The sequence below is a fragment of the Lucilia cuprina genome, chromosome 4 (genome assembly GCF_022045245.1).
Source record: "Lucilia cuprina isolate Lc7/37 chromosome 4, ASM2204524v1, whole genome shotgun sequence".
NCBI classification, from domain to species: Eukaryota; Metazoa; Arthropoda; class Insecta; order Diptera; family Calliphoridae; genus Lucilia; species Lucilia cuprina.
Genome location: NC_060952.1, coordinates 67,733,722 through 67,869,203, shown reverse-complemented (window position 1 = coordinate 67,869,203; position 135,482 = coordinate 67,733,722). Strand labels below are relative to the sequence as shown.

Here is a 135,482-nt window from a genome sequence, read left to right as displayed (position 1 = left end):
GAGATCCAATATTGAAAAACATTTCATATAAGAATATATTATTGCCAATTTGATTATAAATGCGCTATAATTTTGAATCAATAATTAAGGATTTGTTTCGTAAAATATATTCTAGCGCAGTTATTTTGATAAATTAAAATAAATTTCAATATTGTTTTAATAAACTGGTCTATATGTTTTAATTTACTGCAAACAAATTTTTTATCTTAAGTTTTTTTAATGGTATAAAAAGAGAAAATAATAAATAGAAAGTGCGCTATATTTTTGAGCAGTACTTTAATATGGTTTCAATTTTACATGCTTACTTAAAAGGGCATATACAGTGTCTCTCATAAGTATTCGAATTTAGGTATAGTATGAAAAGAAACCAAATTTAATAACATATTTTGTATGCAAAATTAATAAATTAATTTGTTAAATTGTTTAGACTGTCCTTACCTTTGATATCACCCTTTTGAAAACTTTAAAAATTCACATTTACTTAAATTAATTTGGCCTTATTTAAAAAAAGTCCATAAAATTACCTCACAAAGGGGGGAATTTGTACCATCTTTTCTGTAATATCATTAAAATGGCGATTTTTGGCAATATTTGTATTTTTTCTCTTTTTTTTCCAGAGATAAAACAAAAATTTGTTATTGGGATTTAATAGATTCCTTCAGGTATCTAAAAATGATATTTTTGTTACAAGAATCTGTATTTAAACGTTCCAAGATATATTATTGGAATCAAAATTTTTCGGGGAAACTTTTCTTCTATATATTGTTTTAAATATCAGCTGTTATACGTTTTAAGTTTTTAATATATTGTGGAAGTGTACAACTCCAAAGCATGCCTCGAAGAAACGCCATTCAATAAAGTGAAACCATTCTTTTATAATAAATGGCCTCTAGGCTGAATGCCACCATATAATTATGGTCTAACTCAAAAATATTGATATTTGTTTAAATATTATCTACTATGATCAAAATAAACCCAAAATTTTGAACACACAGTGTTGTTGTAACCAAAAATATATCTTGGAAAGTTTAAAAACAGATCCTTATAACAAAAATGGTTATTTTTAGACACCTCAAGGAATCTATTAAATCCCAATATTAAATTTTGGTTTTATCTCTGGAAAAAGAGAAAAAATGGCAAATATGGTCCAAAATCGTAATTTTAATGATATTATATGAAAAGATAGTACAAATGCCCCAAAATTGTAGGCCAAATGGGCCAAAAATATATCTTTTCGGTTGATAGTAACCTCTTAAAACAATTTTAAGCAAAAAGACCATTCCATTCTAATTTTTATGTTTCGTAAAATATGTTCAAACATGAAATACAGGAAAAATTAGAATACTTTTGTGAAGTAATTTTATAGGCTTTTTTAAAAAAAGTTAAATTATGTTGAGGTTGATGGGCTCCATGAACAGAAAATTTTCTGTTTACATTGTTTGTTGATTGTGTGTTGTCATCTTGGGCTGTCGCGTTTTAATTTTTTTAGAAGCACTTGAGAGACACTGTATGTATATTGATGGACATGCAAGTAATCTTTAAAAATTTTTTTTATTTATTATTTATTCTCTAAATGCGAAAGAACATTTTCTTTCTTACAAATATATTGAAAACAATAAATAAATTTAAAATTTTGTTTTTGTTTTTAATATATTTATATGAAAGAAAATGTTGTTTCGATATTGTGAAACAGGCAGTTGTATGTATGTATGTATGTATGTATGTATGTATGTATGAATGTGTGAATGTATGTATGTATGTATGTATGTATGTATGTATGTATGTATGTATGTATGTATGTATGTATGTATGTATGTATGTATGTATGTATGTATGTATGTATGTATGTTTGTATGTATGTATGTATGTATGTATGTATGTATGTATGTATGTATGTATGTAGGTATGTATGTAATTATAAAACTCGCGATTAACTCGTTTTAACTCGAATTGCGAGCGAGTTCTATTTTACGCTCTTTAAATTTTCAACTCTTATCGGGAGTTAAAAAATTAAACTCGCGAGTCGCATAGATTTATTCGCCGGAAAATGAATTATTTAAATCGCTCGAATTAAACTCGCTCGCGAGCGAATTGAATTCGATCGATATCTGTACCCTGCTTCTTATGCAACTAACTTAAAACCTACTTCCTAAACTATGTTTAATGCCCGTCTTTGGTAAGTCTCTTAACCTACTTCACTATACTGTTTCTCTCTTCTCTGTCTAGTTGACTTCCTTAACCCACTAGGACACGTTTCTACATACAGTGAATCAACTAAGTTTTTTGCCTAAATAAAATTGAAAAAAAAAACATGTAAAAAGTAAATTTATGTTTTCAAATTAAAAATAGAGATTGTGTAAAATGGGAAAACCAAAAAAAATATTAAAATACAAATTTTGGTGCATTTGTTGTTGCATATTATTCTTCTTCATTAGAATTTGCATGTCAATAAAGTATTTTGCATATTGAGAATTTCATTTAATTTCGTTGGGTTTTTTCAAATTTTGTTTTAATTAATTCCTCTTTGGAATTTATTGTTTTATTGTTAAAATTGTATTCAATTGTAATTTGCAAAAATTATATCCTCATTGTGTAAAAATGTGATGTTATTTGCCTTAAAAATGTTTAAAGGATAACAATGAGGAAATTTCGATATTAAAAATTAGTTTAGATTTCTAGAACAAGTGTAAATCAATGAAATATAATTATGAGATGCTTAATCAATAACATTAAAAAATATTAAATAGAGTAATTGATAAAATGATCCAAAGAATTTTTAGAAAAAACGCACTGAGTGGTGCTTCAAAATCTTTAACTGCCAAAGGGAGGCGACTTGCATCCATGGAAAACCATTGGACTCCTGATTTATCTTCTCCAAAATCCATATACGAACTAGGAGGAACACTATGTTTTAATTTAGACCTCTAAACTGACCTTAGGATGCTTGGAACCAATGTAAAGTAAACTATCGTGTAGTACAGGAAAAATACCTAATTTATATATTTTAAAATAAAGGTGGTTGTCATACCCTAAGGTCAACAGAAGCAAAAATGTTCAGCTAATACATACACTTATAAATATTTAGATCCTAATACGCCTACTGTATCTTATTCATAAAATAAGGAATTTAAAATATGAGGTTGAAAATGAGGATTTTATCATGTAATAGTTCTATAGTGGTATATGGTGATGTCCCCATACTCAGAGTGGCTAGGATGGTACTTAGTGTTAGATTTATTGAATGAGAATCAATATTCTACAATTCTAAATAAAATTTACACAGTACTCCCCAGTATAATGGGGTTTCCGTAATGTAGTTTTTGTTTATCAATACAAAATGACCAAAAACCCAGATTATTTTTGTTATAATATATAGATTTTTACCTGACTAAACATTTTTCTAGGTCCAAATTTATTGATTATCTACTACATCATGTATACAATTCAAAATTACTTATTATTTTCGAAATTTAATCAAAGAAACGATAGATTTCATATTAAGTCAAATATTGATAAATTCTAATAGGTATATAGGATAATAAATCAGTTAAGAAATGTCGTTCCATTACTAAAATATTTAAAAATCTATTCTAATATATAGGAGTAATAAAAATATTTAATTTTATAAAATAATGCAGCAATATTGAGCAAATAACAAAAGAACCTGAAAAAGCAAAATACTTTATTGACCTAAAAAATTAACAAAATAACGTTCTCATTTTATCAAAAATTTCGTAAAATAATATCACGATTTCAAATTTTATGTTAGAAAATTAAAATATAAGATATTCTTTAAAAAATACAACAAACAAATAGTTTTATTTTGCTGTAAATAATTGTTCAGATAAAGTTTTTTCTTAAAATTTATAAAATTTTACATAGGCAAATTACTTAATTGATTCACTGTATATAAGGTCCACAAAATTAAATTTATTATTGAAAGTGAAATTGCAAGTTCTAGACGGATTTAAAATTTTGTATAAGCGATGCTGTGCTAATAAGTCGGAATTCTGAGATAAATTATCAAATAAGAATTTTCTGCTAATTTATGCAATAATAGCAATCAAAATATATTTATTATTATAAATCTTACTTAAGAATATACTTAAGTAACATAGCTAAGGAAAATGAAAACAAAATAATTCGAAAACAAATAATGATCCGCGAAAATAATCTTTACCAAAATATTGGAAATTGTATTCCCTAAAAATGTTGTAATTACATCTAAAGTCATACGACGAACAATAATCGCCATGTATGCAAAGATTTGATACTCATGTCCTTTGACTTCCACTATATTATTAGAGCCGCGACTTTTAGTTCTTTATTAAGAATTCCTAGACACAAATTCTTAATTTTAGCCAATTTGTCTGAGACTGTGTATAGAAAACGTTTATTAAGGTAAATATCGCTGAAGTTATGGATCTAATGCTAACATCTGCTATATGAATTAACCCCCTTAAAGTCATTTAACCATATTTCGAAACTAATATTGAAATCTGTACATAAATTGAGCAAAATATTTCAATATTCAAAATGTTTTCCAAAAAGTCCTATGTGAATTTTTTTGAATTGTTTTAAAGCGCGATCAAAATTTTGTTATTTTCAAAATAAGTATTAATTATATTTGTTAACACATCCGCGAAAGGTTAGGTTATGTTGATAGGAGGATGTATACTACATCAAATCTAAAGAAATACACCTAGGCCACAATCGGGTCTGATGTGCGCTCCTTATCATGAAAAAAGGTTACTGAATAAATTTTTTTCAGTGTTCAGAAACTCAGTTGCTGAACATAATTCCTAAGAATCTTCTTATTTGTGATAGTCAGGAATGTTATTTTCGGAATAACATCACTTCCAAGATACTTGGATCTAACTTCGACGAATACCTGGCAGTGGCAAAGAAAGTGCTCCAGAGTTTCACTGTCTTCCGTTTTTGCCGGGTTAACATTGATGTCTTTCGATTGAGCCCAGCTTAAGGCCATATTCTGAGCCTCCTAAGCTCTCTATCGACTTATCGGTCGATAAGTCTTAGGTGTCGCCTAGCTAGATTTTCCTGGCTTAGGTATTAATATTACCGTTTCATCCTGCCATTTAATGGGGGTATATGTGAATTTCAAGTATGCAGTAAATATCTGAGACAAATGTCAGAAACTAGTCCCGCCTCCATCTGTAAGAGTGCCGGTAAAATACCACCTGACCCTTTAATCATTCCAGGTGTAATTACAATTTCCGTGTTATCCTCCCCTTCCTTCAATATCGGTTCATCTCTGTTATTCTATATACCGGGTGGGAAATAAGAGTACATAAGGAGTTTCATTGCCTCCTCCATATCCTTCAGCCTCCTGTCCGTGTCATCGACCATAGATTCCGGTTAGACATGAGTTTTGGATAGGAATTTTTTATCTTCAATACGTCATTTACGCTGTCTACCTGTTCACACAGTCTAGTTTGGCTTTGCAAACAACTTTCTTGTATTCACCAAGTTTACTACGACCATGCCCGGGTAAATAGTTTGAGAAGAGTCTTGCCAAGGTTCCGGATCTCCACGGTTATCCAGTATCATATCCTTAAAAAAAGATAATTGGCAAAGAGAAAGGATGCTAAGACATGCACCTGTGCTAACTGAAACACCACCAAGAAAAATGTTTTTAAAATTCTTTTAAATGATAATTGTATTTTCAGTAAATGGAAATTTTATTTGCAGAAAATGGAAAATAGAGGTCAATTCGAACGAAAAAATATTATTTTTATTTAATTAGTATAAAAATTTATTATCAAATCGATGTAATACGATATTAGATATTAGATTTTATCATCACAATCTTAAATCTGCCAAAAAGTGACCCATGTTAGAGGGTTAGAAAAAAATTTAAAATGTCATTTGAAGGTTATCTCCAATGTCACTAGATATAATCCTCGTTAAAAAATTTTACTATTGACCAATTAGTACTACAAGACACATATCAGCAAAAATATCAAAAAAAACTGCTTAAAATTTGTCACTTCAAATTAAATAGCATTTCGAAACATAGACAACTGTCGTTTCATAACTTAATACAAGGTGAGCTATATTTTTGAGCAGTACTTTATAGAATAATGCCTTTTGTAAGGCCCCTATACTGAACAAAAATAAAGGTACAACCGTTCTCTCTTTTCGTAGTGATTTATTATTTTATATGCTACCGTATTTATATTATAAATCCGAGTTTTTTGTTTACTTTTTTATTTTTTGTTAAAATATTAATCAACATAAAATTCGAATAGCAAAGAAAATAAAAATTTTTAAAGGTCCTTGCGGACGGACCAAGATTGCTTGTAAGTAGTGCGGGCCATTCTTTCTTAAAAACATAATTTCATTACTTCATCTTGTGTCCAATTGCAGAAGTTTCTTATGAGTAATGTTTTCACACTATTAGATTTGAAATAAAATTAAAATTCAATTTTAAAAAAATTCAAAGAAAAAACATAAATTTTCACTTTATTTCTGTTTTTATTTTAAATTTGTTACTGTTTTTATATTTTTCTTTGTTTAAATAAAACTCAAATAAAACGAAAAAATTCAATCGTTTTAAAAATTTTCAAAAATCATACGATTTTAAATTTTCAGTAAGTTTTATTACATTTTATATTTACACCGTAACCAGAAAGTGATTAAAAAGCTAAGAAAAGAGAAACATTTAATTTGAATAATCTAGATTCGATTATAAATCATTGATCTCATTTGTAACATCGAAATTTTCTAGATCCTTATTCACAAACGATCTAGACATGTCTGTCAGTCTCTTGAAAGAACGATAGGACCTAAACTATTGTTGCAGTTTGATTGGTATTCAAAATGGACAAAATCGGTTTACATTTGGACATGCCTTTAGAAAATTACTAACGTTCATAACAGGCTTAAAAATACTAGTATTATACTTAAATTTTTTATGAACCAAAATTTCATATAAATCGGAATTGTATTAAGTATTGTAAATATATTATCTTTATATATTTATATAATTCTAACTACAACCATGTTTTTTCTCTGCGTACTCTTACAGAGAATTATATCATTGTCAATAAATCGTTTAAAAACCAAAAATAAAAGTATTAAGATATATGCATTTCACAAAAATGGTTTGTTATTAGAAATTTATCACTCTGGAATTCGGAATTAAAGACCCTATTCATATTTTGGTTTTAAATGTTATAAATTTATTACTTTTCAATCATAAATGCGTTTTTCATTTAAGAAAAAAGTTCGTGTTCACCGAACTTTGAAAACCGAACAAAGTTCGGGTTCGGCCGAACTTTCAAATTTACCGAAGATCGGGTTCGGTGTTCGTACCGAACGAACTTTTGAGGTCGGTCCGACTCTATTTGTTAGTAGGGTTCTATAAATCGACTTTCGTATAATCGAACAATCGACTTTTTGTCGAAAAAAGTCGAAAAGCCGATAACTCGACTATCGTCTATGAAAAAAGTCGAAAAGTCGACTTTGTAAATAAAAGTCGAAAAGTCGACTTTGTAAATAAAAGTCGAAAAGTCGAAAGAAGTCGAAAAAGTCGAAAATAGTCGAAAAAAATCGAAAATAGTCGAAAAAAGTCGAAAAGTCGGAAAAAGTCGAAAATAGAAAGAGTCGAAAAAAACTCAAAAAATTGCAACAAATAGAAAAATATAAATAAAATTTTTTATTAAAGAAAGAGTCGAAAAAAGTCGAAAGAAGTCGAAAAATTCGGAAAAAGTCGAAAAAAGTCGATAAGTCGGAAAAAGTCGAAAATAGAAAGAAGTAGAAAAAAACTCAAAAAATTGCAACAAATAGAAAAAATATAAATAAAATTTTTTATTAATAATAATAATAAATAAATAATAATAATATAATGTTAAATGGCAACATTATAAATTTACGCTTCTGTCAACTTTATAAATTTTTAACTCTGGTCGGAAAAAGTCGAAAAAAGTTGGAAAGTCGAAAATAGTCGAAAAAAAATGTCGAAAAGTCGGAAAAGTTGAAAAGTCGGAAAAAGTCGAAAAGTCGATTATTTATAAAATATTAAAAGTCGAAAAATCGACTTTAATCGAAAGTCGAAAAATCGACTTTTGTTAGTTTATTTTTTGTTTTCGAAGACTTTTATTTCATTCTATTGCTACCTCAATTATTTGGTAGCAATAGAACTATATAGTAGTATATAGGCGAAACTGATTGTTAAAGACCTAACTGGTGAGAATGTATTAGTAGAAGCACAAAAATAAACAGTTCTTCAAAAGGCACTAAATAAAAAATGTATTTTTGGTACGTTATTTATATGGGATTTAATATACTAGTAAATTATCTTAAAACATAATATAAACACGCCTTTTTGTTATTTTTTTGCACTAATGAAAAATTAAAAAAATATGTAAAATACTTTTTTATACCCTCCACCTCCATCAGTAATGATAGAGGGTATATATAACTTTGTCATTCCGTGTGTAACACCAAGAAATATTCATCTGAGACCCAACAAAGTGTATATATTCTGAGTCCTTATCAAATTCTGAGTCGATCTAGCTATGTCCGTCTGTCTGTGTGAAACACGCTCACGATATAACGAAGCAATAGCATTTAACCAAATTCACCCAAAATGTTCTTCGTTTCCTAAGTTGTTTGGTATTGAAAATGGGCAAAATTGGTTCACATCGGGAAAAGTTATGAATCAAAATTTTAAACAACCTCGAAAAAAATAAGCATTTTTACACATTCTGATATAATTTTCTCGAAAACTATGCAAGATAATTCCATAAAAATCGGCATACATTAGTTTCCATACAAGAGCTTAATCTCTGCGCCAGAATCGGTCCACAATTTCATATACCTCCCATACAAAAGTACATATTCCCGGAAATGTGGTTTTTTGTTAATAACTTCTGTCGTAATATCGATATCTTCACAAAATTTTAGAAATTAAAATTTTATGACAATAGAATTTATTCAGAGAAAATTTTTTTGGATGGTCCATAATTGATCATAGCTTCCATACAAAATCACTTAAACGCGCATAACTCATTACTTAATTAAGATATCGATATAAAATTTGGTACAAGTTTGCTCTTATATACAGAAATATTACAATGATGGATGTTTTGAATCGGTCCATAATTGGTCATAGCTTCCATACAAGGTCCCCTCCCGAAAATCACTTAAACGCGCATAACTCATTACTAAATTAAGATATCGATATAAAATTTGGTATTGCTCTTATATACAGAAATATTACAATGAAAGTTTTTTTGGATCGGTCCATAATTGGTCATAGCTCCCATACAAGGTCCCCTCCCGAAAATCACTTAATCGCGCATAACTCATTAGTAAATTAAGATATCGATATAAAATTTGGTACAAATATTGCTTTTATATACTGAAATATAACCATGAAAGTTTCTTTGGATCCGTCCATATTTGGTCATAGCTCCCATACAAGGTCCCCTCCCGAAAATCACTTAAACGCACATAACTCATTACTAAATTTAGATATCGATATAAAATTTGGTACAAGTATTGCTCTTATATACAGAAATATTACAATGAAAGATTTTTTGGATCGGTCCATAATAAGATATCGATAGAAAGTTTGGTACAAGTATTGCTCTTATATACAGAAATATTACAATGAAAGATTTTTTGGATCGGTCCATAATTGATCATAGCTCCCATACAAGGTCTCCTCCCGAAAATCAGTTATACGCGCATAACTCATTACTAAATTAAGATATCGATATAAAATTTGGTACAAGTATTGCTCTTATATACAGAAATATTACAATGAAAGTTTCTTTGGATCGGTCCATATATTTGGTCATAGCTCCTATACAAGGTCCCCTCCCGAAAATCACTTAAACGCGCATAACTCATTACTTAATAAAGATATCGATATAAAATTTGGTATAAGTATTGCTCTTATATATAGAAATATTACAATGAAAGATGTTTTGGATCGGTCCATAATTGGTCATAGCTCCCATACAAGGTCCCCTCCTGAAAATCACTTAAACGGGCAAAACTCATTAATTAATTAAGATATCGATATAAAATTTGGTACAAGCATTGTTCTCACATAAAGAAATATTACCATGTAATCTTTTTCCGATCGGTCCATAATTGGTCATAGCTCCCATACAAGTTCCCCTTCCGAAAAACACTTAAACACGTATAACTCATTACTTAATTAAGATATCCATATAAAATTTGGTCCAAGTATTGATCATATACACAAGAATATTACTAAGAAATTTTTTTCCATCGGTCTATAACTGGTCATAGGTCCCATACAAGGTCCCCTCCCGAAAATAACTAAAACGCACATAACTCATTACTAAATTAAGATATCCATATAAAGTTTGTCACAAGTGTTGTTCATATACAGAGAAATATTATTGTGAAATATTTTTCGATTGATCCATAATATAATATTTATAATATTACCAAGTAATGATATAAACACAGAATTCTGAAATTTTGCCTTTATATACGTAATTGGACATAGCTCCCATACAAAGTCCTTTTACGAAAATCTCTTAAACGCACATTACTTATTACCAAACTAAGCAATTGATACATAATTAATTTGTTTTTTATACTTCTATTTCTCCTATATTAGGTCCAGCCCCTAAAAGCGCTTTAACCGTATTTAAAGAGCATTATGAATTTGTGTTGAACAACGGACGATTCCGACCATATAATAAAATACACTTTTGACAAAAATATAATGTGATTTAGTTGCCATGATAAAGCATTTAAGTTGAATTGTACCTTGCCTCAGATATACATACTTAATATATTTATTGTTGAATAAATTGTGGACATTTTTGTGAAATTTTGATGGGGGCTTTTCATAGGGGCTAGGGTCATATGAGGACCTATTATTATGGAATTCGTGAAGATCATCAAGTCTGGTATAGAACTTGGTTTTTGCAGTTTTTGCCGAGATATGAGTATATTAAACATAATAATGAACTTAAAAGCCCTATTCGGCGGGTTCAGTTGTATGGGGCTAGGTGAAATAATGGACCGATGAAAACTATTTTAAACAGGCTTTATCTACGGTACCATAAAAGATCATGTGCCAAATTTCATTGAATTATCTCCAAAATTGCGACCTGTAGTTTGATTACAAGGTTTACAAGACCTATTGGGAGGGTTCAGTTGTATAGGGCCTAGGTGAAATAATGAACCGATCTTGATCATTTTCAATAGACTTCGTCCATAGGACAATAGAAAATCATGTACCAAATTTCATTGAAGTATCTATAAAATTGTGACCTGTAGTTTGATTACAAGGTTTACATGGACGGACGGACGGACAGCTAAACTGACTCAGGAAATGATTCTGAGCCGATTGGTATACTTTGAAGTGGGTATAGAACCAAGCACAAACCCAATATACCCTCCCTAATAATGTGGTGTGGGATATAATTTTTTTTCGGGGTTTTAAACAATTTAACCCCCATTTTCACCAAAATTTATTTTATGTATTTAACCAAAAATTTAGCTAACTTTCAGTTTGCCTAACTGAGACTTTTTAACTGGCAGATAAATTTTTCGTTTTCACCATTCTTTAGTTAATTAACTAAAAAAATATTCATAAAAAGGGTAACAGTGATTAAATAAACTTCAAATTAAACTGAAAAATATGTACATATTTATGTACATGTATATATTTTTTTGAATAAAATTTAAAACTAAAAATTTTAAAGATTTTACAATGGAAGAAAAACATATTCTGAAGCCGAAAAGAAACCGGTAAGTAATATATTAATTATTATATCGATTAAACTCATATATTTCATTTATAGATCATTAAATTTTACTCCACAAGAAAAAGATTTGTTAGTTTCTTTGGTTGAAAAGTATTCTTCAATTGTGGAATCCAAAGAAACTAACGCCATCACATGGGTCAAAAAAAAAAATCAAATGTGGGATGTAATAGCAGAAGAGTTTGGAAAACAGTGCCAAACACAGGACCGCAAAAAATTTAAAAGATAAGTACGAAAATATAAAAAAAGAAACCAAAATTGCCTTAGCAGCCGAAAAGAGAGAAACCTATATGACTGGAGGAGGCTCAAAAAATGTTATTTCGATAAATGAAAGAATGGCCACCTTACTTGGCACATCTGCAACGGGATTAAGTAATAATGTCGATTCAGATAAAGGTAAGTATTAGGAATGTGTTTGCCCTTATCCTCAAGCTCTTCCAGTCCGGACTCCATCGTCTGTCAAATCGAATCAAAATGCGGAATAGGGGTGGTTGTAATTTATAAGAAATAAAATGCTAACATGTTTAGCACAACCACTATTGCAAACGGAAAAGACAGACAGAACATGAACAAGAAGCAATATACCCCTATAATTTTTTATAAAATTTTTTTTATCTTTTTATAAAGACATATTTTAATGATCCTTGGCTTAAACATTGTTTCTTATTTTTTCCAGAAAATATTGTTTTGCCAACATCAAATCAAATTATAGATCCAGTAGAAATTGATTTCGTTTCATTAGTAGATGTTGGCGAAGAAGGGCTTAAGGAGAGCACTACTGAAGCAAAACAAGCTGAAGAAACTATTCCGAAGAAGGTTAAGTTTTTATACATTACTAGATAATCCAGTCTACTTAGGCACACTAAATAAAAGACAAGTAAAAAGTATATAATAGTATACAAATGTATATCTAAAGTATGAAAGAACATTTTAAATATACATATAACTGGTGTAGGGTATTATATGTTCGTCATAACAGTCTATATTTTCGTATTTCTAAGAGGATCTAGCTATGCCCGTCCGTCTGTCTGTTGAAAACACGATAGAGTCCAAACGGAAGTAGCTATCGACCTGAAATTTTTCATAGATATTTTGTATCGGTCCACGATTTCGTCTAGCCCCCATATAAGGTCCCCTTCAGAAAATGACTTTAACGCTCATAACTCGATTAAAGATACGAGATACGATTAAAGAGACTACATAATTGACTCTATCTACCATATAACTCCTCTTTTTAAAAATCAGTTGGACAAAAAAATTGGACAAAAACGATTTGTTTAAATTCGGAAGAGCCTCATTATTTCCAAATATTTCCCTAATGTTCATATTAAAATGTTACATAGTAGATCTAATAAATGAGAAAACTGTTCTGATAATAACAAAAATATCGATTCTTAAATATCAAAGTTTATTTATAAAGAAGAATTCCTTTTCGGCAATGATTTGATGGTGGGTATAAAAGATTCGGCACAGCCGAATATGACATTCTTACTTGTTTTTATATATAAAAATATACATATACAAATAAAATGTATAATAACAATCTAATTTTAGGTAAATTCTTGGTCTACTTGGAACCCTAAAAGCCTGAAACAAAAACGCTCCGAAAAGCTGAACATGCAGAAAAGAGGTAACATCGACAATAGTGAGGAGTTACTAAAGAAACAAATAAAATTTTTCGAAAATGAAGAAAAAAGGGCAGAGGAGCGTCATCTATTACAAAAACAGGAATTGGGACTTAAGATTGAAATTCTAAAAATTGAAAATGAAATAAAGCAAGTCCAATTACAAAATTTAATGAATGAAAAATAAACATTTAATTCAAAATTTTTGCAATATATTTACATATACATGTGTTTTTTTATTACTTTTTAAAGTTTAGAGAAATAATTGTTTATGAAAGAATTTCTTGTGCTATTATTTGCATTCGCTGGGGAAATTCCTATATCTAACGATTCAATTTCTTCAGGTGATGTATCTTCTTCTTCGTCTTCTAGTTTATCGTTGCGAAAACGGCATATATTATGCAAAACAGCACATGCAACTATTACATTCATAGCAGTTTCCACATGTAACCGCATTCCCAAAGACAACACTGGAAATCTCCTCTTCCAAACCCCAAATGTTCGTTCAACAGTATTTCTGGTTCTTATTTGTGATTCATTGTACAATATTTCTCCCTCTGTTTTTGGGTCAGTGAGTGGTGTTAATAAGTAAAATTTACATCCATAGCCACTATCTCCAAGAAGAATATACTCATTAAACTCATTACTTTCATACCTGAACATTCAATGAAAAATATCCTTTTCTATTTCTAAAAATTTCTGCATCATTTCCTCCCGGTGAATGAATCTTAATATGAGTCCCATCAATAGCGCCTATAACTTTGGGAAATTTTGCAATAGTGTAAAATTTTGAAGCTGTTTGCATTGTATCTTCATTATTTGATGGCATATAGATAAACTTATCAGATAATTTTGCAATCGCAGTTGAAACCTTTTTAACAACTCGACAAGCAGTCGCCACACTTACACCACAATAGTCAGCCACTGTTATTAGAAAATTTCCACAGGCATAGAATCTTAACGTTAAAAGAACCATATCTTTTGGAGGCAATGCATGATTCCTTTTTAATGAAAAAATTATTACAATACAGTACAAACATAAATATATCATTTACTCATTTACTACATCTATCAATTGAAGGAACATGTCAAAACGCGGTTAAATGAAAAAAAGTTAAATTTAGTTTATAAATTCTGTTTTGCGTACCTCGAAGAATTCGCTTGAATGCTTGTGCCTACTAAAGAAGTTATATATTTGGCAGTTTCTTTGGATACTCTATATCTTTTATAAAATTCTTCTTCTAATAAGACATAATGATCAATATTCTTATTTACGGGAATATTGTATATATTAAAAAATGCAAATATTGATTAAAATTTGCTGCCATTTTTACAAATAAATATTTTAAATTTTCTGTCAGTTAAGTCTATAACTGAAACTTTTTCTTCAGTTAAATTTAACTCAAACTTTTCAGTTAAATTTGTAAGTTAAATTATAACTGAATTTGGTGAAAAAGAAATAATGCTAACTGACAGTTAAAGTAATAGTTAAATTATAACTGAACTTGGTGAAAAGGGCCGTAAGTGTCGCAAAAAATAATAATTGAGTTTAGGTGATAAGAAAAATTATTAAGTGATAATATCCTCGGAATTTCGCGAAAAAAATAGGAAGTTTTGTTAGTGCGTTCAGTTTTCATTACGCAAAATGTAATGAAACCATCACACATTGAGAGAGAATAGAATAGAATTTCACAGTCGTAAAACAAGAAGGTCGCATTAGATCAGGGATGTATTTTTATGTAAACACATATAAAAAGTGAAATAGTTGTTTCCATTTGACTTTTTTATTGTTTAATCCCAATCGTGTGAACACGAAAAATAAAAATCAAACAACTTAAATTCTCTTTTTTGTCATACGGATGGAATTTTATTTTACTTTTTCATTAGACTTATCGTACGTAAAGTGTGATCGAGTGAAGTGCTCTTAAGCTACTACCCCATTTGTAGCTTATATTTTATTTAATATTCTACTACTACTGATTTATTACTACTGCTATATTTGAGATTTACTTTTTTATAAGTAGCAATAGTTTTAAAAACGTATGATTATGAAACAAAACAAATGCTACCGCTACAACTTCAGCCAATTGTTTGGAGCTGTAGTAAAAGCAATAATATAATTCTTGGTAGCAAACGTAGTTTTTCTCGGTCCAATATTATTCTTATTATACATAATCGATCTTTCTACCTTATTAAAGTTTTCCAATATCCTTATGTATGCAGACGATGTTAAATTGTACCAATTGGATATTTATTAACTTGAAAAAATTTAAAGATATGAGATTTCGCAGAAAAAATACTCCGATTGACTGCTATTTCCTTGGGGACTCTTGATACAAAATATTATCCTTTATCAAATATAGTAATATGTGTACCAATTTGGTGGTAAGATGAACAATTACAGCCTCAATAAGAAATAGTGGTTGTGGTACAAGAATTTGTTCAATAAAATTAATTTAGTGATAGTGAAAACTCTTTTTTACAGCAAATTTTTTTACAAGAGATTTTTTATACAAAAAAAGTGACATGGTCGCGGTAGGAGCATACTTCGTATATTTTGATATTATGTGATAAATGTTACTATTAGAGAAATATTTTTCATATTATTGTTAAAGAATCATAATGAAGATAGATTTAGTATTTCAAAAAGATGTAAAACAAAAAAATTGGTTGAAAAATGTGAATGTTATTGAAAATTCCCCAGGCCATTTACGTAACACAGATCACTAAATTAGGAAATGTGAAAAAAAATTTAACTTATTTTGAAAAATATTCTAATAAAACTATGTATTTTATTACATAAATTATATCTATATTTACTCGAGTATATGTTTTTATCCTTAAACGACTTCGTAATAATTTTTTTACACGACAGTTTCAGAACTCTATTTTCAGTTTTTATAATCTTTGTTAAACAAATTTTTTGTGGGTTTAAGACGAACAAGATTCCAACAGCAACTTTTGCGGTCACTCTAATCTTATTACATTGAATTAGGTTAGGAGGATGTATACTACATCAAATTCAAAGAAATACACCTAGGCCATAATCGGGGCTGTTTTGCGCTCCTTATCAAGAGAAACAAATGAGGGAACTGAAAAAAATTATTTTTCACTATTCAGAAACTCAGTTTTCTGAATGTAATTCTTAAGAATCTTGCAATCTGTGTTAGTCAGGAATGTTATTTCTGGAATAACATCACTTCCAAGATACTTGGATCTAATTTCAATGAATGCATGGCAGTGGCAAAAAGTTCACTGTCGTCTCCACATGCTCTACATACGTCTGAATAAATGTGCTCGTAACCCTGTGTGTCCACTTAGAATACGTACTATCATACTAATTTCAGACTTGCTCATTTTGAGGACATTTTTCGTCTTGCTCTCATCAGGGTCACCCCATAGGATTTTTGTGGTTCCAGCCACTGTTTCATTATTCCAAGAGGTCTTCTGGAATTCTCTCACCCATATTTTTAGTTCAGCTTTTGTTGCGTCGAATGGTTTTGTATTTGTCAGGTTAACTGTCTCGAGCTCCCTTCCCTTTAAAGCTATTACATACGCTCTTTCGTTACCGACTACTCCCGAGTGGGCTGGTACCCATATGATGTGAACTTTACCTCTGAGAGAGTATTCAGATACAGCTTTCTTACAATCCAATGGCCTTCTGGCTGTCGGTAAATATATTAAGCGCTAATTTATTCTAATCTAATTTACGCATTCCGTTATTGCTCGTACTTTTTGGTAAGCGGTGGTATATTTCTGCTTCTGTATCTTCAATATAGAACCCCAGCCCCATTTTATCCCCCAATTTAGAGCCATCCGTGTAACAATGGATTCCTACTGGTATTTGCTCTAATGTTCCGTTTGATCAAGATATTCTATCTGCGATCAGCGTTTCAAAGTTTCCGACATATTGTGTGTCTGGTATACGATCAGACACATCCGATGACACATCGTCCTATATGTATTTTGCCTGTGTTAATTTTAGCCATCAGAGCGTTGGTAGCCGATGGAGGTTTATTTGGATAACCTCAGTCATTGCCATCCATTTAAATTTTCTTCTAGCGAGTTAGTGATTACCTCCCCGCTCGTTAACTCCTCTGTGTAACCTGAAGGGGCTATTAATGCAGTGGGTACCATTGATGGCACTGCGGGGTCCTTATCAGGCATATGAAGACCAGTCGTTTAAATCGACACTTTCCTTATTTTGGACAGCACTGCTGTTCTGTGTTTTGACGAGTGAGTGATTTCCTCCTCACTTTTAGTATTTGACTCCTCAAAATTACCAATAAATTAATTAATAAACTATTATTATTTTGGACAGCACTGCTGTTCTGTGTTTTGGCAAGTGAGTGATTTTCTCCTCACTTTTAGGATTTGACTCCTCAAAACTACCAATAAATTAATAAATTTTTTTTGTGATAGTTAAAATATATTTCACTACTACTAATTTTTTAGCGGTAATTAAAATATGTTTTACTACCATAATAGTGTTAACAAATAGGAAAATCAGAATTTTGTCACTATAGTTGGATTTAGTGGAATATGCACTATATAATTAATGCACCACCCGCAACCCTGGATTCTAGCTAAAATTACTTTATTATTATTAATTACACTAGACAACTCTGAAAATGCCTTTAAAAAATAGCTGATTCCTATGTATAGGTATAAACGTTATTTAAGTTATTTTTTCATTTACAACATGAAATCTGGCAGTTATTGCATGTCCTGCAGCGAAGTTAAAAATTTTACTATATTTGTTTTATCCTTATAACGTTAATTTAAGGTAAACGAGTTAAATATTTTTGGATAAATTACATAAATTATCCATAATTTGCAGCGACAAAACTAAAGAACAACCTTGGATATACTTATTAAATTTTAGGAAATTTTAGGAAACTGTCAACAAAATTTACTGTTATATAAGGAAATACTAAAAGCTACTTTATTATTATTTGAAAATGTATTGTAGTCTGAAAAACTAAAACATTTTGTAGTTTGAAAAGTATTAAGCTTTACAAAATACACAATTTATTTGTAGTTTTCTTTTGGATTTTAATTTGTAAATTGAGTTTCTTTTATTTTTCACTATAATTTTCTTCATAATCAATTTGAAATTGAAAATAAACCAAAAAAACAGGTTTCATAATACATGAATGAAAATTCTTCAATACATTTTGACAATAACTTTTATTTTGTATTAAAGACAATGAAACTCTGATATTAATACAATGTATTGTAATGTAAAACCCCTTAAAGCCGGCTTTACACGATCACACAAGTAATATGATCTGTCAAAATTTTGTGTAGAAGAGTACGGATGGGATCGTCTAAACGCAATATGTAATGAAACCATCACACATTGAGAGAGAATACAGATGGAAAATTTGACAGTCGTATGGCTCTCTTCATTTTATGAAATGATTCAAAAAAAGCAGGTCGCATTAGATCAGGAATGTATTTTTATGTAAACACATATAAAAAAAGTGAAACAGCTGTTTCCATCTGACTTTTTAATTGTTTTATACCAATCGTGTAAACACAAAAAATATAAATCATACGACTTTTATTTTCTTTTTTGTTGTACGGATGGAATTTCATTTTACATTTTCATTAGACTTGTCGTACGTAAAGTGTGATCGTCAGAAGGGCCCTTAACTGTTGTAGACATAGAGTATATAGAGCGGAAACTCTGCTGTCAAGTACCTAAGTCTGTTGTCAAAAACCTAAGTCGATTGAATGTAGTAGTAAAAAAACTTATGATAGTATTAGTATATTCCTCATATTTTAAATAACCCAACAAACACATAATCAAACGTTTTAAAAATGTTATTAATTTTATTTAATATTAAACATTAACTGTTCTTTAAAAGAGAAACTGATTTAACGTTTACATTCGATTTAGAGTTTTAAAATTTAAAAATAGTTTGATTTACAACCTTTCTAGACTTTACATGAACACTCTGTGTTTGCTGGGTAACGACATTTTAATTTATTATTCTGACATTTTCACCACAACAATTTTTTATTTATTTTTTAAATTTTACATAACTTCGGCAAAATAAACAGATGTAGGTGACCCAAATTCAAGAGAGAACACTCGTCATTCTTACGAGTATTTGGGTGTGGCGAGGTCCATATACCCTTGATTCATTCAGTAACCTATTCCTTTGACACCAACTCTTCCTTGTTTGCCAGGATAATTTGATGCCACGAGGCTAAGTTTCCACATTTGTCTTGTCCCGGTTTTTGGAGTGTTCCATTCGATATGTACGTGGTGGCTGCGGTTTAAACCCGGGAAGAGAATATTGGTTAAAAGACTGGTGCACGGTAAAGTCTATAATTCGGGATAAGTTCGGTGCTATAGCTGAGATAACAGCATTGGAAATGAGTTGGTGTCAAATGTATATCATGCGGGATGGATGTAGGGTTATACGGTCCTTACTTACTCAGATGTTGGTCTCAATGATTGTGTCGGTGTGCAGAGTTGAATGGTGATCTATCTTATCTTATAAATGTGATACCAATGAATTTGCCTTCCATGTCAGGGTATATTTAGGGTTTACTCTGTACATACCAGACCACAGTGTATCCCCTGATTATGTCTGTAGGTGCTATTGCCGAATCACACATTCGTTGTTGAAAACTGAAGTGATGTTTTTGCATCTCGGTAGTTAAGCAATGATCAGAGATTAGGTAGCTCGAGTACATTAGTAAAGTTTAAGAAGCACAAAAGCTTACCCAGTGGTCTTATAAGGCCAATACGACGGGTGTTCACGTAAAGCATATTCACTTATGTATCGGTTTTTTTCGGCAACAGTACCGAACTTATCCAGAATAGATATAACCCGTAATTTTGTGTTTAAACCACAGCCATCCTGAAGGGACCACTGCAATAACCGGGACAAGACAAAAAATGAAAATCCAGGCGAATACGGAAACATACATACATAATTTTTGATATTTTATACAAAACTAAAAATCATGATGTTTCGGCAACAAACACAATAATTTTTTGTTGTCTAGATTTGGGTTTTGTCAAAAATATAATTTCTAAAATTTAAAAATAATAAACATTGAAAAGAAATAGTTCTTGTGTATTTCACAATATGACCTGCAAAACCGTTGTTACATCTAGCTTGTATCTGCAGCAGGACAAGCTTCTTAAAGCTTCTTCATCTGAAATCTGAAAACTTTTTATGAACATTTTAATTCATAATTTTAAATTTATTTTTTTTTTTGGCTTTGAAAAAACAAATATAATTTTTTTAGATTAAAAATAAATTAATTTATTTTGACACAACCCAAGCACTTTTTAAATAAACAAATAAAAATCAGCTGCCTTAACGATTTCACCTTACTTAGTGCATCCTTCTAAAAATATTTAATTTATTTACATATAATTTGACAAATGACTGTGGGGAAATCTAACAGGTGGTATGTTGAATACACAGTACCCATATGTGTGAACAGCCTACTTTATGTTTTTAAAAAAATTTTGACAGGTTTCCTCTCTATGTTTCTCTATGGTTGTAGACATTTAAAGAGCAAACTTTCGTAAAATGAAGTGAATTCATAAAATTTTTTCCTTAAATTCAAAATTTCTCCTCAAAAGTATTTTTTGTTATTAAAAGAAAAAAATATAGATGATTTTAATAAATAACACGTATTTATTAAAAAAATAATATTTATCACACTATAATTTTGCAAATTATAGGCCACTTTCAATCATCAGGCTTATTGGCTGTAGTGTGGGATATTGGATATTAAAGATTATATTATATTACAATAACAAGGGCGTGGCAATTCAATTACTAGAACTTTCCAGAGAAGAACAGCATAAGGTTGCTTATTTTGAGTCATTATAAATATTAAATTACATAAAAGGCGAATGATCAAATAATACTTATAAAATCGTATTACTTTATATTACGTTAATTTATTTTTAAAATGTATTTAAGTGAAATGATTTACTAATTCAATAGCAATTTTTTAACAGTTTCTAAAAATTCATTAAATTTTTAGAAACTGAATTTTTGAATTCATAAGGATGTAAAAATAACAAGCAAATGTTGAAAATAATTTAAAATATTTCACAATGTTTGTGAATGAAAGGTCCTTTATTTTTTGAACAAATTAAAATTAAAAATTTTTTAGAATGTTGTTAAAAAATTAAACTACGCAAAAATGTTTTTCCGTGCAGTTATTATTATCTCCTCAATTTTTGTTTCAAATATACATATGTATATAAGATTGTCAAGAAAAAAATATAAAAAATGATATTACCCAGCTAAAAATGATCATATATGTTCATATATGGAACCATACATGTTCATATATGAAGCTCCATATATGTTCGGATCCGAAAATTGGCGATATATGAACATATATGATCATATATGAATATATATGATCATATATATTCATACATGTTCATATTTTTCCATATATATTTATACATTCCGCCTAAATTATTTTTTGTTTATATATAAAAAATGCATTGAATGTATGTTTGTAAACATGTTTATTCAGTTTAATATTAAAAAAGGTACATAGAATCTTATTCTTATATATTTAATTCAGGTATTCCAGCTTCCTTTTAATTTATGAATGATAATGAGTGATTTAATAATGATAATCATACATAGAATTTACATACATAAGTATATAAATATATGTACATATGTTTTGTATACATGTCTAATAATTCTTATTATAGTAAAATAAAAGTGATAAATATACATATAATAACATAAATAAAATTAACAATGAAAATGAAAAAAAAAAAAATAAAACATAGGCGAAAACATTTTATGAAAAATAAAATATGTATATAAATTCAGTCTTATTTAATTAACTTAATTTTAAATTTGATTTTCTCACTTGCTCTTAAACTTACATTGTTGTTCTTAAAATGGCTTCCAATTTAAAAACACCCTCAATAAGACGTCTGGCCAAATGTTGTCTTTTATGTGAACCAACTGAAAATATAAATTCAATAAAAATGCGTTAATATAAAAGTAATACTTAAAAAACTTTTGTTATAACTAAAAACAAAAAAATTGTTTTTCTAGGTAACATGGCAAATATAAATTGTGAATATTTTAATTTTTATTTGCCATGTTTTTATAGACTTTTTAAATTATTTACTGATATACTTACATCTTCTTCATAATTTTTTCCATACAGCTGGGTGGAACCCATTTCAATTGGAGGATTAGCTCCAATTGGAGAAATAATCACTTCACTTTCATTTGGATTTGTTATTTTGTTTAGCCTCGCCACAACAGGTTGTTCATCATTTTCAGCATCGTTAGATCCCACAGAGTTTTCTTCACTTATTCGTGTTTTGGTTTCTTTCTGCGCTGTTATTTTTTCCAATTTTTGTTGTAGTTCTTTTAATTTATTGCGCAATTCTTGTTCACTATTCAAGCAATCGACATTTTTAATGAACCGCTTAATGAAATCAGACTTATGTATACATATAACTTACCAGATCATTTTTTATGCCCTTCACCTTCGTGAGAAGGGTATATATTAGGGCATTCAATTATTCGGGTTTTTGTCTTATTCGGTTTATTCGACAAATAATTATTTGAGGTTTTACGTTAGCCGGTTAATAATTGGATAATTAAAAGTTATTCGGTTATTCGAATAAAAGGAAACTAGATGTTATTATTGCTTTTAACAATAATCTTCTTCATATACACCCTGTAACAATTTTGAAAAAAGCATTCACACATGGAAAAGTTGATAAGTATGTGAAAATAGATTCCGGACTACAAACAAATATTTAAAATATTTATGTGCATTTTATGATTCTAACATTGGTGTCAAATGGAAGCTCGTAATCTGTACATTTTATCTACATATATTATTTACCTATCTTACTTAGAAAAAAAAAACGAAAAAGAAATTAAATTTAAAAAGGTTTAATTTTCGACACAAAAACTTTTAACTACTTTTTTGTGACAAATTTTCTTTAAGATTTCCAATTCTTTCTTGATGATCTTGATGATTTGAAATAAATTATATTATTTCGAAGCAGGAATTAACCTTCATTTGAAATTAATATTAATGCCAACTTTTTAATATAAATTTGGAATTAATACTTTTTAATATAAATTTTAAATCGGTTGTCTTTTAAACTTTAAAGTCCATTAAAGAGCTGATTATGAAAACTGAGTACACAGAGTTAATACTAATGGTCACAGTTTCCTGTACGCATAGATTTTTTCATGTTTAAAAATAACTTGCACGGTTTATAAACAAAATAAAAATTTTCACTTCTTTCACTTTAACTCTATGATTAGTTCTTCTCAAATATTATAAACCATTCCTGTTTATGTGAAATGCTTTTCTATACAAAGAAATTACTGTTTTTAGGATTTTCAACGAGTTCTAGAATTCATACGTTCCCTTAAACACCAGTTCAACTATAACTGTTGCTGAAGAACTTATTGGAAATACTTAAGAACACAACAATGTTCCCAAAAAACTGGTTCTAGAAATAAAGGCTATATAATTATTTCCATGATTTCTTTTCAAAAATCATCAAATAAATTTTCTTTATTATAGAAAAATGATTTAGAAATTAAGAAAAGAAGAAAAATTATTATAAAAATATTACATTTTGTAGAAAATATATAGTAATTTTACTTCTAAATAGTGAGTTTTTCCTAATCGGTTAATTGATCGAAATTATTCGGTTTATTCGTTATTTGAAATTTGACAATTTTCATTTATTCGAACGATTAATCGTCAAAAATTAATCGATTAACCGATCGACGATTAATCGTTTGAATACTCTAATATATCTGTATATTTAACATAATTATGAGCTCAGAAGCCCTTTTTAGGGGTTCTGTTCTATGGGGGCTAGGTGAAATAATGGACTGATTTTAACCATTTTCGGCTTCGTCCTTGCGTGCGTGCGTGCGTGCCAAAAAGTCGATTAAGGTACAGGTTGCAATTTTCAAGATAATTGGATGAAATTTGGCACGCACGCATGTAAGTATGTATGATGTATGTATGTATGTATGTATGTATGTATGTATGTATGTATGTATGTATGTATGTATATATGTAGGTATATATGTATGTATGTATGGATTGATGTATATATGCATTGATGTCAGTATGTATTGATGTATGTATTGGTGTGTTGATGTAAATATGTACCGATATATGTGATGAAGTAAGTGTGTATTGAAGTATGTTGATGTAAATATGTACTGATGTACGTGTTGATGTAAATATGTACTGATGTATGTTGGTGTAATATGTATTGAATATGTGTTGATTTTAAAATTGTGTGATGTATGTGTTGATGTAAATATGTGCAAAAAAAATATTTGGGCAAAAAAAAAAAAATATATATATTTCATAATAAAGAAGTCGATTTTTAATATCACATGGGTTCAATTAATTGTACTTAAAAATAAAAAAAAAATATTGCAGCAATTCATTAAATTAGTTAACATAAAAAATTATTTTTATAATATAAAATTAAATTTTTATCGCAATTATTTAACTTTAATTTTTAAAAACTAAAAATTCTATTATATATTTGAATTATGATATTCAATCAATTTTCAATATCAATTTCTTTATCGTAACATTTTATTTTAGCAATGCCTCTAAGTGACTATCATGAGTTGGTTCCGATATTTATTTTTGATTTGAGACAGCTGAGAAAGTAGACTCGCATATAAGTCGTTGAAAACATTGAAAATAATCTTAGCATTAAATCTCTACAGGCTATATATTTATTGGGACAAATGTTACTCCAGAAAGATATTCCAGTATCCATTGGAATGGATAAATCTTCTCTCATATTAATTAGTTCTTGTTGAATATTTTCTGTATGTTTTCAAGTGGGCATGAAAGGGGGTTATTAAAAATATTAATAGCCAATTTATGGTGAAAATATCTTTAAACCTATTATTAAAATTCTCTATGAGTTTATTAATTTCTTCATTGAATTCGTAAGTTTATCTACGTTCCGATTTTGAAAAAATGTTTGCTACTCTTGGAAAATTCGTCAAATTTTCCTGAGCAATTTGATTTTCAATATAAGGAGTTTTTGGAAAATTCACATATAGAATAATATAAATCAGCAGTGTTTTTATTTCTCCCTGTAAAATAAGGTTTAAATTATTTATATGTATAGTAATATCAGCAAGAAAGCTAATTAAATAAAAAATCAGAGAGTTAATTGCAAGAAGAAGATCTGCGTCTTTTGGAGAAGATTCGATCTGTAAAAATTGTGCTATTTTTTCTCTTATTCAAAAGACGTCGAGACTTTTCCCTCTGCTTAGCCATCTTAACTTCCGTATATAATAAAATATCACCATATTCCGCATTAATATCCTCTAAAAACGCAACTAACTTTCTGTGAGTAAAGCATTATGACCGCCTTTTAATCGATTGATTATCTTTATGCAGTTTTCATAGCATCAGTAAAGCCTTCTCCCACTCAATATTCCACATATTTAGTTTTTTATAATTTGTAAAACTGAAATAAACTTTTATTTGTAACGGCTACTGAAAAATATTCGCCGTGTATCATAATCAAGCGACATAGACCTTCTTTGTTGAATGCAGACAAGCAACTGATAAACTTGTTTTTGTTTTTGTTTACTTTGTGTTTTTACTCACAGTAATTCGTATTGCGTTTATTAGTGAGAATAACATAACTACCCCGGAGTGTTTGCTACCAACGTTATATACCCTTCACCATAGTGTATTTTAAACATCTTTTATAAATTTTAAATTTTTTCCCGACTACATTATTATTACATCAAAAAGCTAAACAAAAAGAACAACAACAACGCTAAACGAAATAAAACACAAAAACACACAAGGCATCTGTACCAACAGACATCTAAACCAGCGTTGCGCGTTCATATTGTTCTGATTACGAAGATTTTCGGCAATTCACACGTACATAACCCGATCGTAAATAAAACTCATTGCAAGAGCGTAAAAATTACAAAAATGATCTTTAGTTGCTTGACAGCATTCAACAAAGTAGGTGATGCATAATAATAAAAATACATAAAAACGATATTTTTAATACTTTTTTTAAACATTTTATATTCAAAAATCTAATCATTGTGAGGAAATAACAATTTTTCTTTTCTTTGGATATGTTTTATCTGTAAAATTTTCCATTTTACTTGTTATAAAATTTGATCATAACAATCGTAATTAGGAAATATTTTTTTCATAAGTGTTTTTTTAGTATTTTCTTACCACTACAATAACAGTTTCTCTTTCTGCGCTTGGCTGATCTAAACATACGTAACGAAAAACACAGAAAAACAAAAATAACAACAACAGCATCCAAACCAAGGGTGCCCAAGCCCTATGCGCTTGGTACTCTTTTGTTTTTGTAAAACAAAAAAAAAATTGTTTTAAAAAGCACTTGGAAAAAATATTTGAGGTTTTACGTTAGCCGGTTAATAATCGGATAATTAAAAATTATTCGGTTATTCGAACAAAAAGAAACTAGATGTTACTATTGTTTTTTACAATAATTTTCTTCATATTATACACAGTAACAATTTTGAAAACAAGCTGTCAAAATAGATTACACTTATAGCAATTCTGCGTACTCCGATTTGTATGTCCTTATAAAAGGATTTCAAAGTTTAAAGGACTACAAACAAATATTTGAAATATTTATATGCATTTTATGATGCTAATATTGGTGTCAAATGGATGCTGGTAATCTGTACATTCTATATACATATATTATTTACCTGTCTCACTTAGAAAAAAAAACAAAAAAAAATTAAATTTAAAAACGTTTCATTTTCGAAACAAAAACTTTTAACTACTTTTTTTTTGACAAATTTTCTGTTAGATTTTCAATTCTTTCTTGATGATTTGAAATAAATTATATTATTTCGAAGCAAAGGAAGCCATCTTCATTTGAAATTAATATTAATGCCAACTTTTTAATATAAATTTGGAATTCATCTTTTGAAATCGGTTGACTTTTAAACTTTAAAGTCCTGTAACCATAGATTTTTTCATGTTTGAAAATAACTTTTGAACGGTTTATAAACAAAATTATTATTTTCACTTCTTTCACTATAATTGTATGTTTAATTCTTCTCAAATATTATAAACCATTCCCGTTTATGTGAAATGCTTTTCTATATAAAGAAATTACTGTTTTTAAGATTTTCAACGAGTTCTAGAATTCATAAGTTCCCTTAAACACTAGTTCAACTATAACTGTTGTTGAAGAACTTATTGGAAAAACTTAAGAACACAACAATGTTCCCAAAAAACTGGTTGTAGAAATAAATGCTATATAATTATTTCCATGATTTCTTTTCAAAAATCATCAAGTAAATTTTCTTTATTATAGAAAAATTATTAAGAAATTAAGAAAAGAAGAAAATTTATAATAAAAATATTCAATTATGTAGAAAATATATAGTAATTTTACTGCTAAATAGGGAGTTTTTCTTAATCGGTTAATTGATAGAAATTATTCGGTTTATTCGTTATTTGAAATTTGACAATTTTCATTTATTCGAACGATTAATTGTCAGAAATTAATCGATTAACCGATCGACGATTAATCGTTTGAATACTCTATTATATACCAGTGGTGGCCAGCGAGAGAGTGCTTAAAACGCATATGTTGTAGTGAAAAAATAAAAGAGTACACAAATGAAAATACGTGTGATTTGCACTGAAACAAATTATTTGTTTGTATTTATTTTGTGTTATTCATATAACATATTTGTATTTTAATGAATAACGGAAGGTATGTATTTTGAGGTATGTGTTCATGTAAGTATGTATTGATGTATGTATGTATGTATGTATGTATGTATGTATGTATGTATGTATGTATGTATATATGTAGGTATATATGTATGTATGTATGGATTGATGTATATATGCATTGATGTCAGTATGTATTGATGTATGTATTGGTGTGTTGATGTAAATATGTACCGATATATGTGATGAAGTAAGTGTGTATTGAAGTATGTGTTGATGTAAATATGTACTGATGTACGTGTTGATGTAAATATGTACTGATGTATGTGTTGGTGTAAGTATGTATTGATATATGTGTTGATTTTAAAATTGTGTGATGTATGTGTTGATGTAAATATGTGCAAAAAAAATATTTGGGCAAAAAAAAAAAATATATATATTTCATAATAAAGAAGTCGGATTTTTAATATCACATGGGTTCAATTAATTGTACTTAAAAATAAAAAAAAAATATTGCAGCAATTCATTAAATTAGTTAACATAAAAAATTATTTTTATAATATAAAATTAAATTTTTATCGCAATTATTTAACTTTAATTTTTAAAAACTAAAAATTCTATTATATATTTGAATTATGATATTCAATCAATTTTTCAATATCAATTTCTTTATCGTAACATTTTATTTTTAGCAATGCCTCTAAGTGACTATCAGTGAGTTGGTTCCGATATTTATTTTTGATTTGAGACATTGCTGAGAAAGTAGACTCGCATATATAAGTCGTTGAAAACATTGAAAATAATCTTAGCATTAAATCTCTACAGGCTATATATTTATTGGGACAAATGTTACTCCAGAAAGATATTCCAGTATCCATTGGAATGGATAAATCTTCTCTCATATTAATTAGTTCTTGTTGAATATTTTCTGGTATGTTTTCAAGTGGGCATGAAAGGGGGTTATTAAAAATATTAATAGCCCAATTTATGGTGAAAATATCTTTAAACCTATTATTAAAATTCTCTATGAGTTTATTAATTTCTTCATTGAATTCGTTAAGTTTATCTACGTTCCGATATTTTGAAAAAATGTTTGCTACTCTTGGAAAATTCGTCAAATTTTCCTGAGCAATTTGATTTTTCAATATAAGGAGTTTTTTGGAAAATTCACATATAGAATAATATAAATCAGCAGTGTTTTTATTTCTCCCCTGTAAAATAAGGTTTAAATTATTTATATGTATAGTAATATCAGCAAGGAAAGCTAAATTAAATAAAAAATCAGGAGAGTTAATTGCAAGAAGAAGATCTGCGTCTTTTGGAGAAGATTCGATCTGTAAAAATTGTGCTATTTCTTCTCTTAATTCAAAGAGACGTTCGAGACTTTTCCCTCTGCTTAGCCATCTTACTTCCGTATATAATAAAATATCACCATATTCCGCATTAATATCCTCTAAAAACGCAACTAACTTTCTGTGAGTAAGAGCATTATGACCGCCTTTTAATCGATTGATTATCTTTACTGCAGTTTTCATAGCATCAGTAAAGCCTTCTCCCACTCAATATTCCACATATTTAGTTTTTTATAATATTGTAAAACCTGAAATAAACATTTATTTGTAACGGCTACTGAAAAATATTCGCCGTGTATCATAACATCAAGCGACATAGACCTTCTTTGTTGAATGCAGACAAGCAACTGAATAAACTTGTTTTTGTTTTGTGTTTACTTTGTGTTTTTACTCACAGTATTCGTATTGCGTATGTATTAGTGAGAATAACATAACTACCCCGGGGTAGTGTTTGGCTACCAACGTTATATACCCTTCACCATAGTGTATTTTAAACATCTTTTATAAATTTTAAATTTTTTCCCGACTACATTATTATTACATCAAAAGCTAAACAAAAAGAACAACAACAACGCTAAACGAAATAAAACACAAAACACACAAGGCATCTGTACCAACAGACATCTAAACCAGCGTTGCGCGTTCATATTGTTCTGATTACGAAGATTTTCGGCAATTCACACGTACATAACCCGATCGTAAATAAAACTCATTGCAAGAGCGTAAAAATTACAAAAATGATCTTTAGTTGCTTGACAGCATTCAACAAAGTAGGTTGATGCATAATAATAAAAATACATAAAAACGATATTTTTAATACTTTTTTTAAACATTTTATATTCAAAAATCTAATCATTGTGAGGAAATAACAATTTTTCTTTTCTTTGGATATGTTTTATCTGTAAAATTTTCCATTTTACTTGTTATAAAATTTGATCATAACAATCGTAATTAGGAAATATTTTTTTCATAAGTGTTTTTTTAGTATTTTCTTACCACTACAATAACAGTTTCTCTTTCTGCGCTTGGCTGATCTAAACATACGTAACGAAAAACACAGAAAAACAAAAATAACAACAACAGCATCCAAACCAAGGGTGCCCAAGCCCTATGCGCTTGGTACTCTTTTGTTTTTGTAAAACAAAAAAAAAATTGTTTTAAAAAGCACTTGGAAAAAATTTGTGTTAGTTTTAAATTTCAAACTTATATTATTCGCATATAAAATTATTGTACAATAACTCACAATCTACTCTCATATAATTGAAAACGTTTTAAATACTTTTTTCTATTCATTAAAAAATATATTTGCAAAAACAAAAGGGAAAACTTTTCACCAAGTATATATATATATATATATTATATATATATATAATATATATATATATATATATTATATATATATATATATATTATATATATTATATAATATTATATATATATATATATATAATATAATATAATATATATATATAATATATATATTATATATATATATATATATATTATATATATTATATATATATATATATATATATATATATATATATATATTATATATATATATATATATATATATATATATATATATAAAACTTGATCATAACAATCGTAATTAGGAAATATTTTTTATAAGTGTCTTTTTAGTATTTTCTTACCACTACAATAACAGTTTTATTTTGGTTTAGATGTCTGTTGGTTTAGAATCTAAACTTTAGATGACTTGTGGATTTTGTGTCTTATTTCGTTTAGCGTTGTTGTTGTTTAGCTTTTGATGTAATAATAATGTAGTCGCAAAAAAATTTTAAATTTATAAAAGATGTTAAAATAAAATTTTATAAAATATTTTTGATTTTTTTTTAAATCAAAAACATTTTTGACTTTTTTTTTAAATGGCCCCTATTTATTTATTTTTATTTTTTTAAGAAAGCTTAAGTCTTTTCCTAAGCGACCTATATGGTTGCTTAGTGGGATGCGAGTGGGATATTTATCAAAAAAATATTTTGTAACTCAAGATTTAAAATTTTTGATTTTTTTTTTGCAAAATCAAAATCTTTGTTGACTTTTTTTTAAAAAAAGAAGAAAGCTTATGTGTTTTCCTTTAACACCCTTTTTGTCGCTTAGTGGGATGCGAGTGAGATATCTATAAAAAAAAATGTTTTGTAACTCAAGACATACAATTTTTTTACTTTTTTTTTTGAAAAATCGAAAACCTTTTTGACTTTTTTCCAAAATGGACTCTTATTTTATTATTTTTTTCTCAAAAGAAAGCTTAGGTCTTTTCCTTTAAAACCTTTTTGGTCGCTTAGTGGGATATCTATCAAAATAAATGTTTTATAACTCAAGACAAATGTTTTTAAATTAATTTTTTTCATATTTGTGTGTAAGTGTTTCTAAAACCTTAAAAATAGAAACCACAACAACTGGCCGATAATAGCCACTGGAATGGTGCAATATGAGGCCGACCGCTAATTATTTTCCACCCCCAAAATTTGTCTGAGTTTTGTATCTTGCGGCAATCCTAGAGATAGTTTTCAGCGCACGTGATTTTCATTGTTAAAATTTCAGGTGCTGAATCTAATAACGCCAAGGATTGACAAAGTAAAAGCAGCTAATAAAGGTGACAAATAAGGAGGATAAATGTATGGATATTTGAAAATTTAAAAACTTCATAAATTAAGTGTAAAATAGTTATTATATAAATTGATCTATTGTGATTAAGATTAAATTTTACTAAATTATGTTTATTATTATTATTATTATTATATATTAAATTAATTATTATTACAAATAAATAACAAAATTAAATTATTCAACATTTCCATAAAAAAGTGATTTTTATTCCTGAGGTTAACATATTATGGGTATTACAGTATCGAGGCTATGAAATTTTAGTTGGGTATGTTACATACCATCGGAAAGGCTAGTGTGTCTAGTTTCTCTGCGTAAGTTTAATTTTTAAGGTTTACACACAAATATGAAAAAAATTCAAATAGTGCAAATTTAAAAACCTTTTTCTTGAGTTACAAAACATTTATTTTGATAGATATCCCATTCGCATCCCACTAAGCGACCAAAAAGGTTTTAAAGGAAAAGACCTAAGCTTTCTTTAAAAAAAAAATAATAATAAAATAAGAGTCCATTTTGGAAAAAAAGTCAAAAAGGTTTTTGATTTTTCAAAAAATAGTAAAAAATTGTATGTCTTGAGTTACAAAACATTTTTTTATAGATATCCCATTCGCATCCCACTAAGCGACAAAAAGGGTGTTAAAGGAAAACACATAAGCTTTCTTCTGAGCATAAAAAATGGGCCCATTTTTTTTAAAAATGTCGACAAAGTTTTTGATTTTGCAAAAAAATTCAAAAATTTTAAATCTTAAGTTACAAAATATTTTTTTTTTTTGATAGATATCCCGCTAAGCGACCAAAAAGGTTTTAAAGGAAAAGACCTAAGCTTTCTTTTGAGAAAATAAAAATTAATTAAAAAAGAATCCATTTTAAAAAACGGTAAAAAGTTTTTGATTTTTCGAAAAAAGTAAAAAATTGTATGTCTTGAGTTACAAAATATTTTTTTATAGATATCCCACTCGTATCCCACTAAGCGACAAAAAGGGTGTTAAAGAAAAACACATAAGCTTTCTTCTGAGCAAAAAAAATGGGTCCATTTTTTAAAAAAAAGTAAACAAAGTTTTTGATTATGCAAAAAAATTCAAAAATTTTAAATCTTGAGTTACAAAATATTTTTTGATAGATATCCCACTCGCATCCCTCTAAGCGATTATATAGGTCGCTTAGGAAAAGACTTAAGCTTTCTTAAAAAAAAAATAAAATAAAAAGGGCCCATTTTGAAAAAAAAGACAAAAATGTTTTTGATTTAAAAAAAAAATCAAAAATATTTTATAAAATTAAACTATTTGGGACACATTTTGCTAAGAACAATAGGTAATAAGTTACATGGATGAGAAAAAACACCTGCATGGCCAAAATGTCAAATTTTGACCGCCTCTAACTTAGAAAGTTCACGAGCGGTCTTGTTGAAAAATTGTGTCTGAATTACTATCCAATAGAACTAACTATGGTGCAAATCGAAAGACATCGCGATCGAAAGACATCGATTTCAAAAGTTGGTTCACTTGACGTGAAATGCCCCATATATATTCTGTGCGAGCTTAATGCTCTTTATCAAATTTTATAAGGATCGGCCCTTAATTAACCCTATCCCCTTGTAAAGTCTCCTTCAGAAAATGACCTAAAAGCTCAGTACTACCTTAAAACTGCTAGTACAGCGATCAAATTCTACATAAACAAGTTTTGTGCTAGCCAAAAACTATTTTTCAAATATACAGGAAATCTGTCTATAACCGACTCATAACTTACTGGCTGTAACGCTCAAAACCCCATAGAAAATTACTTTAAAGCTTATTACTGGCTCAAAAATGCGACATAAACAACACTTGTATGAAGTATCCTTATATAAGATTCACTTCAGAAAATCATGTTAACGCTCATGTGTGGCCTAAAAGTTTTTCCAAATTACAGTAGTTTTATAGAACTGAAATTTTTCAACTGAATTTGATGAGGATCGGTCGATAACTATCAAACCCCCATATTCGGTTTTATCCAGAAAATTACTTTAAACCTCATGACTGAATTAAAAATACGAGTATATCGACAAACAATTATTGTATAAACCGACGAGGATAGGTCAATAATTGAAATATTGGATCAAACAAAATTAATATTTTTAATTCGAAAAAGCACGGTCCATGCTTAAGCCCTTATTTAAGTCCCTCTTCCAAATATTTCGCTGATGTTCATATTAATATTGACATATGATTCAACATAGATCGATATTTATATTTTTATACACTAAGAGAAAATTCGTGAATTTAACTAATGAATCGCGTTCATCAGATGTTCTTCATCGAATAAATGAAGTATTTTATTTGTATATTGAGCACTTTCTAGTGCTTATACATTATAAATTTTTTTCGAAATCTTCATAATTCACTGTTCATATGAAATTGATATAATTAAATTTTGAGAAAAATAAGTATCACAATTAAATTTGTTTATACATAATAGCAATCACCTTTCATTACGCATATAATTAAATATATTTTTATTAATATAATTATTATTTAGTGATCTTTTTAAATTTCCAAAAAATTAATGAAACCACATTCTAGAATACAATGAATTTTCTTCATTTATATTTTTATAATTTTTTCTTTTTGCCCTTTATTCTTATGCCCCTTCATTTTTTCATTTTTTATATTTTTTTACAAGTTTTAAATGTGCATGAACATTATTCACACATGCAATGAAAATTTTTCATAGATGCAGTGAAACAATCTTCGTTATAGAAATTTAATATATAATACGCCTTTGGAAAACAATATTATAATAATAAAGGCAAATTGAAAGTATTCCAAACTGATCAACCATCTTCTAGTAAAGTTCTGTATGCCAACCAAAAATTCGGTAATACTTCTTAAGTTACAAACTGATAACTTATAATATATGTATGTCTATTTTTCCCTACAGCTCATGAAGACAACGCTGGAATTTGTTTACACAGTTTAAAATACGATAACCTTTGTGTCGAAAGTTTTAAGGCATTTCAAATACATTCTGAATGCAAAAATATAAAGGAAGCTGCTACACAATGGCCAAAGTACAGAGGATCGATTATTACTTCATGACGTTTATGATGTTCAAAAAAATTGGTATTGTTTAAATTTGTTGCAATCCTTTGTTATTTCTAAACCAGTACACTGTAAACAAGTGTAGTCACTACACCAAAACACACTATAATTTGACAAACTTTTCTTTCAGTGCATGGAATGCACATGCCATGACTTATTATGGAAAGGTCATGCAGATGCCATAAAATTAGAAGAACGATTTGTGTATTTACAAACATATTCCTGCCGACTTTTTTTCCAACATCAGTATTTATAGTGAACTAAATTTGATTGACTGATTTTTGAAATGATTTCATGACTGCAAATCAGAAGTATGATCAATATTAGGCCAGTTTAAAAACATATTGTTTAATGATCTATCTATACACAGAACACATAATTCAATATTATGAGGTATTCAATGATTTCCGGAAATATGCATTTATGTCAAACTTTATGCCGAAAACTTTGATTGCCAAATTGCGTTTAAGTATTTTTCGGAAATGAACATTATATGGAGTTGTAGCTAATTAAAATTATAAAGTCAAATTTTACTCTAATTGCTTTATGAATTAATTAAATATGTGGCAGCTATGACCAATAATGAACCGATCCGGAAAAAATTGTTGAATTATTTTATTGCAAACAAAACATCTGAAAGTGAATTTTATCCTGATAACTTGATAATTCAATAAAATATATGACCATGACCAATAATGGACTGGCCTGAAAAAAATTTCGCAAGGTGATTCATATAGGAACAAAACGTTTTGGGTCGAATTTTATCAAAATAGATTAAGTAATCAATGAAAGTGATTTTCAGAAGTGTACCTTATATGGGAGCTTTGACCAATAATGGACCGATCCGGAAAAAATCCAACAAAACATATTTGTGTTGAATTTTATCTCGATAATTTATAATTTAATGAAATTTAATAATTTAATGTTTTTGTGTCGAATTTAATCCAAATGGTTTAATTAATCAATGATATATGTGCGGTTAAGTAATTTTCGGAAGTTGACTGGTTCGTGAGTAATTTTCGGAAGTGGACCTTATATGGGACCTATGCCTAATAATGGACCGATACAAATCTTCTTTTTGTATTATATCGATATGTACAAAATTTTGTATTGTATTGATATATTTGAGAGAGTTATTAACGATAAATTAATTTCCGGAAATATGTACCTTTGTATGGGGGCTATAGGAAATTTTGAATCAATTGTCATGATTTTCAACATACTTGATTCCTGGAAGAAAAAAATAATATGCGACAAAATTCATCGAGTTGTCTTTTGTAGTTTCTGAGAAAACAGCTGAAGAAATCCGAAAAAAACGTAATGTAAACCGGTAAACCGGAGGTTGTGGGTTCGATTCCCACCTGATTTAGGTTCACTGTTTAAGGAGCGCACAACAGGTCCGATAGAGGCCTAGGTGTATTTCTTCGGATTTGATGTATATATGTATTCACATCCTCCTTTCAAACTTACTTATGAAACAGAAATGGCAAATGAAATTTTCAAATTGTACAAAACCGTTTTTAAAAGTATTCATTTTTGGGTCAGATTGTACCAAATCTAAATTTTTGCAAACAGTCTATTATCCCTCTATAGACTTGAGGATAGATAGTCTATAAACTAGACAAAGGACTATTCTACAGATTATTGTCTAGTCTGTAAAATAGTCCATATACTATAACAAAGAATTGAAAAGGGATCGGAAAAAGGTAAAACTTAAAAGCACTCTCTTTGTTAAAAGTTTTCTGAATATAATCTCTTCCAGTACTGTAATTCCGTAATGTTTTAATTTAAACTACCGATATCGTAATGTAATGACAAATGTCAGTTGCATTAATGAATTCATAATTCTCCAACTTTTTAACAATCTTAGAATATTTAAACGACAAAGATCGGAAAATGTGGGAATGTCAAATGTTTTGTATTGAAATATTTTAAAAATATAAAATTATTAATGTGAACTTTTTATTTGTGGTTACGTTTCCGATACTTTTCGTTAATTACTAATTATATTTAAGAAAAAATCGATGAAATTAAATTCAGAATGCCACATAACGACAATTATTGTTAACTTACAAATTTTGACTATTTAACACTATCAGACCTGTTGTGCGCTCTTTAGTATGAAAACAAATAAACTAAAGGATTTTTTACTGGACTTAATTCCTAAGAATGTTCCTATCAGTATTAATCTGGCATGTTATTCCCGAAATAACATCACTTCCAAGATACTTGGATCTCACTTCGACGAAAGCCTGACAGTGGCAAAGATTGTGCTCCAGAGTTTTACTGTCCTCTCCACATGTACTACATTCATCTGAATGCTCGCGTTCAAATTTTGCATAGATGTGTTCGTAATCCTGTGTGTCCAATTAAAATACTTACCTTCAGACTTGAGGAGGTTTTTCGTCTTGCTCTCATCAGGGTCACCCCATAGGATCTTCGTGGTTTTACCTACTGTTTTATTATTCCAAGAGGCCTTATGGGATTCTCTCACCCATATTTCTAGCTCAGCTTTTGTTGCGTCGAATGGTTTTGACAAATTGCTGAACTACGGTACGGGATTCTTTACAATATCCTCTTAAGAAGTTTAGTAAAACATTTGCACGAAGTCGGTATTTCTTTAAACTTTGTGTTAAAAATATAATATTTTAATAATAATTTCATATTTTAAATTTGTACAAAATGGGTTATTGGTGTACCATTGTACTTGTGAAGATCAAATTGTACCAAAGAAATTACAATTGTACCAATTTTGCCAACCTTGTAGCAAACTAACTAATTTAATTTGGCATAGAGATTTTGTACTGTAAGACCTGGTGGTTGAGTAAGGTCGATTAAATTTCAAATTTAAAAATGAAAGTAATTCGAAAACAACTAATGATGATCCGCGAAAATAATCTTTACCAGAATTTTGAAAGTTTAATTCTCTACAAAAGTTGAAATAACATAAGAAGTGGTACAACGAACAATAAAATAAATATATACAAATATGTATCAAATTTTTGCATATATTTATTTATATTTAGTATAATCTGTATAAATATATGCAAAAATTTGATACATATGACCTCTGACTTCCATTATCTCATTCGGACAGCAACTTTCAGTTTTTTATTTATATTGTTTATATGATGCTGTATATCTGTTTTTATATTACCGTCTTAAATTCTTAATTTTGTGTTATGGATGTAATACTTACATCAGCTCCATGGTAATATAATTGGTCAAATATACTCCTTATACCCCGTTCAGACTGTGCAATTATTCGTAATTCACGTCATTATTCATCATTCAACCCCCAATTACGTACTGAATTGCATGATTCGCCATACAAAATTTCTGCTACTCGCTTATCTAAGCGATATTTCATGGTGGTCAGTGGTGATGCTTTCACATTTTCTTCCACTTAGATTTAACATAAGAGTGTCTTAGGCTGCCTCATCGATGTTCTCTGGCTTAGAATGTATGCCGCAATATCATTAGAGCAAATTAAAACTTCACTTACATCATGTGTGAAGTTATAAGTGAAGTTAATGAGACGCCTATTAACGCTTGCAAATAAGAATATAATGTATATAGATTACAATTCTATTGCATTTGTAAGTTAAAGTACCAGCCTTCCGATTTTTTTTATAGAAAAAATATATTTTTGTTTTATATTTATTTTTTTTTAAATTATCATCAAATAATAAATATGTATTATAGTTAATTCAATAAAAATAAACAATTTTAAGGAAGATAAATAAAATTAATCTTTATTTTCTTTTGAAATTTTCGGTCATCTTCCTTTGCAGCTTCTGTAAATATTTAAGAGGAAGTTATCAGTATTAAAACTAGAATGCATGAAGTAAAAATTGTTATTTTTCAAATCTGCATTTCCGCCATTTAGATCATCAAAAATTATTTTAAATTTTCATAATAACCTTTTTAACAAAACACAACTTTACTTAGAAAAGATCAAATTTAAACTGACATAGAAATCAAAAAATTTTCAGGCATACAAAAGAACTTATATGCACAAGAATTGTGTAACAGGTATATGATAAGACTTAATGGACGCAGAATAAAAGTAGTAAACACCCTTATAGTTTACTTAAGTTCAAGAAAGCACTAAACATTTTGAAATACTTCACCAAAGCAGAATCCAAAGAGTTTGCTGTGGAATTATATAATTGTTTATTTCCACGCAATGAGCTGGATGAAGAATTAGTTGATTCTGATGTTGATTTATGTTTTGAAATAGATAATTCTACAGGTCTAATTTCCGATTTAAACAGCACAGTAAGTAGTAAAATCCAAGAAAGACCAGAAAACAGCATTCATCATTATATGATAATTTTATATACCTGGATAAACGTAACAAAAGAACGGAAAAGCTAGAAATCTTTTCATTATAACTGCCTTTTAAAAATCTGTCCAACTTCAACATTCAAAACAAACAAAAAAATCTATCTTTTTTTGATAATATTTTTTGAGAATGAATTTTAAAAATGTTTGTTATGAAAATGATTTTAAAACGAAATGTGTTTCATTTTATTCCTTATAATATAAAACCATATATATTACATAAATGCATTATAAATATTGAATTCCTTGTTAATATATAAATAAAAAAGAAAAACAGGTTAACCGGTTTTTTATACAAAACCTTATTCGAAACGGGTTTTTTAAAAACTGGAATTTTTCGAATTATTCGAAAACCAGTTTTTGGAATAGATTGGTTTTTTGAATACTGTATGTGGAAGACAACGCAAAAGAAAAAACATAAACAACGGATTTAATGGTTGATGAAAATAGAAATGCTAATATGAACAATATCACAAATAGTAGCAATAATAATATTGACTCTATAAAATCTATTAATGAAGGGAAGGTCGCTGAAGCTCACTGTCAAAGGATACTGATGCCATAACAAAAAACACTAAAAATACACTGAGCTCGCATAAAGCGGACAAGATTCAAATAGGAATGGACCGTTATGTTACCTATGCAAAACGTAAGTCCAGCCCAATCCAAAACAGGCGAAAATAAATTCGATAAGTCAAAATCATTTTGCACTCCTTGACAACCAGGAAAGTGAAAAAGTACCACCCATGCCTTTAAAAGACCACAAGCTACCTCCCACAAATCTATAATGGTTAATAAGATGTCCCAACTTGGCAAAGAAAATTTCCTCTACGCAAAGGAAACATTCAGGAAACAAAAATACAGACTTATTCAGAAAAGTCTTTTAGAACAATAGTTGATAGTTTTGATTGTGAGAAAAGAAATTATTACACCTATCAACTAAAAAGTATAAAGGGTTTGGCAGTAGTTTTTAAAGGTCTAGACAGCTCTGTACCAAATGATTACATTAAAAAGGCACTAGAGTCTGAAGGTTCTGAAGTGAAATCCATTCACAATATATTTAACAAGGACAACCAATTTTTAGAGTTGAAATTACTTTTAATTCTTCACAATTGAATAAAAAGAGTGATACTCATCCAATATACAGTTTAAGATATCTTTGAGGGTGCTGTTGCTTAAGTGGTTAGCACGTTGATAACTAAGCATTATTTGGTTAGCGATCCCCAGCCAATCAACAACATCACTTTACGATAAATTATTAGTATCTATCAAAACTAATATTTATCACAGCGCCCTTCTTCGGCGGTTTACTCTATAGCATTAAATCGTCGCCGAAGTAAAATAAATATAAATTGACTATAAAAATAAAGATTAAAGATAATGCGCCTACTCAACACTAGGGGCGCTGCAACAATGTTCTAAAAATAAACATAACGTGCAATTACAGTTCACTTTCATTTCTCTTCTACTCTATCCCTTTCCAAAGAAATTAACACGATCTATGTATTTATAGGCATTAATGCCAGAGTGTTACTTCTCTTTTTCAAAAAATATGTAACAATAAAAGAAAATTACACTGCTAACTATCGCGGATGACCGGTATATCTGCACATGCAACAATTAAATAAGGCCAGAAGACCTTCATATGCTCAATATAAAGCTTCTTACTTCCAAGCCTTTCTAATACTTATAGTGCTCAATATAGAACTATCACAAATAAGAGCAATCTAAATAATTCGTATGCCTATACGTTACCCAAATAGAAATTTTTCAAATAAGAATAAAGAAAATCTGTCAACAAATAACCGAAACAAATTCTCAAAGCTCTATTGAGAATTTAATTCAAACCATGAACAGTTTCATGGCAAATATGCAAAATATGTTTCAACAATTAATGCAAAGCATACTCATGCAGACCCTGCTAAATAAAGAAATAATTTTCTATGAATTTGCTTTTGGAATCCTAACGGCCTTAGCCAACATAAGAACGAAGTAGAACAATTCCTGCTACGTACTACACTTTTCTGAAGCACACTTTACCCTATAGAATTGTTTCAGAATTAACGAATACAACACTTACGATACAAAACATCCAATAGCAGAGCCTGTGGTGGAACAGCCATTTTAGAAAAAAATATTAAAAATTTCCCAATGTCAATATACAAAAAGAACCATATCCAGGCCACCTTTATAAATATACCTGATAGCAGTGTTACAATATCTTCAATATATTGTCCTCATAGGCATAATGTAAATCGAGAGCAGTTTCTCGATTACTTTAAAACTCTTGGCCCAAGATTCATAGCAGCTGGTGATTATAATGCAAAACATACATTTTGAGGTTTCGCCTAGTTATTCCCAAAGGCAGACAATTGCTTGAAGCAATATAGCATAACGGACTAAATGCCATATCTAGTGGCCAACGTACCTATTGGCCTACAGACTTCAATAAGATTCCCGATCTAATTGAGTTTGCTATAATGAAAAATATAAAACGAGAATTTATTTCAGTGATCCCTGTTTTAAAGTGGACCAGCACTCAGTGGATTACCCCTACTTATGCGAAGCATTGTGTTGGAACTAGAAAAATAGGTTGTGGGAAGGAGGATAGAGGGAGTAGTGTTTATGAACATTTGATTTAAATCTCCTTGTATCGAAAGTGGCATGTAATACATCTACAGGCTGGAGAATGAGTTTTACCTGTAGTGTTTTTTCAGCCCACTAGCCATTCTGCTCCAAATGGGTGTGTTCTTGAAGAAAAACGTGTGTTTCGCAAGAATACACGGGTATCGGTAACAAGTTCCCTAATTTGAAAGGAACACATTCCATTCTCAAAGTGATTCGCCAATCACTTTGTTTACTGAAAATGATACATACTCTTCTATTAGTGCTAGTATTATAAATAATGTGTTCCACGCCCAATAAAATGTCGGTTCCCTATCGTGAAGAAGACAATTAAAGGCCTAAAAGCAGGAAAATCAATTGGTATGTATAAAATTACTACCACTATGATAAGTAACCTGCCCAATTCAGCATTGAGAATTATTTTGTTCATCTTTATATTATTATAAAGAATTATACAAGCTGTACGTAATTCAGTTTGAATAACGTGCGAATTACGAATGAATGAGTGTCTCCATCTCTCTAATTTTTATCGGGTATTTATAATAATCAGCTGTTTGTTTTCATTGGTTGGAGACAAATTAAAAACAAGTAAGAATCATTTTAGTCAAATTTGGAATAGAGCTTTTTATAGGAGCTAGGGTCAAATGAGGTCTTATAATTATAGAGTTCGCTAGTTAATACCCGGTGTGCTTGGCTACCCCAACCGAAATTAAATACATAATAACCAAAAAATAATTTATTTAGTTACTAAATTATAAATTTTTCTTAAAGTTTTATTTTAATTTCTCTTGATGACAACATATTTCATTTAAATTCTAAAATAATATATTAATGATCTATTTATTTTTTAATTGCTAAAATTTAATATATAATTTTATTCTTAAAAAATAATTCATATTCTTATGCCTTAGGATATACAATATATTTTGTTTTTCCCTCTAGTATAAATAAAAAACCCACTTAAAGATTTTGAAATTCTTACCGCAATAGTTTTCCAGATTAACAATATGTTACATATGAGAGATGCCAAGCAAATTATTGCAAGTTCTCCAATTTCAATATATCTATGAAAATTTTGAATTTTCGCATTATAACAGTTTTCAAGATAAACGAAATTTTTTATTTAATTCATATATTTGGTGCCAAGCCCCCCATTAAAAGTCCGCCCATTATTTTCTAAATGTTCACATGAATGTCAAAGTTATTCATATAAAATTTGATTCCAGCTCTAATAGTTTCTTAGATATACGTTTTTTCTATTTAATTCATGTGGGGGCTTCAAGCTCCCCAGATGAAAGTCCGCACTTTTTCCTCTGAAATGTTCATGTGAATATTAATGTAATTTATGCAAAATTTGATGAATCTACACGCAGAGAAAAAACATGGTTGTGGTAACCATGTTCTAAGAGCAACATATTATGGCAGTCTAAATATATTATGGTTATTGTTACAATAAAATAGCATATTATGATTATATACAGTTGAATTATTTTATCATAATATTTTTTTCTTTAGTATTATGTGTCGAAATCAAATTTATTTACTGATTACTGAATGAGTAAAATTATAGTTTCTAAAGTAAAAACTTACAATAAATGACACGATTCAAAAATTTCAGTTTGATTCACAAAACATAACTACATTATTCTATACTAAGTGAAATAATTATACATATAATGTTATAAACCAAACGAGAATTATTTCAACTAATTTTATTGTCGCAATAAACAACACACATACAAAATAAAATGTGTGAGGTATGTGGCTAAAGTTGTTTTGTCATTGTACCAACAGACATAGAACAACAAAACATATAATGTTTATATAAAATATAGAAACATAACATATAAAAGTTTAAATGGTTGTATGTAACATAATAAGTTTTTATGGCTACCATTATTTACATGAACATGAAAATGGTTACAGTAACAGCAATATTGTTTAAATAGAATTAAACTACAATTATATGTTTTTGATAACAATATTTTTCTTAAGTTACTGTAACCATGGCGTCTGGACTAGTCAGGTGGTAGCACCAGGCTTGACTACTCTGCGAGCATCTGGAGCAACAACAACCGCAAGTAGCCGGCCCAAGGTGGCTACTTGTAAACCTAAACCGCCCACTAAGCCTTTGGGTGTGGGTAAAAGTCCCAGTCCCTTCGGGTGACAACAAGGTCTTCCAAGTGCGCTGTGCGAAAGTGATGGGCTTATGTTCATCGGCGGTCCGCCGAGCGCATCGTTGAGCGTCATGGCGCCAAACCCAACGATGTTTTAACGAGAGACGAGAAATCGTCCCTCGAATAGGCGAAAAGCCTCCTGGCTAGGCTAAAGGGCTGCAATCCTCCAGCTGAGGCAGAAGTGGTTAGACCTGCTGCCGATGCGCCTGAACGCAACGATCTGAGAAGGAGACCCCTTATATGATCGTGCCGAATGACCAGCCGACTAAACGTCAAAAACAGGCGCAAACCATCGTCATCAATAGGCTTTTCAGTGAGGTAGCTAGAAACCCACTGGTAAGGGCTATTGTTGACCGAGGCAATAGCGACGGAGCCATCTCCCAGGAAAAAACGGGCGACTATCCGTCAGAAGATGCTAGGCGTGTACTGGAAGATCCTAAAGGAGAGTCCAGGACCCGCCTACCAAAACGATGACGCTGGTTGGTTTCTGGGTCACATTAAGCTGTTAGCTTGTTCAAATGAGCGCTTTTGCTCAAGCTAGCTATCCAGTCCCTTAGGGAGGTGCAAGGTTGAACGTGATCCCGGTAAGCGAAATTCCTCGCAGACCGAGATCAATTGCCATTATCCCAACTGAGCCACATGACCCAGCGAAAATTCTGGCGTTCCTCCAAAGCGGAAATCCTTATTTACCTACCAATGATTGGATGGTGTTGAAGGTTTCCTCCCCGATGGGAACCGCCAGAAAGGCAACTGCTGTCCTTAACAAGGAAACTTTGGCGCCATTGTGTGAATGCGGAGGTAAAGTTTACTATAGTTCTGATAGTATCTCCCTACGCATTTATCGCAGTGACGCCAAACGCAGCGCCGCCGCCTCTGGTGCCAAGCTGGAGGCATCGCCCAAGGAGGTAAATGACAAGGACGACGATCCCGCTGGTTCTGAGAACCAAGAAGACTCCCAGTCTACCACAGGTATAATGGGTGATCTTCTTGGCAATCTGAAGTTAGCGGAGAATGGAGACAGTTCGCAGGATTTCGATCCTGAGGACGTCGACGTCACTGTCGTGTACGATCCTGATCTTGGAGATGGTAAAGGTAACTCAGATTAGCCTTCACCACTCCAAGGCAGCATCAGCTGCTTTGCTCCTCCGCATGGCTGAGAGAGTGGAGGAGCTCATCTTGGTCCCAGAACCGTGGACCCTCCACGGCAAAATCCTTGGACTATCTCTCAGAGGTTACAAACTTCTATATTCAAATCCTGCAGGTAATATTAAAAATATTAGAGTCTGTAATCTCACCAGAAACCACTTAGATATCTTCATCCTATTTGATTACAGTGATGAGGATACGGTAGCGGCAGCGGCAGTATTAGAGACCGGAAACTGCACCATCTGGCTCCTTAGCTGCTATATGGCACATGACCATGGTGACCAACCGCCAAATGACCTAGTCAGAGACCTAATGTGCGAAGCAAACAGACGTCACGGTCCTGCGATAATTGGCGCTGATGCAAATGCTCACCACAGTGTCTGGGGCAGTTCAGAATTAGAATTTAATATGTCAGTCGTTAACAGAGGTTCAGAATATTTTGTACAAACTACATAGAAGGATATTACAGCTATTAATAAATAAAAAAAAACTTAAATTGTGTTTATTATGGTTACCACAACTATATTTTTTCTCTCTCGAAGCCATTTTTCAAAGACTAGAACAAGCACTAAATATCATCAGCTCGTGGAGTGTCGAATGTGGTCTTAGTGTAAATCCTAGCAAAACGGAACTTGTGCTATTCTCTAGCAAATACAAGATTCCTTCATTTCATCTTCCTTGCCTAAACGACGAAGTATTAAAACTCTCGGACAGTGCAAAATATCTGGGCGTTATCCTTGATAGGAAGCTATCTTGGAGTACAAACGTACTCTCCAGGGCATCTAAAGCCATTACGGAACTATATGTTTGTAGGAAGGCCATTGGAACATGCTGGGGCATAAATCCAATGAATGTTCACTGGCTCTTTGAGGCAGTTATTAAACCTATTATGCTATATGGTGTTGTTGGCTGGTGGCAGGCGCTTCAAAAGGCTTCACTCAGACAGCAACTGGAAAAAGTCATGAGATCTACTGCGTTCCTTATCACAGGCGCTCTAAGAACAACTCCTTCGAAGGCGTTGTTCACTATGCTCAACTGGCTCCCGGTCGATATCCTTGCCAGGAAATTGGCTATGTCAACCGCGGCCAGATTAAGAGTAACTGGTAAGTGGAAACAATGCTCCATAGGCCATCCTAGGATCATAAATCTCATACCGAATAATCAGTACATTGTTGATTATTGTATTCTGGTACCATCTCTGGTGAGAAAGTTCCGTTATTATATCTCTTTGGAGTCTGAAGAACCTCTCTTTCCGCCAAATAATTGCTGTGTATACAGACGGATCCAAGACGACGAAAGGATTTGGTTTTGGCATTTTCATTGAGGAATTTGGAACGAAAATCTCCTTTCGACTCAATGATGAATGTAGTATCCTTCAAGCTGAAATATCGGTGATAAGAAGGACGGTAAATTGGCTAAAGTATTATAGGATATCTAACAGAGATATCAGAATTTATACCGATAGTCAAGCAACTATAAAATCCCTAACTGGTGTGTTCTCCACATCCAAAATTGTCCATGGATGCCGGACGACTCTCAATGAGATGGCGAGACATTCGAATATCACTCTAATTTAGGTAAAGGGACATGGGATTTCGTATAGCAATGGTATTACTGATACCTTGGCAAGAGCTGGTACCATACTTAGCAGACTGGATATAGATCAATTCTGCGGTATACCCCTACTTGCAATAAAGAGGCAGATCACTGAAAACTGCCTCGGCATTACTCGCGACAATGGTCGCGTAAACACACGTGCTGAATATGTAGAGTACTGTGGCCTCAAATGGATCCACTCAGGTCTAAATTTCTTCTTGGTCTCCAAAGACCGCAGTTGGTCGCGTAAACACACGTGCTGAATATGTAGAGTACTGTGGCCTCAAATGGATCCACTCAGGTCTAAATTTCTTCTTGGTCTCCAAAGACCGCAGTTGGCAACCTTAACATCCAAAAGTCATTATATCTTGTGTTCGTGGTATTTAAAAAAAATTAAAAGCCTTTTGTTTTTGACCTGTGCCTGTGTTCTGTAACTTGATCGAAAAGTTTTCGCATCGAGTAGACATGAAACAAAAAATTCCATCGTTTCTCGAAAATAGAATAAAAAATGTTTCTGTAAGTTGATGCGAAAAACTACAAATGTGCTTACTCCTTTATTGGAAAGTACCTGTCAAAAAAATTAAAAAATCAAAAATAGTCAAAAATTTTAAATTTAATAAAAATTTGTTCAGATACAAAGATAAAATGTTTTGTGGACTTTTATTGGCAGCAGAGGATATAGATAGCAGAAATATGTTAAGAATTCACAGAAGACACTTGAAAGATGAAAGTGATCCTTTTTCTATTCCGGAAAACCGATTTATGGAATTATATAGACTAAGCCGAGAAGTCGCTCATATGTTGTTGGATGAAATAAGTCCCCACATGAATACGGGCATTAGAAAGACTTTTATTCCTCAGCCAGTTCGCATGTGCATTGCTTTACATTTTTTTGCAACAGGTTCTTTCCAGAGAGATATTGGCCAAGATTTTGTAGTCCCTGTCAGCCGGTCAGTTGTAAGTCGATGTGTGCACGAAGTTTCAAATATTCTACAAAGAAAGTTTTTAGAAAAATGGGTGAAATTTCCTACAATTGAAGAATACAATTCCGTCAAACAGAGGTAGTAAACTATGTTTTGAAATGTTTCTAATTGTTAAAAAACATACATTATATGTACACCAATTTTAAGGTTCTATGAAGAAACGCAATTTCCTGGAGTTATAGGAGCAATAGATTGCACACACGTTCGGCTTAAAAGGCCGAGAGCTGAAGTAGAAGTGCGCTATTTAAATCGAAAAGGATTTAATTCCAAAAATGTGCAATTGGTAAATATTCTTTCATGTGCAAATAATTATATATATATATCAATAATTATTGAATAATTTATATTTAATTTACAATATTTTATAGATTTGTGATTATGATTTAAAAATTTTAGGATGTTAGGCAAGGTTTGGTGGTGCTACACATGACGCATATATATGGGAAGCGTCCCGAATTAATGCATTACTGGAGCAAAGATATGAATTGACTCATGACGATTGCTGGCTACTTGGTAAGTATTATTAAAATTAAGATTTATTATAATTTAATGTTTATTTCATAAAATACTAGCTATGCCCAATGTGCTTTGCTACCCTATAATATATCAGACTTGATTTTTTTAAATAAAAAGTAGCCTGTAGTTCCTTCCACACACAAGAAGACACTGCGAAAATTTCAGGAAAATCGGTTCAGCCGTTTAGCAGTCATAAAGTCCATACAAACATTCATACAAAAAACATACAAACACACATTCATTATTACATATACATATATAAAAATAATAGAAATATGTATTTAAGAATTTTCTTAATATTTGTAGGTGATTCTGGTTATCCTTTAAGACCATGGGTAATGACACCATATCGTTCAAGCGTTAACGAAGACGAAATAAGATACAATAAAATTCATGCTAAAGCCAGAAACTGCATAGAACGACTTAATGGAGTATTGAAGTCTGTTTTTCGTTGTTTGCAAGTAGGATTACACACATCCCCACAGGCCGCTGGTAAAATTGTTAATGCGTGTTGTGTTTTACACAACTTTAGATTAGCACATGGCCTACACTGTGATGCTTTATTTGTCAATGAAGAAGGAGCTTTTAATGATACTTCATTTGGTAATGATGAATTAAACTATGAACCACTACCTGTAGCATCTAGAGTACGAGACAGATTAAAAGAAAGGTTTTCTCGCAATCGTCAACTTTAACATATTTCAATAAAAGTAGCATATAGTACATACTATAGTACATTCATACATACATACATAAATAAAACAAAAACTATCCAAAAATTCATTGTTTACATTATTGTTTATTCTGATGTATTACATCAAAACAAAAGTAGTTTTTTGCTTCTCAAGTAAAATTTTAAATATGTTAGATAGGGCCTTTTACGTCTTAGGTGACGATACATACATCTAAATATGCAAATGTTAAAATAATTTTTGAGAAAAATAAATATTTTCATTTAAATATATAGTAATAATATTGTGCTCATTTTCTCAATCTCAAATTTACTGGTTAATTTAACGTTTTTCTTGAATTTTTAAAACTTTAACTTCCAGATGTTAAAGTAAATCTGGAGATTACTTTAGTGTTTACAAATATAGATACTGTAAAACCAACAGATCAAGTTAAATAATAATAAAATATTATAAAAAATAAAAGTTTTTATTTCATTTATAAAAATTATTATATAAAAATTATTTAATTTTAAGGATTGTTAAAAATTGAATTTTGTGTATGTTAAGTTAATTTAGTTTATCTTCAATTTTAATTATTTTCTCTAAAATTAATTTATTTTGATAAGATAAATCTTCAATTTTAGATAGTAATGCTGAGTGCATTTTTGAAGCTCGCTTCTTTGTATTTTGAAGTGTTTGTTGGTGCATTATGTTGTGGATTTTTCTTAATTTTTTTATTGGAACACAATCCTCTTCCCCCTCTAATATTTCAATTGAAAAAGATTCCTAAAATTATGCATTTAAAAAAAGTATAGTTAACAAATATTTGTAAAAGGAAAGTAATAATATTACATTAAGAGGTGCTCCACTTTCTGGAGTATAACCGTCACCATCTACTGCATCCGTTGTAATAATTTTTAATATTTCCTCTTCCAAAGGATTAAGGTCACGGGGAATTTCCTGCCAACTCCCTCCACCTGTTTTGTTCATTATACTTCTTCTATTGTTAATATGTTTTTTAACAGCAGCTTTAAGGTCAATCCAACACTAAATAGTAATTTTTTAACAATTTAACAGAATGTGTGAAAAATTTTACCTTTATCCATTGTTCGACAGACTTGTCACTTCCTCCTAAGGAATTTAAGCTAATAGCAAGCGATTCCCATTTTTCTTTAAAATGTACATTAGAATTTAATCTATTAAATTGTCCTCTTGCAAATTCTAAATTAGCTGACATATATTCTACCAATCTTTCTTTTTGCAGTTTAGAAATTCGTTGGTTATTCTGTAAATACATATTAAACTAATCTTATCAACTTAATCAACACTTACAACACATTTTATGTTTACCTTACTCATTTTGTTAAGAAAAACTCTTTAATTGCAAAAATTATATTTGTATATTAAACGACTTTCAAATGTTTGTAACAGTTTTTAATTGTGAGTATTTGTGACATTTAAAAGTATACTTTTTTCGATCGGCTACTTTATAGAAACGCTCTTTTGTATATTATTCCAGTTGGGAGGTGAAATGACGATATATTCTCCCAAAATAATACTACAGAGACAGTTTAATGCGAAAAGTAAATTTTTGTTTCTATTCATTGCGTTTTTGTTTCAGTTTACATGTTCCATGTGAAAACTTTTTCAATTCGAAAGTTACGGAACACAGGCACTGGTTTATACTGTATATAAAATCAACTGTAAGTTACTAGAATAATATCAAATATGCCAGGAGAAAGACGTAATTATACCTATTATTAAAAAAATATTATGTGGCCAATGTATATTACTAATTGAAGAAGATGGGAGAATTCAATGTGATAAATGCTCTAATACTTATCATGATATTTGTACAACTCTCGACAAACGTCAATTTGATCAGCTGTTGCAAAATGAGAGCGATGAGTATATTTGTCACCATTGTAACGAAAGCGGTGGAGACCTAAAACAAGAACTCAAACAAGAACTAAATCAACTGGATGAGTTACAAGCAACAATGCACCTTATGTCAACAAAATTCGATGATATACTAAATGAAAACAAAAAGAAAATAAAAGCTGTGCAAAAGGAAAACAAAAACCTAAAAAAAAGAAATAGCTGATTTAAAAACATCTGTAAAAATCCTAAATGACCAAAGGGTCAAAAATGATTGTATCATTAATGGTTTGGAATGTGAGGAAGATACAGATGCTGTTGAAACATTAATGAAGTTTTTAGAAGGTTTTGATGTGAAAATAGAAGCTACAAACATAGATGAGTCATTTTTCTTGAAAAATAAAAACCCAGAAACTAGAAAAACTAATAAGCAGAAGCAAACTATGATTGTAAAATTCAACAACAAAAAAGCCAAACAGATGGTTATGTCAGTAAAACCCAAACTAAAGGAAAAAGAAGACATGTCAATATTTATCAACGACTTTTTAAGTAAAAAAACTCTCTCTTTGCTTAACCATGCTAAGAGTCTAAAAAAATTGGATATCGTCGTGTTTATAGTTTAGCTGGTCGTATATACGCTAAACGAAGTGAATTTTCAAAACCTAAGCTTATCAAATCGTTTGATGAAGTTGATAATATATTATTAGAAGCAACCACAAATAATACTCGAAGATCTCATCGTCGTGAGAATGCTTTACCAAAACTACCAGATATTATTTGTATTCAAGAAACATGGTTTGATAGTAAATTGATACAACTTTACGGAATTCCGGGTTATAACACAGTTCACTATTGTAGATCTGATTCTTACGGTGGTACATCAATATATGTTCGAGATTTTATATTATTTTCAGTTGAAATCTGTGAGAGTAAATACTTTATTGACTCTATCGTGCTCAACTTAGAAAGTCATAATGTAACTAGAAAATCTATGAAGCTATTATCTTTTTACAGATCACAAAAGTGTAATTTTGATAAATTCTTTGAATATATAGAAAACTGTCTTATGACTGTATCTCAGAGTCCTTGTATAATTGTAGGTGATTCAAATGTTTATTTCATTACTAATCCTCAGGCACATGATTTAAATGACCTTTTTCAATTTTACGATGTTAGAAACTGTCATACTCTCATTACTAGACCTAGCAGTGGGACCTCAATAGATAATGTATTTTGTAATTTTGATTTTGAAATTAAAGTTGATTCTATAGAGTGGCAGTTATCAGATCATAATCTTAGGAATATTAGAATTGATTGTAAATCGAACATGACCGATTAAGTAGATGTTACTCGTTATTATTGTGATTATAACCAAGTTAGGGATATGTCGTACTCTGTCTGTTTCAGACTTGACTGATGATCCTAATGTTGACACTTCTTACTTAATAGAGTCAATGACAATTGCTGTTGCTTCTGCAACAATACTATCTAGAACCAGGAAAGATTTAAAACTTGAATTAACACCATGGATTTATGGTAATATACTAGCTCTCATAAGTCACAAAAATAAATTATTAAAAAAAAGAAAAAAGAGGAAAGAAGATGATATTAATATATCTATTAGGAGAATTAGTAAAATAATAAAAACGGCTATTAAGAGGTGTATGATTAATTATTATCATAATAATTTAGATAATGTTCGGAATAATCCACAAAAGTGTTGGCAATTTATAAATAAGACTTTAGGAAGAAATTCTAGATCTGATATTACTGTTAAGAATGATAATAATGTATTAATCCAGAATGATAATGACAAAGCTGAATCATTAAATAATTTTTTCTTAAAATCTGTTAAGGATTTAAATAACGGAATTGAGTACAACTCTAGAGAGTTGTACTCAATTTGTCTTCGATCACATTAATGAAAATGAAATTTATCAATTAATTTCTTATTTAGATATGAATAAAAGCCCAGGATCTGATGGCATAACGTCAAGATGTTTATAGGAATGTAGGGAACTTGTGTCACCAATATTAGCAAGAATTTTCAATTCATCTGTTAGCCACTCAGTATGGCCTGATTATCTGAAAATTCACAAGATCATTCCAATTCCAAAGGAAGTTCTTGGTAATACACTTGACAAATTCCGACCTATCGCTATTTTATCAGTTATAGATAAGGTATTCGAAAAGATTTTGCACCATCAATTATCGGTATTTTTAGAGAAAGAAAACTAAATATATCCAAATCAGTACGGGTTTCGAAAGGTTTGTGGTACTGATAATGCAGTGGTAGAAGTTGTCAATTATATATCTGATGGTGTGGATAGGGGTTTCAGTACAGTAGATGTGGTTTTTTATGATTTTTCTAAGGCCTTTGATCTTATAAATCACTCAATAATGGCTGAAAAACTTAAATTTTATGGTGTAAGAGACAGAGAATTGGAGTTTTTCAAAAGTTACTTGACAAATCGTAAGCAGTATGTGCAAATAAATAAATTCAAAAGTTCTTTGGGTAACGTTGAGTACGGGGTTCCTCAGGGAAGTGTGTTATGTCCTTTATTATTTAACATGTATGTTAATGATATCAATAATGTGGATCTAAAAGGGAAAATTGTAATGTATGCAGACGATTTATGTCTAATTTACTCATACAAAGAAAATTTAGTTTTTAAAACATTTGCAGAAAGGGATGCAGCACTTATTTTAGAATTTGCAGGAATAAATAAAATGGTACTGAATAACAATAAAACAAAAATCGTACGTTTTAGACCCCAACCTAATAAAAATTTAGAGGAAAGCGCATTATTTATTGATGGGAAACAGATTGTTGAAGTAAGCACAATAAAATATTTAGGAATTATTTTGCAAAATAATTTATCATGGAAAAATCATATTAAATATGTACGATCGAAAAGATTGATATAAATTTATTTATATAATATTGAAATGCTATTTATTTTTTTAATTCTATTATTGTTATAATTTTGTAAAAAATTAAGTTGTAAAAATAATTATAATTGAATTCTTGCCAACGTTGTCTCAATAAAGCCCTAGAGGCGCTGAGACCACATTTCAGTAAATTTGAATTCATAAATAATAATAAAAAAGTAGGCTAGACGCATGGGTCTCCAGTTCAACGATTACTGTAGGAGTTGTCAAAACGAGGACGAAGAAGAGACTATTACTCATCTTCTTTGCGATTGCCCTGCTTTGGCGGAGGCCCGCTTTCGGATGCTTGGATCGACCTATTTTGGTGATCTATCCGAATTGTCAAACATTCAATTAGAACGTCTTCTAGAGTTCATTAATTTGTCAAAATGGGTGTGAATTCTATTACTCACACTATTCATTAACGGCAGCTGCCCTGGCTTTCTCATCCTCTCCTTCTCTTTGCAACTATCTCTTCCACTCTTCCCTATCTCTTCTTCTCTTTCTTTTTGTTACAGGTATCTTTACAAAGGTATTAACATGGACCCAAGTAAAGCCGTAATAGGCTACTTGTGTAAACATAACTACTGTAACCATGTCAAACTATGTATTTTCTCTGCGTGTAGTTCTATATTTTCCTAGATATGCAATATTATGTATATAATTCATATGGGAGATGTCAAGTCCCCATTAAAAGTTCGCTCGTTATACTCTAAATGTTCAGATGAATGTCAAAATTCTTCAAGTAAAATTTAAAGATTCTAGCTCTAATGGATTCTCAGATATACGAATTTTTCTATTTTCTTTATGTGGGGGCTCCAAGATCCCCAGATGAAAATCTGCTCCTTTTTCTTAAAATTGTGCAAAATTTAAAGAATTTAGTTATATTAGTTTCCCAGTTAAACGAAATTTGTATTTAATTAATATGTGAGGTGCCGCTCCTCTCATGGGTAGACCGCCAATTGACATGGAGATTACAGTTATACATGCACAATTTTAAGATTTTAACTGTATTAGTTTCCCAGATAAACGAGCTTTAGTATTTAATTTATGTACGCCCCTAACGCTAGTCCGCCCATGTAATCTACCAAATAACACACAATATATATATATATATATATATATATATATATATATATATATATATATATATATATATATATAAATATTATATATATATATATATATATAATATTATATATATATATATATATTTATATAATATATATATATATAGTATATATATATATATATATATATATATATATATATATATATATATATATATATAATATATATATATATATATATATATATATATCATGCAAACATTTTGGATAATAAATTTTTTTTCGGAGGCACTTATATATATATATATATAATATATATATATATATATATATATATATATATATAATATATATATATATATAATTATAATATAATATATATATATATATATATATATATATATATATATATATATATATTATTGGAAATAGAAAAGTGCATGTTTTTAAAAAAAAATATAATAATTGTGTGAATGTGTAGGTAAGCAAATGACAAGAAAAAAAACCAAAACTGATGGTGTAATATGGTTTAAAGAAAAACCAACTACTTTTTTTTGGTATAAACCGCATATAAGATTTCCAATAATTTTTTAATCCTGCTAAATTGAAATTAATCATATTATTTTGAACAAAATTTTGAGAAATTGTATTATAGAAAGAACAATATTTTTATTTTCGGTGGGAACATCAGTAATTAACATTTTGAGCCATTACTATGAATAAAAATCGCGAAAATCAAATCATAAATTTGAACCAAGATTACCACTGGAGTGCAATATTTTTGATTACTGGTATATTATTAATAATAATTTATTTACTTTATTCGGAATAATATTGGCATTGATATCTATTCTATGTGGAGTTGAACGGGGGTTTTTTTTTGCTTCAAAATAGAACTTTTACAATTTTGAAAAGTAGCAAAAATTTGTGTTTTTGCTACTTTTAATTTTTTTAACAACAATTTCAATCTCAAATTTTAATGACGCCCGAACAAGTGTCACATATTGTTATTAAATTAAATAAATCTTAAGAAGCTGAGTTGTAAATACATACAAAGTTTGAAAACTATTAACAGCAAAATATATTTTTATTTACTCTGTTCATTACACATATGTACAATGTACAACACGTTGTATAGTACATACATAAAGTACTGCTCAAAAATATAGCGCCCTTGTATTTGGTTTTTATTCTTTTTATATTATTACAATTAATTATGTTAGAAACAAATTTTTGATGGCAAATTCAAGAACGAAATTCAGTTTATTTAATAAGTATTAAAATTCGGCGTAAGGCGGCAAAATAACAGTAATAGGGCTTTTTATACAAAACTGACCATAAAAAACAGTTTCATAATTATAGCGCACTCTTTGAAATATGTTGAAACAATATTAAAAAATGTTAATTAATTTTGAAAAATTTCAACTTATTGTTATGAAAGGACAGTTGTCTATGCTTCGAAATGCTATTTAATTTGATGTGACAAATTTTAAGCAGTTGTTTTTGGTTATTTTTGCTGATATGTGTCTTGTGGTACTAGTAAATTTTTTATGTCAAAATATGCCCCTAATTGGTCAATAGTCCAATTTTTTTAATGACGATTATATCTAGTGACATTGCAGATAACCTTCAATTTTAATTTTTTTCCCAGGTAAACTACGATCTGACCCTCTAACATGGGTCACTTTTTGGCAGATTTAAGATTGTGATTATAAAAATTGTAATAATTTTATAAAATTTCACTATAAAACCTTAAAAAAACATGCTTCTAATGTTTAATCTTAATCTATGGAAAAATAACACATCATTACTGTGATCTGAATATGCTTAATTCTACAGAAGCTAAACCTCACATGTAATATAAAAAAATTAAGAACTAATCCGTTAATATCTAATATCGTATTACATCGATTACATCGATAAAAATAATAGTTTTCGTTCGAATTGACCTCTATTTTCCATTTTCTGCAAATAAAATTTCCATTTACTGAAAATACATTTAAAAGAATTTTAAAAACATTTTTCTTGGTGGTGTTTCAGTTAGCACAGGTGCATGTCTTAGCATCCTTTCTCTTTGCCAATTATCTTTTTTTAAGGATATGATAATACTAGGATCACTAAATTTTAAACTTTTGTAGAAAATATCATATTTTTGTGCCGATTTAAACATAGACCTAGTAAAAATATTAAAAACGATCAATGCTATCGCGCGAAATTTAGAAATTTTGGATCTATCAAGGAAATATTCTTAAATAACATTGACTAAACTGTTATCAAATGTTTATAAATTATATTATGATTGATTACCGATTCATGTCTTGAAAATCTTGAATTGAAAATAGCTGCATAAATTGATTGTAAAATGCTAAATAATGAATTTGGTAGAAAAAACCCAAAGTATTCGCTACACTTTGGCAACTCAATACCAACTCGGACCAAATGGGTCTTAAAATATAGGGGCAGTAGTATTTTATCATCCCGAGATCCAATATTGAAAAACATTTCATATAAGAATATATTATTGCCAATTTGATTATAAATGCGCTATAATTTTGAATCAATAATTAAGGATTTGTTTCGTAAAATATTTTCTAGCGCAGTTATTTTGATAAATTAAAATAAATTTCAATATTGTTTTAATAAACTGGTCTATATGTTTTAATTTACTGCAAACAAAATTTTTTATCTTAAGTTTGTTTAATGGTATAAAAAAAGAAAATAATAAATAGAAAGTGCGCTATATTTTTGAGCAGTACTTTATCTAGGAAAAAATTAAAATGATTTATTTTGAGAATAGTGTTAAGCTACGTTCACACCTACCATATATTTGACAAAAATGACGCGACCCCTAAAAATCTACTTTTTGATTTCTTTGAAATGTATGTATATCTATTTGCATAACCATAATCTATCTCTGTCGACATCACTTTTGAATGTCGTTATTAATTGTTTCAACAACTTAACATAAAAGTTATACGCCTAATGAAAATACATGCATGTATGTACATATGTATCAAGATATAATTTTATTTATGTACAATAACTAAATAATACTCGCAATAATGTTATTGTGTTTTTTATACAATTAAATTAACTCCAACACAATACAATTAAATTAACGTATTTACGCATTACAAATAAATACATGACACGATCAATTCCTTTTTGTAAGATTCGCTTGTCGTTAGTTATTGCTGAGCATTGCCTCAGAACGGTTCCAAATATTAAAAAGAAAAATTTATACGGGCGATATAGGATAATAATGTGGAATTTTTAGTTTATACAACCAAATCCAATTTAAATATGATTTGCCAACAGTAACACTATTATATTAAATAAAGGATATAAATATTTTAATATTAGTCAAATTAAAAACGGTTCAAATTTTACATACCTAAATAAAATTCTTCGATGTAAGTACTGTTAATTTTGTAATAAATATTTTATACTGAAAAAATACTGTGTTAGTTAAAAACCTTGCGTTGATTCTTTTGCACTCGACGAGTTTTCATTTTTTGGGTTGAGGCCACATAACTTTATAAAGAATCCATACCACATGCGCCGCGTTACAGGATCCATAATAACGAAATATAAAAAAAGAATAAATCCTTGTAGGGTTGCAGTTAGACAAAATAAATATGAAAATATTAAGCCAGCTTTCATAGCGTTTAAAAGTCCAAAAATCCATGTAAATCCTAAAAGGAAAAACAAAAGTACCAATAGACGTATTTGGGATATGGCTAAACTTTTTTCAGTGTGGCGTATAGATCCAGCTGGATGTTTAAGAATGTTATATATAACAACGAAGAATATCACTAAATTCGCTATTATGATCAAAGTAATGGGCAAAACGATACCAACGTAGAAAGATATTCCAGATGGATAACAGAGAGGGTTTGTTGATTCATTTCGATCGGGAATGTAAGAATCGCTGTCAAACACTAGTACACATGCAACCGGAATAAGTGGTAAACCCCAACCCAGAATAGTTGATTTGATGAAGAAACGTTTAGGTCGGGTATTGCCAAACACCTGGACATAACGCTTAAATTGTAGGTATGCAATTATAACCATCCAACAGAACTGTACGAGTACTGAGTAGTGTAGGCAAGCGCCAATTGTTATGCAACTGGTGAATATTTTATTGCTTATCAGATGTTGCGAGTGTTCTTCGGTGTTGACAAAGCAAAAAAGTATCATTTGCAATGCAATTGCAGCCGAAAGTTGAAGCAGGACTTTTGAATTGGCTTTCTTGCGCCATGAACGAAATGTGCAGGCAGTCACAAATATTCCAGCAATTCCAAACAAAGATAGAGAACAGCCCAATAGTGTAATTATGTCCAAAGCCTGTTTGTGAATTTTCTTTACTATAACTTCGACATCGGAATCTACAGATAAGTTGTAGCTACCACCAATTAAATATGCGAATGGTGTCAAATGAGTGCAGCCGCACAGCACAGTGTTGTTGTTCACTTCTGAACGACTTAGTACCATAACACCATCACTTGCCCATTTCTGATAATTCCAATAACTGCAATACTGTTTTTCTGTATCGTTATTATTTTCAAAATCATCTATATCATCATCACTGATTGTCAAAATTAGTGGTAAAATTTCGGGAAGATCCTTATCATGTCCAGGAATTGATATTGAAATTACTTTGCCATATACAATTCTATCTGCAGTTAGATTAGTTTCCTGAAACAATTTATCATTAGCATAAATCTTTATAACAACCTTTGGTTCCGGCCGCTGTGATTTCCAAGTATTATTAGATATCCTAGATATTTCGTCGAGGCGTTGCCACAACGAAGTGGGTACAAAAGTTCCCATTAAAATATTTGGTTCATTTAGTAACTCATCAATGCTCTGGTTGGCCAAAACAAACCGATAATATTCGTTCTTAAATGCACCTTTCAGAAAACCGTCATCATAAAATTCTTCATCACTATTTACATCTGCCCGAAATAATGCAATTCCAGTGACATTAGCAACCTGGGGACTAATAACAAAAGCAACAAAATTTGTTGCCATTTGAACAACAACACCGACATCTAAGTATTCGATAATATCGATTTCTTTGTCGCTATCATTTATTAAGTTTTCTAAAGGCGTGATAGATTGATTAGTTGTTGTAGTTATATTTTCTCGAAATGTTTCCAATGATGACATGTGATCTATCAGATATTCAAATGTATCTAATAAAATATTTGTGGCGTTAAGTTCTATGGAAGGACGAATTATGCGATCATTTACTTCAAGTAAATAGTTAAAAATTCGAACTACTTCTATAGTCGTTTCCGAAAAGTTTACTTTAGACCTGGAAGGCTCGAAATTATGATTAAATGGATAAAATGTTTGCACTGTCTGAGTTGGTGGTCTAGAAGGAATCTTAAGCATTGTTTTGATCGATATGCCTATTATTTTGGCCAGATAATAAAGATCAGCTGGAATTAGATTATGTAGATTTGATTCCAAGAGTTTTCTTACATCTCTTACAGCTTTTTCTGGCTGGTCTATTGAAGTTTTTGTTATATCCAAGGTATAAAGGTTTCTGGTAATTAAATTAGACCCTGTAATAGTGATGCAATCACCTAATGTTAGCCCTTCCCAAAAGGCCCCACTAGTAAAATCACCAAGACATTTTCGGGTAATAGGCAAGCCATTTCTTTGTAAGCAGAATTTCGATTTGGTCGCAGATTGTCCAATATGCGCCAACGTCCAATCGTTTTCAGGAAAACAAAATTCTGAGCTACGTACTGTATGGCTAAAATGCGGCTGATATTCTTTAATTAAATTTATAAGTAAATCTCTGGCTTTCATACGAACCGCAGTATCGTGTCGTACTCCTTCATTATCTTCAGCACTGCTGTCTTCTTCGCTATGCTGTTCCTTGCTAGTATCCACTGATGACGATTTTATCGATACAGTAGTGTGACATAAACATCTTAAGTATGATGTATTTGGATAAATATATAAAATATCCATTACTCGTACATTGTGAATGACTAGATCTTTAAGATTTTGGTGTTGTTCTTGTACAGTTTTTAATTTATCTTTGATGCACCTGGATATTTGTTTCATGTGATCATGGGTAAATATTATAGCAAGGTAATCAGATTTTATAGGAGCTTCTATTTGCATTGCAAAGGCATGACCCTTTTTAGCTTTCGCAGCAACGACTTTTGCAGAATATACATGAGTAAAATTGAAAATCGTATGTGCTTCACACCAATATTGTCCAGGGTCGTCACTTTTTATTTTAAGCTTGAAGATAGTTTTAGTATGTGATTTATTTTCCCAAATTTTCTTCAATTCCACTTTAGACAATTCCCCATAGTCTGCATTTGTAAAGCAATGTATGCTGTTTTCAGGCTTGTCGTTTGACCAAATGTAGAACTTATTGTAAACAGTTAATATTAAAGCCTCAAGATCAGTATCCATACGTAAAATCATATCAACGTTCTTACGGCTTTCAATGTGCTCCACACATAGACCATGAAGTGTTTTTCCGGATGAGACAATTTTCATATGATTATTCTTGGGTTTTATAGCCCACTTCCCATTCGGTATCTGAACAATACCCTCAAGCTCCACATATTCTTCGTTTTCAATATCAAACTCGTGAAATATAATATTTATGGTATTGACTTTTTTAAAGTACTCCGTAACATTAAGCATACGAAAATCATCAGGATACTTTTGTCCATCCCAAGTTATTCCATAACACTCATTTGGTCTATGACTTAAGGCACCAGAGTCTTGAGGACATCCCGATTTTGCAACGAAATGTTTCCTTAATACACAGACCGAATAGTGAAGTTCACTACAATGAGTCATTTTCATTTGAAACGATGGTTGCTCTTGCTTTTCAACTTGTCTCTCTATATGAGCAGCTACGCAATGTTTATCTGATAACGTTTCGTTTTTTGCTGATAGCATTTCCCCTCTGTCGTCGAAAAGTTCATTCCATCGTTTACCTGGCAATCTTATTACAAATGGATTAAATTTGTTCTCTTCATATCTTTTTATAGGTAACCAAAAACTTGTAATGTTATATTCGTCCAAAAGGAACTGAACAATTTTACGATCAATTATATATGTATTATGTCCCGGTATAAAATTCGATCCATAGCAGAAGTGCTCGTCAAAATTTTGCTCTTCTGACGAAATTTTAAGACAAAGATATTCATCATTTACAGGCAGTTCTATTAAATCATCGGGACATTTGACATTTTTACTGCGAAATTTACTGCATTGAACTTTTTTGGGAAACCATTTACCCGTTTTGAAGTCACATTGTCGCAAAACTATTAAGCCGTTATCCCAACATACGTCTGGCTGGGATATTACATATTTTACGTCATTACCATCATTAATCTTCCATTCGAATATTCCATTTAATGTCTTCTCCTCAGGGCAAGTTTTCTAGAAATTAAAAAGGTCCTTTTTAAATGGTTTCTACAGGGTAAACAAAACTTCAATTTACACATACTACTTTTGAATTTAAACTCCATGTCATTGAAAAACGATTTAATGCAATAACCAATAAAATACAATAGAATAACTTTATTAACGTCTTTTGCATCTCACTCAACAAGTAGAAAAAATAATTAAATTCAAATATTGTATAAACGCTCCGCCTTGCCTTTTACTAACAAGTTTAACAATAGTCTCAACAGAAGATACTACTTAATAATAGTTGTATGTAAATCTACACATTGTGGAATCTCTTGTTTATTTCTTTGGAGAAGATAAACTGTTATTCATTTTTTTTATACGTTCTTAGCATTTGAAGTTTTTTATCTAATTTTCACGTAAGATTACCTGATCTTGTATGCATTTGTATACACAAGATAACATTTTATAAACAATTTTCACATGTATGTACATTAGGGTGTCGCAAAAAGTTGCTGATGTTTCCATGGAATTTCTAAAATTTGTTGACTTGACGCCAATATTTGATAAGCTGGATGAAAGGATAAAAATGTACATTTTGAGTTTTATATGATTTCTTCCATGTTTTTATAAAGATTGATATCAAAATTTTATATCTTTTCTTTGTATAGAATAAGACAAAAAAACATTAAAAATTTAGATTTTTATTTAAAATTTGAGAAACGAGATCTTAGAGTTAACTAAGTTTTCATTTTCCGTGGCAACAATAGTATAGATAAAAAGTTATCCAGACATTAAGATATACATATGCATTAGGGTAATAACAATTTTGGTGGTATCATAGCAATAACTTATAGCCAATACTGATCGAAAAAGCTTTTATTTGTTTTTTTAATTATTTTAATAACTTTCATTAAAGGTTTGTTAAAAAATTCGTAACATAAAAACTTTCAAATTGCTACGCAAAATATTTACTTTGTTCATTTAGAAAAGGTAATATTTAACCAAAATTTTATCGCGATTGGTGCGGGAACTTATTTTATGGTCGTGAAATAATAATAATAACATATTTCTTAACATTTGTTCACGATCTACAAGGTCTTTTATGGTATTTTAAATAAATCTTACGAGAAAAAACTATGTTACTTCTTCGCTGTTGTTGATTTTTTAAACAAATTTTTCGTAAAAAATCCAAAATTTTAGATAAAACTGAAGATAATCCCAATTTCGATAGAAAAAATCACAAGTTTGTTAAATTAATATTGCTCGATTCGATCCATAAATTAGAGATAAGGCAGCTACCAATCTCATTTATTATAAGTATGTATATCTTGAAATACAAAAGGGCGTAACAACACTTTTAACAATTTTACAAAAGAGACAAAAAACTAAATAAAATGAAAACTATTGTTGCTATTAAAACGTAATTTTATTTCAAGATTTATATCCCACATTAATAAACACGTTTGAATATGACTGTACCGCCAGACATTGTCTATTATGTTACTTTTTAGATCTTTCTGACTTGTGGAAATGCCTATTTTGTTGTTACGCCCTTTTTGAATTTCATGTCTATAAAAACGCATTTTTTGACAATAAAATTCTAAAAATTTGCGACGACATGTATTTTGATGCTGTGGCCCATTTTCAAACTAAAAGTCGATTTTAAATTTTTTGGTTGTTACGCCTTTTTGCATTTCAGGTGACGATATGTTGAAAAAAAATTACAGATATCTCAAAACCTTTGGTACCGATTTTCATCTTATATATCGAGCCCTTTTCGCACAATAGACGTAACCGACAAAAAAAAATTTTACAGGAGAGCATTTTTTTAATTATCTTCGAAGTAGAACAAAGCATTACTCCAAAACTCCGTTAATAAATACTATTACATCTAAAATATGGGATGCAGTTTGTTTCGATTTTATATTGACGCTATATCCGATTTTTTGTCGCTTACGTCATTTTTGCCGAGACAAATTTTTGTGATATAAACAATGTTGAGGCGGTTACGTCTAAAATCTCTGTTTAAAAAAGTATTTTTTTGTGTATATCTATATATAAGCTTTGTTCCAGAACTTTTCTGGTTAAAGAGAATTAATGAGTTTTCTCTTCGTACTTATAAAAAGTACGGGAACAGAAAAAAAACAAAATTTCTCTTTCAATAAATTTTTATTGATGTTTATTCATATAAATTTCTATTGAAATTAAAATAAAATTGAAAAACTACAATCACACATACTTATTTATAAAAATAAATCAAAAATATCAAACATTTTTTGTTTTCAATGCATTTTTTTAAACAAATAATTTGTTTGACAATTTTTATTCTATTTGCCAGGAAAAAATGTTCTGGCTAAAACCTGCAAGTTCTGGCAAAGAAAAAATAATTTTAATTGCTCAAATTTGTTCTCTTTTACAATTTGTGGTAAAAACCTGCACACTTGACAAGTAAAGGAATAAAGCTATAATTTGTATAAATCTAAAATTTAATAGTGTAATAAATACATTTTTATAAGATTTTAAGATCATCTAGCGATGTCTGTAAGTCAGTCTTTTTGTTAAAAACCGGATAGTTTCGAAATCCACAAATTTACATCAAAATATAAGAGTTGGTTAAATGAAAATAACATAAATGTAATGTAATTAGTAATTAGAATGAATTAAATTCATAAAAAGTTATAAATTTTAGCACATAGTGATAATTACATGAATTTATTACTAAATATTATTATTAATACGTTAATTTGTTAAAATTTTTCTATCATATATTTTAAAAGAAAATTTAGACGTAACCGTGTACTTACGTCTTTTTCTTTTTCTTGTGAATTTGAAACCATTGGATCTATTGCTATGAAATTTTCAGAGATGATGCTAATAGACCTAAATTATCGATTTCTATACAAAAATTAAAATCGAAAATCAAGTCGCTTACGTCCATTTTGCAAAAAGGGCTCGATATATTTTAAGAAATACCATTTATTTACAACAAAATGCAAAATTATAAATTCGGCGAGAATTCTATGCAAAACCTCCGGTTTTCGTTTAACAAAATTTTATTCATCTTATCGCATCTAAAAATGCGATTAAGATGTCGTTTGGAAACTAAGACTTGCATTATTTTTATCAGGACATTTTCTAAAATAAGAAGAATTTCAGCGTTATGAAAATAATGAGACACATTGACATAAGACATAAGGAGAAAAGTCTGCACATTTTCTGAAGTAAAAGATAAAATGGGTTAGAAATCTGCACAATATCAAAAGAGAACTGTTTTTGTAACTTTATCAGACAATTAACTGTATCATAAAAACTTTCATTAGATATTTAACAGAATAGTCTGCACATTTTCTGATAATTTTTGCTTTGTCATTTTGTGTCCATTTTCAGTATTGTTGTAAGAAAACTATGTGAGAGCTCTACAAATTATCTAAAGGAAAATTTGTTTTTTTAATGAAAACATTTTATACTAGGAAATTCGTCAACAGTGCTATAAAAGGGCATTTAATTTTGATTTTAATTAGTATTTGGAAACAATATACACAGAAATTAGGAAGAACCCTGCAATATAACAACTAGTTCGACAACGGCTATATTAACAGTCACTAAGAACTACCACTAGTGAATTTTCAAACCACCAGCAATGTAATTTATTAGAGAACTATAAACTATCACTAGTTTAAATTATCTAACAAAAAGATCGAATGAAGTCTTAAATCGATTGAACTTGGGGTCTATCATTTTGTAGTTAGAAGCTTTCACTACTGAGGTAATGATCTCTTGTTCCTATAAAGCTCTATTTGTTGTTATGAATAACATGCAATGTTTGTAACAAAATTGACACCTTTTACTAGTTTTATTATCGCATATCCAACTAACTAGTTACCTCAGGTAAATAAAGTGGTACATATTTTGAAGAAACATCCCTACATTTCACCATTGTAATCAGTTATTCATACTTCATAAATTTTCGCAATTAGAGCTTCGTATAAGCTTAGCTCAGTTATGAGAGCTTCTAGCTACAAATCGAAACCCAAGTTCACCTCAGTTTCAGAACAGGAGAATTTGAACTAGTTATATTATTGCAAACATGTTATGCATAGGATGTCAATCGGCTACTTTGAGAGTGCCATCTCCATATTTAATTCACCAGTAAATAAAATGTTGTTGATAAAAATAATCAATAAGATCATTTATTTCATCTATCATTTATTTATGTAACCTTAAGAAATCAGAAGAAATTACTCTTAAAATCAATAAAATTAAGTCATAATAAATTATGTTTATATGAAAATAGTTTTCATCAGACGATGATCAGAATAGACATACGATTTTCTTATACTTGCTCAGACTTTTGTACGGACTTCGGAAAATTTTTACAATTATACTCTTTTGGTACAATTCAGTAATCAAGAGTACAACTTCCGTATTGAAAAAATAAGCTGACACAGTGTTCAAACAAATACCGACTTTGGTAAAATTTTGGTTAAATTTCACAAGTGGAAATATAAAATGTTTCCTTATATTCCTTTCTATCGTTAAAGAAGAGATTGCAACCAGACAAGCAATAATAACTAATAAAAGTTTGAAGTGCATTTTTCTAATATCTAGTACCTATTATATTATCTACCAAACAAAAAACCAGTAATGATTTGTACCTACATAATCACTTACTTTTCAATGTCTACTACTTTTTGTCAGCATTACTTTGTAGAACTCCTTTAATTACTTTTTTAATCTGATATAGAAGCCATTAGTTTTTAGTACAATGTTGTTTGTTTAAACATTTTATTATATTGCGAGTTAATAATTGTGTTTTACAAAATAGATAACAAAATTGAATTTATATGTTAAAACCATCATTGACACGCAATGAAACAGTCAGCAGCGGTGGAACATTTGACTACCAAACGGATGCCCCTGGTTCATATTCTCGCTGGCTCTGTTTATTATTTAAAACTAAACTACTTCTCTCTCTTTAACTCCCTATTTGTGGAAATACTTGCCTCAAACGTCAGCATCGTGTTAAATTATTGAATTAAAATGCTAATGGAGGTTTTATTGGCATTTTAAATCACTAAATACTTTCCAAAAACAATATATTTGCATACATTGGTTCCCTGATTATAACATATTGTTCTTGTTTCATTTTTTAGAGAACAATGCAGTATTACAACCTCATAGTTGCTTTACTGATTTTAACCCATTTTGGAAACGGTTTCAGTGTAAGTATACGCAATTAAAAAACATTATATATATATATATATATATATATATATATATATATATATATATATATATATATATATATATATATATATATATATATATATATATATATATATTATATATATATATATTATTATATATAATATATATATATATATATATATATATATATATATATATATATATATATATACTGTCTCTTTGTATTCATTGAGATATACATATATCTTAGAAAAATAACATTATAAACATTCTCATTAATGGAGAATATAATTCATACTTTTTTTAGGTAAAAATTAAAAGAAGTATAGATTTATCAGCTTCCCATGCACTTATACCAGATGCCCGACTTTCAAAGGATGTATTACCTAGTGGATATAAAATCGATTTACGACCAAACATGAATGAAAACACTTTTACTGGAAGTATTAATATGAATTTAAGCTGGAGTGTCCCGACCAGGAAGATTTCTTTACATGCACACTTTGATTTGGAAATCAATGAGAGATCAATAAAACTATTAAAAATTTCTCATAATTCCAGGCAAGTTCTTTATTTTTTAAATATACATATATGTATGTACCCAGCAAAAAAAGAATGTAAACAAATTTACTTAGTGCTTCTATTGAAGTGGTGATAAATGTTACTCTTTTGGAAGTACTTCGTTTTATTTTTGCTGAGTGTTTACATATATCAAAAGAAAATAACTGTTATACTTGTTATTCAGTGATGCAGATCCACAAATTGAAAATATACCAATCCTTCGTGGCGACAGAATGCCTAAAAAAACAGTTTTTGTCATATATTTGAGGGATAAAGTAGATGAATGTACCCACTGTGAGTTGAAAATGGACTTCGAAGGTAGTATATGGGAAACAACTGAGGGACTTTTTAAGGGATCATACAGTGTTGGCAACGAGACGAAAAAGATATCTTATTTAGCAACCTACATGAGACCAAACAATGCAAGACGTCTATTTCCTTGCTTTGATGAACCTGGTTTTAAGGTAATGATGTGTTTATGCTGATGTTTGTAATCCGCCTTAAAGTATACCGTCCGTCCGTTTGTGCGCAAGCTTCAGCCCAAAATTTTTAAGGACTAATGGTTGAAATCGGTCCATTATTTTCACCTTGCCCAAATTCAACCGGGCCTCCCGAGTTGCGGTTTTAAGCTCATACCTACGTCAAATATACTACTATCTCTAGAAAAATGTCCAAGGCCTTATTTGACCCTGGCCCCCATACAAACCTTCATTTCTAAATATCTTAAAAGTATTATAACCATTAGTATCGGGATGAATTTTAGAATAACTAATTGTATATAAATATACATGCCTTCTCCCAATTTTTTATGGATCGGTCCATACTAGAACATAACTCCCATATAAACCTCTTTCAAAAAATTATCTTTTTTAACAATAAATTACTTTGTATATTTATGAAAAATAAACAATTTCTTTAATATACTCATGGTGTAGGGTATCAAGTCGGTCATGTCCGGCTATACTTTTCCTCTTGTTTTTATAATATATAATTATATATTTTTCTACATGTTAAAGGTACCATTCACTGTTTCCATTTCTCGTCCTCGCGATTATGTAACCCTATTTAACACGCCTTTACTTAGAACAGATGAATTGTAAGTTTAAATGAACAAAACGCCTTCTTGGAATACTTTACTCAATTCTTTTTTAATAGGCCTACGAAAAATAATGAAGATGAAGTTTATGTTTTGGATCATTTTGAAACTACACCACCAATGTCAACTTTTACATTTGGTTTTGTCATTTCGCAGTTAGACAAGTATATTCCACAACAAACAGATCAAAACGTACATCCTAACATTACTATATGGTCAACTCCTGATCTACATTCCGAACTAGAGGTATTCCTTTTCATATTTTTAGTAGAACTTATGTCTAATATCAAAAATATTTGGATCATAATAGGATGTTTATGTAAAACTAACAAAAATCTATAACTGCTTAAACAATTATTTTAATGTTTCGATTCCGCTATCGAAAATTGATGTTTTAGCAATACCAGAACTGACATCAGTGCGACCGGCTGATAACTGGGGCTTATTGATGTTTAAGTAAGTTTAAATATAAGTTTTAATTATCTAATGTATGTATGTATGTATGTATGTATGTATGTATGTATGTATGTATGTATGTATGTATGTATGTATGTATGTATGTATGTATGTATGTATGTATGTATGTATGTATGTATGTATGTAGTATGTAAATATGCTTAGAAATTTTGCATGTATAAGATTATGTATGTATGTTAGTGATCAATTAATTTATATAAAAATTATGAAGATATTACAGTTGTCACGTCCAAATATAACATCATCTCAAATTTTCAATTAAAACGATATAAGTAAAATAAATTTTTTTGGTCCTTTATAACTTTTCAACTTTTAAACATATTAACTAATTTGTACATGTGTATATTGGACATATCTTTCAAAATTACTAGCACCTGTTTCCTACTTTTTTTAATTATGTCTTTTTGGAGACTAAATGGGAGAAAACTTTATTTTACCACAATAAGATAACTTTTTCTCTTTATTGACTTATTCATAATCCATTATTGACTGACAATGCAATATTTTTTAAATATTTTTTTTGTTATTTCACTGGGGAGAAATAAGTACCAAATTGGGAAAAACGGTAAATTGATAAAATTCCAAAACAAATTGTTAATTTACTCACACAAAATAAACTATTGGTGTATTATTTTACAACTCGCGTACTAAGGCCTATATTAGGCCAAATTTGGGTAAATAGTACTTTTTGAAAACATTGTTTAATAAATAGTACTTTTTGAAAACATTGTTTCAGTTTTTTCTTTCTGTAATACGTTCATCCATATTCTGCATTTCAATTCGAATCGAAATTTTCTCTGTTATGCAATTTGGTATTCTGCATTTCGGTTTGAAGCTCTGTCAGTAAAATATGTAGTTGCGATCGTAATGCTGAATACACACTATACAAGCAATAAAATTAAATGGAATTTCTTTTTTCTCTTACGAAATTTTGCTGTGCAGAATCTTATATATCCTTCACCATTGTGTGTTAAAAAAACAAGTGAGAATATTATTTTCGGCTGTGCCGACCCTCATATGCCCACCATCAAAACGTTTTCCATATACCGTAAAAGGAATGCTCTCCTATAAACATTAAGGTGATATTTGGAATATGACTTAAGTCAATTATGGACTGAGCTTTTTTTTGATTGGACCGATACTAACTAAATTTTGGTAGAGAGTCATTTTCAGAAAGGGGCCTAGGGTAGGGTTATTTATGGGCCGATCCTAAAAAGAAATGGTTTGGTTCATAAGAAACTTACCTGTATCGAATTTCATCGATATAGTATTGAGTGTTAAAGTCATTTTCTGAAGGGGACCTTTATGGGGGATACGGTCAATTTGTTAGAAAGATTTTGGCTCATATGAAACTTATTTATGTCAAATTCCATCGCTATACTCGTGCTTTTAAAGCAGTTATGCTCGTTTTTTGGGGTCCAATTGTGTATGGGGCTATTCGTATGAACCGATATTGCCCATTTTCAGTACCAAACAAACCTTAGCAATAGAGAATATCTATGCGGAATTTCAACTGTCTAGCTCCTTCCGTGTGTTCCCTATCGTGATTTCAACAGACAGACGGACGGACATGGCTAGATCGGCTAAGAAATTAATAAGGACCCATAATATATATATACTTTTATGGGCCTGTGACCAATTTTTCGATGTGCTACAAACGGGTTGACAATATCAATATAGCCCCCTTTTTTGATGGTGGGTATAATAAAGTGAAGAGTTATATTGGAAATTTTATTTTATGTTATAAAATATGGGTATTGTTATTTAGGGTTATCGGTATTTTGGCTTATTTCGGTATTGGTATTTATGCGGTATAGGTATTTTAACTTATTTAGGTATTGGTATTTTAGTGTTGTCGGTATTTTGGTATCGGTATTTCAGCGGTAACGGAGTTGTGCTAAAAAGGTATTTTAGCGGTAGCGATAAAGGTTGCCGACCTTGATTGGAACGTTACGACTAGATTTTAATAGAAATCAATAAAATAAATTAGATTTTGGTAGAAATCTTTCCTAAACAAAATTTTGTATACTACAAATGTTTAAAGACATTCCTAGATGAAATAATAAATTTTTGATATAAAAACATTTTACTTACCCAATAAATAACACGATATTATAACGATATCAAAATACTTTTAAAATATATACATACAAAAGTAAGAATTTAACAATACTGACATTGTCCATTGCCTTATTATTTACTTTTTGAGTGGGGTGTATATTTATGGTTTCATTTGTTCAATTCACAATCAAGTTGTATATTGTATCTACTAAAGTGTAGTAACAGTGATTGTGAACAGATTTTTGTAGCAAGTCATAAGTTTCTGTTCACAGTAAAAAAATCAAAACAATGTCAAAAGTAAAAAAAAAAACAAAAAATATTAAACTAATTAAACGAGCAAAATAAATCAAATTAATTTAATTTTTATTTAAAATTCTATTATTTTCATTATTCCACATTTTAAACTAATAAATAAACAGTTTTTAATAAAATTTTATTTTTGTTTTGGTAAACAGCTGTTTGTATGTAATTTCTGTGTTACCACTTTATCGTTTTTTATGCCAAAATCGATTGAATTTTTATTTATATGGTGAAATAAACAATTGACAACACTGAATTTTCTTACAACATTCGAAAATCATATGAAAAATTGTCGTAAGAGTTGTATAGAACTTTTGCATAGAAAATACCAACAACATTCTTATGACTATTGTAGCAGCTGCTAACATACAACGCATACATCGCTACAACATCGATTGTGAATTGAACAATTAAAATTATTATTGTTAAAATAATAAATAAGTTTAAACAACTATAATGGGTTAATTACTTGATTTTATTCTGTCAATGTTTACAGAGACCGAGAACTACTTAAACGTGGATATTATGGCCTTACTCAAGAAATGATTTACCAATGGCTCGGTTCATGGGTGACACCTTACTGGTGGAGTGATGCTCACGTGAATAAGGCTTTAGCAAGTTTCCTAGCAGCTAATATAGTTTTGGAGGTACACAATCCTCATCTTAGTGCCTGTCCAACATTTTTTGGGAAACTTTTGATTTAATGTGAGAGAGAAAGAAACAAAATAATATTTGTTTTTCCTTCTCTCGGCCCAGGGAAAAACTTTTTTCTCTAAATGAAAAAAATTTCAATAATCTTACTCGTTTGTTGTTCTTGTCATTCGTAAAAAAAACAAATCAATCTAATTAATAAATAATTGCTTAAACAAAAGTTTCCGTGTGTGGACCGCCACTAACAAATTACTCACTGTTTAATTAAACATTTACTGTTATAGATTGACAACGGTATCGAATTTAATGGAAAATATCCCATGACTGTATTATATTCAATTTACTACGAGTTTAGCAAGAGATATCCACATTCGCGTATAACGGGTATGAAGCAAGAAACGACATCTTATAAAACCGAGCTTGTAATACGAATGCTTAATTATACGCTTGGCAGATCCACTTTTCAAGCTGGCATTAGAAAATTTATTGCGGACCGGCATTATGGTACATTTTTTGGTGATGATTTGTGGGACGCTCTTACGAAACAGGCTATACTTGATCAAACTTTGCCGGCTCAGTATAGCATTGCCGAAATAGCTGGTTCGTGGATTACTAAAGATAGATTGCCTGTAATAAATGTTGAACGCGATTACGCAAAGAAAATTGCTACAATTAGTCAAAAAGTGTATCTAAGAGAAAGACCACACGATGTACCTGAACGTGATAAAATGCTATGGTGGATACCTTTAGTTATAATCCAGCAGCAAAATTTAAATTTTTCAAATACAAAACCACAAGTATGGATTGAAAAGGAAAGGAGTCAGATCATAAATGATTTGCCAAATTCCGATAAATTTATAATAATCAACCCAGAAGAAATAGGACCGTTTCCGGTGAATTACGATACTACGAACTGGAATTTACTCTCGACTTTTTTGCAGACTGAGGAAGGTCTGAAATATATTCCAACATATACCAGGTAAACATTTCAATTATTATTTTTAAATCATTATAATTTTGGCAAGATATAAAATATGTACGTACATTAGATCAATTCACTCTGTATGTAAAGCAAGAGCGTGTTTTTGTTATTAGATTAATATAAATAAAGTGATGCACAATTTTAAAAATTATATTATGTTTATAAAACAACTGTTAAATTAAAAAAAATAATAATTAAAAACGGAATTTTTTTGTTACCGGTCCAGCTTACAACTAAAATTAAAGTTTTATCGATTTTAAAATAACATTTTTATTGGTGCAATATTTGGTGAGCCAGTGGAAAGAAAGAATAAAACTTTATTTTTTTATGGTAAAGTCGTAAAAACCCTAAAAAAGGACATTTTTATTCTTTTATATCGCAAATATTGATGTCAGGAAAAAACATTTTGGAAATAGATATCATAGAATAAAGTTAATCTTCAATTTCGGTGAGAACATGAGCAACTTCCATTTTGGGGCCACTCTAATGTTAATTGATCCCTACCAATATTGATGAACATTTATAAAAGTAAAACAAGTATGAATGTATAGTCGGGCATAGCCGACCATATGATACCCTACACCAGTCAGTACGTTAAAAATGGGGATTATTTAATCAAATGCTTTGATTTGTTTTTTAACTTTATTCCGGAATATTTTTACTTATTTTTGACAAAAAAAGAGATTTTTTATAAGAGGGCTCAAAAAGGGAGTAGGGGAAAATATGGGCCTATCCCTATAAATGTTGGTGGGGGAATTCACGTCTACTTCAAAGTTATTTATGTAGAATTTAAAAGTTGTATTAATGTTTATAGGTGATGGGCCAAAAAAAGCGTGTGTCAAATTTCATTAAATTATCTTAAAAATTGCAACCTGTACCTTAATCGACTCAGAAAACGATTCTAAGCCGATTGGTATACTTTAAAAAGGGTATAAGTTGTATGTTATGGTTGTAAGGTACAGACATCAGCACAAACCCAATATACATTCCCCATTTAAGCGGTGTAGGGTATAACTTTTTGCGGGCATTTGTTCAATGACGAATCCTATTCAATTATCAATTATTTTGGTTTTTTGAAAATCAAATATATTAAATATATTTTTTTATGATGTGCATACATACATAAATATGTATGTATTATGTATTTACATGTTGTCAATTTGTATATAAATTTCCTATTTTAGGGCAAAACTTTTACATGATGCATGGAATTTAGCATACGCAGGAGATCTTAGTTTCGCAACAGCCTTAAACATGACTCTTTTCATGAAGTTTGAACGAAATCATATTGTTTGGAATCCAGTTTTTACGTTTATTGATCATATTGGAAGACACATAGATATGTCTGATGTCCATAAAAAATTTGAGGTAAGTAAATCTATCGATAATGGCAGGATGCACTAATTAAGATGAAGTTGTTCGATTTTTATTTGTTTTTTTATTGTAAGGGTCCTCGAAAAATTATTATCACTCCCCTATAAACACTATTTGAATACATAATTCGTTTAGTAGTCTTTTGTAATGCAGACATGGGTCATGTTTTTTTGTTTAAACAACATAATACTTGGCCTACATTACATGGGACCATGTTGCGGATCATGTGTTCGGATTACTACCATGTACTGCATGAGTGGATGACGCGGTCCTTACCTACGACATCACAACGTTATATGGAGTATGTTTTTTCCTTGTATTTATTTAGCTTTGTTTTAGGCCAGTCTCTTGAATAGTAGGCAATAAATGTAAAGGTAAAGACTATAATCATATAGTAGTATATAGGCGAAACTAATTGTCAAGGACCTAAGTCCCCTGTCAAAGACCTAACTGGTGAGAATGTATTAGTAGAAGCACAAAAATAAACACAGTTGTTCAAAAGGTACTAAATAAAAAATGTATTTTTTTTTGGACGTTATTCTTTGTGTGTTATTAATGAAATTTTATATGGCAGTTATGAAAATATTAGTTATTTATTTTTTTGAAAAGGTATTTTATCTCAAAACATATTATAAACACGTGTTTTTGTTATTTTTTGTTGAATTAAAAAAGTATGTAAAATACTTTTTTAATTTTCAATACTAAAATGTACAACTTTTCATTTTTCAATTTTAATTAAAATAAAATGTCAAAGAATAAAAAATATTTTTTTTCGTTTGTAAAATATAAATTATTATCGGAGTTTTAAATAAATGAAAAGTGTTGAAAAAAATAATAAACATTAAGTTTAAGTGATAAGAAAAACTAATAAGTGGTAATATCCCCGCAATTTTGCGAAGAAAATTTGATGTTTAGTGAGTGTGTTTAGTTCTCACAAGTTTGTTTTATTCTCTCAGAGATCGTCTTTGTGAAGAGAATAAAAATTTTTCTTTGATGGTGTGTAACACCAAGAAATATTCATCTGAAACCCAACAAAGTATATATATTCTGGATCCTTATAAAATTCTGAGTCGATTTAAATATGTCCGTCTGTCTGTCTGGTTAAAACACGCTCACGTTTAAACTAAGCAAAACAAATAGACCAAATTCACTGGTAATATTCATTATTATCCTAAGCAGTTTGGTATTGAAAATGGGCAAAATCGGTTCACATGGGGAAAAGTTATAAATCATAATGTAAAACCACCACGAAAAAAATAAGCATTTTTTACACATTCTGATGTAATTTTCTCTAAAACTATGCAAGGTAATTCCATGAAAATCACCATAAATTCGTTTCTACACAAGAGCAATGCGATATGTTCACAAAATTTTACAAATTAAAATCTTATGTCAATAGAATTCATTCAGAGGAAAAATTTTTTGGATGGGTTCATAATTGGACATAGCTCCCATACATGGTCCCCTCCCGAAAATCACTTAAACGCACATAATTCATTACCAAATTAAGATATCCATATAAAATTTGGCACAAGTATTGCTCTCACATGAAGAAATATTACTATGAATTTTTTCCGGTCGGTCCATAATTGGTCACAGCTCCCATACAAAGTCCCCTCCCGAAAATCACTTAAACGAGCATAACTCATTACTAAATTAGGATATCGACATAAAATTGGGTAAAAGTATTGCTCATATGCATATAAATATTACAGTGAAAGGTTTTTTCAATCTTTCCATAATTGATCATGGCTCCCATACAAGGACCCTTTCAGAAAATCAATTAAACGCGCATAACTTATTACTAAATTAAGATATCCATATAAAATTTGGCACAAATATTACCATGAAATTTTTTCCAATCGGTCCATAATTGGTTATAGCTTCCATACAAAGTCCTCTCCCGAAAATAACTTAAATGTGCATAACTCATTACTAAAATAAGATATCCATTTAGTTAAAGTATAAGATATCCATTTAGTTAAAGTATTTCTCATATACAAAAAAATATTACTATGAAATTTTTTCCTATAGGTCCATAATTGGTCATAGCTTCCATACAAGGGCGCTCCCAAAAATCAATACTAAATTGAGAAATCCATTTAAAATTGGGTAAAAGTATTGCTCATATGCACAAAAATATGTAAAATTTTTTTTCGATCGGTCCATAATTGGTCATAGCTCCCATAGATGTTTCCCTTCCGAAAATCACTTAAACGCGTATAACTCATTACTAAACTAAGATATCAATATAAAATTTGGTACAAGTATTGCATATATGCACAGAAATATTACTGAGATCTTTTTTCGATCAGTCCATAACTGGTCATAGCTCCCATACAAGGTTCCCTCCCGAAAATCGCTTAAATGTACATAACTCATTAAAAAATATTTATATCCATACATTTTGCAAAAATATTGCTCTTATATACATACATAAATTACACTATAAAATTGTTTTACGATCGGTCCATATTTCCTCATAGCTCTCATACTAGGTCCCCTTCAGAAAACCACTTAAATTTACATTATTCAATACCAAATAATGATATAGATACAGAATTTTAAAAATTGTATCTTTATATACATAAAATATCTTGAAAGCACATTACTCATTACCAAATAAAGCTATTGAAAGATTTTTCACGATCGGTTTATTACATGGTCCCATACAAGGTTCCCTTCAGAAAATCACTTAAACACACATTACTTGTTACTAAATTACAAAATTTGACTGAAATATAGATTTTATGTACAGAAATGTAGCTTAAAGAATCTTCTACGATCGGTCTATAATTGATCATATCTCCCATACTAGGTCCAGCCGCTAAAAACGCTTTAATCGTATTTAACTAGTTGCATTATCAATTTGGGTAGAACAAAATTATTTATGTATTTTGAAAATCATTAAATCTTTCACACACACGCATACATGCAAATTACTAAATACCCAGCAGTTCGACAAAGAGTCAATGTATACGAAAAAGACAGTAATATCCACTAATAGTTAACCACCTGGATGATCATAATTCGTATGTTTTGGGTCATTCGTCACGAATGTACCCTTTGTAATCGAGAATGAAGACAGTCGTCACGTTAGTGTCCTCTTTGTAAGCGGGAGCGGAGACAGTCGTCTCTTTACTGTCCTCAAGTAACCTAGAGATTATACTCTTAAAAGTGTTTTTTTTTTGTTGCACTTCCGAAAGTAGTTATTTTACCCATCTTTTGGAGAAATAATTATTACTTTCTACTAATATGCCACCATCTGGTTGACTCAAGTTTATATCTTTCGGGTCAATCGTCACATTATTGTTCCATTCCATTGTATTCTAGAGAGCAGACACTTGAAATTTTTAAATTTTATTTCCATTAATATCTTACCACCTGGCTGATTCCAATTCGTATTTTTTTGGTCTTTCGTCACAAATAAACTCTTTGTAAACGAGAATGAAGACAGTCGTCTCTTTACTGTCTCTTTGTAGGGTGTATAGTGACGATTGACTTCCTCGTAGGACAAGCCCATGTTAAAATGGTCGGTCACCTGGGTAGTCAGGTGGTTAGGGGCCACCACAAGTGGTAGGTTAAGTGGTCAGTTCGGGACTGTCCCGTCGAACTGCTGGGTATCGCTAAGCGCTATAAAAATGTAAAGAAAAAGGCGTTCGTAATGTTCAATAAATCTTGGAATTGTAATAGATTTAAATCTTGGGATTTTTCTATTTAAGACATGAGAAAACTCATTTCTACAAATACTTGATAAAATAGAAATGTATTTAAAATTCGAATATAGCACTCTATCTTGTTTTCATATTATTTTATTCTTGGAACAACTTATGGTAGTATTAGTATATTCCCCATAAATGAAATAACCCAACAAACACAAAATAGAACGTTTGAAAAATGTTATTTATTTTATTTAATATTAATGATTAACGGTTACTTAAATGAATTTAACGTTTGCATTATATTTCAAGTTTTAAAATAAAAATAGTTTGATTTACAATCTTTCTCGACTTTACGTGAATTTTCTGTGTTTGTTGGGTAACGACAATTCAGCTTATTATTATGACATGTTCACCACAATACGCGTGTCTGTGGTTTAAACCTAATTCCGCTATAACAGGGGATAAGTTCGATGATGTTGCCGAAACAACAGAAGTGTAAATGGATATTATGTTTTCGCTTCTCCTATGTTATGCAACAGGGCAGCAAGGGCCAGAGATTATATAGATCTAGTACTTGAGCAAAGTGCTTGTACATGGATCTGCAGGACCATTTTCTTAAAGGGGAATTTGTATAGGGGCTATAAAGTCCGATAATAACGAAAATCGGTAGATTTTTGTAAAGATAATACAATTTTTAGCATAACTCAAAAGCCCTTTCTGGGGGGAGTGTTATGGTAGTATGGGGGCTAGGTGAAATAATATACCAATTTCACCCATTTTCATTAGGCTTCGTCGTTGGACGTATGGTCCAAATTTCATCAAAATATCTTGAAAATTGCTTCCTTTACATTGCGCACAAGGTTTACATGTACATCCAGCCGGACAGTCGGACGGACATGGTTTAATTGGCCCTGCGAATTATGGCCCCAAAATATAAAACGAAAAATTGCCCCAATGTTGGGATCAAAATTCATTATGAAGTATAACTGTAACATTTTTTTAAGAAAAATCACCCCAAAATTAATGAAAAATTTCTCCAAGGTTGAAATGAAAAGTGGCCCCAAATGTTGGGTTAATTTTTCGTAATGAACAATTACCCCAAAAACGTGTCATGAAGTCCAGTGTCATATTTTCCATGGGCGTTATGACTCACTAAATTGAGTCTAGTGTCTATGGACGTTATAACAATTTCAAAAGTCTCACAATGCATATGAGCAATGGATTTCAAAGAGTCCATTTATCAAAAAAGGCTTAATTTAGCGAAGCCGGTATTCAAAATACTCCAGAGTTAAAAAACCCTGTACCCGGCCAAAGGATGGCTATCCAGAACACTTTTTAAATGGAAACTAAAATGCAATATACACCAAATTTAGGATAAATTCCTTTGGGGAAATACAGTTCTGTTTTAAAAGTGATACAATGTCAATGGACATTATAACACTTTTAAAAATTGTCATAACGTCCATGGACACTATGAAACTTTTTGGTTTGTCATAACGTCAATGGACATTATGACACCCCACCTCAAATATATGCTAATATATTTATAAAATTTTCTTATTTAATAATTTTGGTTGTATTTTCATAAAATGTTTGTTAATTTTGAACATTTTATGAAAATACAACAAATATTATTACATAAAATATTTTTTTTTTTTTTATAAAATTGCGCGATTTAATAAAAAATATTTTATGCAATAATATTTGTTATATTTTATTTTTAAAATATCGCGCGATAATGTTCTGATTTTTTATAAAATATTAAAAAATAGTAATAATGAAAGATCAACCCTAATTATTATAGGCTTTTTTAGATCCCTTTTTAATATTTTATTTATTCACTTATTTTACAAAATTTAAGAATGAAAATTAGTCCCAAAGGAGAAAAAAATTGTTTTGGGGTATTTCTTTATTTCACAACATTGGGGTCATTTTTAATTTTTTGTAAAATGCAGTATTACCCCAAATGTAAAAATGTTGAAATACCCCAAAAAATGTATAAAAAACAAAAATTTCGTGTTTTTGTTTCCTGTATCTTTGTTGGAGCCATATTTCGTTTTATGTTTTGGTGCCATTTTACCTGGGTCATAATTCGCAGCGCCGGTTTAATTGACTCAGAAAGTGATTCTGAGTTGTAGGACCAATGTTGGTGTAAGGTATAAAAAGTTGTAAAGTAAATGCAGAGAACTTCAATTCTTAATGGTTATATACCCATCTTTTTTATAACATAAAAGTGCATATAAGTAGTAAATTTCCAGTTTTGCCATAACAAATGAGAAACTGGAAAGTGTTATGATTTTATACTTTTTTATGTTATAAAAGCGACTTTATAATATTTTTTTTTTATTTCTCCTTTTTATACCCTTCACCTTCGTAAGAAGGGTATACATAGTAAGTTTGTCATTCCGTTTGTAATTTTTATAATATAAATTTCAGACCCCATAAAGTATATATATTCTGGATCCTTATAGATAGCGGAGTCGATTAAGCCATGTCCGTCTGTCTGTATGTTTGTTTAAATCAGTTTTTAGAGGACTTGACATCCGAATCTTCAATAATTCTATTAGACATGCTTTCTGGAAGATCGCTATTTAAAATCAGCAAAATTGACCCATAAATAACGGAGATATGAGCAAAAACCAGAGACAACCTCTGAAAATTTCATCAAAAATTGAGTTTTTTTTATTCATGATCAAACTGAAATTGCAAAGACAAAAAACAAAATACACAATCATACGGTAAATTTTGTTATTGTACTCTTGTTTATAAAAACAAGGCGGAGCGTGAGCAGCAGAGTAAAAGTAGCAGAGCGAGAGCAGCACTAGTGTGTTGTTATTGGCTAGAAACATGAAATTAAGTACATATGTGGAGCCTGGCTTAAGTTAGAAACCATAAAAGGAAACTTTTTTGTACTTTTTATGTTTTTCTAATATTGAACCTAAAAATATGAAATTAAGTATGTAGAGTCTGAATTAGGTGAGAATTTAAAAAGGTACTTTTGGAATATTCTATAATATTGATCCAAGGGACATGAAATTTAGTACGAAGATTCGGAATAAGATCAGAACACATTAAAGAGAACTTTTTGGTACTTTTTCGTTCTACAAAAGGTGCTTTTTGAATTTTCTATAATATTAAACCTAGAAACATGAAATTTAGCATGTATGGCCTTGACTAGATAAGAACCTACAAAAAGGGACTTTTTTGTACTTTTTCGTTCTATAAAAGGTACTTTTTGAATTTTCTATAGTATTAAACCTACAAACATGAAATTAAGTATGTAGAGTCCGGATTAAGTCAGAACACATTAAAGGGAACCTTTTGGTACTTTTTCGTTCTACAAAAGGTACTTTTTGAATTTTCTATAATATTGAACCTAGAAAAATAAAATTTAGCATGTAGGGCCTTGATTAGGTAAGAACCCAGAAAAAGGGACTTTTTGGGACTTTTTCGTTCTACAAAAGGTACTTTTTGAAATTTCTATAATATTGAACCTAGAAACATGAAATTATGTTTGTAGAGTCCGGATTATATGAGAACACATAAAAGGGGACCTTTTGGTGCCTTACCGTTTTGCAATTGGTATTTTTTGATTTAAAAAAAATTCCCACTGACTGTTTGTTAACACATCATGGTGAAAGGTATATAAGATTCGGCACAGCCGAATATAAAACTCTTACTTGTTATATTTATTGCTTTTTACATCTTAAACTATGATTTTTGATTTTTTATACAAAATCTAAATTTTACAATCTAAATTTTACACAACTGATCATAATGAAAAAAATATATTTACTGAAATGTGCAAACATTTTTCCTTCTGAATTTGTTTTTATTTAAGCACATATTTGTGTAAAGTGAAAGGTGAAAATAAAAATGCCGAATACTCAAATATGTCAAGACTCCACATCACACTCATGAATATTTATACTCTACACCACTATAGTGGGGAGGGTATTATACGTTTGTGCTGATGTTTGTAACATACAAAAATATTGGTCTAATACCCACCTTTAAGTATACTGATCGATTCAGAATCATTTTTTGAGTCGATTAAGACATGTCCATCCGTCCGTCCGGCTGGCTGGCTATCCATGTAAACCTTATGCGCAAGGTACACCATTTTCAAGATAATTTGATGAAATTTGCACAAAGCATGTTTTTTAGAACAGGGACGAAGCCTATTGAAAATGTTTGAAATCGGTCCACTATTTCACCTAGCCTCCATACAACCGTACCTCCCGATTTGAACTTTTTATGCCATAATTACGTCAAATATTCTACTATCTCTCTAAAAATTGACACAAATAAGTTTTATATAAGTATAAATAACACTGCAGATTTTCGTAAGTATAGGCCCTTATTTGACCCTAGCCCCCATACAAACCCTTCTTCAAAAAATGTCTTAAACTTCTAAAATAGACTTCTAACCATTTGTATCACAATGAAACTCAACAAAAATAACTGTTATTTAAAAATATATCCTTTTCCCAAATTTACCGAGGATATTTGACCTATATAAAGCTTCATTTAGAAATTTTAGTTTTTTTATCAATAAATTGCTTAAGTATTTTGGATTTATGGTAATATTCAACATAAAAGTTTCTTTATAAACAATAAAAATTTTAAAAATATACTCATGGTGTAGGGTATTATATGGTCGGCCATACCCGACTATACTTTCCTACTTGTTATATACATGTTTGAGTTGTTTCGTGAAAAAAATAAATACAGTTTTTTACAACAAAAACTCAATAAGCGCAAAAAATACAAATATCCCATTGAGTTTCTTGACAGCATTAAACAAACTAGGTTGCGGTCGAAATACGACCGGAACCAATAAAGAAAATATTGCATACATATGCTGCAAAATAAAAACCTATTTTTGTGGTTGAAATGTCTGACATAAATTATCTCAATTTTTAAAAGAAAAAAACTACGAACATTCTTTCTTTCGGTTTATTATTCCCTTCATATGTAAATGTTCATTAAAATCTATGCAAATCATACAATACGATATTTTCATTCCAGACGTTAATTTTTAGTAAAGCAAAATATCGTTTTAGTTCTTGAACTTCTGATTTTTGCTCACTCTTCTCCCAGTTTTATATGTCGAACCTGTCCAGCACTATACCTATGTAACCTGTCTCTTGTAAATAATATTCAACATCTATCTATGTTTATGTATCTATCTATCTATCTATCTATCTATCTATCTATCTATCTATCTATCTATCTATCTATCTATCTATCTATCTATCTATCTATCTATCTATCTATCTATCTATCTATCTGTCTATCTATCTATCTATCTATCTATCTATCTATCTATCTATCTATCTATCTATCTATCTATCTATCTATCTATCTATCTATCTATCATTAAAATCCTTATCATGAAAATCAATACTAACATTTATGTAGAATTATTGTCCCACCAATGTTTTCCCATGTCAAACACCAACATTAGGGTGAATCGAATAGGCTTTTCTCTCGGATCAACTCGGATCAAAAAAAAACATCACAATATATTCAGTACAATTGGTGACCCGACAAATAAATTCTAAATTGTCTCTTACACACCACAAAGATCCAACACATTAACAGATAACAACGACGATACTCTTATGAATAGAGAAATAGGTGAAACACTAAACAACACATGTCCACCTCAAGAAATTTCTGCAACTAAAAGCCCACTTCAGAGATTTCTTCATTTTGGCCCCAAAACCCCGTGTAGACGAAACCAAATTTCGCCACTTAGTTGCAAACATTGATACTAGACGTAGAGTGACATTCTTGCAACTGCCCCAGTCGGTAATAGATACGAGACCCTTAGGAGGAGAATTATATTTAGAATTATATTTATCTAGTGTATCCAATGAAAAGAAACTTAAGAGATTACTCTGTGGACAAATTCTTGATGATCAACAAACTTCTCATTTTCTAAGAACTATGCAAAACTTAGGACGTGTCCAAGTCAGAGATAATGTTATCAAATCATCCAAAAAACTAAATAATGTTTTGGATGTTGCAGCGACCAAAAAAACTTGATGTATACGTTTTTTTTTGGTGGCTGCAACATCCGCCTTTTTATTTAAGATAATTCTACAATGCGTCTATTTAATAGATACTGGAGCTGATATTTCTGTTATTCTCAATCGAAATACAAATCAAATAAGTTCTCAATGACACACACATTAAAACCTTTGGAACTAAGCTTCTTCAATTGGATCCATAATTAGATCTGATTTTTTAACACGTCATCTGTCACCAGATTTAAAAAATCGTGTACTTGTTGATGGTAAGACATTAATTTCATCACCTGGTTCAGTAAAAGAAACCCCAGTGCTTGTAATTTCAATAATTCGAAGAGATCATTCAGTTTATCAAACTCTTTTTGAAGAATTTCCGGAAATTCGTAACGTATCAAAATCTGTTTATTTAAAATCAAACGTCTATCATCATATTGAAACGTCAGGACCACCAGTTAAGTCAAAGGTAACATTCACAAAGATTAAGCATTGCAAAAAACGAATTTAAATTCATGTCTGAAAATGGTATCATACGTCCATCCAAAGGTATGCGGTCAAATTCTCTACATGTGGTTCCCAAGAATAATGGAAACTAGCGACCCTGCGGGGACTATCGTCAGTTGAATAAAATAACTATTACTGATCGATATCCCATTCCACTAATTATCGATTACGTTCATATTTTACATGGTCGAACCATCTTCTTTAAAATTGATCTCTTACGAGCATACACCAAATAGCGATGAATCCAGACGACATTCCTAAAACCGTTATCATAACACCATTTGGTTTGCATAAATTTCTTAAAATGCCATTTGGCTTGCCGAGATTTAGATTTCATCTTCGTATATATTAATGACGTATTGATTGCCTCGAATAAAGAACGGCATGTAGAACATCATCGCACTCTTTTTAAACGTTTTCAAAATTACGGTATAGTGCTAAATTCTTGGATTCCATATTACTCCCGAGAAGTTAAGCCCTGCTGAATGTAAGTACAGCATATATGATCATGAATTGCTTGCCGCATACAAAACTATAAAACATTTTCGATATTTATCACTGATCATAAACCAATAAAGTTTAATTTTATTCAAAATCCCTAAAAAGCCACACAGCAAGTAAACCTGGTAACTTCCCAATAACCTCACAGAATTTTATGGTCATACATATGGATTTAAAGGGGTTTTACACTACAATACTTTGTATTATGATTATAGTTGTATTTTTAATAATACAAAATCATTTTCATTGTCATGATGTAGTTTGGCTTGTATTATAAAAAAATATTGTAAGGCTTTACATTATTGTACAAAATAATAAAAGAAGTATTAATACATTTTGCTTGTCAAAAATATAATTATTTTTAAATAACATTTGAATATTTTTAATTTCAACGAATTTATATCGCAAGGATTTGCAAAAATGGATGAAGTTGCGGTAGTTACCATTTTAATAAGTTTAATTAAAAAGAAGAAGGAAAAGAAGAATTTGAAAAATAAGATAGTTAAAAAAAGGTCTCTATGGAGTCGAGAGTGGCTAAAAAAAAGAAATTCTGGTAAAGATTTAAGTAACATGGTGCTGAAAGAACTTCAACTGGAGGACCCACCAAGTTTTGAAAATTTTTGCAGGCTTCCGAAACATCTTTTTAATAAACTGTTAGAAATTGTTGGGCCAACAATAACGAAGCAGGACACAATCCTTAGGCAAGCGATACCAGCCAGTACCAGGTTGATAAATTAATTTAAAGTGTTCTTCATAATATTGTATAATAATCTTACGAGCAGGTTGCTTATTACACTTCGGTATTTGTCAACTGGTAATACATTTACAGATATGTCCTATAGTTTTAGAGTATCAGTTTTTTTATTTTTTTATTTTAAAACATCAAAAATGACTTATTTCAAAATGAAATGAACTCTGGTATTAAGTAAAATATATTTCTTTTTAAAAATTTTCAAATACTCAATACTTTTCATAACACATTATTTAATACTGGATACTTTTTAAATTTACACTACAACACATTTTGAAATTTTTATTAGTATTAATACAAAGTATTGTAGTGTAAAGTACCTTTTAGTTGGTCCTAATACAATCATTTGAGATCAAGATAGACAATTTACTTCGAAAACTTTTATAATGTATTAAAATCTATTGGCACAAAAATTCAACACACTACGGCGTACCACCCACAATCCAATGGAATGGTAGAGCGGTTCCATAGAACTCTCAAGAAGTTAATATCATGTTATGATAACATAATATATAGTGTTATTAGGATTACGTGCATAATTTAAGGAAAATTTACAAGCTTCACCAGCAGACTTTGTTTATAGTGAAAATGTTTCCCTTAATGGATTTTTAGAGTCAAAGTTGTCAAATTTACAGTCACATTCAACATTAATTTTCTCACTGAAAGAAATTATTAAAAACCTAAAACCTCAATCTTCAACTGATTTTTCTAATACAATTTATAGATTAAAAAATGTGGATGAATGTAAATTCGTTTGGACCTATATATTCAACAAAAATATATATTGAAAGAAACTAGATTTGTTTTTGAATATGAAAACCTGTCACATATAAACAGCTGACATAAAAATTCTGAGATATGTCAAAAAATATTAAAGTTGACATTACTTTTAACCAAGATATATTAATTATAATTCTACAATGAAAAAATGCAGTGTTGTTTTGCTTTTTTATTTTATTTTATATTTTTAATTCAAGCACATGTTTGTGTGGTATTGGTAGAAATTCTGAAAACAAAAAAAGTTAAACAAAAAAGTACTAATTTCCGGGAATATTTACCTGATGATTTTCAACACTCTTGATCCCAAGTAGAAAAAAATAATGTAGGACATATATCAATGAAGTATCTTTTGTAGTTTCTGAGAAACTCACTTAAGAATGATGAAAAACCCAAATCATTTAAGAGGTAGTTTAAAGATTCCACTCATAACATTTTACGTTGTTAACCGATTTTTAGGCAAACAGAAAGACGGACGGACATAGCTAAATTGACTCAGGATTTCATTAGGGTCATAAATATATATACTTCTTTGGGTTTCAGATGAATATTTTTTGATGTTACACACAGAATGACAAACTTATACATACCCTTTATCAACACTTATGGCGGTAGAGGGTATAAAAAGAATCATGAAAATCTGTCAAGTAATAGAACCGTCAAATGTTCCCAATCGTTTTTGCTTCGCGTATTAATATATATTAGAGTAAATTTTTATACCCTTCACCTTCGTGAGAAGGGTATATATAAGTTTGTCATTCCGTTTGTAATTTCTATAATATAATTTTCCGACCCTATAAAGTATATATATTCTGGATCCTTATAGATATCGGATTTTTAGAGGACCCCAGATATCGGCGAGATCCGAATCTTCAATAATTCTATTAAGCATGCTTTCGAGAAGATCGCTATTTAAAATCAGCAAAATCGGTCGGTAAATAACGGAGATATGAGCAAAAATCCGAGACAACCTCTGAAAATTTCATCAAAAAATGTCATATATTAATTATAATTCTACAATGAAAAAATGCAGTGTTGTTTTGCTTTTTTATTTTATATTTTTAATTCAAGCACATGTTTGTGTGGTATTGGTAGAAATTCTGAAAACAAAAAAAGTTAAACAAAAAAGTACTAATTTCCGGGATTATTTACCTGATGATTTTCAACACTCTTGATCCCAAGTAGAAAAAAATAATGTAGGACATATATCAATGAAGTATCTTTTGTAGTTTCTGAGAAACTCACTTAAGAATGATGAAAAACCCAAATCATTTAAGAGGTAGTTTAAAGATTCCACTCATAACATTTTACGTTGTTAACCGATTTTTAGGCAAACAGAAAGACGGACGGACATAGCTAAATTGACTCAGGATTTCATTAGGGTCATAAATATATATACTTCTTTGGGTTTCAGATGAATATTTTTTGATGTTACACACAGAATGACAAACTTATACATACCCTTTATCAACACTTATGGCGGTAGAGGGTATAAAAAGAATCATGAAAATCTGTCAAGTAATAGAACCGTCAAATGTTCCCAATCGTTTTTGCTTCGCGTATTAATATATATTAGAGTAAATTTTTATACCCTTCACCTTCGTGAGAAGGGTATATATAAGTTTGTCATTCCGTTTGTAATTTCTATAATATAATTTTCCGATCCTATAAAGTATATATATTCTGGATCCTTATAGATATCGGATTCGATTAAGCCAAGTCCGTCTGTCTGTCTGCTGAAATCAGTTTTTAGAGGACCCCAGATATCGGCGAGATCCGAATCTTCAATAATTCTATTAAGCATGCTTTCGAGAAGATCGCTATTTAAAATCAGCAAAATCGGTCGGTAAATAACGGAGATATTTCATCAAAAAATGTCATATTTTTTATGCTTTGTTAAAACAGCAACAGCAACACTGTATATTAGAAAAAGATGTACTCGTGTGTGTGTAGATGTATTTGGTTTTATTCAGCTGTGTATTTTTTTGTATGTTTGGATGCTGTTGGCGTCATTGCGTTGTTATTTTTGTTTTTCTGTGTTTTTCGTTATGTATGTTTAGATGTCTGTTGGTTTAGATGCCTTGTGTATTTTGTGTTTTATTTCGTTTAGCGTTGTTGTTGTTCTTTTTGTTTAGCTTTTGGTGTAATAATAATGTAGTCAGGAAAAAATTTAAAATTTATAAAAGATGTTTAAAATACACTATGGTGAAGGGTATATAAGATTCGGCACAGCCGAATATAGCACTCTTACTTGTTATTATTTGGTTTTGTTTCATAAAATTTCATTTCAAAAATTTGTATGACATACAACGATACGACATCGATTGTGAATTGGACAGTAATTTCATAAAGTACTAAATATTTTACAAATATGACTATTATCTATAAAAATTATAAATTTCTTTATTTTTTAAATGTTTTTTATGATTAACCAATATTAAAAATTTTTCAATGAGTATTTAAAGCAAAGACCAGAAAGAGAAGGTTTAAAACGGATATGTTGTAGTGCAAAATATAAAAGAGAACATAAATGAAAATATGTGTGCTTTGCACTGAAAAAAATTGTTTGTACATATTTGTCTTATTCATATTATTATAAATTAATAACGGAAGGAATGTATGTATTGTTGTATGTATGTATGTATGTATGTATGTATGTATGTATGTATGTATGTATGTATGTATGTATGTATGTATGTATGTATGTATGTATGTATCTCTGTGTTAGAACTAACAGCGAAAAATTCTTCAGTTGTTTGAATACACTAATGTTTCAATTTGTGTAGGTTTTTACGCCCCTCAAAGATAGTGTTGCATAGTGTTCTTTAGATCATGATTCAGATCGATGTTCTTTTTAATTAAAAAAAATTTTGACTAAAACAAGTAAGAGTGCTGAATCTTATATACCCTTCACCATAGTGATTTTAAACATATTAGTTTAATAAATTTTAAATTTTTTCCGACTATGTTATTATTACACCAAAAGCAAAGCAAATGGTAACACAACAACGCTAAACGAAATAAAAAACAAAATACACAAGGCAATTAAACCAACAGAGATCTAAACATTCAAAACGAAGCACACAGAAAAACAAAATAAACAACGCAAAAAAACAAACCTACATCCATATATACCAACAGAATTCACAAATAAAAAATAAACAAAATACATAACTCCATGAAGCCAACAGCATCCAAACATACAAAACCAAATACACAGAGTAACTGCCGGTCCACACTAGGAATTTTTTTTGGAAACTTTTGATTTTGAATGAGAGGTAAAGAGAAAGATATCATCCATCACTCTCGCTGTGCGGAGTTTCACGTACTCGAAAAGTTGTTTTTGTTATTCTTCTCATTCGTACAAATCAATGTAATTAATATGTAGTTTCTGAAACAAAAGTTTCTATGTCTGCACATTAAGGAAACTTCAAAAGGGAATTAAGAAAAAGTTTCCTAGTGTGGATCAGGTCTATTAAATCCAAATACATCTACACACATATGTACATTAGGGTGGGTCGGAAATTGGCTTTTCTCAGATCAACTTCTAGTAGTGAAATTATGTTGTATTTTAACATCAAATGGAGGCGTATCGCCGCCAAAGTTTAAAAAGGCGTTTATATGGGGAAAAATGGCACTTTTTTAAGTTTTTTTTTCGAAATATGTGGCATAAAGTATAAATTTTACCCTTTTTTATAGCAAAATCGAAATATATACAAAATCATCTTTCCAAAAAGATATAAAAACTTAAAATAGATTGAAAATATTTTGAGTTATTAAAATGTACTCGTTTCGGGAAATGTTACAATGAAATGTCATTTTTATCTTTATGAGATTTATAAATGTTCTAACATTAATTTTTGTGAAAATATGATAACACTTACTATTGTGTTTCATTGCTTAAAAACAGAACATTCTCAAAACACTAATTTTGGTTTTAAATTTTTTGTTAAACAAAGTGTAAAAAAATCGACTATTCTTATCTGGGTTGTATAATAGATAGTTATGTCAATAAAATTCAAAAAGAATTAGGTCAATACCTCTTACAGTTTTGTCGTACCTGCGATTCAAACTCGAAGGATTTCAGAAAAAAAAACTCGATTTTTCGCCAAAATTAAGTTAATGTGCCAATTTATAATGTTGTTGAGAAGTTAAAACTAAATTAAATCAGATTATTATGGATTAGTATGTAAAGAAAGTATATAAAAGGTTTTATTGAAATCGTGAAGTAGTAACCCTTTCAGAATTGGGATCAAATTTCACTTTTTGGTCGATTTACGACATAAGTAATTTAAAAAAAAGTAATTTTCTATAGTCGGAAAAAGAATAAAAATGAGCATGAAAGAAAGTTTTTTTTTTATGAAATTTTTAGAGGTTGTCTCGGATTTTTGCTCATATCTCCGTTATTTATGGACCGATTTTGCTGATTTTAAATAGCGATCTTCTCTAAAGGGCATAATAACAAAATTTAAAATGAAAAAAATGGATCGATTAATAATAAAATCTTATTCCTATATTTCAAATAATTTGGGATTATATTAAAAATAAATATAATTTATTGTTTTTCAGACCTATGTTAGAGTATTGTTAACACCTCTGTATGAAGAACTCAGTGAACCCAACAATAATGAGACATGGAAAATGGATTTAAAATCAATCGCAGAAACCTTTTTATGCAGAGCCGGTTACAAACCATGCATTGAAGTGGCTCAACAAGCATTTAAGTTATGGATGGATAGTTCTAACCCTGATGAACAAATTCTGTAGGTATTATATTTTTTTTCAACAAACTTCTTATGAATAATAATTCTTTTATTTTCAGGGTTCCAAACCAATTTATTTGTCCCGTTTTTAAGTGGGGCACTATTGAAGAATGGGAATTTGGGTTAGAGCGTGTTATTAATTTCCCCAAGACCAGAATACAAAGCGAAAGAACGTATTTGTTAAAAACATTAGCTGGTTGTCCGGTTCAACCTGAAAAGATCGATCGTCTACTAAATATAACGATATTAGAAAACAATGCAAATTTTACAGAAAATGACATTTTTCTTATTTTCAACATGTTAACTGGTGGTTCAAGTGGTTACACTACATTATTTAACTTTCTCTCAAACAACTGGGATGTCATAAGGCAAAGGTAAATACATAACTGGTAACGTTCTAAAAATAGCTTCAAAATTTTGGCACTGGCATAAAGAATGCTTCAAAAAAAAAAAAAACAGTTTTGCTTGTTTTATGGCATTTTACAACTTCTTAAATGAATTTTAAAGAAAATATGGTATTTGAAAGTTAAACCAGATTTGGATAGAAAATAGAAGTAAAATTTTTGTTTCCTTGAAATGTCTATTCCCCTCGAAGTGAAAACTGCTTTTGTTAACTTTTTGTGAAGAATTCATTCACAATTGATTTTTTAGGCAAATAAGGACTGTTCTGTTTGTAACACATCGATATATTGATAAAAGTATACATATTCTGGGCCCTTATTAAATTCTAAGGCGATCTAGCCATGTCTGTCCGTCCGTCTGTTGAAAGAAAAATAAAAAGTATGTGAAATACTTTTTTCATTTTCAATATGAAAATTTACAACATTTATTTTTTTCAGTTTAATTTAAAATGAAACCTCAAAAAAATTTTTTTCATTTGAAAAATATTAGTTATTCTATACATTACTTGCTCATTATCATCCACATTATTTCATTTAGCTGAATTGGTTATAACTGGTAAAGAACAAAGCAATTTGGATTTGTTATATCCTAATTGTCTAGGGCGTTCACTTAACAAAAAGGTGGTTCGAGGCGTGCTGGATACCGTCTATTTTTTTCAAAGTTCATATTTGCTAAATTTTCGCATGAAGTTTATGAAAATAAATTAAATGTTTTAAAAATGACACTTTGATGGTCACATGCAGCGTTTAAAATAACCACATGACACCAGAGCTTCGAATTAATCAATTCAATTTTAGCTTAATTCACCAAAATCTGATTTCAGAAATATAAAGTTTAGTCTTCCAATCCTTTTTTTAATTCTCAGGAATTAATTCAATAGCTTAATTCAAAGACTTTCAGTTTATTTTAATTCATTCATATACTGAATTCATTCATGTTTGAATTACATTCTACTTTGAATGATTCAATTTTTCTTAAATTCAAATCTATTCCAAATTGAATTACGAAATTTTTCTTAAATTCATTTTGTATTAGACTGAATGAAAAATCTTTCCTTTGCAGCCAGAGTGTTGTACCTCAAAAACTAAAATTTCAGAGTGTTGTACCTCAAAAACTAAAATTTCAACTTAAAAGTTTTATAAATTTGTATGTTGTTTATCTCTATATAAAATTTTTTTTGCGTATACGTTTTAAATAACCTAGTTTACAGTTGATATTTGTAAGTTTGTATAATAAGAATGATAATTCTGACTAATAATAATCTCAAGTTGTGGGCACAAGAACATTTTTCTATTTTTTAGTTATAACAATATTGCTGCAAATAAAGATATATAATATTTATGTACAATATACAAACATACATACATACATACATACATACATACATACATACATAGTATGTGACCATAAGTTTGTGATGATAAAACATAACAAGTCCGTTGAAGTTTGCTCAAAACAGAATCGGTCCCTAAAGCTGAAGAATCAGCCACGGAACGCCTTTTGTGGTACTAAGCCTTCTGAAAACTTTAACTTAGAGGGACTCTGATTAATCATAGTATTTAATTACATATACTGCAGTATAAGGATTTATACGCTTTATAGTAAGTTTTCTGTATGTTTTCATTATCATTCCATTCATATGCAATACATAATACATTTGAAAATTTAAATTACAAAAAAATAAATTATAATTTATTTGACAAATATTTAAATATGTGTATATTAGGATTGTTCAAATAAATGTTTAATTTGAAAATAGTTCTTAAATAATACATATGTATATCAGTTGTTATATTTGGTTTCGTATAACCTTTCTTGTTAGCTTTTGCCTAGGAACCACATAATTTTTATCACTGATGGATTCATTAGATGAAAATTCTAATGCACTCATGATAGCAATTATTATGGAAATATATTTTTTAATTTGAACGTTTAAATTTGAAATATTTATAATTCTGTTTATACGTATATGTTCAAATTTTTTTTTGAATGGAAATAATATTTGAAAAATATTATTAAAATTTTCCAAAACTTTATAATTTAAAAAAAAAAAAAATTATAAATAATATGTTTCCAGTAAGATTTATCTTTTTTGTAAATTTAAATAGGGGCTATATTTATTTTAGTTTATCTTTAATATAGGACATCTTTTTTGTTTAATCATTAGCTGAAATTAAAATACAAAATAAAATTTCTAAAAACAAAAAACCCCTAATGTATATACATTTTTATTTAAAAATTTTTCTTTAATCTCCTACAAAAAGAATGAAGCTATTTTGTAATAGATTTGAATTTTAAATCATTCAGCAAGGAAATAAGCCTTTAAAGAATGAATTATACAAGTAATGTAATACTGAAAGTGGCCGTTTGCATTTAATGACGCAGAAAATATAAAAAATGTTACAAAAATTATATGCTATTCAAAACAACAATTAGAGCTTTGTTTGAACAAGAGATTAGTAGCTTAGTGGTAAAAGCTTCTTACTACAAATTGAAAGACACCAAGTTTAACCCCTGTCTTAGAATTCATTCCTTTTTATTTTTTAATTTTTGTTGTTCATATTAATGGAAACATGTTATGCATAAGGTGTCAATCGACCACTCGCAATGACATTCCCATGTTAAATTCAACAGTAAATAACATTGCTAGTGGATTGAAAATTCACTAGTGGTGGTTCTTAGTGGCTGTTGATATCGCCGTTGTCGAAATAGTTCGTCGTACTGAAGGGATACTACATTTTGCGAGCGAAAAAACAAGAAATGAAAAATCGTTGAACTCTCATCCAGTGTTGCCAGAAAAATTTTGACTCATGCCTCCAATCTTAAGCTTGTTGTCCCCAAAAAATCCCCATTTTTAAATTGTTTACAAAATTTGTTCATGAAAAACTTTTAATTCCGTACGACACAAATATTTTAAATTGATAGGCAATGTTTGATTGTTAAAAAGATAAATTTCGGAATTTGATTCCAAATAGGCCCCGGAATACAGTTAAAACAGCCATGCATATATTAATTAAGCAGAAATCGTAATTATGATTTAATTTTTAGAGGTTGTCTTTGATTTTTGCTCATATCTCCGTTTTTCATGGAAGGATTTTTTTGATTGGTTTTAAATTAATGGTTACGTTCATATAGAAGTACATATAGGGGAAACTGAAGTGGCTGTCACACAGACGAGCTCTGAGAGAATAAAACATACTTGTGAGAACTAAACGGACTCAATTTTTCTTCGCGAAATTCCGACGATATTAGGACTTAATAATTTTTCTTATCACTTAAACTTAATGATCATTATTTCTTGCGACACTTTTTAAAACCGAAAATAATTTATATTTTACAAACAAAAGAAATATTTTATATTCATTGACATTTCATTTTAATTAAAATTGAAAAAAGAAAAGTTGTTTAAAAAAGTATGTTATTATTTTCAATTTGGATTAGTGCAGAAAAATATAACAAAAGGTAGTGTTTATAATACGTGTTAAGTTAAACATTCTCACCAGTTAGTTTTTTCACAGGGAACTTTGACAATCAGTTTTGCCTATATACCACCAAAGTAAATAAATAAAATAGCATCACTTGAATAGCTGACTATTTTTTGTTAAAACGATAAATAAACAAGTTGTCAAAGTTTGTTTTGAAAATTGTTAACATTGTTTATGTCGCCATTTAAATTGTGTTTTGCTATTTGTTAAAATTTTTGAAAAGTTGAAAAAGTGAATTAAAAGTGGTTTCAAAATAATATAATTAAATCCTTAATATTTTCAACTTAAAAGTAATATTTTTTGTTTATGCTTTGTTCACATTGTTGTTAAAGAAAATTTTATTTTGACACAATCTTGAATTATTCCAAAAACAAAATACATGTGTTTGTTCTTGATGTTGTTGTACAACAAGAAATGTCGCTACTTTATTAATTTACTTTGTATACTACTATATAGATACGTTTCTAGTTTGGATTTTTTTTAAATTGTGATACAATTTTACAATTTTTATTGGAATTGAACAATGCTAGAGGTCATTTAAAGTGAATTTGCGTTTTCAGTTCTTAATTTTCAGATATTTTCTCGATTTTAAAGTACTTCAAAGATTTAAGGATATACAAATTTAATAAAATATATTTATTAAATAGTTTTAGTCAGTATGAGTATCAAATGAAAGAGTACAATTTCCGGAAATCAAACATATTTTTTGTTTTAATTTTTCAGGGCGAAAATTTTTAATTAATATTCTTTGAAAATATATATCAGAAAGTGAAAAACTGAGTACCCAGTTCTTCTTAACGTAATCTCTGCTTTCACTTGGTTTTGTTCAAGTCCAAAAAGTACACAGATTTCCTTATTTATCAAAAAAAAAAAAATATTAGAGTAGTAATATATATTTTTAGCGACTAAAGAAATAATGCTATAGGAACAATATTTAACTATGTGGTAAAGAAAGCATAAGGTTATTAAGAGTATAAAAATGCATTTTTAAAAGACAAAGGGTAAATAAATTTTTTCGTCCTGGAAAGTAAAAAATATAGTTTTGTTTTCCATAGATTATTCTCCATAGATTATCTTCTTTCATTTGATACTATGTTGATCAACATGGATTTTTTTCTGTTTTACTACTGTACTTTATAAGACCATTAGTGTAATGTGTATATCTTAAAAAATTATTTTTGAATTTTTATAATTCCTATACTAAAATAAGCTTATATCAGCGAATACATATATAAAAATCTGAATAGGACCATGGGGATCGCCAGTTTAAAATTTGTATCTTTGATGATCAAAAATAATTAAACATTTCGAACATAAACAAAGAAAAATCGAAGATACCTTTTTACACCCTACGCCACTTTAATGGGAGGGTATATGGGGTTTGTGCTGATGTTTGTAACGCACAGTAATATTGGTCCTTTACCCAGAATAAGAACCATTTTTAGTCGATTTAGCTATGTCCGTCCATCCGTCAGTCTGTCCGTCCATGTAAAACTTGTAGTAAAACTACAGGTCGCAATTTTGAAGATAATTCAATGAAATCGAATACATGATATTCTACTGTCCCAGGAACGATGCTTACTGAAAATGGTTAAAATCGGTGCATTATTTCACCTGGCCCCCATACAAATGTACCCCAAATAGGGCTTGTAATCAAATTACAGGTCGCAATGTAGAGAATGGTACCGTAAACGAAGCCTATTGAAAATAGTTAACATCGGTCCATATTTCATCCCTGTTTGAAATATTTTAAATATATTTTAAATAAAAAAAAGCGAAAAAAATAATTTTCAATATTTATAAAAAAATATAAAAATCCCCAAAAATAACGCAAAAAATTATAAAAGATCCCCAAATTTTGCAAAAATCCCTAAATCCCACCTGCGAAAATAAATAATATTAATCTAAAACAAAACCTATATTTTTTTAGTTTAAAAGTAGCAAATATTTTTTGCCTTATGTATAACACAAACACAAATTTGAGCTTTTAACCACTGAACATTAAGTCCTCTTTTACATTGAGACTTTTACCCCCTGGGCTTTTCTCAATTTTCTTTTAAATGTCCTTCGTAAAATCTTGAATGTTTACATTGAGACTTTTAAGGCATACCTGCTTTTTGTAATTATGAGTGTAAGAGATGTCATTTTTAAAATTCTAAATTTATTGTTATATATATTTTTTGTTACTATTAGCTGTATGTTTTAGTTCTTTTTGAAGTTATTTATTTTTTATTAAAGATATAATAACATGTTAATACTCATAACATTTGATAAAAATAAATTATTTTTAAATTAATTGAAATATGTAAAAAATCAAATTATTGCAAATGGCAACACTAATTTATGTGTGAGAGTAGTCGCATACCCTCTTTATGCTGTGAGAGCAGAATAGAAATATAGCAACTAGCAAAATCACGAACATGAAGGAAAAGCAATGTCGAAAAACCCCCTCAAATTACGATTCGTGCGTGTCTTGCTACTTCCCTTTCTTCTTTCCCCCTTTGCCAACAAACTCGACATGCTTGCGTGCTCACCCCTGAGAAAAAGTATCAGTGTAAAAGTGGAATAAGAAGTGAAACGCTGTAATTTTTTACAACAATAAAGTTACGCTCTTCTCACAGACGAGTTCTGTTTAACTCCAACTCGTATGTTAGAATCTCACTCTCTCTCAAAACTTCAAAACTTTGTCTCGAAAATTTGTGTCTTATAGCCCTTGACGTAATATTAACGTTATATTTTATTTATTTACACACTTTAAATATATTTAATAGCCCGAAAAGATTTAATTTTTTACAAACGAAAAAAATATTTTTTATTTTTTGGACATTTAATTTTTGTTGTTGAAATTAAAACTGAAAAAAAAACAATGTTGAAAATTTTCGTATGGTACAAAAAAATATTTCAACTAAATTATTTATTATTTCAATATTGCATTTTAAAAGGCAAACAACAATAATTAGTATTATATATTCCTTTCTTAATATATTTTCGTTCATTTAATTGCAAAAGCCTTCTTCTGCAACAGCTCAAATGAGACTAAATTGTGTTCTATGGTGAAATAAAATTTTCTTATGGTGGAAAGTATTATGACTTTTGCTGTGCTAAACGAAATCTTTTGGATTAGATGAAATTTTGACAATTGTTACTACTTTCACAAGAAAATCTGCATTTATTTTTTTTATTTTTGTTGTTTTTTATTATTAACATTTATTTTCTACAACCACAAATGTATTATAAACTAAGAGTGTGTGCCAATCGGTAACAATTTACTTGAAAATGTAAATTTTTAATAGATATGAGGTGAATAAAATTTTACTAGCTCATAGAGCTACATAAATTTTTGACAAATGAAAAGAAAAATTTGAAAATACAAAAATTTTTTAATTTTGGTTTATAATACATTTGTGATTGTATAAATTCATTTTAATAATAAAAAACCAACAAAAGAGTTTCCTTTATTAAAATAAATGTAGATTTTCTTGTGAAATTAGTGAAAATTGTTAAAATTTCATGTAATCAAAAAATATTTCGTTTGGCACAGCAAAAGTGATAACATTTTCCACCATAAGAAAATTTTATTTTACCATAGAACTTTGCTACCGTTTGGCACACAGCCTAAAATTATAAAATATTTTATTTTTTGGACTTTCAAATTTTTCTTTTCATTTGCCAAAAATTTATGTAACTCTGAGCTAGTAAAATTTTATTCACCTCATATCTATCTATATAAAATTTACATTGTCAAGCAAATTGTTACCGATTGGCACACACTCATAATAGAAGGAAAAATAAATAAACACTCCAAATTAACACCAAATTTTTCAATAACATTCATTATCAATTATATACATACAACAACATGTAATGTATACCACATAACGTTGTCAACATTGCAACAATTCGTTGTCGCAATCTAAACTTTATGCACATTCGTTCTCTAAAAGTTAATAAACGTGGTAAGCTCAAAATGCGTTACCAATAGTGAGCTTACCACGTTTGCGGCAACGAACCGTTGCAATGTTGACAACGCTGCATAGTCTACATTACATGTTGTTGTATGTATGTATATAATTGGCAATGGATGTTATTGAAAAATTTGGTACCAGGCGTGCTGTTTATTTATTTTTTCCTCTGTGTATGCGAATGAGTAGTCTCTGTAAATTTAGTAACACCCAAAATACACTGTGTATATAATAGCTGCCGATCGTGGATCTATGGAATTAAATTGTATTTTTTACTTTTTTATTTTGAAATATTTATTTTATTTTTATTAGATTCGAAAATAAATCAAATCTGTGGAATAGTTTAATCGGCTCAGCCACTGGTGTTTTCACAACTAAAGAAGGACACGCCATGGTCCAAAAACTCTATGATGATCACAAAGAAGAGTTTGGTAGTGCGCTGCATATAATCGAAAAATCCTTGAGAAACATAAAAGAGGAAGAAAAATGGAGTGATGAAAACTTACCTGTAATAGAAAGCTGGCTTGATGAGTTTTTGGCAAGGAATAAAAATTCAGAAAATAAGTTTTTTGAGTAATAAAAAATTGTTAATATAAACAATGTTAATTTGATGAATCTAAATTAAATTTTTAGTCAAAAATTGTGCTTTTATGTATATCCTGTAAAATACTTTTAGAATATTAAGATATCTTAGATATAATATTTATTGCGTAATAGTACAAGGCCAATGTACGCGACATGCGGCTTCAACAGCATTAACAGCTTTAATAAAATTAACAAAACTTTCCATATAAAAATATTGACAAAAAAATAAATTGTCATACAATTTTTTTTTTAATTTTAACAGCCGATCAGCTGGTTGCACATACGTCCGCTAGTCGCGTAAATTGGTGTTGTTCCTTAACATATTTAATTGAAATCTTTATTTCAATTTCGTTTCATTGTTTTTTGAATATAATCTAAGTTTTTAAAATTATACATATATGTGTTTTTTTTTTTTGCAAATTTCAAATCTCTAATCAAAAAGGTCATAGAAATCTATTCAGAAATACATTTCTTTTTCGTAGCTGTCAAAATGTTTCCGCAAGGTACAGGCGGTAATTTTTCAAAATATTTTGATGAAACGTGTTTTTTGGCACCTAGCCCCCATACAACCGAGGTGCTGATAGACTTTTAATGTCACAATGTCGTAAAATTTACTATTATCTCTCCAAAATTTGGCACAAATTAGTTCTATATAAGTATAAATGAAATTCGTAATGATCCAGCCCCAATACACAACCCCTTCAAAAAATTTCTTAAACGTCCATTAGGCTAGGTTAATAAGATGTATACTACATCAAATCAGAAAAAATCAAATTTTAAGAAACTCAGTTTCCGAGAAGTAATTCCAAAGAATTTGTGTGCTCCAAAGTTTCACCATTCTTTCCACATGTTCCACATTCGCAAATCAAAATCTCAGATTTGCTAATTTTGAGGAGACTTCTCGTCTTGTTCTTGTCAGGGTCACCCCATATAATCTTTGTGATTCTGCCCACCAATTCGTTATTTCAAGTGGTCTTATGAGATTCTCTTACCCATAATTTTAATTCATCCTTTTTGGGACTTGTTGTAATGGTGTTATAATCATTTAAGGAGTCGGAGTCCTTACCTATATTTATGGAGGCAAAGTACCCACCTCCGTAATCGATTTTTGCTTACGATTGCAGGATCAGCACTTGCCGACGGTACTGGGTTAATTAGTCTCTACGACGTAACTGTTATCTTTTTATTCCCACCATCAAAAAAATTAGGGGTATATTGATTTTTTCATTCTGTGTGGAACACATCAAAATATTTGTCAAAGACCCACAAAAGTATATATATTCTGGGTCCTCATTAAATTCTAAGACGATCTAGCCATGTCTGCCCGTCTGCCTGTTGAAAGCATGATAGAGTCCGAATGGAAAGAACAAGAGGGTTGAAATTTCACATAAATATTTCTTATAGGTATGGTTTGTTTGGTATTGGGGCAATATCAGTCCACGTTTTCGAATAGACCCCATACAAGTGGCCGCTCGAAAAGCAGCTTTAACATCCATAACTTGTTTAAAAATACGAATATAGCGATGAAATTCGACATAAATAATTGTAATAATAGTAAATTTTATGAGGATCGGTCCATCATAAAATTTAATAACGTCCCACAGTGGGGCAGAATGGAAATTTTTTGGAAATAAATCTGGCATTTCTAAACGGCTGATCCGATCGGGATAAAATTTGGCGTGAGCGTAGCCAAGGAGTATTCGAGTTTAAGTTTTGAAGATGAACCCCGCAGATGCCCCAGGGACGGAGCTGTGGCGGCTCAAAGTAGGGTACCTACGACATGTAAAATTTTTAAACTCGTGCCATTTTTTTGTTTTTCACCCAAATACAAATCTTGAAAAAACATGCTTGGACATACTACTTATCTCTTACAATATCCGAGTTATAGGCATTTAAAAATTTAGTGATACCAAATTTATCATACCTTGGTTCGCCTTTTTTGAATACCGGGCGTAATTTTGGACCAAATGGACTTGGTTAGACAACAAAATTTCCAATAATATACAAAAAATTCATATCAATATCATTTACAGATCCAAAAATATACGTTTTTTAATTTAAAAATTCAAAAAATTTTAGATTTTTGCCGTTTTTTGCCCAAAATGTGTCTTAACTCTTTTTTTAATAAAATAAAATTTTCTTTAACAACATATAACAATTTTATAGTTTTCTAAAAGGTATCTTTACGCAGAACGCTTTGGCGTAAAAAACTTGTCCTATTTTTTGAAAATGTTGCCACTGCGTCCTTCCGAATATGACCTATTTTTTATCAAAACTTCAACTTTGGGCGACATGTTCTAAAATCCCAAAGCTGGGATCAGAAAACTGAAAGCAGTTTTGGAAACCTCAATATGTTTTCTATTTACTCCAAAAGTATTTTCCCAGCCCTGAAAGAAATGTGGACCCTATGGGCAAAATTGTTAAAAAAATCCCATTTTTGGGATTTTCATTCCTATTTTTGGGAATTGCGGGATGCCCTTTGACCTTTTCAATTTTTTTTTGCATTTTCTTATTTGAAATGACAAATTTAACAAGCGTTGAAGATTTCATTGAGTTTTGTTCATAAATACGATTTTGTCATAATATTACATATTTGTTAAATTTCCTAAAACTATGATTTATATCAAAATTTTAATAGGGGCGCAGATAGCTACAACAATTTAGTCCATATTTAACCCTTAATATCTTTTTTTAGTTAGATATGGAAATTCTCGACCCTTTACAAAAAATTTCAAGCCAATATCTCAATTACATTCAAAAATATGTTCATTTAAACCTGTGTCCTTTAATTTCATATTTTTCATATTTTAGTATTAAATATGACAACTTGTTTAAATCTTATATTTACCTATTTTCTATTTGTTTGCTTATCCTTATAATTGAAAGATCCTATTATGCTTAAATTTTCAGAAATTTATAACTATTTTTTACCTAAATTTTTCGACAGATCATTTCGTTCTGTTTCGTTTATGATCATGTAGGTAAAATATACAGGTAATGATAATTTCGATTCATTCACTAAAAAGAAATATCAATGACTGAATAACAGGTTATAGTAATATAGTCCTAAATGTTAATAGGTAGACAGTTCGTAATTTTTACTTTGGGATACCTATATCGGAAATGACAAGAATTGGTTATAAGTAAACTTCTCAGATTTTAAGTACCATATTTAATAAATCTACAATAAAGATTACATTAAAGTACGAAGAGCTGTGTTCCGTTTTATGGAGTGTATCTTCAAAAGGGCCAGAAAGAATTGAAGACATTTCAAATTATATAAAAACTACATATAGTAGAAAAGTAGACAAAACAGGCATATCAAAAATTGAAAACTTTTTAAAATTTTTTGATGTAAAAAGTAAGTCTGTGGATGGAAATCAAAAGAAATTTTGATTAAAATTTTGTAGTTGGATGGAAACTACTACGGAAATCTCAACTTACAACACATCAGCAGGAGCGCCTTGCAAGTCATACGAAGACTTATGTTCACCAAAACGACTTAAGCGAATTGTGGAAAGTATACCAAGCAATAGCGCTTATGTTGGAACTGGGTCTCAGTCGAAATAAGTACCAAATATTAAGGAAAGCTCTGCATGAAAAAGGACACAATATATTACCATCATATAAGGCGATCCAGGAAAAAAAACAAACTATCCGACCATCACCTATTGCTGTTAATGATGTAGAAGCTTGTATTGATATATCATCTTTGCTCTAAAACACAGCATCAAGAATTGTGTCAGAATTTTCAGAAGACCCACTAAGGAAAATTCATAACTGTGATTTTGTCTTAATGTGTAAGTGGGGATGTGACGGTTTATCAGAACCGTCAGAATACAAACAAGTCGGACATTAGCAAACTACAAAAGTGTATTTATGTCATCATTAGTGCCATTACGGATTCGTTCATATTCCCTTAATCCATCATCGTCAAGCATCGGAAATTCATTTGAAGATATATGGATCAATACAACTCCGGGTTCAAAAAATTTTTGTAGACCCATTGAATTTGAATATATAAAGGAGTCAAAGAAAACAACAAAAGATTTAGTGGAATATTTAAAAGATGAAATAAATGCACTGGAGCCCATTTGCATAAAAATAAAGGAATTCTCTATTAACGTATCATATCAGCTAAGCTTAACAATGATTGATGGAAAGGTCAGCAATGCCATAACAGAAACTTCTTCCTTCTGGAGATGCTCAATATGTAATGAGAAAAAATCGCAATTCTCAAATATAAACAAAAGCAGAAGTATTAATGAAGAAGTCTTGTCTTTCAGAATTTCACCACTTCATGCCAGAATACGATTTTTGAATTACTTTTTACACATAGCATACGACCTCAAATATAGAAGTGTGCCAGAGAATCTTACTAAATCAACAAAAAAAAAAAATAATAAAGAATTGAAAGAACTGAGAGCTGCGGAAAAAAGCAGAATCCAAGAAGAATTTAAAGTTCAGATGGGATTAAACATCGACAAACCACTTCCAAGTTGCGGTAGTACAAATGACGGTAATACGGCGACAAGGTTTTTTCGTGATTTTGAAATTACTTCAAAAATAACTGGAATCGACAAGGAGTTGCTTCGAAGAGTTAACACTATTTTAATGGCACTGCATAGTAAACATAAAATTAATGGAAATCGATTTGGGAATATACATCTGAAATTTCTAAATTACTTGTATCTCTGTATCCATGGAGGGAACTAACAACAACAGTACACAAAGTATTGTGTCATGGTCAAATAATAATTGAATTGAATATTCTTCCATTTGGAGAGTTAACAGAAGAAGCCCAGGAAGCGAGGAATCGAGATTTTCAGCATGTTCAACTTTTCAGCTCAAGAAAATGCTCCAGGCAATCACAGAATGAAGATTTTTTAATAGTTTACTTCTATCTTCTGATCCTGTTCTTTCAACTATGCGAAAAAGATGGATTTGTTATGAAACTCTATCATCTCAAAACGAGGAAGATTTAAATGACTTTGATCCATATATCTTCAAATGAATTTCCGATGCTTGACGATGATGGATTAAGGGAATATGAACGAATCCGTAATGGCACTAATGATGACATAAATACACTTTTGTAGTTTGCTAATGTCCGACTTGTTTGTATTCTGACGGTTCTGATAAACCGTCACATCCCCACTTACACATTAAGACAAAATCACAGTTATGAATTTTCCTTAGTGGGTCTTCTGAAAATTCTGACACAATTCTTGATGCTGTGTTTTAGAGCAAAGATGATATATCAATACAAGCTTCTACATCATTAACAGCAATAGGTGATGGTCGGATAGTTTGTTTTTTTTCCTGGATCGCCTTATATGATGGTAATATATTGTGTCCTTTTTCATGCAGAGCTTTCCTTAATATTTGGTACTTATTTCGACTGAGACCCAGTTCCAACATAAGCGCTATTGCTTGGTATACTTTCCACAATTCGCTTAAGTCGTTTTGGTGAACATAAGTCTTCGTATGACTTGCAAGGCGCTCCTGCTGATGTGTTGTAAGTTGAGATTTCCGTAGTAGTTTCCATCCAAATACAAAATTTTAATCAAAATTTCTTTTGATTTCCATCCACAGACTTACTTTTTACATCAAAAAATTTTAAAAAGTTTTCAATTTTTGATATGCCTGTTTTGTCTACTTTTCTACTATATGTAGTTTTTATATAATTTGAAATGTCTTCAATTCTTTCTGGCCCTTTTGAAGATACACTCCATAAAACGGAACACAACTCTTCGTACTTTAATGTAATCTTTATTGTAGATTTATTAAATATGGTACTTAAAATCTGAGAAGTTTACTTATATACCAATTCTTGTCATTTCCGATATAGGTATCCCAAAGTAAAAATTACGAACTGTCTACCTATTAACATTTAGGACTATATTACTATAACCTGTTATTCAGTCATTGATATTTCTTTTTAGTGAATGAATCGAAATTATCATTACCTGTATATTTTACCTACATGATCATAAACGAAACAGAACGAAATGATCTGTCGAAAAAATTTAGGTAAAAAATAGTTATAAATTTCTGAAAATTTAAGCATAATAGGATCTTTCAATTATAAGGATAAGCAAACAAATAGAAAATAGGTAAATATAAGATTTAAACATGTTGTCATATTTAATACTAAAATATGAAAAATATGAAATTAAAGGACACAGGTTTAAATGAACATATTTTTGAATGTAATTGAGATATTGGCTTGAAATTTTTTGTAAAGGGTCGAGAATTTCCATATCTAACTAAAAAAAGATATTAAGGGTTAAATATGGACTAAATTGTTGTAGCTATCTGCGCCCCTATTAAAATTTTGATATAAATCATAGTTTTAGAAATTTAACAAATATGTAATATATGACAAAATCGTTATTTATGAACAAAACTCAATGAAATCTTCAACGCTTGTTAAATTTGTCATTTCAAATAAGAAAATGCAAAAAAAAATTGAAAAGGTCAAAGGGCATCCCGCAATTCCCAAAAATAGGAATGAAAATCCCAAAAATGGGATTTTTACATTTTTGCCCATAGGGTCCACATTTCTTTCAGGGCTGGGAAAATACTTTTGGAGTAAATAGAATACATATTGAGGTTTCCAAAACTGCTTTCAGTTTTCTGATCCCAGCTTTGGGATTTTAGAACATGTCGCCCAAAGTTGAAGTTTTGATAAAAAATAGGTCATATTCGGAAGGACGCAGTGGCAACATTTTCAAAAAATAGGACAAGTTTTTTACGCCAAAGCGTTCTGCGTAAAGATACCTTCTAGAAAATTATAAAATTGTTATATGTTCTTAAAGAAAATTTTATTTTATTAATAAAAGAGTTAAGACACATTTTGGGCAAAAAAACGGCAAAAATCTAAAATTTTTTGAATTTTTAAATTAAAAAACGTATATTTTTGGATCTGTAAATGATATTGATCTGAAATTTTATATTATTGGAAATTTTGTTGTCTAACTAACAAGAAAAAATTGAGTCCATTTGGTCCAAAATTACGCCCGGTATTCAAAAAAAGGCGGACCATGGTATGGTAAATTTTGTATCACTAAATTTTTAAATGCCTATAACTCGGATATTATAAGATTTGGTATTTGGGTGAAAAACAAAAAAATGGCACGAGTTTAATAATTTTACATGTCGTAGGTACCCTAATTTGAGCCGCCACAGCTCCGTCCCTGGGGCATATGCGGGGTTCATCTTCAAAACTTAAACTCGAATACTCCTTGGCTACGCTCACGCCAAATTTTATCCCGATCGGTTCAGCCGTTTAGAAATGCCAGATTTATTTCCAAAAAATTTCGATTCTGCCCCACTGTGCGTCCCCTTTAAAAATGACTAACATTTACTGGCTTAAAAATACTAGCATATAGATAAAATTCGACATAAGTAAGTTTCATACGAGTTGGGAGGGACTCCCGACCCCCCATATAAGATCCCCTCCAGAAAATGACTGCAACGCTCACTAATGGCTTAAAAATACTAGTGGAGCGATGAAATTCGTCACAAACAAATTTAAAACCAAATTTAAAAAATTTAAAACCAAATTCTATCTACCAAATTTTATGAGGATCCACCCATAATTGACCCTACCCCACTATACAAGGTTCCCTTCAGAAAATTACTCTAACGCTTATATAATGGTGGCCTAAAAATACGAGTATATAGATGAAATTCGACATAAGTAAGTTTCATTCGAGTCAAACGAGGTTTAATTCGGCATAGCCGAATATAACACTCTTACTTGTTATAATCCATATTTGTTTTTTTTTTAGATTTTTGGTCCGTGGAAAATACAACATTCCCAGGTGGTGGAAAATTTGCCCTACCTCTGCTTAAATGGAATTATAGCTGGGAAACGACGTATGGTCCATCACCACTCCCTGTCCCAAAATTAACTTATAAGCACTAATAACACGATACAATTCTACATAATTAATTTAAATATAGACGTTAATTCCTAAACCAAAATTTATAAGGATATGCCCATGTATATCCTTACCCCATATGTCTTCGCTACCGAATATATTTATGACAAATGATCAAAAACATTCAAAAAGAGTACAAACAGCTGGTTTTATTTAAGTGAAAATAACAATTGTGTTTCCAATATATATGCAAAATACCTACATTCTAAAATACAATGAAAAAAAGTAAGAATGTTATATTCGACTATTCCGAATCTTATATACCTATCATCAAACCGTAAGCCGTATATGCAATGCAATTCTATAAACATTAGTTTGATATTTGAAATAGGCTTAAGTCATGATGGACACATCCCTTTCGGATTAACAAAATATAAATTTTTAAAAACCAAATATTGTTTTCCACTTTTTAACCATGAACATACTTACATGTGCGGTAGGGTTAATTGTAAAATTCGGTAATGAGATTTGTGTTTGTAAGAAACGTACTTATGTCGAATTTCAGCGCTATACTCGTATTTTAAAGGCAGTAGTGAGCGTTAAAGTTGCTTTTTGAGAAAAATCTTGTAGGGTAAATTATGGACCGCTGATATAAGACTTATTTATATCGAATTTCATCGCTAAACACGCATTTTTAAAAGAGTTATGACTGTTTAACCTGTTTTTCGGGGCGCCATTTATATGTGAGCTGTTCAAAAACGTGGACCGATATTACACATTTTCAATACTAAATAAACCATACGCTCAAACTATTATGTAAGTAAATTCAACTAAAAATGTATTATAAACAAATGAAATTTCATTTAAAAACGGACTACAAACTTGGAATTTAAAACAGAGGAGGTGTCAATTATTTTCTAATGTTGTTTTATTAACTAGCAAATTACGTAAAAATTAATGATTTTTCATTTATTTTAACTTATACTATGTTCACATATCCATATTTTTAAAGTGTTTTTGAAAAATCTCAATGAATTTTAACACAACCGTTCACATATAAAATTATCGTGTTTTTTGCTTTGATATGTTTTTCCGACTTAACATTTTGTTTTAAAAATTAAGATTTTCACTCAAATTACACTAAATTTAAAACTTAAACACAATTATTTATTAAATTAAAACAAAATAAAAAAACTTTTCAACAACAATATTATATATGAAACAGTTTTTTCAGTAATTTTTACTGACATTTTTTCTACAAAATTTTTAAAAACTACTGTTATATTCATACATTTCATTAATTTTAAAAGTTATGTGCTTTAAAATTATTTTCTACAACATAGTTATTAAAATCAATTCGAAATAAATTTTTTTGTATAAATAACCAAAGGTTGATACATTTTATATCGTAATTAAAATTGAAAACCTGATATATTTTAAAACAAATCGCTTGAGTTCGACCGAACTCAGTACCGAACACCGAACCTGAATTTCGGTAAATTTGAAAGTTTCAAACAAACACGAACTTTTTTCTTAAATGAAAAACGCATTTATGATTAATAAAAAGTAATAAATTTATAATATTTTAAACTGAAATATGAACATCCGGAAGATGAAGAGGGTCTTTAATTAGCAATTGGATCAATTATCAACTAATTCCAAATTCCAGAGTGATAAATTTCTAATAACAAACCGATTTTGTGAAATGCTTTTTATTTGGTTTTTAAACGATAGAAAAGGACAGAAAACATGGTTGTGGTTAAAATTATGATTGTAGTCTACACATATTATTGTAACAATTTTAAAATATCATATTATTATTAAATACCGTAAAAATATTTCATCGTGATATTTTTGTATTTATCATAATATTGTTATACATGATCATATTATGATCCAAGGTGATCAAAATTTCGTTTAAAATTATAGTTTCTAAAAAAATAAAAAATATATATGTATAATATAAAGATAATATACTTACAATATTTTACACAATTCGCAAATTTCAATTTGCCGATTTATATGAACTTTTGGTTCATAAAAAATTTAAGTATAATTTCATAAAAATAGTTAGTCAATTTCTAAAGCGAACCTTATATGGAGGCCATGTCCAAATGTAAACCGATTTTGTCCATTTTGAATACCAAACTGCAACAATAGTTTAGGTCCCATCTTTCTTTTAAGAGACTAACAGTCTCTCTGACTGACAGACGTGTCCTAGATAATTCAAATTAAAGGTTTCCCTTTTCTTAGCTTTTTAATCACTTTCTGGTTAACAGTTTTTCAAATCAGCAGAAAAACCTAACAGTTTAAATGGCGTTCAGCAGTGTTGTTAACTATTTCATACTAAAACGCGCCGTCCATTCACTCAAAACGCACAATGACTAATTGCTATCATCGATCAAGATCTTAACCCATTTCGCTCCGGTGTTCGAATATATATAGATGAAAGTTTAAAAATGAAATCAAATCGTTTTGATTTTATTATCGTTTTGCTTTTGTGTTTATTTTGCCTCTTATGAAAGAGGCAAAATTTCAGTAAAATTTTGATATGAGTGTTAAGTCTTATCTCTTAGCAAATAAAAAAAGAAGCCTCGATTTAAATACAAACCTCTCAGTTCTTTTGGGAAACCGGAATTCTATTTTTGACATTGCTCCAAATCCAGAACCATTGACTGGACTGAAAGAAAATATTTGCTCAAAATTGAGCCACCATCTCCATTGCAATTGTTTCAATTATTTTACGATGATGAAATCTTTGATCTTATTATTAAAGAAACAAATATTTATGCGGGACAAAATAATACCGACTTTCAATTGGATGTTCACTTGCATACAAAATGTTTCAAGTTAAAACATGAATAAATATTTCTTTTTATTTCATTATTTTTTACTGAATTAAATTACTTTTGTACCATTTGATTCAAAAATAATAAAAACAAGTAAGAGTGCTATATTCGGCTGTGCCGAATCTTATATACCCTTCACCATAGTGTATTTTAAACATCTTTTATAAATTTTAAATTTTTTCCCGATTACATTATTGTTACATCAAAAGCTAAACAAAAAGAACAACAACAACAACAACGCGCTTAGCTATAGACAGTGTGTTTTCTATACACTTATATGCGCTTAACACTAGCAATACGTTGTTGTTGTTCTTAACAGTATACAAGCAAGAGTAAAACAACAACACTTTCGTATTCATTGCTGGTAAACATTGCCGAGACGTAGATTTTGTTTTTGTTTATCGTAAAAAAAATTGTTTTAAAAAGCACTTGGAAAAAATGTGTGTTAGTTTTAAATTTCAAACTTACATTATTCGCATAAAAATTATTGTACAATAACTCACAATCTACTCTCATATAATTGAAAACGTTTTAAATACTTCTTTCTATTCATTAAAAAATATATTAGCAAAACAAAAGGGAAAATTATTTTATTTTAACAAAAAATGCAAATCATATTTTTTTACTATGTATTTTTTTGTATGTTTGGCTTCCAAACATACAAAAAAATACACAGCTGAATAAAACCAAATACATCTACACACACACGTGTACATCTTTTTCTATATACAGTGTTGTTGTTGACATTTTTTGATGAAATTTTCAGAGGTTGTCTCGGATTTTTGCTCATATCTCCGTTATTTACCGACCGATTTTGCTGATTTTAAATAGCGATCTTCTTGAAAGCATGTCTAATAGAATTATTGAAGATTCGGATCTCGCCGATATCTGGGGTCCTCTAAAAACTGATTTCAACAGACAGACCGACGGACATGGCTTAATCGACTCCGCTATCTATAAGGATCCAGAATATATATACTTTATAGGGTCGGAAAATTATATTATAGAAATTACAAACGGAATGACAAACTTATATATACCCTTCTCACGAAGGTGAAGGGTATAAAAATAAAAAATGTTTTACTTGCGTACAAAGTTGGTATATAGGATAAGCGCCACTGTTCGAAATTTCTAACAGGCTTTTCTGGGAAAACGAAAATTCGGAAAGTTTTTTTGACAAGATTTTTGCAATCAAAAAAGAACTTTTTTTCAAAAATCTGAAATAAAAATTTAAGCTTGCTACGAAATGGGTTAATAACTAGTCAATAGTTTTCACGAAATGTAATTTTAATTTTAAGTTCAAGTTCACATTACTAAAATTAAGTTAATTTACAACTTTTCCCCTTTTGACGCGAAAAACTTCCCCAGTTGGGAATTTTTTATAGAATTTTCTAATCAATAAAAAGCTGTTACGAACAAAATCAACTGTAGTGGAATTTTACGAAATCAATTTTCCCTTGGAAGGGAATGAACATTTAAGAAGAAACAAATTTCAATTCTTTTGGCGAAAGAGGTAAATATTTTTTACTTTAGTTTTAAGGTTTTAAATTACCCAGCAGTTCGACAAAGAGTCAATGCATACGAAAAAGACAGTAATTTCCACTAATAGTTAACCACCTGGATGATCGTAATTCGAATGTTTTGGGTCATTCGTCACGAATGTACCCTTTGTAATCGAGAATGAAGGCAGTCGTCACTTTAGTGTCCTCTTTGTAAGCGGGAGCGGAGACAGTTGTCTCTTTACTGTCCTCAAGTAACCTAGAGAGTATACTCTTAAAAGTTTTTTTGTTGTACTTCCGAAAGTAGTTATTTTATCCATCTTTTGGAGAAATGATTATTACTAACTACTAATATGCCACCATCTGGTTGACTCAAATTTATATCTTTTGGGTCAATAGTCACATTATTGTCCCATAGTATTCTCGAGAGTAGACACTTGAAATTTTTAAATTTTAGTTCCATTAATATCTTACCACCTGGCTGACTCCAATTCGTATGTTTTTGTCTTTCGTCACAAATAAACTCTTTGTAATCGAGAATGAAGACAGTCGTCACTTAAGTGTCCCCTTTGTTAGCGAGAGCGTAGGCAATCGTCTCTTAGACTGACGATTGACTTCCTCGTAGGACGTAGGATGTTAAAATGTTCGGTCACCTAGGTAGTCAGGTGGCTAGGGACCATCACAAGTGGTAGGTTAAGTGGTCAGTTCGGGACTGTCCCGTCGAACTGCTGGGTAACTCATCACACTAAATTTTAGTGACTAAAAAATTTTGGAAAGTTAACAAAAGGAACTTTAATAAATTTGTACAGCAGAGTACTGTCTAAAATTGTTCTGTTTTATCTTTATTGTTAAACTAGAACAATTTTATGTTATTAAAAAGATTTTTCATTTCTTGAAAAAAGCGCTTATTTAGCGCCTTTTTCAAAAAAAGCGCTAAGAGGAAAAAATACGACTTTTGGATTGTTAAAATGCGAGAAATCTAGCGCCAAAAGCGCTAAATTGGGAACGCTGGCGTTCAGTACCTATGTATATCGGAAATTTATTGTACAGCCAGGATGTATGATAACTTCTACAAACAAATTTTCAGCATTTTTAAAACATTTTGATGATGTAAAATTATGATAAATAAACATTTTATAAAAAGTTCGGCGTTCGTCAAAATTTCTGCGAACATTGGCCGGACCTCACTTTTTACGGAACTCCGAACCCGAACGTTCGGTCGGACACTACAAATCGCTAATGCAGATATAATAGTATCATTGGTGCACGACTAAATGTATTGTATACTTCTTCTTAAATTTGGTCTTTTATAGTGGTGTCCGTATATTCATGATTTAAAAAATCCGTTATTCAATCATGATTTTAAAAATTACACACAGTGTTATATAAATCTACGTGAATATTACCTGTAAAACAAGAATAATTAGAAATTTAATATTGCGCATATTAGTTGTGAGAGAATGGAATTGGTGTAAGAATAAGAAAAAAAATGATAATTTCTTATTTCAATTAGTTCTTTGCCGTTAAACGTTTTATTATTCCAACAAAGAGAGGGAATTGCCTAAGAAAAAAATAGCTATTTTATAAAATGGATCTAATCAAATGTGTTATAAGTGTGAACTTACGAGTTAATCACGATACTTCTTCCTTTATTTGAGAAAACAAATAAACCAAAAAACTTAATCAGTGTTAAAAGAATGTATGTTTGGATGGTATCGTCTAAACGCGATATGTAATGAAATCATCACACATTGAGGGAGAATACAGATAGAAAATTTTACAGTCGTATGGCTCTCTTCATTTTTTGAAAAAAAAAAAAAACAAGCAGGTTGCATTAGATCAGGGATGTATGTATTTTTTTGTAAATACATACAAAAAAGTAAAACAGCTGTATCCATCTTACTTTGTATAAATATAAATCATACGACTTTTATTCTCTTTGTTGTTATACGGATGGATTTTCATTTTACTTTTTCATTAGACTTTATGTAAGCAAATTATGATCGTGTGAAGTGCCCTTAAGCGATAAATTCGAGTTTTTTGTTTACTTTTTATTATTATTTTTATTTTTTCAATTTAAAAATATAAAATGGAAAATATTTTTCAAACTAAATTAAAATATTATTCAACATAAAGTTCTAATAACAAAGAAAATAATGAAAAATTTAAAGGGTCCTTGTGGATGGACTCGCTGGTTTCAAGTTTGCTTGTAGGTAGTGCAGGTCATTCTCCCTGAAACATAATTTCATCTTTGTGTCCAATTGCAGAAGTTTTTTATGAGTGTTGTGTTTAGTGCCAACGTATTAAGTATTTGTCCGGTAAGATTCTTCACAGTTCTCACATATCTTTCGCTGTCAAACATGTCCATGTAAGAAAATTATATGAATCTTCGAGCGGCAGTAACGTTCTAAAGATTTATGCCGACTTTTGAAAATCTGATGATGATATCTTTCAGTTGAATTAAAATGTTTAGATATAACAGATTTAAAAATGCCAGTATAGCGACAAAACGTAAACAACTGCAATAGGTGTTATTTTGAGGTTTAATACCAATAAATCGTGGCATTAAGAAGAAATTGTTGGGTTTAGTGTGGTCCGTATGAGAGCTGGACCGTTTTTATCGTAAGTGCACACAATTTTAAATAATTAATTTAAAAGTAATACGCGGCTTTAAACATATTTTTCTTTTATGGTGGTTCCGAAAATGTTTTGAGTATAATTTAAAATTTTTCCCCGACTTCATTATTGTTACATCAAAAGCTAAACAAAAAGAACAACAACAACGCTAAACGAAATAAAACACAAAATACACAAGACATCTAAACATACATAACGAAAAACAAAAACAAAAATAACAACGCAATGACACCAACAGCATCCAAACCAAGGGCGCCCAAGCCCTATGCGCTTGGTACTCTTTTGTTTTTGTAAATGCGCTTAGCTATAGACAGTGAGTTTTCTATACACTTATATGCGCTTAACACTAGCAATACTTTGTTGTTGTTCTTAACAGTATACAAGCAAGAGTAAAACAACAACACTTTCGTATTCATTGCTGGTAAACATTGCCGAGACTAGGGTTGCCAGCCTGGCTGGATTGTCCAGCTTTTTTGATGCTTGTCCAGTTTCAAGCTAAAATTAAATTTGTCCAGCTAAATATAATTTTTTTAATACACTACAATAAATTGACAATAATTTTTATGTTGTGCATCTATTATACAGATGTACTAGACTAAATTGTTATTTTTTTTTATTGTTTTTAGTTTTTAATTTTAATTCTTACATACATATGCATATGCAAATATGTTTATGAAAGACTGAACCGAAAAAATTTAAGTTAATATAACTAAATTTTAAAGAATGAAATGAATTCATTTAATTGTAATACATATTTTTAAATAATAATACATATCGTCCCAGTTTGGAATATTAGTACTATGTGGAATTTTTCGATTTTATTATTGCAATTTGTACCTCTACTGGTTGTACAAAAGCATTTATCGATATATATTTTGGTTCAGGAGTTAGCAAAAAGTTCTATGTGTTTCAAACTATATAAAATTTAATATATATTTTAATATATTGGATTCTCACTCACCCTTTGGTGCACTGATCAACTTTTTATGAAATTGTTTTTTAAAATTTTATGGATAAATAAATCTAAAAACAAGGCTTTATTTTATCTTTTAAATTCTGGATGATTCTGACAATGTGGATGATTGCCTTTACACAGTATTATAATTGGTCAAATATACCCCATAAAGTCTCTTAACCCGCTATTGCCCAGAACTTTTTTTGTTTTGTATTTTGATCAAAAGATGTATACTCATGTATTTTGCCCTTCTGAGCACGAAAATGAGGTCGATTTTCAATAAATTGTTTAGTTTTTCCGGAAAACGTGAAAAACTAGCGTTGCCATATGGTAATCCTGGGTCGCCTAGGGTACAGGTTTTTTTCGAAAAAATAATATTATTTTTGGATATGCTTAAAAAAAAGATGTTTCAAACATGTTTATTGAAATTAAAAATAAAGAAAATAATTCATTTTTGTGAAAAGAAGGAAAAAAAATTTTGAACTTATGTAAATCATGGTTTGGTATGGTAACTTGCAAAACACTTTACGCAAAGCCCAACGTTGCATTTTACACATGCTGTTCTTCCGTTAACTTTGCATCGATCACCAGCACAGTGTCTACGATTTGATGGTACTACAAAATGTCCAATTTGATCATAACGGAGAGTGTGTTCAACTCGACCCGGCTGTTGTGCATATCTGTGGGAGGTCATAGGACCAGATGTTTTGGCTTTTGTACCATAATGTTTGCAGTAGTATACTGCAAGTTGTTTTCGAAACTCAAGCTGAGTCATTGTCGGTTGGTCTTTTCGATAAAGCTGCCAAGCATTTTGAATACAAGCATCTATGAGCCAGGTAAAAAATACTAGACCACCACTTCTTTCCTCTATATGAGATTCGATATTGAGCCAAATTTTGGTCCAATCGATCTACTCCGTACATATATTTGTTGTATTCCGTGATTGCAAGAGGACGGGGTACATTTATTTTAGCTCCCCTTTCCTTAGAATAACGTTGTGCCATGGACTTCGGATTTTCGCCAAAGCAAGTAGATAAGATGCAGACAACACTATTATCTTTCCACTTCACCAAACGAATACCTGTGCTTTTCATCTCAATCGATTCGGAATAACCTCTTTCCATCGACTTGAAAGTTTTTTTATGTGCTAGTGGACAGCTTGCTGGAATGCGATTTTCACGTATTGTTCCCGTAGCATTATATCCGCATGATTTCAAATAAGCCAACAAAGGATAGCTGGTAAATAAATTATCAAAATAAAATGAAAATGGTAGCAATTTCATTTCATCGGAGAAATCATCAATCATGTTTACTAATGGAGCCGCGCATTTTCCAAATTTGGCTTCATATTCAGAATTGGACTGAGGATTCTTTCCCTGATAAATTTCGAAGTTCACCAGATACCCCGATGGAGTGCAAAGAGACCAAACTTTATATCCAAACCGTAATGGCTTGCCTTTAATGAACTGCTTGCAACCATGTCTACCAAAATAGGCTATCATACTTTCATCGAAGGATAGGTTTTGTTCAGTATGAAAATGCTCTATCATTTTTGCTTTTAGGTGGTCTGTAAGAGGACGCAATTTCCACATTTTATCGAAATTTGCGCCCTCTTTCGAGGGGGCCTTGGAATTATCTTCGAAGTGAAGACACAGCAAAATCTCTTGAAAACGATTCCGACGCATGTGCTACTTACAAGATTGTTGCGAATGACTTCATCCTGACTCCACAAATTCCTAAAATTGGAGTGATAATTGAAGCCCGTTACTATCAGTATGCCGATAAATGTGCGCAGTTCACCGACTGTTATATTTGGATTCGGTCTATTATGTTATGTTGCATATATTGCACTTTGTTCACAAATGTGTGTCAATATTGCATCATCAAAAAACTTTTCGAATTGTTGATGTGGTAGTAAGTCACGACAATCCTCATAATTTGCAGCTGGAAAAATGGGAACAATATATGATGAATTATTCTTTATCCACTGGAATATCGTTTCCTTGTTTCCTGGCGGTAATGCAACATTAGAAGGTTTTGGTTGTACTTTACGTAACCGCTTTCTATCCGGCGATGCTGTACGCTTTGATGTTGTTGGTTGATATGTCTTCTACAATAATAGAGTGTAACTCTTCCTCATTTGGGGCTAACGAATTCAAGATTAAAAAAATTAAACCAATTATAAACTTAAATTTTTTCAAACATGCCTCCAAGTTCATCTTCTTCATCAATGTTTTGTAAATGGCGTCCACTAGCCATTACAAGTTCACAGCCACCTTTTAGCTGACCCGGGCAAACATTATCTGGAACTCCATCACATTCTTCTTCAGCATCATCTTCGCCAGATATGTTTCCATCTATAGGAGGTTCGATGTAAATGGCAGTTGGTAAATCGGTAAGCTCATTATCATCTTCAGCTTCATCAAGCTCTTGAATATAATCGAGCATTTGTTGTAATGACAAACCCCTAAGACCGCAAAATTTATGAAATGACAACAAAATATTAATAACTATACAAGAAATGTGCAAAACATCTCAGAAATTCATATGAAACGCGAATAATTAAACCTGTACCCTAGGCGACCCACGATTACCATATGGTAACGCCTTGAAAACAATATAAAAAAATGGTACAAGGAAATAAATTTTCTTAATAAATTAAATCACGTTTCATAGTTTATTTCTTTAGCTACTAACGGATATAGTTTTTATTAAAATTCGTTAAAAATTATTACTTAAAATGAGTACTTACCGACGTGCCATGTCTTAAAACGGAAAATTTAATTTTTTTGTGACCACAATTGAAGATGCTATAACTTCGGTAATTTAACTCAGAATAAAAAAATACACTTGTTTGGCAAACAACAAATGTTTTACATTAATCTGAATGTCTTTCTTTTACTTCTGTTATTTCTTTTTAGATTAATTCGTGAAAATATAACGGCATATTTTGCGTTACCATATGGTAACCGTGGGTTATTTCGGGTTAACTCATATTTCGAAAGAAATCTTCAAATCTGTGCATAAACAGGAAACAAATTTTAATATAACAAGTAAGAGTGCTATATTCGGCTGTACCGAATCTTATATACCCTTCACCATAGTGTATTTTAAACATCTTTTATAATTTTTAAATTTTTTCATGACTACATTATTATTACATCAAAAGCTAAACAAAAAGAACAACAACAACAAAGCTAAACGAAATAAAACACAAAATACACAAGGCATCTAAACATACATAACGAAAAACACAGAAAAGCAAAAACAAAAATAACAACGCAATGACGCCGACAGCATCCAAACCAAGGGTGTCCAAGCCCTATGCGCTTGGTACTCTTTTGTTTTTGTAAATGCGCTTAGCTATAGACTGTGTTTTCTATACACTTATATGCGCTTAACCTTAGCAATACGTTGTTGTTATTCTTAACAGTATACAAGCAAGAGTAAAAATACAACACTTTCGTATTCATTGCTGGTAAACATTGACGAGACGTAGATTTTGTTTTTGTTTATCGTAAAAAAATTGTTTTAAAAAGCACTTGGAAAAAATTTGTGTTAGTTTTAAATTTCAAACTTACATTATTCGCATATAAAATTATTGTACAATAACTCACAATCTACTCTTATATAATTGAAAACGTTTTAAATACTTTTTTTCTATTCATTAAAAAATATATTTGCAAAACAAAAGGGAAAATTATTTTATTTTAACAAAAAATGCAAATCATATTTTTTTGTTGTGTATACTTTGTATGTTTGGATTCCAAACATACAAAAAAATACACAGCTGAATAAAACCAAATACATCTACACACACACGTGTACATCTTTTTCTATATACAGTGTTGTTGACATTTTTTGATGAAATTTTCAGAGGTTGTCTCGGATTTTTGCTCATATCTCCGTTATTTACCGATCGATTTTGCTGATTTTAAATAACGATCTTCTCGAAAGCATGTCTAATAGAATTATTGAAGATTCGGATCTCGCCTCTAAAAACTGATTTCAACAGACAGACATACGGACATGGCTTAATCGACTCCGCTATCTATAAGGATCCAGAATATATATACTTTATAGGGTCGGAAAATTATATTATAGAAATTACAAACGTAATGACTATGTAACCCAACAAGCACAAACTCTTTCATTTAAAAAGTTTTTATATTTTTGTTTGTAATGATGTAAGCCGTCCATAAATTAGCCTATTGAAATATTTTGTAAGCGGTACATGCTATACAAGAATAGGGTATTTATAAAATTCGACTCAACAAATTTTATATATATGAAATTTTGACTATATATTGTTAAAATGAGTAGTACATTCATTAATTAAGCAAACATCAATCTCTTGAATATAACTTCTACATTAAAAAATACTAAATAACTTATTGCTACTTACTCGCAATGTGGTAGGGTATGATGTATTCGGATACATTTTGTACTTTCATATTTTTGTTATTTTATGTAAACAAAAATAAAAATACTCATACAATTATATTAAATTCACACAGAACCTGTACATGTGAGAGAGTAATATTTCTTATGCTCACTTTCGTATCTATTTATTAATTTATGGCTCCAACCACTTTCACCACTGTTTCCAAATCTACATAGTTACATAAAAACGTACTTAAAAATTTTAGGAAAAATATAAAACATTTAAATTAATTCATTCACAGATTTTTTAATCTTTTTATTGCACATTTGATCTGTAAACATTTAATAAATGCATTTTTAAATTTGTTTATTCTCATGTTTGCAAAACATCATGATTATTTTATATTTATTGCCCATTTTCAATACCAAAATTTACAACTTCGTTTATTTCTAGTTTTATTAAAATTCCTCAAAAATTAATTGTCAAAAAAATTAAAAAATATATATTTCTGGTTTATAAAAATTAAGACAATTTCGGGCTCTTTAATAGTGTAAATATGCGCAAAAATATAAAAAATGAATTGTGTGTGTAAGAAACGGTGTAAAAAGGTAAATTATCTTCATATTTTCGCGAAAAAGTTTTGACGTATTATGAGAGAGTCGGACTTTCACCAGTGTGTTGAATTCTCACAAAACTCGTCTGTGTGGAGAGGATATGTTATTGTTGTAAAACAATGTCATAGTCCAATTTCTTATAATTCTTTGCATTAATACTTAAAACTAACACCATTTTCAAGTGCTTTTCAAATATAATATTTTCACTCAAGAAATTGCTTAGAGCTAAAAATATGTGCATTAAACAGTGTTACCATTTCAGTATTTTTTGGTGCCTTTTAATAACTGGAGATTTATAAATTGATCTTAATTTTTTACACCTTCTTTTAATACTTTTCCAAAGTCTTTAAAAACTTTTTATTCCCACCATCAAAAAAGATGGATGGTATATTGTTTTTGCCATGTCCGCCCGCCTGTCTCTCTTTTGAAAATTTCTTAAAACACAATATCTCTTCGGTAAATTTTGTGAAATTCGGTCCGTTATTGACACTACCCACCATATAAGGTCTCATAGAAATACATCACTTTCTTTGGGCTCAACATGCTTAATTTCATGTTTCTAAAATCAATATTATAGAAAATTCAAAGAATTTCCTTTTGAAAAACAAAAAAGTGCCCAGAAGTTCCTAATTCAGTTCAATATTATAGAAAATTCAAAAGTTACCTTTTAAAAAACAAAAATGTACCAAAAAGTTAATTTTTTTCGGTTCTCACATAATTCCGACTCTACATTCTTAATTTCATGTGTCTAGGTTCAATATTATAGAAAATTCAAAAATATCTTTTGTATAACGAAAAAGTACCAAAAAATCCCTTTTGATGTGTTCTCGTCTAATCCGGGCTCTACATACTTAATTTTATGTTTCTGGGTTCATTATTATAGAAAACTAAAAAGTACCTTTTAAAAATTAAAAAAGGACCAAAAAGTTCCCTTTTATGGGTTCTCACCTATTTTCGAATATTTACATACTTAATTTCATGTTTATAGGTTCAATGTTATAGAAAATTCAAAAAGTACCTTTTGAAAAAAGAAAAAGTACTGAAAAGTTTCTTTCCACACTAGATAACTTTTGATTTCGCGTGAGAGAGAAAAAATATGATTCATCTCTCTCGTGGTACGGAGTTTCCCGTACCCGGAAACTTGTTCCGTTTTGTTATTCTTCTCATTCGTACAACAAAACAATGCAATTAATACGTAATTTCTGAAACATAAGTTTCCTAGTGTGGACCAGGTCTAACTTAAGCCAGGCTCCACATACTTATATGTAAGTCAGGGAATATGCATCACTGCAACGATACTATAACAACAGGTGTTTTGTTTTTGCATCAGTATGAGCAAAAATCAACTGACTTAAATATAAATAAAATAACAATGTTTTGATGTTTGTCTTAAAAAAAAACAATACAATATATATTTAGTTTTAAAAACATAATTTAGAAAATAAAAAGCAATGCATCGTATTGTGGAAGAAAACCTAAGCATGATATAAATTATCTTATACATTGTTATGTTTTGTGTGTCAAACAACTAATCTAGTCTTTGGAATGATCTACAGTCCTGGTTATATACATACTTATTTATAGTTAGGACTGTAAACTGGGATATAGTCCAGGTTTTAGGCTGATCTGTTGTACAGACTATCGAATAATATATATTCCAGTCTTTTAAGTAATCTTGTCCAGAATAATCCGATCTAAGCCAAATCTATTAGTTCTTCTTGCCTTAATACATTTAAAGAACTCGCAAATCTTTTGTAATATTTTTCATATTAATAAATCATAGTAACAGTCCATCAATTCACTATAATAATTTTACGGCTCCAATTTTCAGTAAGACCGCTAAAGCTGATTTTTAAAGACAGGCATTAAGTTTCCAGTCCACATCGATCATTTCATTCGATTCATAACGATCACAAGGTAATTTATTTATAATTGGTGTGGTTTCTTGTACCAACAATCGAACAATCGCATAGAACTTAGCCTCATCTTGCCGTAGGGTTTATTGATGTATATAAATGCACTAAACGTTTATGTTCTTCCAAGACTTATTCACGTTCGGCTGAAGTGGGACCCTTTTCTGTGGAATCCCCGCTCGTTGTCTACATATATTTTATTTTGCACAGCTTCAAACTGTTTTACAGACTTTAATAAATTTATAGTGTCCGACCGAACGTTCGGGTACGAGTTGGGTAAAAAGTGAGGTTCGGCCAAGGTGTTTTAACGAAACAACGAACTTTTTATAAAATGTTTATTTATCATATTTTTACACAATCAAAAAGTCTTAAAAATGCTGGAAATTTGTTTACAGAAGTTATCATACATTCAGGCTGTATAATAAATTTCCGATATACATAGGTACAGAACGCCTTTTTAACTGTTCGTTTTTCGGCTGATTTGAAAAACTGTTAACCATAAAGTAATTAAAATGCTAAGAAAAGGGAAACATTTACCTAGTTTCGACTGTAAATTTTTGATCTTATTTGTAACATTGAAATTTTCTAGGTCCTTACTCTCAAACGATCTAGACATGTCTGTCAGTCTCTTAAAAGAACGATAGGACCTAAACTATTGTTGCAGTTTAATTGGTATTCAAAATGGACAAAATCGGTTTACATTTGGACATGGCCACAGGTTCGCTTTAGAAAATGACTAACGTTCATAACAGGCTTAAAAATACTAAGTAGTATTTTTATAAAATTATGCTTAAATTTTTTATGAACCAAAATGCATATTTAAAACGAAATGCATATTTAAAACGAAATTTTGATCACCTTGGTTCATAATATGATCATGTATAACAATATTATGATAAATACAAAAATATCATAATGAAATATGTTGTTGGTATATAATCATAATATGATATTTTAAAATTATTACAATAACGATAATATGTTTAGAATACAATTATAATTTTAACCACAACCATGTTTTTTCTCTTCGTGCTCTTACAGAGAATTATATCATTGTCAACAAATCGTTTAAAACCCAAAAATAAAAGTATTAAGATATACATATACATTTCACAAAAATGGTTTGTTATTAGAAATTTATCACTCTCAGGAATTCGGAATTAATTGATAATTGACCCAATTGCTAACTAAAGGCCCTCTTCAAAAAATCATTCGGATGTTTATATTTTGGTTTTAAATGTTACTTTTTAATCATTTTAATCATAATCATTTAAGAAAAAAGTTTTTGTTCACCGAACTTTGAAAACCAAACAAAGTTCGGTTAGGCCGAACTTTCAAATTTACCGAAGTTCGATGTTCCGTACCGAACGAAATTTGGATTTCGGTCGGACTATATAAATTTTTTTTTAAATTCATATTAATTTATTTCTCCGTTATTTATGCATTTATTAAAGATTCGTTTGATTTCAACAAACATTCAGACATAGTTTAATCAACTCCGATACCTAAATGATTCAGAATATATATATTTTATGGGGTCGGAAAATACTTAAATATACCCTTCTCACGAAATTCCACACAAAGATGTTTCATGCAGACCAAAATTGCATGAAACTCTACCCCACATATAAGGTTCCTTTCAGCAAGCAAATTAAATCTTCCACCTAAAAAACGTATATACCGATGAAATTCGACGTACATAGTTTCTTACAAGACAAAATCTCTCCGCCAAATTATATTAGTTGGTTAGTTAATATGTATTGCGCGCTCCTCAACCATTGCCTCAGGTGCGAATCGAACCCAACACTTCCGGTCTACCAGAAAACAAAAAACCTGATAAAAGATCACATACAGCAATCCCTAAACCCAATGAAAGTGGATATACGACTTTCAAAATTTACAGTTTATATATGAATAACAATTTTCTTATTAAAAAGTCCATCATTTAACATCAAGGTTTATTACTTTGCAAACTGTTTTCCAATAACTTTTCAATAACTGCGTTTTCGAGACTTCAAAATTGTATTTGGTAAAAAAGGAAATCTAATAGTTAATTGGAAAGATGTTCATGTGGAAAGACAGTTAAAAAGTTTGTTGTTTGTTTTTTATTGCAATTATAGAATACATACCGAATACGTATGTAAATAAAAAGTTTTTGAATTATTTAAAAAAATTTATGAATACCGACCGTATGTCAAATAAAATCAATAATTTTAAGGAAATTAAATTAAAAATTATGTTTGGACTAGAAAATTGTATTATAATACAAACATTTTTGACAAGTATTAATACTCAGTATTGTAGTCTGAAAATACCTTTCACTATACTGAAGTAGAAATCTAATAAAAACAAAATAGCAAAAATTTTGCTATTCACATTATTGGTTAATAGTAATTAAGAGCATTCGTCCACTGTTTTTGTAAAATTATTCGAAATTATAAATTATGCTTTTTACTTACGTATTTAGAAATGTTTACCCGATTTAATTTGCTTAGTGTTTCCCTTATCATTAGCCGCATTTTTTACAAACTTTAAATAAACAAATGCAGTAACTAATGTAGTTATTTTAAAATGTATCATTAAAATTATACTTTTTCAATTGTGATACTTGCAATACTTTAGCTACTGAAATAATGTTTAATTAACTATTTTTTACATATTTTAAAAAATATTTGCCATACGTTTATGAATATCTAAAAAACATATTTTTTTTTTAAATAATTGAATAATTTTGTAATACGAAGCATTGCCGTATTAAAATTATTTAAATTCAATTTCTTTTAAATGAAGAACCGACATTTTTGCACTAAAATAATTATTTTTTCTTTGGCCTTATGTTACCTTACATAGTGTATTCTTAGAAAATTATGACCAAAATAAAATTTCTCCAAATATATTTTTTTTCTTTAAAACCTCTTTAACGAATTTCACAGAAAATTATATCATTCAAAAATCCATATTGAAAATATTTTAATTTGAATAAAAAACCGATAGTATTGTGAAATTTGTAAAAAATCTTACAATTAAAAAAAGTTTATTAATAAATTCTTGGTTAATAACAAAATTTAGAGAATGTTGCAGACAATATAGCAAACGGATACATGGTAAAGGTGCATATTTTTATGTTATCTTAAAATTGGGCTCTTCGTAATCCAGGTTCATTCATATCAGTGTCCATTCCACTTAAATGTTTCAGTAATCAAAACTATTAACATCTATATATTACGCTTTAATATATATTTGAATAGTTGCTATGATCGAACATTTAGTATTCGTCACCTTCACCTACTTCGCCTTCGGCAGAGTCAATGCCAACTTCTTCGTAATCCTTTTCTAAAGCAGCTAAATCTTCACGAGCTTCGGAAAATTCACCCTCCTCCATACCTTCGCCCACGTACCAATGTACAAATGCACGTTTTGCATACATTAAATCAAACTTGTGATCCAAACGTGCCCATGCCTCTGCAATTGCTGTGGTGTTGGACAACATGCAGACAGCACGTTGTACTTTGGCCAAATCGCCACCTGGTACAACGGTTGGTGGTTGGTAATTAATTCCAACTTTGAATCCAGTAGGGCACCAGTCAACAAACTGAATTGAACGTTTAGTTTTAATGGTAGCAATAGCGGCATTCACGTCCTTTGGCACAACATCACCACGATACAACATGCAGCATGCCATGTACTTTCCATGACGAGGATCACATTTAACCATCTGATTGGCCGGTTCGAAGCATGCATTCGTTATCTCAGCCACAGTCAACTGTTCGTGATATGCCTTCTCGGCCGAAATAACAGGAGCATACGTAGCCAATGGGAAATGTATACGAGGATATGGCACCAAGTTTGTCTGGAACTCAGTCAAATCGACATTTAGGGCCCCATCGAAGCGCAAAGATGCCGTAATCGATGACACTATTTGACCAATTAAACGATTCAAGTTTGTGTACGTGGGTCGCTCAATATCCAAGTTGCGACGACAGATGTCATAGATCGCTTCATTATCAACCATAAAAGCACAATCCGAATGTTCAAGAGTCGTGTGGGTAGTCAATATAGAATTGTATGGCTCAACGACAGCTGTTGATACCTAATTAATAAAAGAATTAATTAAGAAAATCAATTAATTTTTAATACTAAAAACTAAAAACGATTAATTTAATGTCGCACTATGTATAGCTAACATAAGAAGCGGATGTAACGATATTTGTAGTTAATTAACAAATTAATTAACTTTATATCAAATAAAATACTTACATATGTATAACATAATATATTGTGGTGGTATTGAACTATTTTTAAGTTAGTAATTTAATCGAGTGAGCTGATCGAACATTCTATTATTGCAACCAAAACAACACACATATACAATATGTGTAAGTAACTATCACTTTTTCACAAAAGTAAAAAACTGTAAATGACCAATTAAGAGTGTGAATAAATTAAAAAATGTTTAAAAACATTTGTTTTAATTAGGAAAAAACTCATATATTTAAAAAATAGCAAACTTATTACATGCATATTTTAAATCAATTACAAAATTTTCTATAAAATAATCACCCCTATCGTGAAAATTTTGTTCCCTTGAAATTTTCATTTCCCTCGAAAAGAAAATTGCTATCGTGAACAATTCATTCACAATAGTTGATCTTGTATAGAACAGCTGTTCAATGTTTACATCTCACAACAGATGAATTTTTCCACGACAAAAAAGTTAGTGAAGTAAAAAAATAAAAAAGGAAACATATTTCACGTGAAATTATGATTGGTGATAGGGGTGTAAATGTATGAACTCTTAGGTAAAACAAATATATGAGATCTCTTTTATAGTTCATTAACAAAATTAGGTTTCAAAAAGAAGCACGTCATACCTATATTTGATGTTTATGATAATATTTTCTTCGGAAGTTTCTTGGTTCAAAAAATGTAAATCTTCCATCTTTTTTCAATCAAACCCGATATATATTTAATAGAAACAATTAAATTGTGTAATTACCTGAGGAGCAGGATAAATGGAAAATTCCAATTTAGACTTCTTTCCATAGTCAACCGAGAGACGTTCCATGAGCAAAGAAGTAAAACCACTTCCAGTTCCACCGCCAAAGGAATGGAATACAAGAAAACCTTGTAATCCGGTACATTGGTCAGCAAGCTTCCGAATACGATCGAGAACCAAATCCACAATTTCCTTACCAATTGTATAATGACCACGAGCATAATTATTGGCAGCATCTTCTTTTCCAGTGATTAATTGCTCAGGGTGGAAAAGTTGACGATAAGTACCGGTGCGTACCTCATCTAAAAACAAAATAATAATTTCCGCATTTTTATATGTGGTTTTTGAGATAACTTAAAACTAATTTTTGGTTAACCACAGATGAGTCAAAGGTGACACTAAAGCTAACCATTTTACTTATAAAATATTATTAAGTTTATTATTCACAATACATCCCAGCAAAAAATGTGAGAAAAAAGAAGTAGAATTTTCACGAAAAAAACTTACTTGAAGTACTTCCAATTTTGGTGAAAAACCTATGAATTTTATATTAGCGTGTCATTGGAGGGATGTTGTTCATTTTTGACAACTATGAATTACATCTATTCTTATTCATAGATGCAATAAAAATCCGATATTTGGATGTCAAAAATAAACCGAATTCAATGACATGCTTATGTCAATTTCATTGGTTTTTCACCAAAGTTTGATGTACTTCGAATATGTTATTTGTAATGACTTTTCTACATATCCTCACTTTTAACTGGGTTTTCATTTGAAAGAAAATATTTGGTTTATAAAAGCGAAAAATATATAATAGCATTTTTAGATGTGATTAAGATGTCGTTTGTAAAGTATCACATCAATTATTTTTTGCTGGGATTAGTTTCAGTTAACCGGAAGTTACCTTATGATGAGTTAACTTCTAGTGCATAAATAAAAGAGCAGCTGTGAGTAATCTGTGCAATTTTCCTATATTTTTGTACTATTTTCTACCAAATTATTACTGATTATAATGCAATAAATATGCATCAACATTCCCTATCTATACACACCATTTCCTTATTCCTCATAATATGTAAGCAAAAAGTTTTGTAAGTTTAATATTGTCATAAATATTTATTTTATAAAGAAAAATGTTAAAAAATTGGAGTATTTTTGAATATTTTAGATTATTTTGAAAAGTATACAGCTCCTATAATACTCTAAAAGTCGTTTTGCGGAACTGAGGGACTTTTTAAAAAAATGTTTTTTTATTTTATTTATAGTACAACAATTGTATACAACTTTTTTAAAAATAGAAAAAAGACCAAAAACATTTTCTAGTAGTTATGCCTTTTGTTGTAGATGATCGATATGACACATGCACATACAGTGTCTCTCATAAGTATTCGAATTCAGGTATAATATGAAAAGAAACCAAATTTAATAACATATTTTGTATGCAAAATTAATAAAATTATTTGTTAATTAAATCTAGACAGTCCTTAGCTTTGATATCACGCTTTATAAATCTTTAAAAATTCACATTTACTTAAATTAATTTAACTTCTTTTAAAAAATAAAATAAAAAATAAAATAAAATTACTTCACAAAAGTATTCGAATTTTTCCTGTATTTCATGTTGAACATATTTTACGAAACATAAAAATTAGAATCGAATGGACTTTTTACTTAAAATTGTTTTAAGAGGTTACTATCAAACGAAATAATTTATTTTTGGCCTATTTGGCCCTGAATTTGGGGCATTTGTACTGTCTTTTCATATAATATCATTAATATTAAGATTTTTGACCATATTTGCCATTTTTTCTCTTTTTCCAGAGATAAAACCAAAATTTAATATTGGGATTTAATAGATTCCTTGAGGTATCTAAAAATAATTATTTTTGTTATAAGGATCTGTTTTTAAACATTCCAAGATATATTTTTGGTATCGTTCTTCTGTTTCTAATTAAATTATCTGAATCTTAAGACCTTTTTCGTACCACTAGGATCGATATTTTCCGACAAATTTGGCTAGTATATATTATTGTAGATATAAGCACTAATACATTTTAAATTTTCAAGACATCGTAGCGGTATACAACTCCAAAACATGCCTTAATAAAACGTCATCCTATGCAGTATATTTTCGTTTTACTACTCATAACATTCATGATTATGTTGAACATTACAACAACAGTGTATGTTCAAAATTTGGGGTTTATTTTGATCAAAGTAGATAATATTTAAACAGATATCAATATTTTTGAGTCAGACCATAATGATATGGTAACATTCAACCTAGAGGCCATTTTTTATAAAAAGAATGATTCCACTATATTGAGTGTCGTTTCTTCGAGGCATTTTTTGGAGTTGTACACTTCCACAATATATTAAAACTTAAAACGTATAACAGCTGATATCTAAAACAATGTATAGAAGTATTATAAAAATATACTTGTGTTCCAATAAATTGAATAAGCGATAGAAGAATGATTCCAATAATATATCTTGGAACGTTTAAATACAGATTCTTGTAAGAAAAAATATTATTTTTAGATACCCTAAGAGGTATATTAAATCCCAATAACAAATTTTGGTTTTATCTCTGGGAAAAAGTGAAGAAAATAAAAATCGCCATTTTAATGATATTGCATGAAAAGATGGTACAAATGTCCCAAAATTGTGGACCAAATGGTCCAAAAATATATCCATTCGGTTGATAGTTACCCCTTAAAACAATTTTTAGCAAAAAATAAACATTCGATTCTAATTTTTGTGTTTCGTATAATATAGTCAAATATAAAGTACAGAAAAAATTCGTATACTTTTGTGAGGTAATTTTATGGACTTTTTTTAAATAAAGCTAAATTAATTTAAGTAAATGTGAATTTTTAAAGTTTTAAAAAGCGTGATATCATAGCTAAGGACTGTATAGAAAATTTAACAAATTAATTTATTAATTTTGCATACAAAATATGTTATTAAATTTGGCTTCTTTTCTTATTATACCTAAATTCGAATACTTATGAGAGACACTGTACATTCATATGTATGTATGTATGTATGTATGTATGTATGTATGTATGTATGTATGTATGTATGTATGTATGTATGTATGTATGTATGTATGTATGTATGTGGATTAATACTTACCAACTACAGTTGGTTCCAAATCAACGAACACAGCACGTGGAACATGTTTACCCGCACCAGTTTCACTAAAGAAAGTATTGAATGAATCATCTCCACCTCCAATTGTCTTATCAGATGGCATTTGACCATCAGGCTGGATGCCATGTTCCAAACAGTAGAGTTCCCAACAGGCATTACCAATTTGTACGCCAGCCTGACCAATGTGTACTGAAATACATTCCCTCTAAAAAATCACAACAGAAAGATAAAGAAAATTAGAAAACGATTTCAACACTTGTCATGGTTCAGAGATTTTAACAATATTCACTTTAAAAGTTTTCTGTGTAAATATAATTATCGCCTAAAAAGTAGAAATAAGTATTTAAGTGTGTCGTTTCATTCGATTAGTTTCTTATAGTATAGTTAGATTTAATACCCACACTCAAACAAGATGGGAGTATATTGATTTTGTCATTCCGTTTGTAACACATGGACACATTGATCATAGATCTACAAGAGTATATATATATTGGGTCCTTATTAAATTTTAATACGATCTAGCCATGTGTCCGTGTCCTTCAGCCTGTCTTTTGAAAGCACGATAGGATCCGAACGGAAAGAGCTAGGGATTTGAAACAATCCCTATAGGCTAGGTTTATTTGGTATTGAAAATTGGCAATATCGGTCGACGTTTTCGTATAGCTCCTATACAAGTGGCTCCCGAAATCATAGCCATATAGCGATGAAATTGTGGTAATATGAATACATATTTACTTTTAATTGTTATGTTTCAATATTTATATGTATTTCTTTACAGACAATTTATTTCCACAAATTAAAAGGAGCATGAGAGGATTTTACATTCTGTGAGGTATGTAAAATGGTGAAATGATAGATAATTTATGTATATGTTTACTATGTATATTAATAAAATTAATAAACATAGTAAACATATAATTAATATATCTTAAAATTTTAATAAATTGTGTTTTATTATAAATTGGTATAGCCGTCAGATTTGACGGATATATTCTTCAAGTGTGATTGGTCAACTGTGATAGATATATCCATATTAGTAAAAAGCAAAAGAGTGAGCAGCTCAAATATATGTTTTAAAATCAGTAGAATTCATAAGTCCAAGAGGGATGCAAAATCACATGTACTCAAAAGTTTCCATCAAATTTTTCATATTGCCCTTAAGAACTTGATAGACACTTTGTTCTACACATTGATCCATATTTCCTTCAATAGTGTCAGTCAAATGACTGTCACTGTTCTTGTAGGGATATCAACATATTGTTTACTGCATACCGTTTGATTGTAGGTATATAAGATTCGGCATAGTCGAATATAAAACACTGTTTTTTTCTAAATTATGTCTTTAAGAATTTATTAATTTGAATGTTTATATAAGAATAGGTACGGTATGTACATATATATACATTTATGTAAACCGCTACATTAAAATTACTTTTTATAATATCGAAATTAATCGTATATTTATAATTTTTTCTGCGAGGATGTGTCCAATCAAATATCCGGAACCGGAACTTAGTAAAATTTTAGGGTTTATATATGATAAAATCCATAATAATGGGAACTTATTTCATTTTAGTTTCCATTAAAAAATTCCACATCTGGAGATGAGAAATAAGAAATTATTGAACAAGTCGGTTTTTGTGATATTTCTAAAAAAGAAGTTGGTACATTCTTTTAAAGAAGCTCTAAAGTTTAATACACTTCACTATAATCGCTTAATAAAGATTTCTCATATAGCACAAGGACATTCTTAAACCATTAGATCCTAACCATCTTAAAATCAATGAATTTAAATTATTTGTTGTATAATGAATCTTATTATGGTTTAATTTAAAAACAAAAAAAATTGTAAATACGGGACAATATGGTTATATAAAAAAATTTATTTTTTAATATTTTGGTACTTTCTTACATATAAAATCCAATCAATTAGTATTAGGAATATTAATTATGAAATATATTGAATTTCTCTCTGAATTACCGCATTCAGTGCACTTTTTGATACTTCATTGATATTTGTACTAAAATAAACTACATAATTAAAATTTATGACATGGGATGAATTCTTTACTGACACTTTAATTCCCATTCACCAAAAATGTTGTCCGGTAGATCCTCCAGTAATATATCCTTTTTTATCAAGTGCTTGGCAATATTTGGAAATATAATAAAAAACCTAAATATTAAATGATTTTATTATAATGATAACCAGAAACACCTAGCCTTTCTATTAGAAGATCTTTCGCTGAAGGCTTATAAGAAGACCTATAACGTAATGTATGTATATAAGATATCATATTAGATCTGCAGTCGAAGGCTTTGTAGAAAGTCTGTATAGGAAATTATTATAAAAGTTTTAGGAACATATTCATAATAATTTATCAAAGTTTTATAATTGCCTATGCAGGCAATGTACAAAGCCTGTGGAAGCATGGGTTATTAGGGAAGATATTATTAATAAATTGGCATTAAACTTAAGAAATTGACCTTAAAGAGCCACATGTGTCCTTTCCAGTTTATAAGCCTGACTAGCTAATACCCTGTGTGCTTCACTAACCCTATCGAAATAAATACATAATAATCAAAAAGTTATTTATTAAGTTACTAAATTATAACATTTTTCTTAACGGTTTATTATAATTTCTCTTGATGACAATATATTTCATTTAAATTCTAAAATATTACATTAATGATATATTTACTTCTTACTTGCTAAAATTTAATATATACCTTTAGTCTTTAATATATACCTTTGTAGATAACTATTTTTTCTATTTAATTCATGGGGGGCTTCAAGCTCCGCAGATTAAAGTCCGCTCTTTATCTTCAAAATGTTCAGGTGAATATTAAAGTAATATAAGCAAAATTTGATGAATCTAGTTCTATATTTTCCTTGATAAACAATATTTTGTATTTTATTCATAGTCCTCATTAAAAGTTCGATCGTTATACTAGAAATGTTCAGATGAATGTCAAAATTCTTCAAGTGAAATTTAATGATTCTATCTCTAACAGTTTCTCAGATATACAAATTTTTCGATTTTATTCATATGGGCGCTCCAAGCCCCATCAGATGAAAGTTTGCTCTTTTTTCATAAAAATGTTTAGATGAATATTAAAGTTCTTCATGCCAAATTTTAAGAAGGTGCCACGCACCTAACGCTAATCCTCCCACATTTTATCTTAAATAATCATATTTACACTAAAGAGGCTCCGACAAAGCTTTAGGACTCTAACTGTTATATTATCTCAAGAAAAACTAATTTTTGTATTCAATTAATATGGGAGATGACGCTACCCTCATGGGTAATCCGCCAATTTATTACATGTTTACATGGATGTTAAAGTTAATCATGCAAAATTTTAAGATTCTAACTGTATTAGTTTCCAAGATAAACGAATTTTTGTATTTAATTTACATGGGAGGTACCACGACTCCTAACGCTAGTCCTCCCACATTTTATCCTAAAATAATCATATTGACACTAAAATGGCTTCGACAAAATTTGAGGACTCTAACTGTTACATTATCTCAAGATAAACGAATTTGTGTATTTAATTAATATGGGAAGTGCCTCCGACAAAATTTGAGGACTCTAACTGTTATATTATCTCAAATATACGAATATTATATATTTTTTTAATGTGGGCGTGGCTCTCGCCCACTTGAAAATTCAAAATAAAAAGCAGCCTACCGGACATACAGAAATACGCTTTGAAATCGGTTCAGCCGTTTCCCAGCAGTTCGACGGGACAGTCCCGAACTGACCATTTAACCTACCACTTGTGGTGGGCCCTAGCCACCTGACTACCCAGGTGACCAACTATTTTAACATGGGCTTGTCCTACGAGGAAGTCAATCGTCACTCTACACCTTACAAAGAGACAGTAAAGAGACG

The 135,482-nt window shown here is 29.8% G+C and overlaps 6 protein-coding genes and 2 pseudogenes across 7 annotated transcripts in view; 3 read left to right on the top strand and 5 right to left on the bottom strand.

Moving 5' to 3' along the window:
* Positions 1–12,629: 12,629 nt before the first annotated feature.
* Positions 12,630–20,192, bottom strand: LOC124419260 (annotated as a pseudogene).
* A 1,696-nt stretch (positions 20,193–21,888) lies between these two features.
* LOC111688749 lies at positions 21,889–22,906 on the bottom strand. The gene is made up of 3 exons (XM_046947892.1): positions 22,899–22,906; positions 22,568–22,829; positions 21,889–22,386 (listed from the first exon to the last, which is right to left on the bottom strand). The coding sequence occupies exons 1-3, from the start codon at positions 22,904–22,906 to the stop codon at positions 22,315–22,317; spliced, it is 342 nt and encodes a 113-aa protein (XP_046803848.1). The 3' UTR covers positions 21,889–22,314.
* An 11,888-nt stretch (positions 22,907–34,794) lies between these two features.
* Positions 34,795–48,700, top strand: LOC124419259 (annotated as a pseudogene).
* Positions 48,481–49,741, top strand: LOC111686856 (putative nuclease HARBI1). Its single transcript, XM_023449251.2, has 2 exons — positions 48,481–48,597; positions 48,907–49,741. The coding sequence occupies exon 2, from the start codon at positions 48,939–48,941 to the stop codon at positions 49,293–49,295; it is 357 nt and encodes a 118-aa protein (XP_023305019.2). The 5' UTR covers positions 48,481–48,597; positions 48,907–48,938; the 3' UTR covers positions 49,296–49,741.
* LOC124419447 lies at positions 49,738–55,133 on the bottom strand. Of its 2 annotated transcripts, XM_046949017.1 has the most exons (4): positions 50,622–55,133; positions 50,368–50,556; positions 50,124–50,318; positions 49,738–50,057 (listed from the first exon to the last, which is right to left on the bottom strand). In XM_046949017.1, the coding sequence occupies exons 1-4, from the start codon at positions 50,628–50,630 to the stop codon at positions 49,839–49,841; spliced, it is 612 nt and encodes a 203-aa protein (XP_046804973.1). In that variant the 5' UTR covers positions 50,631–55,133; the 3' UTR covers positions 49,738–49,838. The 2 variants fall into 2 exon arrangements, with proteins under 2 accessions (XP_046804973.1, XP_046804972.1); XM_046949016.1 differs by having other exon boundaries at positions 50,368–55,133.
* Positions 55,134–58,333: 3,200 nt separating this feature from the next.
* On the bottom strand, positions 58,334–62,918 carry LOC111685098. Its single transcript, XM_046948710.1, has 3 exons — positions 62,646–62,918; positions 58,545–62,578; positions 58,334–58,473 (listed from the first exon to the last, which is right to left on the bottom strand). Exons 1-2 carry the CDS (start codon positions 62,736–62,738, stop codon positions 58,619–58,621), a joined length of 4,053 nt encoding a protein of 1,350 aa, XP_046804666.1. The 5' UTR covers positions 62,739–62,918; the 3' UTR covers positions 58,334–58,473; positions 58,545–58,618.
* On the top strand, positions 58,379–101,081 carry LOC111685097 (aminopeptidase N). The gene is made up of 13 exons (XM_023447336.2): positions 58,379–58,563; positions 67,705–67,773; positions 68,067–68,320; positions 68,505–68,784; positions 69,337–69,416; positions 69,476–69,662; positions 69,727–69,872; positions 72,751–72,901; positions 73,190–73,884; positions 75,072–75,255; positions 92,061–92,254; positions 92,314–92,628; positions 100,416–101,081. Exons 2-13 carry the CDS (start codon positions 67,711–67,713, stop codon positions 100,678–100,680), a joined length of 2,814 nt encoding a protein of 937 aa, XP_023303104.2. The 5' UTR covers positions 58,379–58,563; positions 67,705–67,710; the 3' UTR covers positions 100,681–101,081.
* A 25,343-nt stretch (positions 101,082–126,424) lies between these two features.
* The window catches only part of LOC111685099 (tubulin alpha-3 chain), a 19,581-nt gene continuing 10,523 nt past the window's right edge, over positions 126,425–135,482 (bottom strand). The window contains exons 2-4 of the mRNA XM_046948856.1: positions 131,566–131,788; positions 128,425–128,726; positions 126,425–127,518 (exon numbers count right to left, since the gene is read on the bottom strand). Coding sequence (XP_046804812.1) covers positions 126,694–127,518; positions 128,425–128,726; positions 131,566–131,788 — 1,350 coding nt within the window. The 3' untranslated portion in view covers positions 126,425–126,693. The remainder of the gene's footprint in view (positions 127,519–128,424; positions 128,727–131,565; positions 131,789–135,482) is intronic.

What these genes read in the sequence shown, in the direction of transcription:
- LOC124419447 (XM_046949016.1), bottom strand. Translation starts at nt 50,568, where the DNA reads ATGTATTTACAGAATAACCAACGAATTTCTAAACTGCAAAAAGAAAGA. An exon ending in CTGTCGAACAATGGATAAAG is followed by an intron (nt 50,319 to 50,367) that starts GTAAAATTTTTC and finishes ATTACTATTTAG; the next exon opens with TGTTGGATTGACCTTAAAGC. An exon ending in AAAGTGGAGCACCTCTTAAT is followed by an intron (nt 50,058 to 50,123) that starts GTAATATTATTA and finishes GCATAATTTTAG; the next exon opens with GAATCTTTTTCAATTGAAAT.
- LOC111685097 (XM_023447336.2), top strand. Translation starts at nt 67,711, where the DNA reads ATGCAGTATTACAACCTCATAGTTGCTTTACTGATTTTAACCCATTTT. An exon ending in TGGGGCTTATTGATGTTTAA is followed by an intron (nt 69,873 to 72,750) that starts GTAAGTTTAAAT and finishes CAATGTTTACAG; the next exon opens with AGACCGAGAACTACTTAAAC. An exon ending in ATGTCCATAAAAAATTTGAG is followed by an intron (nt 75,256 to 92,060) that starts GTAAGTAAATCT and finishes ATTGTTTTTCAG; the next exon opens with ACCTATGTTAGAGTATTGTT.
- LOC111686856 (XM_023449251.2), top strand. Translation starts at nt 48,939, where the DNA reads ATGACACCATATCGTTCAAGCGTTAACGAAGACGAAATAAGATACAAT.
- LOC111688749 (XM_046947892.1), bottom strand. An exon ending in GAAAAAATTATGAAGAAGAT is followed by an intron (nt 22,387 to 22,567) that starts GTAAGTATATCA and finishes TTATATTTTCAG; the next exon opens with TTGGTTCACATAAAAGACAA.
- LOC111685098 (XM_046948710.1), bottom strand. Translation starts at nt 62,738, where the DNA reads ATGCAAAAGACGTTAATAAAGTTATTCTATTGTATTTTATTGGTTATT. An exon ending in GGAGTTTAAATTCAAAAGTA is followed by an intron (nt 62,579 to 62,645) that starts GTATGTGTAAAT and finishes TTTAATTTCTAG; the next exon opens with AAAACTTGCCCTGAGGAGAA.